Source organism: Bos taurus, chromosome 8, assembly GCF_002263795.3.
Source record: "Bos taurus isolate L1 Dominette 01449 registration number 42190680 breed Hereford chromosome 8, ARS-UCD2.0, whole genome shotgun sequence".
Lineage (NCBI taxonomy): Eukaryota > Metazoa > Chordata > Mammalia > Artiodactyla > Bovidae > Bos > Bos taurus.
Window position 1 is genome coordinate 59982902 of NC_037335.1, and position 113130 is coordinate 60096031.

The 113130-nt window shown below is 48.8% G+C and overlaps 5 protein-coding genes and 3 pseudogenes across 12 annotated transcripts; 1 reads left to right on the forward strand and 7 right to left on the reverse strand.

Moving 5' to 3' along the window:
* Positions 1-5901: 5901 nt before the first annotated feature.
* On the reverse strand, positions 5902-20446 carry FAM221B (family with sequence similarity 221 member B). Of its 3 annotated transcripts, none has more exons than XM_005210147.5 (7): positions 19710-20446; positions 14557-15196; positions 14265-14408; positions 7005-7115; positions 6646-6843; positions 6335-6454; positions 5902-5978 (listed from the first exon to the last, which is right to left on the reverse strand). In XM_005210147.5, exons 2-7 carry the CDS (start codon positions 15194-15196, stop codon positions 5941-5943), a joined length of 1251 nt encoding a protein of 416 aa, XP_005210204.1. In that variant the 5' UTR covers positions 19710-20446; the 3' UTR covers positions 5902-5940. The 3 variants fall into 3 exon arrangements, with proteins under 3 accessions (XP_005210204.1, XP_002689747.2, XP_010806267.1); XM_002689701.7 differs by having other exon boundaries at positions 5902-6190; XM_010807965.4 differs by lacking the exon at positions 7005-7115 and having other exon boundaries at positions 5902-6190.
* A 72-nt stretch (positions 20447-20518) lies between these two features.
* TMEM8B (transmembrane protein 8B) lies at positions 20519-61851 on the forward strand. 6 transcript variants are annotated; one of them, NM_001103335.2, is made up of 13 exons: positions 20519-21268; positions 25560-25749; positions 26113-26320; positions 32681-32814; positions 33104-33372; positions 33971-34296; positions 37482-37575; positions 37731-37854; positions 37932-38074; positions 38284-38462; positions 43409-43555; positions 43688-43804; positions 44048-45469. In NM_001103335.2, the coding sequence occupies exons 1-13, from the start codon at positions 20743-20745 to the stop codon at positions 44381-44383; spliced, it is 2793 nt and encodes a 930-aa protein (NP_001096805.2). In that variant the 5' UTR covers positions 20519-20742; the 3' UTR covers positions 44384-45469. The 6 variants fall into 6 exon arrangements, 5 of the variants coding, with proteins under 5 accessions (NP_001096805.2, XP_015328002.1, XP_005210112.1 ...); XR_009495434.1 differs by lacking the exons at positions 43688-43804; positions 44048-45469 and adding exons at positions 58628-58732; positions 61593-61851 and having other exon boundaries at positions 20543-21268; XM_015472516.3 differs by having other exon boundaries at positions 20543-21268; positions 43926-45469.
* OR13E1 (olfactory receptor family 13 subfamily E member 1) lies at positions 47836-48816 on the reverse strand. The gene has a single exon (NM_001390112.1). It carries the CDS (start codon positions 48814-48816, stop codon positions 47836-47838), a length of 981 nt encoding a protein of 326 aa, NP_001377041.1.
* Positions 60580-61553, reverse strand: OR13E13P (olfactory receptor family 13 subfamily E member 13, pseudogene; annotated as a pseudogene).
* Positions 73481-74451, reverse strand: OR13E11P (olfactory receptor family 13 subfamily E member 11, pseudogene; annotated as a pseudogene).
* OR13E10 (olfactory receptor family 13 subfamily E member 10) lies at positions 89068-90172 on the reverse strand. Its single transcript, XM_002689705.5, has one exon. It carries the CDS (start codon positions 90121-90123, stop codon positions 89068-89070), a length of 1056 nt encoding a protein of 351 aa, XP_002689751.3. The 5' UTR covers positions 90124-90172.
* An 8214-nt stretch (positions 90173-98386) lies between these two features.
* OR13J1C (olfactory receptor family 13 subfamily J member 1C) lies at positions 98387-99325 on the reverse strand. The gene has a single exon (NM_001390214.1). The coding sequence runs from the start codon at positions 99323-99325 to the stop codon at positions 98387-98389; it is 939 nt and encodes a 312-aa protein (NP_001377143.1).
* OR13E14P (olfactory receptor family 13 subfamily E member 14, pseudogene) lies at positions 106788-107755 on the reverse strand (annotated as a pseudogene).

Consider the following 113130-nt stretch of genomic DNA (forward strand, 5'->3'; position numbering starts at 1 on the left):
TTTTTTAACTGGTGGGATAATTACCCAGAATTTCCCCCACAAACAGTTTCAGCCTCTTGACCATTTCAAAGGTGTTTACTTACTCGTCTGAGGGCAATTCCTCCTTAGTTTATGTGCTTGTTCACTCCAAGACTAAAAGTTCTGCAGTTTGTTTTCAGGGCGGTTTTGCATTTTTCTTTCTTTCTTTTTTTAACGGGAGGGGCAGGAGTGTCCTGTTGCACGACTAATAAGCAAAGGACTATGTGTCCAATGTCCTTTCCTGTTCAGAATAAGTGGTCCACATCCTGACAGAATGTGGTCCACTGGAGAAGGGAATGGCAAACCACTTCAGGATTCTTGCCTTGAGAACCCCATGAACAGTATGAAAAGACAAAATGATAGGATACTGAAAGAGGAACTCCCCAGGTCAGTAGGTGCCCAATATGCTACTGGAGATCAATGGAGAAATAACTCCAGAAAGAATGAAGGGATGGAGCCAAAGCAAAAACAATACCCAATTGTGGATGTGACTGGTGATAGAAGCAAGGTCCGATGCTGTAAAGAGCAATATTGCATAGGAACCTGGAATGTCAGGTCCATGAATCAAGGCAAATTGGAAGTAGTCAAACAGGAGATGGCAAGAGTGAACGTTGACATTCTAGGAATCAGCGAACTGAAATGGACTGGAATGGGTGAATTTAACTCGGATGACCATTATATCTACTACTGTGGGCAGGAATCCCTCAGAAGAAATGGAGTAGCCATCATGGTCAACAAAAGAGTCTGAAATGCAGTACTTGGATGCAATCTCAAAAACGACAGAATGATCTCTGTTCGTTTCCAAGGCAAACCATTCAATATCACAGTAATCCAAGCCTATGCCCCAACCAGTAACGCTGAAGAAGCTGAAGTTGAATGGTTCTATGAAGACCTACAAGACCTTTTAGAACTAACACCCAAAAAAGATGTCCTTTTCATTATAGGGGACTGGAATGCAAAAGTAGGAAGTCAGGAAACACCTGGAGTAACAGGCAAATTTGGCCTTGGAATATGGAATGAAGCAGAGCAAAGGCTAATAGAATTTTGCCAAGAGAATGCACTGGTCATAGCAAACACCCTCTTCCAACAACACAAGAGAAGACTCTACACATGGATATCACCAGATGGTCAACACTGAAATCAGATTGATTATATTCTTTGCAGCCAAAGATGGAGAAGCTCTAGACAGTCAACAAAAACAAGACTGGGAGCTGACTGTGGCTCAGATCACGAACTCCTTATAGCCAAATTCAGACTTAAATTGAAGAAAGTAGGGAAAACCACTAGACCATTCAGGTATGACCTAAATCAAATCCCTTATGATTATACAGTGGAGGTGAGAAATAGATTTAAGGGACTAGATCTGATAGATAGAGTGCCTGATGAACTATGGAATGAGGTTTGTGCCATTGTACAGGAGACAGGGATCAAGACCATTCCCATGGAAAAGAAATGCAAAAAAGCAAAATGGCTGTCTGGGGAGGCCTTACAAATAGCTGTGAAAAGAAGAGAAGTGAAAAGCAAAGGAGAAAAGGAAAGATATAAGCATCTGAATGCAGAGTTCCAAAGAATAGCAAGAAGAGATAAGAAAGCCTTCCTCAGCGATCAATGCAAAGAGATAGAGGAAAACAACAGAATGGGAAAGACTACAGATCTCTTCAAGAAAATCAGAGATATCAAGGGAACATTTCATGCAAAGATGGGCTCCATAAAGGAGAGTAATGGTATGGACCTAACAGAAGCAGAAGATATTAAGAAGAGATGGCAAGAATACACAGAAGAACTGTACAAAAAAGATCTTCATGACCCAGATAATCACGATGGTGTGATCACTGACCTAGAGCCAGACATCCTGGAATGTGAAGTCAAGTGGGCCTTAGAAAGCATCACTATGAACAAAGCTAGTGGAGGTGATGGAATTCCAGTTGAGCTATTTCAAATCCTGAAAGATGATGCTGTGGAAGTGCTGCACTCAATATGCCAGCAAATTTGGAAAACTCAGCAGTGGCCACAGGATTAGAAAAGGTCAGTTTTCATTCTGATCCCAAAGAAAGGCAATGCCAAAGAATGCTCAAACTACTACACAATTGCACTCATCTCACTCACTAGCAAAGTAATGCTCAAAATTCTCCAAGCCAGGATTCAGCAATATGTGAACCATGAACCTCCAGATGTTCAAGCTGGTTTTAGAAAAGGCAGAGGAACCAGAGATCAAATTGCCAACATCCGCTGGATCATGGAAAAAGCAAGAGAGTTCCAGAAAAACATCTATTTCTGTTTTATTGACTATGCCAAAGCCGTTGTCTATGTGGATCACAATAAACTGTGGAAAATTCTGAAAGAGATGGGAATACCAGACCATCTCACCTGCCTCTTGAGAAACCTATTTGCAGGTCAGGAAGCAACAGTTAGAACTGGACATGGAACAACAGATGGTTCCAAATAGGAAAAGGAGTACGTCAAGGCTGTATATTGTCACTGTGCTTATTTAACTTATATGCAGAGTACATCATGAGAAACACTGGGCTGGAAGAAGCACAAGTTAGAATTAAGATTGCCGGGAGAAATCTCAATAACCTCAGATATGCAGATGACACCACCCTCATGGCAGAAAGTGAAGAGGAACTAAAAAGCCTCTTGATGAAAGTGAAAGAGGAGAGTGAAAAAGTTGGCTTAAAGCTCAACATTCAGAAAACGAAGATCATGGCATCTGGTCCCATCACTTCATGGGAAATAGATGGGGAAACAATGGAAACAGTGTCAGACTTTATTTTTTTGGGCTCCAAAATCACTGCAGATGGTGATTGCAGCCATGAAATTAAAAGATGCTTACTCCTTGGAAGGAAGGTTATGACCAACCTAGATAGCATATTCAAAAGCAGAGACATTACTTTGCTAACAAAGGTCCATCTAGTGAAGGCTATGGTTTTTCCAGTGGTCATGTACGGATGCGAGAGTTGGACTGTGAAGAAAGCTGAGCGCCGAAGAATTGATGCTTTTGAACTGTGGTGTTGGAGAAGACTCTTAAGAGTCCCTTGGACTGCAAGGAGATCCAACCAGTCCATTCTAAAGGAGATCGGTCCTGGGTGTTCATTGGAAGGATTGAGATCTAAAGCTGAAACTCCAGTACTTTGGCCACCTCATGTGAAGAGTTGACTCATTGGAAAAGACTCTGATGCTGGGAGAGATTGGGGACAGGAGGAAAAGGGGACGACAGAGGATGAGATGGCTGGATGGCATCACTGACTCGATGGACGTGAGTCTGAGTGAACTACGGGAGTTGGTGATGGACAGGGAGGCCTGGTGTGCTGCGATTCATGGGGTCGCAAAGAGTCAGACAAGACTGAGCGACTGAACTGAACTGAACGGTAAGCTCCATGCCTGACATTTTCAGTGAGTCAGGCAGGTTCGAAGGATGAAGGAAAATGCCTTATGTCTAGGTTAGAAGTATATTTTGTTCTGCTGGAATATACTTTTTTTGACATCAGAAACATGTGATCACAAAATGTTAATATACTCTAATATACTCAAACCAGGTAAGTTTTAGTCTGATATTTAATACAGGGCAAAAGTCACCACTGTGTCTTTTTTGTTTTAAAGCATGTGACCTGACATATATAGACACTCAAGAAATATTTGTGGAATGGATAACATTTGGTATTTTCTTTCATTTCCTTTTCCATAATATATAATACATATGTATTACATATTACATTCTTATTACCATTTCTTATCCTTCTCACAATTTCCCATAGTATTACATAGTCTATATAAATATTTTGTAATGGCTGCATAATATTAATACTTCTTTAAATGAGTTTATCACAGTTTATGAGTTTAAATGAGTTTGTTGTTGCTGCTAAGTCGCTTCCGTCGTGTCTGACTCTGTGTGACCCCATAGACGGCAGCCTACCAGGCTCCCCGTCCCTGGGATTCTCCAGGCAAGAACACTGGAATGGGTTGCAATTTCCTTCTCCAATGCATGAAAGTGAAGTCGCTCAGTCATGTCCGACTCCTAGTGACCCCATGGACTGCACCCTACCAGGCTCCTCCGCCCATGGGATTTTCTAGGCAAGAGTACTGGAGTGGGGTGTCATTGCCTTCTCCGTTAAATGAGTTTACCATTCTTTTATTGTTGACTGCTATTTGAATTGGTTTTAGTTAATGGTCATCGTGGTGCTAATTCCAAAATAACCAGTAATAAGGAATTCTACTTCTGGAGATAGTAATGATTTCTTTTGAATAGCCATATTAGAGAGTCTTTTCTGCTTCTGAAGGCAGACATTTGACCCTGGGATTTCCCCCAGGAGTTCTAGCAGTCAAAGTTGCATTCCTTTCCTTGGAAGAATAGATGACCTCATTAAATGTGGAAATGTACATTGGCCTTTTCTGTGCCCTGGAGGCTACAGTAGTCTGTGTGCCTGTGGAGAAGGGCAAGAGATAAGAGGTGCTGGGATGTAGGAAGAGGAAACCAGCCAGGACTGGTAGGTGAGTACAAAACACTTTGAAACTGGTTATTTCTTTGGGTTCTTAAAGACACAGGTAGCACATAGGTCCATCCTATTTTATAGACCCAGAAACAGAGGCTCTGGGAGGGAAAGTGACTGGCCTAAGATCATAGAGCCCATTACTGTCAGAACCTGCTATTCTCCGTTAGAATCATGTATGGGCTTCCTAGTCACTCCCACACATTCACCCATTCTGGCCCCCGGCCCCTGGATTCTCTGCTCCAGGTGCTTGTGATCACTTGTAGCTGCTCTCTGAAAGCTGCAACACTCTGTGGGTTCTGGCCACTGTCTCCTGTACTTTGATCCCTACCACTGCATCTGCTACTGGGCCTCATTAGAGACTTCTGTTCCTTTTTAAAAAAAATCTGTTGATTGCATCCTGGCTTTACTTTTTTTTCTTATTTGTGTGGTCAGCTCCCTCCACATCCTCAAGCCTTCTTTTGGCTTATTTTCTTCCTCCCTGACACTCTTCCCATCACCGCCCATTAATCTAAATATTTTGCTTCTCTGCTCCTCTGACTTGGTTCCAGCTTCCAACTATACCTGAATCCTCAATTACCCACCCATCAGGGTTTTCTCCAGTTCCTTTCTTTAACCTTCCCAAGCCTTTATCCCTCTTCCTGTCTCCTACCCGCCCACCCCCCACTCTTATCCCCTTCCTCCCCCACCAGAAACTGACCTTGTCTCCTACATTCCCAGGGGAGCGTCCACAGAATTCTACTCCCTGCAACTCAGTGAGGGCCCCATCCTTTCTTTCTTCTTCCTGGTCCCCAGAAGTGGTGTTTCTCCTGTCCAGACTGAATCCCTTCACCTCTGCCTTTACCTCATCCTCTCCTTCTGTCTTTGGGATCTGTCTTCCCTAGGCGTTTCTCTTTTTCTACTGTATCCTTCAAGGTCTTTTTCTCTACTGGTCTCTCCTAACTAAAAAGAATGCTTTTTTCCTAACTAAAAATTGCTTTCTTGATTCCACATCCCCCTGTAGATATTGTCTGACTTCTTCCCTGCTCTTTTCATCTAAGCTTCTTACAGAAATGCCTTCACACTTACTATTGTTTGGTTCCGCTTTCCACTGCACCACCAAAACTGCACTTTCTGAAGTCACCAAAGACTTTCTAATTGCAGATCTGATGGACACTTTCAGTCTTTATCTTCCTGGAGCCCCCAGCTATATCTGACATCAGTGCTCCTTCTTGAAATCCCTCCCTTGAAGCCATTCTCTCTTCCTGATGCCAGAAATAGCCTTTTGAATGCACGTGCGGTGGAGGCAGATGGTTGGATCTACCCTGTCTCTTGCCCCCCTGGAGGTGCTAACTCCAAGGTCCTAGGGTGTCTGCCCCAGGCTGGGCTCTCTCTGCCTCATACAGAGTCAGTCAGATTCCAGTGGTTTTCTCTTTATTGCTGATCTGGGCCAGGCTCACAGAGGCCTGCGCCAGGTGTCGACAGTGTCTGTCCCTGGAGAACGGAAGAGCAGAGGTGAAAGGGTCAGATACGGGGCTTAGATGGAGGGCCAGGCTGGACATCGCGTGGGCTAGGGAGCCCTGGGGGACTAGGGTAAGAGCTGGGATGGCCAGAGAGCCCCTGCTTCTGGAGGGCCTCGAAGTCAGAGTGGTTGATGATGGCTTCTTGGAGGGTAGGCATCTCTGCAAAAGGCACATAGTCTGCTCCTGGGGGGTATAAATCAGTGTGGGTGTGGGCTGCAGGAAGGAGGGGCAAAGTAGTCCTGGGTGGGATGGCTTAGGGCAGGAGTGCCTTCAGCTTGGCTGATTATAGACCCTTGAGTGGGCCCTGAGCCCAGGTTGCCCTCTCACCGTGTGGCCTCCCTCCTCGCCGCCGGGTCTCCTCAGTCTCAAAGAAAGTCTCATGTTCCTCCCAGCGCCGGTCACAGGCCGCACAGAGGAAATTAGACTCAAAGCAGCTGCAGCAACAGCCTAAGGCAAGGGGGCAGCCAAGGAGAGTGCAGGGAATTCGGGCTTCCCTAGGGGCTGACCACATCCTCACATCTTCCTCACCAACTGCATGCCCAAATCTCTCCTCCCAGTTCCCCATCTGCATCCCCAAACTACTTGCAGCCTATCCAAACCCATGCCCACCCCTGCACTCCCCTTGCTTAAGAAAGTACCTTTGACCCTGCAGGAATGGGACCCAGTAGCTGTGTGGTCTTCATGGCTGTGTTTGCAGCGACATTGGGCCCTCCAAGACCTGGGGTCAAAAGTGGCCCGTCTCTTGAGCCAGAACTCACCCACCTCCTCTGGGCGTGATGGGATGAAGCAGAACATGAGGCAGCGGCACTGGCCCATGTTGCAGGGCACGGATATGTCTGTGAAGAGGGTTAGACCAGCACTTGACAGGGCTTGGTCTTCCCATGTCAACGTCTCCCCCAAACCAACACACACACACACACACACACACACACACACACACGTTCTCACACGCTCTCACACATCTCAACACACGACAGAAGACAGTTACCCTTCACACCTGAGATGATCTGGTGCTCTCTCAGCAAGTGTCCACAAAAGCACTTGGACTCATCCCCAATTCGGAAACAGTCCCATAGATAATGGGGGCAGCGCCAGCCAATATAGAGACCTGGGTATGGAGGGATTGAGTAATAAGGGAAAGTAACAAGGAAAAATCTCTTCTTGCTATTCTTTGGAACTCTGCATTCAGATGTTTATATCTTTCCTTTTCTCCTTTGCTTTTCGCTTCTCTTCTTTTCACAGCTATTTGTAAGGCCTCCCCAGACAGCCATTTTGCTTTTTTGCATTTCTTTTCCATGAGGATGGTCTTGATCCATGTCTCCTGTACAATGTCATGAACCTCATTCCATAGCTCATCAGGCACTCTATCTATCAGATCTAGGCCCTTAAATTTATTTCTCACTCCCACTGTATAATCATAAGGGATTTGATTTAGGTCATACCTGAATGGTCTAGTGGTTTTCCCTACTTTCTTCAATTTAAGTCTGAATTTGGCAATAAGGAGTTCATGGTCTGAGCCACAGTCAGCTCTTGGTCTTGTTTTTGCTGACTGTATAGAGCTTCTCCATCTTTGGCTGCAAAGAAAGCTTCTCCATCTTTGGCTGCAAAGAATATAATCAATCTAATTTCGGTGTTGACCATCTGGTGATGTCCATGTGTAGAGTCTTCTCTTGTGTTGTTGGAAGAGGGTGTTTGTTATGACCAGTGCATTTTCTGGGCAAAACGCTATTAGTCTTTGCCCTGCTTCATTCCATATTCCAAGGCCAAATTTGCCTGTTACTTCAGGTGTTTCTTGACTTCCTACTTTTGCATTCCAGTCCCCTATAATGAAAAGGACATCTTTTTTGGGTGTTAGTTCTAAAAGGTCTTGTAGGTCTTCATAGAACCATTCAACTTCAGCTTCTTCAGCGTTACTGGTTGGGGCATAGACTTGGATTACTGTGATATTGAATAGTTTGCCTTGGAAACGAACAGAGATCATTCTGTCGTTTTTGAGATTGCATCCAAGTACTGCATTTCGGACTCTTTTGTTGACCATGATGGCTACTCCATTTCTTCTGAGGGATTCCTGCCCGCAGTAGTAGATATAATGGTCATCTGAGTTAAATTCACCCATTCCAGTCCATTTCAGTTCGCTGATTCCTAGAATGTCGACATTCACTCTTGCCATCTCTTGTTTGACCACTTCCAATTTGCCTTAATTCATGGACCTGACATTCCAGGTTCCTATGCAATATTGCTCTTTACAGCATTGGACCTTGTTTCTATCACCAGTCAATGCAAAGAAATACAGGAAAACAACAGAATGGGAAAGACTAGAGATCTCTTCAAGAAAATCAGAGATATCAAAGGAACATTTCATGCAAAGATAGGCTTGATAAAGGACAGAAATGGTATGGACCTAATAGAAGCAGAAGATATTAAGAAGAGATGGCAAGAATACACAGAAGAACTGTACAAAAAAAGATCTTCACAACCCAGATAATCACGATGGTGTGATCACTGACCTAGAGCCAGACATCCTGGAATGTGAAGTCAAGTGGGCCTTAGAAAGCATCACTACGAACAAAGCTAGTGGAGGTGATGGAATTAAAGTTGAAGTATTTCAAATCCTGAAAGATGATGCTGTGAAAGTGCTGCACTCAATATGCCAGCAAATTTGGAAAACTCAGCAGTGGCCACAGGACTGGAAAAGGTCAGTTTTCATCCCAATCCCAAAGAAAGGCAATGCCAAAGAATGCTCAAACCACTGCACAGTTGCAGTCACCTCACACGCTAGTAAAGTAATGCTTAAAATTCTCCAAGCCAGGCTTCAGCAATATGTGAACCGTGAACTTCCAGATATTCAAGCTGGTTTTAGAAAAGGCAGAGGAACCAGAGATCAAATTGCCAACATCTGCTGGATCATGGAAAAAGCAAGAGAGTTCCAGAAAAACATCTATTTCTGCTTTATTGACTATGCCAAAACCTTTGACTGTGTGGATCACAATAAACTGTGGAAAATTCTTCAAGAGATGGGAATATCAGACCACCTGATCTGCCTCTTGAGAAATTTGTATGCATGTCAGGAAGCAACAGTTAGAACTGGACATGGAACAACAGACTGGTTCCAAATAGGAAAAGGAGTACATCAAGGCTGTATATTGTCACTGTGCTTCTTTAACTTATATGCAGAGTACATCATGAGAAACGCTGGACTTGGAGAAACACAAGCTGGAATCAAGATTGCCAGGAGAAATATCAATAACCTCAGATGTGCAGATGACACCATCCTTATGGCAGAAAGTGAAGAGGAACTAAAAAGCCTCTTGATGAAGGTGAAAGTGGAGAGTGAAAAAGTTGGCTTAAAGCTCAACATTCAGAAAACGAAGATCATGGCATCTGGTCCCATCACTTCACGGGAAATAGATGGGGAAACAGTGGAAACAGTGTCAGACTTTATTTTTTTGGGCTCCAAAATCACTGCAGATGGTGACTGCAGCCATGAAATTAGAAGACACTTACTTACACCTTGGAAGGAAAGTTATGACCAACCTAGATAGCATATTCAAAAGCAGAGACATTACTTGGCCAACAAAGGTTCGTCTAGTCAAGGCTATGGTTTTTCCAGTGGTCATGTTTGGATGTGAGAGTTGGACTGTGAAGAAAGCTGAGCGCCGAAGAATTGATGCTTTTGAACTGTGGTGTTGGAGAAGACTCTTGAGAGTCCCTTGGACTGCAAGGAGATCCAACCAGTCCATTCTGAAGGAGATCAGCCTTGGGATTTCTTTGGAAGGAATGATGCTAAAGCTGAAACTCCAATACTTTGGCCACCTCCTGCGAAGAGTTGACTCATTGGAAAAGACTCTGATGCTGGGAGGGATTGGGGGCAAGAGGAGAAGGGGACGACAGAGGATGAGATGGCTGGATGGCATCACTGACTCGATTGACATGAGTCTGAGTGAACTCCGGGAATTGGTGATGGACAGGGAGGCCTGGTGTGCTGCGATTCATGGGGTCGCAAAGAGTTGGACACGACTGAGCGACTGATCTGATCTGAACAGGGAAAAATAGCCTAAGCTCCGCCCAAAGTGTTCTTACCTCTCCCTCCATGTGTCTCTATCACCACCCACACATCCTCCTCCCTGCCCCTTTAGACTTTTTGTTCAAGGTTTTCTCATCACCCTACGAGTGTCTTCAGAGCCTGTCCCACCCGAGGATCCATTCCACCTGTGTCGGCCTGTCAGAGGTGACTGAAGACAGCCTTCATTTCTGAGCAGGAAGATTATTATAAATGAGCTTCTGTGTGATGATGCACATGTATCTTGCTGTGTTCTCTGTGACTGTGGGATTCTCATCTCCTCCCCTCCCAACGCTAGAGCCCACCTTTGCTTGGTTTCCTTGAAGTGTCTAAGGTGAGGGCAAAGGAAGATGATGGGCCAGGTGCAGAGTAGGTGGTGGAGATTGGCTCCTAAGGAGCATGGTGGTGAAGGGACCTGAAGAGGAGGAGGTGGGGCAGCCCCAGTGCCACGAGGAAGGAGGCGGGCTTCCCTCACTTCTTCAGGCTGGCACTGTCATATGTCCCTTCTACATTCCTGAGGTTACTGAACTAATGCCCTCTGTGAACCTGAGAAGGGCTGCCTATGGTTCTCCAAGGTTCAGGAGAAAAGGGGAGGCCAGAAGTCATGAGTGGGGTGAACAGCAAAAATAGAGTCTTGTGAGGCTAAGAAAGGAGGCATGGGAAGGAAGAAGAGCCTAAGCTGTATCCCTGAGAGCAGGCACTGGCCAGAGGCTGCTGCCCTTGAGATGAGAAACGGTCTGGCTTCACAATTAGTCTCACCACAAGGCAAGGGTGGTGCTGAGTAAATGTGGGAGGAGATCCAGAGCCTTTCCCACTCAGGTTTTCTCATCCTCTGTGAGAGCTGAGAGTATCCCAACTTGAAGTCAACAATCCTGGGTCTCCCCCTCAACCCCCCAGGAGTGGGGCCTTCAGCTCTAGGACTCTTAATCCTATTTAAAAGCTCCAGTGAACTGCCATCTCCATCAAAAAGTTGTCCCTGATTTCCCCTTCTGTCTAGGAGTCCCTCTCCTCCTGCCTTCCATGACTCTTGTGCTACCCTTGTCACAGCACAGTGCCTTCTAGTGGACTGTTCACTTGTATTCTCCTTCCACTGTGAGTTCCTCTAAGGCAGGGTCAGTCTTTTCATCACTGTTTTGAGTCCTCACACAGGACCTGGTACAAAACAGGTGCTCTGAGAACATAGAAGCTTGACTGAATAAGCGATTGAGCAAATTCCTTTAGGAGGGAAGAGAGACCCAGTATTTCAGGTAAAACCCTGAAGTTCCATAAGGAGAATGAGAAAGAGTCAAGTGTCCTCTGCTCTTTGACTCTGGCCAGGACCACAATCCACAATTCTGTGCCTGTCAAACTAGGTTTTCTTGTCTTACCCATGGTCTCTTAGCATCTGAAGCCTGTCCAGATGTGGCTTTTGGCTTTGATGCTTCTGACTTACACCGCCAGCCCGTTGTATTAGTGCCCCATCACACCAGGGAAGCTTGGTTGAAAGGGGGCAGAGTTTAGACCGAGTCACAATGAGGTTGGGTGGAGGCTGGCATTCCACTGGAGGAATTCTGAACTCTGTTTAGAATAGCAGGATCCAGTGCATGAACAGGTGAGGTGCAGAGTTGAACAAGGGTTCAGTTCAGCTCAGTCGCTCAGTCGTGTCCAACTCTTTGCGACTCCATGAACCGCAGCACGCCAGGCCTTCCTGTCCATCACCAACTCCTAGAGTTCACTCAAACTCACGTTCATCGAGTCGGTGATGCCATCCAGCCATCTCATCCTCTGTCGTCCCCTTCTCCTCCTGTCCCCAATCCCTCCCAGCATCAGAGTCTTTTCCAATGAGTCAACTCTTCACGTGAGGTGGCCAAAGTATTGGAGTTTCAGCTTTAGCATCAGTCCTTCCAATGAACACCCAGGACCAATCTCCTTTAGAATGGACTGGTTGGATCTCCTTGCAGTCCAAGGGACTCTCAAGAGTCTTCTCCAATACCACAGTTCAAAAGCATCAATTCTTTGGCGCTCAGCTTTCTTCACAGTCCAACTCTCACATCCGTAACCATCCATGGTCATACATGACCACTGGACAAACCATAGCCTTGACTAGACGGAGCTTTATTGGCAAAGTAATGTCTCTGCTTTTCAATATGCTATCTAGATTGGACATAACTTTCTTTCCAAGGAGTAAGCGTCTTTTAATTTCATTTAATTAAATGAAATTAATTTATTAAAGCGTCTTTTAATTTAAAATCACGGCAGTCACCATCTGCCATGATTTTGGAGCCCAAAATAATAAAGTCTGCCACTATTTCCACTGTTTCCCCATCTATTTTCCATGAAGTGATGGGACCAGATGCCATGATCTTCGTTTTCTGAATGTTGAGCTTTAAGCCAACTTTTTCACTCTCCTCTTTCACTTTCATCAAGAGGCTTTTTAGTTCCTCTTCACTTTCTGCCATGAGGGTGGTGTCATCTGCATATCTGAGGTTATTGAGATTTCTCCCAGAAATCTTGATTCCAGCTTGTGCTTCTTCCAGCCCAGTGTTTCTCATGATGTACTCTGCATATAAGTTAAATAAGCACAGTGACAATATACAGCCTTGACCTACTCCTTTTCCTACTTGGAACCAGTCTGTTGTTCCATGTCCAGTTCTAACTGTTGCTTCCTGACCTGCAAATAGGTTTCTCAAGAGGCAGGTCAGGTGGTCTGGTATTCCCATCTCTTTCAGAATTTTCCACAGTTTATTGTGATCCACATAGACAAAGGCTTTGGCATAGTCAATAAAGCAGAAATAGACGTTTTTCTGGAACTCTCTTGCTTTTTCCATGATCCAGCAGATGTTGGCAATTTGATCTCTGGTTCCTCTGCCTTTTCTAAAACCAGCTTGAACACCTGGAGGTTCACAGTTCACATATTGCTGAAGCCTGGCTTGGAGAATTTTGAGCATTACTTTACTAGCGTGTGAGATGAGTGCAATTGTGCAGTGCCCCATAGATCAAGGCCTGGCCTGAGGGCCTGGGAGAGTCAAGTTCAAGCACTGTTGTCGGAGTCATTGCTCATCTTTCAGATGAAGAAGACTGAAGTTTGAGCTAGAGGAATGGCAATTATACCTCAGACTCTATAATCCCCTTAATGTGGGACAATATAGAGTGGGCTGTGCATTCCAGAGTAGGGCCTTCTACTCTGCCTTGATTCCAAACCCTCTTCCTGTTATAATTGGACGAGGACTGGGGAGGAGACATTATAGGGGATGCCATTTTGACTGCACAATACATTCATTTCCATGATCACACAGTCTCATTTGCATGATAACATCTCTTATGGTTAGAACATAACTCTATTCCAATCAATAGGGAAATAAACCCCCTTCCCCCAAATGCAGTGATACCTATTGAATTCAGTTGAGAAATCCCAGAATCCTCATAACAGGTCAGGTGACCTTCTTACCGAATTCCTACAGACGTGAAGTTCAGTGACACAGATGCACGTGTTCACACACAGAATGGTGTGTGCTCACATGGTTCACATGCACACCCTTTATATACAGACATAGTGAAGCCTGGCATGCCATTAACAGGACCGTCTAGAATACTACTTCTGGGCTGAGACTTGGAGTTAATGGGACTAGAAGACATGGCTCTCTTTGGTGAGAAGACTTAGAGCTTTGGATTTCCAGGTGATCATGGGTCTGGCATTCAGGGATCACGGCCTTTTTTTTTTTTTTTTTTTAACTTTTAGCTGCACCATGTGGTGGGATCCTTGTTCCCCCACATCAGTGTCAGGGGTCAAACCTGCACCCCCTGCAGTGGAAGTGCAGAGTCTTAACCACTGGACTGCCAGGGAAGTCCCCATGACAGCCTTTTAATACATTTCCACCAAGGGGACTAAGGCCTTTTGCCTTGTTAGAGCAACAAGTCACCTGGAAACTGTCCAGGGTCCTGGGCCATCTCTGCTTTAGGATCTGTTTGGTGCAGGTTACCTGAGCCCTAGTTCAGCCACCTGTTCCTGCTTGGCTTTATATGAATATCCTCACTTTTTGTCTGCATCCACCCTCATCTACTTTGGCCTACCCATCTGCTCCCCTCCCAGATTCCAGGAAGGTGGTGGTGCCATTTTCCACAAGGGCTATCCACTGAAGGAGCAGGTTCCTAGATCCTGTTGGACAGAGGGATGGCCATGGGCCTCTCACAGTTCCCTGAAAGGCTGCCTGGGCTCACCTGTTTGGATGGCATTCAGGGCTGCATCCTTCTCCCATTGGAAAAGATAATTCACTTGCGTACCAAACTTCTCTCTGTGCATTGCCTTAGCCACACCCACCAGGTCTGCCTGTTTAGCAGGGACCACTGGGTGGATGGTGTAACCTGGGGAGGGAAAGGCTAAGTAACTAAGGCGAAGTGAGGAGGCCCCAAATCTAAGAGAAGGGGCCAGGTCACAGAGTAACCCAATCTCCTCCTCCTGAGGCAGGTCAAAGACAGTGCTGAGAAAAGGGGAATGAGCAGGAGCAATTACGGCTGACTCCTTTCTTCCCCTTCTTGCCCAGCCGGTGTTCAGGCTGAGCTGCGTGAGTATTACTGTCAGCGACATCCATCTCTTTCTCGCCCTCTTCTTCCTCTTCCTTCACTTTTGTAGATGTGTCCAAGTAGACCTGGGATGGAGAGCCTGAAAGGGAGTGCCTTGGAAAGCCTTCAAATTCAGAGGTGTGGATGGACCTCTTTGCCCATGAGCTCTCGCTGGAGGAAGACTCAGAGAAATCTTCCTCTGGATTATCAGGGGAGGCATGGCCTAGTGACGAAGTCTGAAAAGCAAGTTGTTGATCTAGGACTTTGGGGATGTGGGTTTCCAACTGGGTCTCAGGGGTAAGGGTCTCCAAAGGGACTTCAGAGGCAGAGTGTTCTAAAGGGGTGGTAGAGGTGGAAGGCTCTACAGGGGCTTCAGAGGTGTGGATGTCTAAAGAGGTCTGGGAAGTGGAGGGCAACACAGGAGATTCAGAGGCAAGGGACTCTAACAGGGTTTCAGAGACGGCGGGCTCTAAGGGGCTTTCAGGGATAGGGGGCTCCTGTGAGTCCTCAGGAGAGGGGTCCTTTGAAGAAAGGCTCTCTTCTGCATCCAAGGTGGTATGAGGCTCTTCTGTGACCTTGTCTGCTTCCATCTAGCGGTAGAACAGGGTACATGTTTCATTAGGTTAGGATTAGAGGGTCTGCAAGTCAGGATTCACAGGGGGCTATGGAATTAAGATAAAGCTTTTAATGCACCTGAGATATGACTTGGGGGAAGCCAGATGAGCTCTGGGCCAGGGCTTGGTGCTAGGAGGTTCACCCATGTGCCTAGACCCAAACTGCGTACTGAAAGTCTGAAGCAGTCAGAATCCCATCAGTAGATGGTAGCAGAGAAGGGATCCTGAACATAGCATCTTGGCTAGTCCGAGAGCAGGATTCTGGGTGTAATTTAGGATCATAGAGGTCAGGCTGTGAAGTTCTAGAGACTGGGAAGACCAAGGCAAAGTGGGGGTTTGCTCCGAAGAGTGCAGGATGCAGTGACCACAGTCTAGTCTTGTCCAAGGACCCCTCCCTGCCCTTGGTAATGTCATTCATGTTCAGTGCTTCAGCTACTTCCAGTTATATGTTGATGACCCCTAAATCCATATTTCCAGCTCAGACCCTGAACTTCACAGTCGTACCCAACTGTCTGCTAGACATTGCTAAATTGATGTCCCACAGGTCATCAAAACTGAACTCTGGGAATTATCATGGTCTTCTCCTTTCCTCTCAGCCCACATCTTAGAATGGGCACCAAAGACTATATTTCCTATCTTCTAAATATCCCACAAGTCCATTCTCTCCTCTCCTTTCCCTCCCATTTTGTTCAAATTCTCATAGTTTTCTACCTGGATTATGTAATACCCTTGCTCCTCTGCTGCCTTTCCTAGCATATTAATCTAATCGTCCATTCTTTCATTGATTTATGTAACTTATGCTTTTAAAGAGCCTAATCTTAATACTTTTACTCAGGCACTGGACTCAGCTGAAAGAATCTAGAAAGGAGACCAGTTAACCAAAATGACAATACAAATGAGTTGGTGTTGTGCTGGGGTAAGCCCAGGATGCTGTGGAGACTGGGGTGTGCCTAATTTATCTTGGAAGGATGTCCAAACGGGGTCATGCATGCTAAGTCACTTCAGTTGTGTCTGACTCTATGTGACCCTACAGACTGCCAGGCTCCTCTGTCTATGGGATTCTTCAGACAAGAATACTGGAGTGGGTTGCCATGCCCTCCTCCAGGGGATCTTCCCAACCCAGGGATCGAACCCACATCTCCCATGTCTACCTGCATCAGCAAGTGGGTTCTTTTCCACTAGTACCACCTGGGAAGCCCAGGTACAAAGGGTGTCAGTCCTTCTTAATGACCCAGGTGTGAGACCTTTCTGAAATGGCATTCCTTTGCCTAAAAACAATCAAATGACTCAGCCTAAGGATTAGGTCCAAATTTCTTGGCCCTGACATTCAAGGCTTGTCATCATTTGAAGCACTGCCTAAGGATTTCAGCCTTACCTTCTCCTGCTCTCTACTTTGGTCCATGTTCCCCAAATACTACATTTATCATTTCTTAAACTCATCAGAATGGGTGAATTTAACCCAGATGACCATTATATCTACTACTGCGGGCAAGAATCCCTTAGAAGAAATGGAGTGGCCATCATGGTCAACAAAAGAGTCCGAAATGCAGTACTTGGATGCAATCTCAAAAATGACAGAATGATCTCTGTTCGTTTCCAAGGCAAACCATTCAATATCACAGTAATCCAAGTCTATGCCCCAACCAGTAATGCTGAAGAAGCTGAAGTTGAACGGTTCTATGAAGACCTATAAGACCTTTTAGAACTAATACCCCAAAAAGATGTCCTTTTCATTATAAGGGACTGGAATGCAAAAGTAGGAAGTCAAGAAACACCTGGAGTAACAGGCAAATTTGGCCTTGGAATATGGAATGAAGCAGGGCAAAGACTAATAGCATTTTGCCAAGAAAATGCACTGGTCATAGCAAACACCCTCTTCCAACAACACAAGAGAAAACTCTACACATGGACATCACCAGATGGTCAACACCGAAATCAGATTGATTGTATTCTTTGCAGCCAAAGATGGAGAAGCTCTATATAAGTCAGCAAAAACAAAACCAGGAGCTGACTGTGGCTCAGATCACGAACTCCTTATTGCCAAATTCAGACTTAAATTGAAGAAAGTAGGGAAAACCACTAGACCATTCAGGTATGACCTAAATCAAATCCCTTATGATTATACAGTGGGAGTGAGAAATAGATTTAAGGGACTAGATCTGATAGATAGAGTGCCTGATGAACTATGGACTGAGGTTCATGACATTGTACAGGAGACAGGGATCAAGACCATCCCCATGGAAAAGAAATGCAAAAAAGCAAAATGGCTGTCTGGGGAGGCCTTACAAATAGCTGTGAAAAGAAGAGAAGTGAAAAGCAAAGGAGAAAAGGAAAGATATAAGCATCTGAATGCAGAGTTCCAAAGAATAGCAAGAAGAGATAAGAAAGCCTTCCTCAGCAACCAATGCAAAGAAATAGAAGAAAACAACAGAATGGGGAAGACTAGAGATCTCTTCAAGAAAATCAGAGATACCAAAGGAACATTTCATGCAAAGATAGGCTCGAAAAAGGACATAAATGGTATGGACCTAACAGAAGCAGAAGATATTAAGATGTGGCAGGAATACACAGAAGAACTGTACAAAAAAGATCTTCACGACCCAGATAATCACGATGGTGTGATCACTGACCTAGAGCCAGACATCCTGGAATGTGAAGTCAAGTGGGCCTTAGAAAGCATCACTACGAACAAAGCTAGTGGAGGTGATGGAATTCTAGTTGAGCTATTTCAAATCCTGAAAGATGATGCTATGAAAGTGCTGCACTCAATATGCCAGCAAATTTGGAAAACTCAGCAGTGGCCACAGGACTGGAAAAGGTCAGTTTTCATTCCGATCCCAAAGAAAGGCAATGCCAAAGAATGCTCAAACTACTGCACAATTGCACTCATCTCACACGCTAGTAAAGTAATGCTCAAAATTCTCCAAGCCAGGATTCAGCAATACGTGAACCGTGAACTTCCTGATGCTCAAGCTGGTTTTAGAAAAGGCAGAGGAACCAGAGATCAAATTGCCAACATCTGCTGGATCATGGAAAAAGCAAGAGAGTTCCAGAAAAACATCTATTTCTGCTTTATTGACTATGCCAAAGCCTTTGACTGTGTGGATCACAATAAACTGTGGAAAATTCTGAAAGAGATGGGAATACCAGACCACCTGACCTGCCTCTTGAGAAACCTTATATGCAGGTCAGGAAGCAACAGTTAGAACTGGACATGGAACAGACTGGTTCCAAATAGGAAAAGGAGTAGGTCAAGGCTGTATATTGTCACCCTGCTTCTTTAACTTATATGCAGAGTACATCATGAGAAATGCTGGGCTGGAAGATACACAAGCTGGAATCAAGATTTCTGGGAGAAATCTCAATAACCTCAGATATGCAGATGACACCACCCTTATGGCAGAAAGTGAAGAGAAACTAAAAAGCCTCTTGATGAAAGTGAAAGTGGAGACTGAAAAAGTTGGCTTAAAGCTCAACATTCAGAAAACGAAGATCATGGCATCTGGTCCCATCACTTCATGGGAAATACATGGGGAAACACTGGAAACAGTGACAGACTTTATTTTTTGGGGGCTCCAAAATCACTGCAGATGGTGACTGCAGCCATGAAATTAAAAGACGCTTACTCCTTGGAAGGAAAGTTGTGTCCAACCTAGATAGCATATTCAGAAGCAGAGACATTACTCTGCCAACAAAGGTCCATCTAGTCAAGGCTACGGTTTTTCCTGTGGTCATGTATGGATGCCAGAGTTGGACTGTGAAGAAAGCTGAGTGCTGAAGAATTGATGCTTTTGAACTGTGGTGTTGGAGAAGACTCTTGAGAGTCCCTTGGACTGCAAGGAGATCCAACCAGTCCATTCTGAAGGAGATCAGCCCTGGGATTTCTTTGGAAGGAATGATGCTAAAGCTGAAACTCCAGTACTTTGGCCACCTCCTGCGAAGAGTTGACTCATTGGAAAAGACCCTGATGCTGGGAGGGATTAGGGGCAGGAGGAGAAGGGGACGGCAGAGGATGAGATGGCTGGATGGCATCACTGACTCGATGGAGGTGAGTCTGAGTGAACTATGGGAGTTGGTGATGGACAGAGAGGCCTGGCGTGCTGCGATTCATGGGGTCGCAAAGAGTCGGACACGACTGAGCGACGAAACTGGACTGAACAGAACTGAACTGAACTAAACTCATCAGGGCCTTTCCAAAGAGGAAGTTTGTGTCAGAAAGTAGGGGGAGAAGTAGGATGATGGAGAGGAAGGTAGCCAGACATTCAGCAAAACGAGAAAGGGGTCCTGAGAGTGAATAACCACAGGATGGGAGGAACAGAAAAGGAAAAAAGGGGAGGAGGGACCTGAGTGGAGAAAAGTGGGGGAGGGAGAGGATAAGGATGAAAAGCAGAGGATGGGAGGGGGTTGGAGTCAGGTGGGAAGGGACAGGAAGGTATTAGGAGGAAGTGGGATGCGGATTTGGAGGAGGGCCACTTGAGAGACTACATACCTCTAGGCTTTGTCTCGTCTGTTACAAGTCTTTAGGTCAGGATCTTGTCTGAAGCGGGACGGGGAGGTGTTGGCCCCGAGGGAGAGAAGGCGCTTGGTTGTGGACTAGCCCTGGCAGCAGGCGTTGTGTGCTGAGCCCTTGCCTACAAGTTACAGCTTGAGGAAGGGACTTGGACACCTGCAGAAATTCGTGAGGGAGTTCGGGCCGGTTCTGAGGAAGTGGGGGAGGGGAAGGGACGAGGCGGTGCAGGGCCGAATGAGGGAGAGGCTTGACTGAAGCCTCTGGAACCCTGCCCCGGAGTGGAGGATCCGTCACCAGGGCAACCGGAACGTTTAGTAGTCACCGTGGCAACAGCAGTCTGGTCACCTCCTCGGTGAGTTGAGGTCTCCTAAGGGGCTGCGTTGATCTGGAGGGACAAACCTAGAGGGTTCACTTCTGTTAAGGGGGCTTTGCCGGATTTCTGTGCGTGGTTTTTTGCGGGATCTTTGTGAGACTCTGAGAGTCTCTGAGTAGGGTCTGCGGATATCTGTGGGGACGTCCGTGGGTGTCTGGGTTTGTGAAGGTCTCTGTAGGGTTCCTATGAGATGTCTGTGAGTTGGTCAGTGAGGGTTGTGAGGACCTTATGTGGGTGTCTGGACTCAGTGGCTGGGGTGAGAAAGGCGGGGACTCGGGTAGCGGGGATTGGGGCGGAGTCTGTCCTCGAGCCCAGCGGGGGCCAAGTAGGAGACCAATAGAATAGGGCCGGGGGCGGGCTTTAGTGAGAAGGACCAATCGACCTAATCGGAGGGCGGAGCGTCGTACAACGTCAGGCGGAGGCCGCAGCCGCGGGGCCTGGTTATCGCCTGTCCAGCGCAGCCCGGAGTCGCCCAGGCCTGAACTCCTACCCAGTCCCCGGCCTGGCCCCAGCCGGCTCGACTCCGGCCCTAGGCCCGCGAGGACACCGGAGGCCACCCCCGGGGGGTGGGAGCGGAGCCGCGGGTCAGCTCAGCGAGCGCCCGCGCTGGCCTGTCCGGCCCCGCCCCCGCCCCGGGCCATGGCTCAGCCCTTGTCCCGGCCCCTTGTCCTATCCCGTTCTGGGCCTTGGCCCCCGACCCCGCCCTCGCCCCGCTTCCCAAATCGCTTCCAGTTCCCGCCTGGGTCCCAGCGAATGCCCAGATCCAGGTTCCAGCTCAGGCGCCCCCTCCAGTCCCTGACCTGGGCCCCATCCCAGTCCCTGGCCCTGTTGCACCTCTTTCCCCATATCCCAGCCCGGCCCCTGTGCCAACCCCATTCTCAAAATTTGCTTAAGCCCGGGTCCCAACGCCTGCCCTTGTTCGAGCCCCCATCACAGCCCCTCCTTCCATCACACCCCCTACCCTTGCATAAGTCCCTGTGTCCAGCCCAGCCCAACTCTTTATCCCCGTCTGTGCCCTCATCTCTGTGTTTACCCAAGTCTCTCCCACTGCCCACCTCTCACTCTCATACCCCGCCCCTCTACCAGCCTCGACTCAGGTCTGGGCTCCAGCTGCCGTCAGCCTTACTGCTGCTGTTGCTGTTGTCTGTCCTTGGCCCAGGGGCTGGTGAGTGCAGAGCAGGAAAGAACGAGGCAGGGATGGGGTTCTGGCAGGGAGGGGTGGACTGGAGGGATTCAGGAGAGGTGGGACGTTGGCAACCAGATGGCTGGGGAAGAAGCAGAGAGAAATAGGGAGGAGGAGAGAAGTCTTACATAACTGAGAGGAATTGGCAGGGTCAGAATAGTGGCAGCTGTGGGCTTGAGCTCAGCAGGTGGCTGACAGAGACTGCATGGTTTTCTTTCTGGGGGTCTATCTGGACTCCACTTTGACTCTTCCAAGGAAGTCTTGAGTGCTTTGTACCGGCTTGTGAAGTTTGATGGGGGTGAGTGTCCCCCAACAGAGAACTTCTAGTCAAGTGTGGGAAGATCTGGCCTAAACCTTTGACGTACTGGGCATACATTGAAGCAGGGTTAAGAAAGCAGTTTTGAAAATAATGTGTAGCAAACAGATGGCCACGGGTTAGTTGCCATTATAATGAGTTTTCTTCTTGTAGTGAAACTCGTTCCAAATAAGTTTGATTTGCTTAGGAATTATTTCTGACACTTTCAGAGCAGGGTTGAAATTTGGAGACTGTTTTACAGATAGGGAAACTGAGGCACAGCAAGGGATCAATTGACCTGAGGTCATATGTGTTGACAGTGACAGTGTGGGGCTAGAAAACGGCTTCCTGATTCCTACCCTGTCCTAGTGTTGTTGTTTTTTACTGTAATATATGCCCAATAGGAAAACAGATCCAAGTGCAGAAAGGCTGTAAGCACAACCTGTCTTCTCCCCTGTCTGCCCACAAGGGGGCTTCATCCACAAACTTTCCTCATCTGCCAGTTGTCAGCCCAGGGGAAGTGACTGGGACAGAAGGAGATAACCAGCTTCCTAATGGGTGGAAGGTGGGTAGAGGAGGGGGTCCCGGCTGTAGGACATGTGCCATAAGGATGGCTCCGTAATAAAGAGTCTTCATGGCCCCAGCCCCCAGCCATCTCTGGTGGGTAGCACTCTAGAGGGGATGAGGAGGTGCCTGAAGAAGTCTTTGGCAATAACAGCTAGCAGAGCAGCTGGAGGTAGCGGGCTGCATTCAGAGTATAATCTCGAGGAGACCAATGCATGCCAAAGGTCACTGCTCCTGCAGAGGTGCGAGCTCTGTGTGGATTCTCACAGGTATCTGGGTGCTTATGTGTCTGTGTGTGTACCTGTGGGATCTGTGGGAATGCTGGGCATATGTAGTGTGTACACGCTTGTGTGTTGGTAAGCATAGGCATACGTTTGTTGTGTGGTGTGAGCCTGTGTGTCCTTAGTGTCTGTGTTATTGTGGGAGGGAAAGGTATGTGTTGTGGCCCATGCACGTTCCTCTTCAGCTCTTCTTGCTCCTCCTGCAGACAGATGACTGAAGTGTCACCTCCAAGTGGATAGCTCCTTGGTTGGAGGCAGTGTTGGGTGCCTCCCACAATATATATAAGTAACCCATCTGCCCCCAGTCAGATTCCTTGAAGGGCTCAGTGCTGGTAACTGCTCAGTGTTGATTACTGCTGCTGGCAGAGTGGGCACTCAGCCGAGACAAAAGCCAGGTCAGTTTTTCAGTTTGGGTGAGGGGAAGTCCACTCTGTTGAGCCCAGTTCATAGTTTCTATCCCTGCCACCCCAGGTTCTTTGTTCATGAGCCCATTAGGAGAGGAAGGTGATTATCAGTCACAGAGCTATAGAAAGTTGAAAGATGTGGGTTAAAACATGATTGCCCAGAAGCAGGTTCCAGTGCTTCGGGAGGATTGTAATGAGGCTGAAAAAGAGCACTGACTAGGCCGCACAGCAGGCAGGGCCGCCCTGAGTACAGTTAATGGTCACTGGCCTGCAGGGGTGCTCTGTGACCTGGTGATGGGGAGAGGTTTCCCTGAGCAGGGACCGGCAGTGTCACGGGACTGCGACGGCACTGTCAGTCTCAGCACACCCTTGGATCTTTACCTTGGACTTGTCTGACTGCAGTTGCATAACCCAGGCACGCCTTGCCATTACAGGAAAAGACCTTTTTGTGTCACTAGCAGGGCCAGCCTGAGCCCACGGGTGTGTGTCTGTGTGTTTCAGGTGGTGATGGAAAATCACCCTAGCCTCATTTGGAAGCGCTGGTGCATCCAGGACAGGTTCATCTGAGCTTGGTGAGGGCCTTCCGCCTGCTTCCTCTGGGACACAGAGCTGTAGGCCTAGTGACACCCCAAACCAAAGCCTGCAGTGAACAGGGCTCCAGGTGCTTTCTCAAACATCTGCCCTCAGAACTTCTCGTTTCCTCCTGGCATCCCCAGCTGCTTTTACTCCCCTTTCCCACCAGCCTATTCTGTGACCTCTGTAGGCCCTAGCCACTTGCGGGTGGCTTAATTAGTTCCTCAGTTTTGCAGGCCATGCCATTGTTCCTTTAATCACAGGGCTCTTTGTGCATATCTGTCCATTATTTCCTAAAGGTCACTAGCTACTTTCACCATCAGCTCTCTGAGAACCTGCACTGGGGGGCCTGGCCACCATTTTTTCTAACATTGGCAATGGCCCATCCAATGACCCATCCCTAGTACCAGCCTTGAGAAGGAGAAGGAGGAGCCCTTTCCTAATTCCAGCAGGGGGTGCTCAGTACTCTGCTTTCCTGTAATAATAGTATCCAGGCTATTCAGCTCTTGACTTTCTGCCTCACCGTTGTCACTGCCAGGGCTCCTAGGAAACCTTTCTTTCCCATCACTTGTTTCATTTCCCTTCATCCCTTTTGAATACATCACTGCTGCTCTGTGAGCCTCTTCAGTTCCTGGGCAGTGCTCAGCTTGCAAGGTGGCAGGTCTTTCTTGCTGACAGTTGAGAGCAATTATGTGATCTGAACTGCACAGACTAGCCTTGGGTGTGACTGCGACTTTTGAAGAGCACAGGCCCATCTAGGGCCAGTGACCTCCACCTACAGAGGATGGCTCTCTGCAGGGTGACTTGAGGTTGTTGAAATTCAGTAGGGCCAACCTTGACCTGTGCTTGCTCCCTCCATCAGCAGCCTCGCTTTCCAGATGCTTCTTTCTCTGATACTTCACATGCCTCATTTTGGAGTTATATCTCCCATCTCCAGAGGGAGAGACTGTCAGCATAGGCAAGGTCCATGGGTATTTCCTCCGTGGCTGAAAAATCCACTCAGGGTCTCCCTTACCCACTGCCCTTACTTTTGTTCTAAAGTTGCTAAAGTCCCTGACCTTCTCATCTGTCCTGAGGGCATCCTTCTGGGCTTCGCTGGGGCTGGTGTTCAGTCTGCAGAGCAGTCAGGTTCCCCAGAACTTTTTGTCCTTTGGAGCCCTTTTTGATTTGGACCCTTTTCTATCCAGCTGAGCCACTGGGTTCTTTTCACTGTGATAGCAGCCCTGGTGCCTGTGTGTTTGCCTGGCAGTTGCTTACACCAGACTGTCCTGCTCACCTGTTGCACTCTGCTCCTAATGGCCATGATCAGGTATCTAGGCATTTCAGCTATGAGGACCACATCCTCCCCACCTCCCACCCCTGGCTTCGCTGGATATGAATGTTCCCAAGCAGTTTGAGATTCTACTGTCTCACCACTTGACTGCTTCCCTGGGCCAACCTCCAGGAAGTGTCCCCAGCCCTCCCTTCTGAATCCCGGAGGCCCTGCTGTCCTCTCCTTTACTCCTCTGCTGGGGCTCTTGTGTGGCCTGCCAGCTCCTGTCCTTGCCTCTGCCACCCAAGCAGGCCCCTTGCAGCCTCACCACACTTTCCCCTCCCCACTGCTGCCCTGAGCCAGTGTACAGACAGCTCTTGTGAAGCTTCTGAGAGTTTTTATTGCTCCTGACCACAGGGGAACAGAAAGGGGAAGAAAATAACAAGGAAGTTTCACAGTCCCATGCTGACTCCCAAGCCCACAGGTGGAGTTCCAGGCTGCTCAGTAGCCTGGGAACCCGTGCCACTGTGTGCAGGCACACGCACATGCATAACGCACGCACTCATGCCCACCATCCACACCTGTTTTGTTAGGCTTGGTGAGAGGAGAACAATGGCTTCTAAGTGAGGGGCAACTGTGGGGATTATAAAAAGCGTTCTGGTTTTGGATTGAGACAGATCAAGGTTTGAGTCCTCCGTTTGGTCTAGGTTTGAGCCTATTTCCTTACCTGTAAAGAGAGGTCATTTCCCCCAAGGTCAGTGTAAGGGTTAAAGCAGGTGATGGCAAGGGCAGCAGGAGACCCAGTTTGTTGAGTGGGTGTTTGGGGGGTGCAACCTGTTGGGCCTGGGGTTGGCTGGGAATGGCCTGTCCTACTTTGCTCCTTTCTCTACCGTCTGCTCCCCAGGAGGCCTCTTCCTGACTGACTACTCCACCTGCTCACCCCGCAAGCTGAGTCCCTTCCGCTCCTTTGCCAGCACCGAGCTCTTCCATTTCCATGTGCCTGAAGACACGTTCCTGGCTGTGTGGAATCTCATCATCTTCAAAGAGCAGGGAGGGACCTTTGGGGACCACTGCCCAGACCAAAGTGTGACCGTGTGAGTTAACCGCCTGACTCCATCCCGTGCCAACCCCAGGCCACTCTCCACCCTAAAATGAGACCTTATGAGTATCTAAGCTGCCCTCCCGACCCCTGGCCTTCGTCCAGATTGAAGTGTGACTGGCTGAAGGCCAAGACCTCTGTCTGCTGACCATTCCTGAGTTCTGTATGACTACATGAATGCCCAAGCTGATCTTTTTCCCCTTATGTCTGACCCCTGACCTGGAACCATTTTATTGTGTGGGTCAGTAGAGGGAATCCATTTGTTTTACTGGTGGTGAGTGACATTTCTTTCTTTTCCCCATTTCCCATCTCTTACCCCATTGCCTGCTTTCCCTTTCTCTTCATTCTGGTCCCCCAGGTATTTCCGGTCTGGGGCACCCCCTGTCATCAATCCCCTACACACACACTTCCCAGGGGACACAGCTGTGCCTGGGGTTTTCTCACTGACTCTCAGCTGGACACTGCCCAACCGCACCTCCGGCATCTTTAACGTCAGCAGCCCCTTACCTGGGGACTGGTTCTTGGCTGCCCACCTTCCCCAGGCCCATGGCCACATCTCTGTCAAGGTGAGTTGATGCTGTCCAGGGCAGGAGGGGCCAGAGCTGCTTCTCCATCTCTGGGCTACTTGGCATTCCAGCCTTGTGCCAGTGTGGAAAACAGCCTAAGGGTGGCTGGGGTGGGGCACAGCTAGAGGTCAGCAGGTCACCTGGTGGGCCAGAGGCCATGATCTGCAGGAGGCACTTTGGGAGCCTTAGGAGACACCGTGGGTCCAGGTAAGCTAGAGGGAAAGTCCAGAGCCTGCCATCAGAAGCCTGGTACTGGGGAGTGGTGTCCCTTCCTATTGGAAGATGCAGGGTTAATCACGGTGGTCAGAAGCCAGCCAGGGACTGGTCAGATGCTGCGGCACAAACCCAAGGCTAGTCTTGTTCTACGTCTTGGTTGGTGATAGCCCTGCAGAGTCTTGTAGGCTGCAGCCCAGTCATTAGTCCCTCTGGGAGTACGTGTTCCTTTTCTATCATAATTTCAGCCCCTACAACCTTATGAAGAGGGTAAGAGAACACTCAGTGATAGGCAAGCCCTTTTCCTGTTAAGAGGAGGCTTTGGGCAACTGGTGTCCAACCTGACTGTTGCCCTCCTTTCTCCCAAATATCAGTGATTGCATAGATCAGAGCTTCTTAAAGTCTCCAGTATTGTGGGGTCAAGGTCAGGTTGCTTCTCTGTTGTGGTTTGAAGGGAAGGAAATGCTGCTGAGTTTTCCTGCCACTCTCAGATACTGGGCAGGCTGGCCCTCTTCATCACAGGGAGAGGATTTCTTATTCCTGTCTGTTAGCAGGAAGGGAGATTGGGACACGGTGGCCATGTCAGAGTGGGATGGCCAGGTGTGTGGTGCCAGCGGTAACGGCAGAAGCACAAGCGTGAGCTGAGCAGGATTTAAAGAACAGGACACAGAGAACAAGAAAGTGAGTGGGGTTTGGCCTCTGAGAACTGGGAGGAGCAGAAATCCCCAGTCAGGTGAGGATTTGACCAGCTGTCTCTCTCCAGGGTGAGTTCCTTGAGGACAGGCGCTCTGGACTGTCAGACTCCCCTTCCCCTCCTGCTGAGGCCCAGCGTTCAGAGGTGTTACAGTGCTTTTGAATGAGCTGAGAATTACACAGGGACAAGTGTGCTGGCCATACTGTTGCCAGAGATGGGAATGCAGGCTGATGGGAACTCAGGCTGAGCCCTCAGTGATAGGTTTTCCTGTGAGTGAAGGATGGGAGAACTTCCTCTCCAGGCCTGGAAGCCCTCTGGGTGAGAACATGCTGGGAACTTGCCCAGAAGTGGCTCTGGGCTCTAGGTTCTTGATTCCCGTCAGATCCAAGGTCTCTTATATTAGGAGGAATATCTTCTTAGGTCTTTGGCCAAATCCCAGAGAGCTTGTTTGTGATCCCAGCTGTGATCCTTGACTCTGTCTGTGAGATGAGAAAATCTTTTGGGAGCCATGCTATAGTTACCCAACAACCTTTCTGATTAAACCAGAGGAACCTGGCGCCTAGGCCTGGGCTGCAATTGTGGGAGCTGAAGCCTGGTTAGGCGAGATCAGAACCAGGCCTGATGTGCCCACGTGCATCTAGAGACAGCTAGTGGGGCCTGAGGAACTTGGTACTGCAAGCCGGAGTCCTAGCCAGGAGAGATCTCTGGGTGTGGTGAGAGAGAGAACGGGCACAGTTACGCCTTACCCGGGAGTGGCAGCTGCGAGTGGACCCCATGACAGCTGGAGCTCTCCAGTCAGCCCTGTTTTAGAGGCTGGGGGAAGGGGGGCCAAGGATCTTCTTTATGTTTCCTCTAAAAATTTGATTATCTTTTGGAATCTCATATGGGCCTGTAGGATTCTTTAAAAGTGTATTAAAATTTTTTATTTATTTTGCTTGTGCTGGGTCTTCACTGCTGCACACGGGCTTTCTCTAGTTGCGATGAGTGGAGGCTACACTTTTTTGCTGTGCATGGGCCTCTCTTATTGTGGTGGCTTATCTTGTTGCAGAGCACAGGCTTCAGTAGTTGTGGCTTTTGGGTTCAGTAGTTGTACACAGGATTAGTTGCTCTGAGGCATGTGGAATCTTCTGGGACCAGATTGAACCCATGTCCTCTGCATTGGCAGGTGGATTCTTATCCATTGAACCACCAGGGAAGTCCTGGGCCTGTAAGGGTTCTTAAGTTCTCTGGTTAATTCTCTAGAAGCAAGCCTATTGGAGGGTTGTCCAGGGCATTCCTGCAGAGCTCCAACTTCTTGCCTTGCCTCCTCTTTGTCCCATGGTCCTGACTTCCCATGAGGCTTAGTAACCCCAGGAAATTATGTGGGTTCAGGAATATCCCTGGGTGGGGACTGAAGGGTGCCGGCAGTAAGAAGGCAGCAGTGTTCCTCAGCTTTGGGGATGAGCTCCCTTTAGACCTTAGTCTTTGCACACCAGCTTTATCACTGGCCTTGGGTTGGGTGCTAGAGATACAGATAAATAAGATGTATATTAGTGAGATATGGAAGTCATTTTAAGAGGACAAAGGAGAGGTTTATAACTCAGCTGGGTGGTGTGGTGGAGAGGTGGTTTTAGGTTTTAAGAAACTGTTAGGAAGTGAGATCTGATTTTGAGAAAGCAGGGAAGGGGTCATTCCAGGTGCTGGGAGTAGCATGGGCTGAAGGTGAGAAGGGAGGGCTGAAGTGGTTCAGTGTGAGGGTGAGTGAGGGGGCTGGAGTGGTGAACAGGGGTCAGATCAGGAAGGGTCTAGAAGCTAGAGCTTTATCCTGAGAGCAATAGGGAGCCTTAACATGTTGTAAAAGGAAGGTGACTTACCTGGTCCAGGCCACTCTCCTGGACTCTGGTCCCACACTTCTGCGGGCCTTTGTGTGTGTTATTTTTACTTTGTTACTGTGTTCCTAGCACCCAACACAGAGCCTGGCACATAGTAGGGGCTTGGCAAATTTTTGTTGCCCTTCTGCCATCTCAAACTCGTGTTTCTGAAACCAGTATCATTTCTCCTTCTTTCCGTCAACCTCTTTTGTCTTAACCTCTGCCTTCCATCTCCTTGCCTGTCTTGTGTTGGAGCATGTGTTCATCCTCTGGTGTCCAGCCAGTCTGTCCTGAAAGGCTGGCCTTTGGGTTTTGGGTAACATCTGGCACCCAAATGCCTTATTAGGAGAAGTTCTCCAAATGCCTGGGGCACGGTTCTCCTTGAATGCTTCCTCTTCCCAGCTCCAAGATTTGAAAGCAAATGAAAGCAGATAAAATAATGAAAACAACCATAAGGAAAGAAAAGGAGCAAATTCAGTTGACTCCACCAGCTCGAACTTAAGTGTGGCTCACTCAGCATCTCAACCGAAGGGGTTCAGATCTGCTAACCGTCTTCCTTCTGTTCTTCCTCCTCCTCCTAAGTTATTTTATTTGTATTTCAAATAGGTAATATATGCACCTGGTACAACATTCAAAAGGTACAAAAGGCATACAGTGAAAAGTAAGTCTTCCTCTTCCCTTCATCCCCTTTCGGTCTCCACGTTCCCTCTCCAGAGTTAACTAGTAACTAGCTATTACCTAGTACCTCTTTCCTCTTGAAATATTTTCTTCTCTTGTCCTTTGTGACTTTATAGAACCATCCTGGTTTTCTTCCTGCCCACCACCCCCTCCTCTGTCTCCTTTCCTGGCTTATCCTCTGCTTGATCTGTTTGTGTTGTGGTACCCAAAGCTTGGTCCTGGGATAACTCCTTTTTATTTCTCCATTCTCTTACTAAGTGTCTCCAGCACAGTAGTTTTAAATACCACCTATAAGTTCATGTCTTCCAAGAGTTTTAAGTGAGCCCTAATTTATTTGTATCTCAGATTTTATACTCAGCGGCTTACTTGACATCTCCGATGTCTAAGACCTATCTCAAACTTATCAAGTACATATCCAAACAAAGCCTGAAGTCAGGAATCTCTTTAATTCCTAATTCACTTCTCCCAAGTCTAAGCCTCTTCATTCTCTAATCTTCTCAGTAAGTGGCACAGCTAGTCACCAGTTGCTCAAAGCCCCACATTTAGGGGTCATACTTGATTCTTCTTTTTCCCTTATTTCCACACAACTAATCCATAAAGAAAAAGTCTTGAGACTCTCTTCCTAAAGCATGCCCTGGATACATCTACTTCTCTGTTCACTCTTAGCACCTTCCCTCAGCCATCTGCTGGGCCGTCACAGTAACCTCCGAAGTGGCCTCTTTGCTTCCACTCCTGCCCCCTGCCATCTGTCCAGCGCTCATTTGCTTCCATGTTGATTGGTGCCAGCTAACTGTGGGCTGGAGCTGTCTTGAATGCTGGAGTATTCCCACAGAGATGGCCACAGAGACCAAGATCTTTGGGCATCTTCAGCCTGCAAGCCTCACCCAGAAGCTCAGGTGCTTCTGTAGAAACTTAGCCCACCTGTACTAGTACAATCTAGGAATCAGCTGAGGGTCTTCCACGCTAGCTTCGTTCAGATCACTTCTCACTCCACTTCTCATTTTGGGCCCTCCTGGTTTCTCAACCTGCCTCACTTTGGCCCTGCTCCCTCCATGACTGCTGCTGTTGACTGAGTTTGGATGCTCTCGCTTGACTTTTGTCTTGGCAGCTCTTGAGACCTGACTTCTGGTGCCCTCTCTGTGGTTCTGTGTCAGGGTGAAGGTTCGTGCACCTTCCCTGGTCTCCACTGATTGAACACTCGCGTCCACAATAAGGGAGGTGTTAGACATGCACACAATATAGTTTCAGGAAGAAGCACATCTTAACCAGAGAGGTCATGTCCACTGATCCTTTGTTAGGCCAACAGCAAGCAAGACATGGAACAAGGTGTTTCCTCCTTCTGGACCGTCTAGTAAGGATGGGGGCTATCTCCTGAAGTGTGAGTCCCCACCCTCAGGGTCATTAACCGCAAGATATTATGGTGGTGATTCCTACCTTAGGAAGTGGGCTCAGTGAAATAACTCATGAGAGTATTTCTGGTCCTCACCAAAGATGAGGGACATCTGCTTTGTATAGCAGAGATGGAGGTTTCTGAGCAACAAGGTGGGTTCAGGAGCTTTCTGAAGGGACCTCTTTTGACGCTTGTTCTTTAACTCAGCAGGTATTTTCTAGCACCTAGTATGTGCCAGGTGGTGTGATAGGTGTTGGGAATGCAGTGATAAAAAAGACACAGGAAAATTCCAGGCAGAGGGTAATAAGGTGTTCCAGACTGGCACCCATCAAGGCCCCTTTCCAGCCTTGTGGATCTTTGCTACAAGTCAACAAACAAGCCTTGGCTGGCTTGTTCCATGACAGGGAACTCAGTAGGATGTCAGAGCCTGGAATTCTTGTCCCAGATCAAGGCTAATGGTGTGTCTTGGTCAGAAGAACTACAAAAGTGAACAGTGGCCTCTAGTTTATTCGGCTAGTGTAAGGCAGTTTGTCCAGAAGATGAGAGAAACCTAATAAGGCCCCCCCACCCCGCCACCCTGCTCCCCTGAACTGCTAGGACTGAGGGCCCAGAGAAGTGCAAATGCTGGAACTAACGAGCCCGTCCTCACTGGAGATGCTGCAGCTGCCTGGGCCCGGGTGGTGTCCCCTGAGTAGAGAAGTGTTAGTGATTTTATCCAGAAGAGCAGCTCGGGGAGACGTGGTGGTTCTCCTCCAGTGACAGAAGGAACCCAGGCTTAGACAGAAGGAGCGGATGTATCTGGGGCCCCTGAGGCAGAACGATATGGGGAGACAGAAGATAGGCTTTGGCTTCAGAAAGGTCACAGCTCCCCCAGCTGGGTTGATTCACTTATTCATTTATCTGGCAAACATTCATTTGTGAGGTGTGCACTTTACATTAGGCTTTGTGTCTGGAGGAGCAAAAATAAGACCAGGTTTCTGTTTTCAAGTTACCTGTAGTCTGGGAATTTGCCTGCGGAGGTAGGGTGACTCTTCCCTGGGGGTGTTAAAGCAGAGGCTGGACAGGTATTAACACTTGGGGAGGGCAGGTAGAAAAGGAAATGAGAGATTCAAATGGGGCAAGGGGGGAGGTTTGGACTGGAGGCCTTTAAGGAACTTTATTTGGGGGGCATGCTAGTACCCAAAGAGTGCTGATTCCTGTGGGCTTGGTAGGTGAATGGGCTGGTTTGAAATGACCTTGATGGGCTGTCTGGGGGTGTGCAGGAGGGGTTACTAGAGGAAGGGCAGGCAGGGCCTGTCAGGAGGGGCTTGGATTTGAGCCCCTAAACCTCAGTGGGGTTTGAGGCCCTCAAAACCCCAATCCTGAGGATCATAGCAGACCCTGCAGACCAAGGAAGGACCCAGAGCTTAGAGAGACCGTAGTCACAGCCCCAGAAGCAGGAGGGCCAGAGGTCTGTCCCACCTCCGCAGGCTTTGGCCTCGCTTTAGTAGTGCATTGCGGTCTCTCCCCTCCTGCCACCCCTGCTTGTGCCTCAGGGTCTCCAGGATGAGTGTCAGTACCTCCTCCAGCCACAGCTGATTGTCCGGCGTCTGCTGGACGTGGCCGTGCTGGTGCCTGGGAGACCCTCCGAGCAGACCCTCTCCGCCCACAATCGCTCAGCTCTGTACAAGTAAGTCGAGTGCTCCCCCAACCCGGGCCCTTCCCATCTTCCTTCCCTGGCCTCAGTCTGCCTGTTGATCCTGCACTCCCCCTGGCTAGCCTGGACTGCTGGGCCACCCAGAACCCCAGGGTGGGTCTGACCCCTCCCTCTCCCCTAACATGGAGGGGAAGACCAGAAAAGGCCTCCTGTTCTCCTCTGTCCTCCACCTCTCCATTCTTCCCAGTGTTCCCCTCATCCTGTGTCCCTCTCACCTCTCTGTACCCTGTCTTTTCTCATCTCCACCCTCCCTTCTGCCCAGGGTCTTCGTGCCCAGCTTCACTTACAGAGTTTCAGCACAGCTGGTGTGTGTGGGGGGCCGTGGGGCATCCGCCTGCCCCCTGACACTGCGCCTACGTCCCAAGGCCCCACCCCTGCACAACTCAAGCTCTGTGGCCTGTGGAGGAGCCTCGGTATGCCAGCTGGAGCTGGCACTGCCCCCCTGGGGGCACTGGGTCTACGTGCGTGTGGAGACACCATCCCGGGGCCCTGGCAGGACCATCCGCTTCCAGCTGTGCGTGTGGCTGCAAGGTCAGAAGCCCTGCACCTGCCCCAGCCACCTGGCCTGTGCTGACATTGTGGCTGGGAAGAGGCAGGCGTGATGGCTGTGCTCGTTGGTCCTCGGCCATGTCCCTATGACCTCCCCAGCACCATCCGGCTTCCTTATTCCCCAAAGCCCTCCCACTTGGAGCTTCAAGTCATGAGAAGGCCTTCAGGTCACTTTTGGTACCTGACTTAGGCTTACTAAGGGACTTACTCTCCTTGATCTAACCTCCCAGTGTAATGGGGCAGGCAGGGACAGCTAGGACCTTTGGGACATGGTTCTTGCCAGAGCCCTTGCAGGCCAGTGAGAGGGTCCATCATCCGTTTCAGCACTGCCCTCACTGCCACTGGGGAGGGAGAGATGACCTTCAGTCCCTCCAACATGACATGCCACTAGCTGTGACCACTAGAAAGTGCCTGGACCCAGTCCTGTGACTTTAGATGCCAAATGCCACAGGGATATTTGCTTCGAGTTCTCTCCCTCCCCACCCTCTCTTAAACCCTGTGTGGCTCAGATCCAGTGTGTGGTAGGGCTGCAGGACTGGGAGGGCGGCAGGCCACGGCTCAGATTTCCTCTGCCCCACAGAGTGCCCACAGCCCAGCCTGTCCCGTGCCGTGGTCCCTGGAGCTGCTATGAACATGCCCCAGTCACTGGGCAACCAGCCGCTGCCCCCAGAGCCACCATCCCTCAGGACCCCTGCCGAGGGGCCTGGGGCCACATCCCCACCTGAGCACTGCTGGCCGGTACGCCCGACGCTGCGCAATGAACTGGACACCTTCTCCGTCCACTTCTACATCTTCTTTGGCCCCAGCGTGGCCCTCCCTCCTGAGCGCCCGGCCGTGTTTGCCCTGAGGCTGCTGCCAGTGCTGGACAGCGGAGGTGTGCTCAGCCTGGAGCTCCAGCTCAACGTGGTACTCTTTGTGGAGGGCAGGGAGGTGGCCCTGTGGGGGAATCTGAAGGAGAAGATGTCAGGGGTGAAGGGGCCCTTACCTCCTCCAGGAAGCCCGTCCAGGTTGCTTCCAGTTTATGGTTAGAGACTATGCCTCAGCCCACTTCTGGTCAACAAATGTGCTCTGAGCATTTACTGCAAATGGGCTGGGTCAGCCAGGGCAGCTCAGAGGGATCCAGATTTCCCGTTTTGTAGGCTTACCTGCCACTCACTAAAGGCCTCTCTCCGTGGCAGGTGTTCATTGTTCCTTACGTATCTCTTGTGATGGGGAGCTTACCGCCTATTGAGGCCATGCAGTCCATGTTTAGACAGCTCTGATTGCTAGAGGCATTCTTGGCATTCCATCAAAATTTGTCTCCATGGATTTTTGCCCACTGATCTTTGTTTTGTCCTAGAAGTTATATCCAGTAGTCTACTCCTGTCCTTTTATAAAAAAAAATTAATAGACTTTATTTTTCAGAGTAGTTGTAGGCTTACAGGAAAATTGAGGAAAGTAAATTGAGTCCTCCTCTTTCCCCACGCAGTTTCCCCTATTACTTACATTTTATGTTAGTGTGGTACATTTGCTGCATCCCTGTCCAGTCTTTCAGATGCCTCTCAGCCTTGCCAAAGCTGAACAACCTCCACATCTGAGATTTCTCTTCCTCTGCTGTCTCCTCTGGTCATACTTCTGGTCATCATGCCTCTGAAACAAGTGATCCCAGGTGGTCTGACCTGGGTGGCAGGCAGTGTTTGTGCAGCCTGAGATCAAGGTACCTCTTTCAGCTGCTGCCTCACCTGAGGCTTGTGGTAGACTAAGACCTCTGGATCGTTTTTCTTTACTTCCTGTTTTTGCTTCAAAACAATTAGATACATTTGCTTTTTTATTATAAAAATGATAGGATCACATATAAAAACTTTGGAAAATAGAGGAAGATATCCCCCGTAACACAACTGCTTAGCTTTTTGGTTATATGTCCTAGTCCTTATCCACAGTAACTGATGTGTTTATCAAGTTGTAACCAAGGACCACACACATCTTCATGCTCTGAGCATGGTTCATGTGAACAGCTGCCAATTCCTATCTTGTATTTTTGCAGTGCACTTTTTAACCTGAATGGAAGAATTTATGTTCATCTTTGAGGCATTGCCTAACATTGGTTTGAACTGTGGGTCTTTACTACTTTGTGTAATTCACACACTTCTAAACCTCTTAGTCATTATTTTCAGCACTGAACAAGACTGGGCTGAGAGCAGAGCCCTTTCAGGCCTTTGGCAACTGTCTTGGGTTGGCATTGATCTAATTATTTATCTACTGTTCCCTGAGCCAAGAATCATTAATCATTTTAACTTTACTATTCCTCAGCTCTGGGGCAGGGACCATTTTCCTATCAGTCCATCTGATACCTGGTTTGTGACTTGAGGTGGTATTTTGTGGGACATGGCTCAGAACTTTCTAGTGATCCTGCTGGTTAGGACAGAGCTGATTCTTCAACCCCAAGACATTCCTTATTTTCATACTCAAATTTTCTCTGACCGTGTTCTGGCTAAGACTGTACATATTTTGTGTTTGCTTATTGCCATGCCTTTAGGCAATGACAGTGAAGCCTCGATTTGACCTTGAAACTGTAGAACCTGTGTCAGAGCCCAGCCTCACGCATTCTCTTCCTCTGTTTCTGGAAAGGAGAGGCCTGCCTCCCCTACTGTCTTGCCCTGTCACTGTCTGCATTCTTGTTTATTTTCTCTAAAGGGCATCTGCTTACATTCTATCATCTGCATGCCATGACACAGCTACATACCTCAGAGCACCTGTTCTATTTATTCTGAGAGGTATATTGGTACACCTACTCTGATCTTTCCCTCCAAGCATTTTGATGTTTTCCCTTGCATCAAGAACTGGACATTTGGAACAGAGAACTGCATACCTAGAGGACATTTTCTGGTTCCCACCAGAATGGCTTTTGCTGAATAAAACTTTGGTGTCTTCTGGGCTTGCATTGAGGGAAGTTAGGAGCAAGTTGCATGAAGTTCACTCTTGCAGCTAAGCATTGGAGACGGGGCAGCACACAGTGCTTCTTTGATATGAATTTAACTAAGAACCATCCCTCTGGGTGCAGTGCTTCTCCCAAGACCCTGATTAACTTATCGCGTGGACTCACATTTCTAGTGATCCTGCTGATTAGGACAGAGCTGATTCTTCAACCCCAAGACATTCCTTATTTTCATACTCAAATGTTCATCTTTGAGGCATTGCCTAACATTGGTTTGAACTGTGGGTCTTTACTACTTTGTATAATTCACACACTTCTAAACCTCTTAGTCATTATTTTCAGCACTGAACAAGACTGGGCTGAGAGCAGTGATGAACTCACATTTCCTTGCTTTGGTTGCTTAAAAGTCAGCGTCAAATATATGGCTCACATCTAGGTACAGACTTTCTTTTCTTATCCTGATGTATAAATTTCCCTCATGCATTTATTCTGGCCTGTTATTTGTATTTAATAAGCTGCCCCAAATCCTTCTTGAATGAGGTGAGCTTATGAGATCCTGTTACCTTTATTCTTGTAGACAACCCTTTTCATTTAGTCCTGTGGATATCCAGTTTCTTTCAGTCCCAGCCAGGTTGCTACATTTAGTCCTACAGGTGTTCTCTTACCACTAGTACCTAGAATCATTTCACCTGAGGAATCGTGTGTATCTTTACACACTTCCTGCTTTCAGGTTTATGTGAAGATGTGATGATGATTTATGAGCTGCACAATTGCAGAGCTTTTTTACAGCTAGTTTCTACATCCAGCAACAGTGCTCTTCTTCTCCCCCCACCCCCCCAAAAAAGCTAGGTAGGACTGAAAAAGTGGGTGCTGTCTCTTGCCTAGGCAGAATTTAAACAATTCTGCCCAAAGAAAGGGTTTAGAAGTGGCCTTGGCTTCTCATCAGTCTTTGAAAGATCTCTGCTATGGAAGATTTGGTGATGGTGTTTCCCCATTTTTTGGTTGTTAGAGTGAAGGGGGTGGGTGTGCTTCCTGTGGGAGCACCTACAGGACCAGGGGTGTTAGGTGAGGGCCTGGAGGAGTTTCTAGGGAAGGGTTAAGAGGTGGAGGAATCTGGGGGTGGTGGTGGGAAGACCTGGAGGATGTGGCAGCCTCATGTTTGTATCTGCCTGCCCAGAGCTCCCTGCGCCAGGAAAATGTGACAGTGTTTGGATGCCTGACTCATGAGGTGCCCTTGAGCCTGGGGGATGCCGCAGTGACCTGTTCCAAAGGTAGGGTGAGGAACTGGGGAAGAAGAGGGGCTGGAAGACCAGGGCAGGGGTAGGGTATGGAGGAAAGATGGGCTAGGGCGTCTGGGAACTGAGGGCAGGCGGGTGAGGGTTCTTTAGGTCCTGACCCCACACTGGCTTCTCCCTTCTCCCCTCAGAGTCCCTGGCCGGCTTCCTGCTCACGGTCAGTGCCGCCTCCAGAGTGGCCAGGCTGAGAATCCCGTTTCCGCAGACGGGGACCTGGTTCCTTACCTTGCGCTCCCTGTGTGGGGTGGGGCCTCGGTGAGCAGGGCGGGGCCTCGGTGGTGGGGCCCGGAAGGATGCGCCTGAGCGCCAGGTGACGGCGAGTTTGTGCGCAGGTTCGTGCGATGCCGAAACGCGACCGCGGAGGTGCGGCTGCGAACTTTCCTGTCCCCGTGTGTAGATGACTGCGGGCCCTATGGCCAGTGCAAGCTGCTGCGCACGCACAACTACCTGTACGCGGCCTGCGAGTGCAAGGCCGGTGAGCAGGCTGGGCTGGTGAGGGAGCCCGCCTGGGGCGGGAGGGAGGGAGATGGTAACCTATGTAGCAGGGTTTGGAGAGGGTGGTGCGGGGTCAGGGTACCCTTCCCTGGCAGTAACATAGGGCCTGACCAGAAGGGCCAGCAGGAGTGTCTGCTGAACCCTGGGCTGCCTTCTGACCTCTTCCACCCTGTGCCTGTCCCGTTGCAGGATGGCGGGGCTGGGGCTGCACGGACAGTGCGGACGCGCTCACCTACGGGTTCCAGCTGCTGTCCACACTACTGCTCTGCCTGAGCAACCTCATGTTTTTGCCACCCGTGGTCCTGGCCATTCGGAGCCGATATGTGCTGGAAGCGGCTGTCTATACCTTCACCATGTTCTTCTCCACGGTATGCGGTGCCATCAGTGTCTGCACCGAGTCCTTAGCGGTGGTGGTGGATGAGGGTCTACATTTCCACCATGGGCCTCCCGGGGTTTGGAGCTCTCTCTCTTCACTGTCCTCTACAGCAGGGCTTCCCCACCGCTTCCTATCATGGCATGCGATAATAGATATCATATCTTCCTATCATAGAACACGATAATTTTTATAAGACACATGGGAATAAATGAACAAGGCTGTTTGCGACTTAAGATAACGCCACTACAGGCAGCATGGGGTCTTCAGCATCCCGCACCCTACCTGTCCACTCTAAGGGGTGAGGGGACCTTTACCTCAACATGCTAGCCAAGAAGCTCAGACCTACAATACGGAATTGTGTCTACACAATTCCCCTGAGATGCTTATATCTAGGGATCTGTTCATCTCATCCGTGGGCTCTTGGCATCTTGTGATGTACAGTGCCTATCTATGAGTACTGCAAACGTCTTAGATGGATTCAGGCTTCCATGTTTCTTAGGAACAAGGATATCACAGAAACCAGTACATGCTTCCCTGTTGTCCAGTATTAATAGATCAGACCTCTGTCCAAATCACAAAAATTCTACCTGTCATCTTAGGAGGAAGTGGGGACTGAGGGGTCATGTTCTAAGGTCCTGGATACTTCTCCATAGGTGAGGAACAGTGGTTGTAACTGTGCCATGCAGTGAGACCTTGGCCTCTTAAGCTGCATGAGAATGGCACACCCCAGTTTTGTCTGAATGCCCCCCCTTTTAGACCTGTTCTGACAATGCTCCATTATACTTTTATTTTCAATATTCTCCTCTCTCTTCTTTATTGCCAGATGCCCTTTATACTGTTGCTCACCAAATCTTCCAGCAACAGCAGTTTCACCAGTATATTCTTAGTTGTGTGCAGATATAATGTGGTTCACAATTAGTAAGAACATCTAAGTGAGTCAGGAGCCTAGAGCATGTGAGGAGAGTTTATCCAGTCTCCTGCACTTCACAAGGCATCCTGAAAATTGGCCCCAGGGTGTTTAGTACCAGATGACTCCTCATCATCTGGGTTTGCTGGCATATCATCCTGAAAAGAAAAGACCTTCCCCTAGTAGGAACACTGTGGGGGCCAAAAGTGCCTGGTCCCATGAACAATGCCTCCACTTTTGTAAATAAGGCAGTAAGCAAATGATCACGGAGAAGATACTGGCTCTGAGGGGTTGCCTAAAGTCCTGCTCTAACTCCTGCTCTTTTCCCATGTGTGCCAAAGTGTAGAGCTACTTGTGATTCCGTTTTCCCAGGCAGGATCCCTCTAGTCCCTCTTTCTTGTTCTTTATTTAGCGTAGACTTCATTCATTCCTCAGCAGTCTCCGTGTAAGGACCCATCGGTCCTACTGCAGGTGTCAGCACCAGCACTGGAGGCGGCAGTCTTCTCCTGTCTTAAATCCAGGACAGTCTACATCTGGGAGTAGTGTGTTGATTCCTGTCCAGGGCCTGGGAGCAGACAGTAGCTTTGTTATCCAGGAGTTTAAAGTGCAAAATGTAAATGTATTTTAAAAAAAGACAAAACAGGCTACAAACCCAGCACTTGATTTTGTATGTAGCTGATAGTCCTGATGCTGGGAAAGATTGAGGGCAGGAGAAGGGGACGACAGAGGATGAGATGGTTGGATGGCATCATTGACTCGAGGGACATAGATTTGGGTGGACTCTGGGAGTTGGTGATGGACAGGGAGGCCTGGCATGCTGCAGTTCATGGGGTCGCAAAGAGTAGGACATGACTGAGTGACTGAACTGAACTGATAGTTCAGATAACGATAACAGAAAAAACACATCTGCTGATACAAGCTGTGTGTCAGACACTGCTCATTGAATCCTTCCCATAGCACTGTAACAATGGAGAAGTACTGCTATTATTATTATCATCCCTTTTTTGCAGATGAGGAAAGTTTAAATACTCTGGTTAAGGCCTGAGGTGAGTGGAGAAACTGGACTTATCACTCAGCCTGCCTCTTGGTCCCTCTCATGTTACCACTGAGCTGTAGGGCTGTCCTTGTCCCGGGCAATGAGCATGCGTACATACATTCCCAACCTGAATCTAGCTTCTCAGAAGCCCAGGAGTATGTGGGGATACTAATGACCTCAGGTTAGTAGTTCTTAAACTCTTAAAGGAGAGCCAGCCAAAAATAATTTGGCTTATAATTTGGTCAGAAATTATAACCAAGCCATATATTAGAAAGAACAGGGAAAATGTATCAGACATGGAGGTTGTACATCTCTTGCTCATACAGCTCAAGCCACATGTCCTTCCCAGTGCTAGAGACCTCATAATTGGATCCCATAAGACCCAGACAGAGCTGGCATTCTGGGGCCCCGGCAGCCTTCCTTGCTGATTACTGAGATCCTGGCTGCAAGCCCACCTACTCATTATTCCACCTCCTCTTCTATTCCTCACATCAGCACAGTCATTCTCAGTGGCCCTTGGCAAAATGCCATGATGTTTCCAAGAGGAAACAGAAGCAGAAAATAAGAGAACAGCAGTAAGTTTCAGTCTATCCTGAGTATAAATATTCCCATCTTCGTACAGAATGAATATATTTGCATCTCCAATTTAAAATTCTGTAGTGCCAGGATACTCTATTTGGAGCATTAGATGAGCTATATAGTTATGTTATAAAAATATAAAAATCCACAGAGAAGAACAATTTAGGATAATTTTCCAAAATTACCTTATAAGTAAAGAGATGGCCAGAATTGAGGAAGATGTCAGATTATACTAATGGAAGCCAGTTTGTAGTCTGAATTTGTTTTCTTAAACCTCCCAGTCTTTCTGTGTTATTTCTACCACTTTTTATTGGTAATGCAAAAGGAATATTAACCTAAAATTTAGTCCACAATTTTCTGTGAGACAACAGTAGTGCTATATAAACATAGATATTTTTTTGTATAGGGGAAAGTCTGTTAGTGTGGGGATATTATCCCATGAATATACATGATATAAAGTATAAGATGACTAACATTTATTGAGCACATACTGTGTGCCAAACATATAGGAGAGTATTCCAGACTTTCAGGGTAGTCTCTCCCAGGTGCCACCATATATAACCCAGCCTTCAGTTCAGTTCAGTTGCTCAGTCATGTCCAACTCTTTGTGATCCCATGGACTGCAGCATGCCAGGCTTCCCTGTCCATCACCAACTCCCGGAGCTTGCTCAAACTCATGTCCATCGAGTCGGTGATGCCATCAAACCACCTCATCCTCTGTCGTCCCTTTCTCCTCCTGCCTTCAGTCTTTCCCAGCATCAGGGTCTTTTCCAATGAATCAGTTCTTCGCATCAGGTGGCCAGAGTATTGGCATTTCAGCTTCAGCATCAGTTCTTCCCACGAATATTCAGGACTGATTTTTAGGATTGACTGGTTTGATCTCCTGCTGTCCAAGGGACTCTCAAGAGTCTTCTCCAACACCACAGTTCAAAAGCATCAATTCTTCGGGACTCAGCTATCTTTATGGTTCAACTCTCACATCCATACATGACTACTGGAAAACCATAGCTTTGACTAGATGGAACTTTGTTGGCAAAGTAATGTCTCTGCTTTTTAATATGCTGTCTAAATTGGTCACAGCTTTTCTTCCAAGGAGCAAACATCTTTTAATTTCATGGCTGCAGCGATTTTGGAACCCAAGACAATAAAGTCTGTCAATGTTTGCCATGAAGCGATGGGACCAATGCTATGATCTTAGTTTTTGGAATGTTGAAGCTCATTCCAGTATTTGATACAGCCAGTTGCTTCTAGGTTATGGGTAAATGGTTACACCAGTGAAGTTTGCTTAACCGTATTTACTATAAATTGTGTCTTCTGGTTAGAGATGGCAATGAATGGGTGCCATGGCAATCGATAATGAATTCTGCTCCATGAATAACAAAGCAGGCTGAAGCACTGCAGGTAGAAGAGACAGACATATGCGTAGAATATATGATGACAAGATGCTGTCTCCTTCAGGTTGAGGAGTTTTAATGAAGTGAGCTGCCACAAGTTATTGGCTGGTTCCTCTAACAAATTGTGCTGCATGATGGAGTCAGTGATGGACTTTACTGATGGCATTTTGGACATTGAGAGGTGACAGTGGCCTGGTCAGGACTGGTGAAATGTAGATCATGTTGTTCACCTCACCCTGAAGCTTTAATTAACTCTACCCCTATGGGTTATCTGCAACTTAAACAATCTCTTTGACCTTTTAGTATACTTGGATCAGTTGTAGATCAGTCATAGAATATTAGAGAGCTTATTCCAGTTCTACTTGTGTCCCCAGCACGCTCCCTTCTTAAACTCCTTAGTACTCTATTCTTTGCTGTGTTTCCACAGTGTAGGGTAGGTGAACACTGTCCCTTCCCCAAGGTGCCATGCTCTTCTCCATGGCTTTAGAGACTGCCTTTTTAATTACTGCCTCCTGCCTCCATGTTATTGGGTGGGAAGGGATGCAGAGGACCAGTTAGTCCAAGATCTGAAGGTGAAACATAACTCAAGAGTCTGAACTATCAAATGAGGCTTGGGGTTTGGATTGACCAGGAGATCAGAGTCCAGCCCCAGAGCTTGGGTCAGGCTGAGGATTACATGTGGGACCCCGTGTGAGTACAGGGAGCTATAGGCAAGGATTGGCCTGAGCTTGAGAGTCCTGGCCTCCCCCAGGCCTGGTGCTCTGACAGGACATTCCGGAAGCAGGAAGATTAGGAAGGTGAGGCCGAGGTTCAGGGCTGTCGGGTACATGCAATAGGACACAGACTGGCCTCTACCATACTCTCAGGGGTGGGGAGTCAGGCATTCCCCAGTTCTGCTCAGTTGGTTCCCTCTGCCCTCTGCTTTTCTGACAACAGCATTCCACCCCGTGGCCTGTTTCTCCAGCTTTGTAGACTGGCCCTCTGCCCTGAGTTCTCTCAATGCTTGTCCTTTCTTCCTCCAGTTCTACCATGCCTGTGACCAGCCTGGCATTGTGGTTTTCTGCATCATGGACTATGATGTGCTGCAGTTCTGTGACTTCCTGGGCTCCTTAATGTCCGTGTGGGTCACTGTCATTGCCATGGCTCGCTTACAGCCTGTGGTCAAGCAGGTCAGTCTGGAGAGGGCCCTGGGGGACAACCATTGCCCAAATATATTTGAAATTCACTTCCCGACCTCTCCCGGGGGCATGGCCAAGCACCCTCACCACCCTGGCCCAGCCCCTGGAGACCTCTTTCTCTAGGTGCTATACTTGCTGGGGGCGATGCTGCTGTCCATGGCTCTGCAGCTTGACCGGCATGGACTCTGGAACCTGCTTGGACCGAGTCTCTTTGCTCTGGGGATCTTGGCCACAGCCTGGGTAAGGCTGGGAGGGCTGGGGGAGGGGAGGTCCCAGCAGGACTTGGGTGCAGGTACTTGGGTATCCACTTTCCAGTTTAAGGTGGGCCCGGACCTTGTTGTCATCACTCTGCTGCTTACAGAGCCGAACTCGTCTCGGCAGACGCCGAGGGTCACCACCAGGGCTCAGGGGACACCTGAGAGCGACCGGCTCTGGCCTAGGTTCCAGAGTCATCCCTGAGCCCCACTTCTCTGCCTCCCCCAGACAGTACGCAGCGTCCGCCGCCGGCACTGCTACCCGCCCACATGGCGCCGCTGGCTCTTCTGCCTGTGCCCGGGCAGCCTCATCGCAGGCAGTGCCATCCTGCTGTATGCTTTTGTGGAGACCCGAGACAACTACTTCTACATTCACAGCATCTGGCACATGCTCATCGCTGGCAGTGTGGGCTTCCTGCTGCCCCCTCGTGCCAAGACTGACCGCCGGGTCCCCTCTGGAGCCCGGGCTCGGGGCTGCGGGTACCAGCTGTGCATCAATGAGCAGGAGGAGCTGGGCCTTGTGGGCCCGGGAGGGGCCACTGTCAGCAGCATCTGTGCCAGCTGAGAGGGGCTTAGGGCCGGCCCTGGGAGAACTGGAACCCTTCCTCGGGGCACAGAGCCCTTCCTGGGGTTCCTCCTGGGAGCATGGAGCCCTCTCAGGGCTAAGAGACAAGTTGTGTTTCTTGAGGACATGGAGTCTTTCTTAAGGACATGGAACTCTTCTGGGGACCTGGCAACTTCCTGAGGGCCAGGAGACCTCCAGCATCTTCAGGACTGGAGCCTGTGCAGGGCCACCAAGCCCCCTCAGGACTGAGGGGTCCTGTCCAGGGTGTGGAACCTGCTGAGGATGTGGAGACAGAGCCCTAACAGGACACAGCTTTGTCCCTAAGGAGATGGAGTCCATCTTGGGGAAACTGAGTCCCCTGTCTCCCAGCAGCTCAGCCTCTCTGGCCTTGGCTTCCTTCCCGGGGGCAGTGTCAGGGCCGTGCTGCACTGCGAGGGGGTGCAGGACAGACAGGGCGGGGACTGGGCTGGGGGTGCTAGTACCCTGGCGTGATACAGGTGGAGTCTGGTGTGTCTCCAATGAAGAATTTCCTGATTCTGTGCTGCCCTTTTTCCTGTGGGCAGGGGTCTGGGGAAGAGGAGGGAGAGATGGACCCTGAGGAGAGGGGCGTGGGTGACGCAGCCCAGCTGGCATGAGCTGCTGGAGCAGCTTCCTGAGACTTTTGCCCTATTGGGTCAGGCTGCAGCAGCTTGTACAGAGTTGTGAGTGTGTGTGTGTGTGTGTACTTGATGAGATGATGCAAATCAGTGAAACAGACCTCCTTTGTGGTGCCCACACTCAACAGGGAAGGAAGCTGAGGGCTCAGGAGATGGGATGAGCTGGTACGAATCTCAGATCTGCAAGATATATCACAAGACTGTAGCTCCTTTTTCAACCCCCATTTTGCCCCTGTGCCAGAAACGTAATCTTTTGTCATTTTGGATATTCTTCTCTTTCCACAAAGGTCACAGCCAAGTCCCAAGGGTTTTGTATAATGCTGAGACGTGGAAAGGGTGTCCTCTCTGGTCAGAAGTGTCCATATCCCATACATCCCCTGAGATTTCATCCCCCATCTGATCCCCAGCCAGTAAAGTTTTCAGAACACTAGTATAGTGCCTAGCCTGGTGTGTGATAAGTGTCCAATATATGTTAGCTAAAGATCCAGAGGTGTTTGGACATGAGAGGCAACAGCAAGGGGGAGACAGAGGGGCAGAAAGACTGATATTAATGGGGAACTGTGTCTGGAAGGTATCTGTGGGTGGAGTGGGGTGGAGATAAGCAGCCAGTGATGAGGTTGGGCAGGTAGATGGGATCTGGCTTTTATCCTAGGAGAGATGGGTAATGGTATCATTGGAGGGGTTTAAGCCAATGAGTAGCATAATCAGATTGGTGTGGTTTTCTGTTTTCTTTTTTCAGACAGGTTTTTTTTTTTTTTTTTAAAGTAGTGCAGAGGATGGATTTTAGAGAGTTTGGCACACCTGTTGCACACTCAGAGAGAGAAGGTGATGGTGGCGTTAGAGGAAGGAGAGGACTGACCCGGGAGCAGCTGTGAGGTGGATGCTCTGGGCCGTGGTGATGGATCAGATGTGTGGGGCAGTGAGGGTGAGAGGACACCTCTGATGACTGCCTGGTGTCTGGCTGGGTGACTTGGGGTGTTGGTGCTGTTCCCTGAGAGGGTGACAGACCTTTGGGGGCAGAGGGATGAGTTCAGCTGTGGGTAGTTTAAGTGTGAGGTGCCTTTGGGGAGGGGAAGGGCCAGCAGGAAGACCTTGCTGGACAGAGCGGTTGAACCAGGTCTGGAACCCTGGTCTCCTGGCTCCACAAATGGGGATTGTTTGCTGTATCCTGACTTGTTTTGGTGACTTCCTGGAAGGCAGGGCCATGGCCACGAGATACTGCTGCTCCCCACTCGTGTCCGTCCACACGTTCAGACTAAGCTCCTGATGGCCTGGAGCAGCACAGGATCCAGTCCCCAGGTGTGACAAGTGACGGCTTCTGAGTGACAGTTCAGTTCAGTAACCCTCTATCGGGAAAGCTCTGTGTGAGCTGAGGAGACAGGTCCCCACAGAGTCCTGCCCTTGAGGCTCCCATGATATGTTATGAAATATCATGGATGCAAAGGAGACAGGAATAGATACCAAGGGAAAGGTTCCAACAAAGTGCTGTGGGACGCAAAGGAGAGAACGCCTTTAAAGGGCCAGGAAAGGTATGTCAGAGAGATGGTGTCTAAGCTGCCTTGAAAAAAAAGTCCCTAGGTCTCCCCAGAGAACAGCATGAGCAACAAACCAAGATGCGACACAGTACAGACACTACGAGGGGTCGACTGTGTGAGAGGTGAATGGAATATCGGGCTGACAAGGTGGAGAACCTGGTTTTCGAGTTCTGAGGACTCAGCTGAAGAATGTGGTCTTCCTTCTGTGGTAAGGGGGATGCATCATAGGTTCTTGGGTGGTGAATCAGCCAGGATTTGGCCAAAGTAGCAGGACCAGTGTGAGTGATGTAAGGCTTTGTTGTAGAGAACAGAGCTGTCATTTGTGGGAGCTGCAGGAGAAGCCTGTGCCACGCTCGGCCTCTGTACTTGGTGTCGCGTCTGAAGCTGCTCTCGGGTGGCGTGAAGGGGCAGGTGGGGACAGACCAGCGCCCAGGAGGACACACTGGAACCCGTGTCTGGCCCTCACTGCCTTGGACTCAGTGACACTGGTGACCCGCGGGAGGAGCTGGCACTCTCTGCATTGGAGCTCCCTTCGCCCAGGGCTCAGAGCAGCTGCAGGTGGCCTGGCAGGAGCCCGAGGGGCTGCACTGACAGCAAGTGAGGGCTCCACCACCTCAATGTGGCCTTGCCTCTGCCTTTCCATCTCTTCCAGATTCTCTTGTGCTCAACCCGAACCCAGAACCTGAGAGCAAAGAAAGCTCTGTGAGGCCTGGATCTGACCTAGTTAGAATGCCCCAGTCCAGAGTCTCCACGCGCCTGCTTAACAGCACTCTCTGGGGTGATTAACTTGACAGCAGCCAGTGAGGGACAACTGGTCAGAAAATGGCAGCTGTAGAAATCGATAGTAGCTCCGGGGTGAACTGTAGGGTTTGGGGTCCTTACCAGCCCCTTCAGGAATTCCTCAGTCCTCCCCCTCCTTCCAGATGTGGGGCAGGTGGGCATCCCCTTCCCTTGTGATCCTCCCTGGCCTGTGCCTTGCATTGGCCTATGCGGTGGAAGTGGAAGTAACACCTCACTTCTGAGTGGAAGCTTTAAGAATCCTCACAGGCTTTGTCATTTTCCCCTTCCTTTTTGCCATTTGGACCAGTAATGTGGTAGCTACTTTATCACCCTAAGGCCCAGAGGATGAAGATGAGTCAGATCCCCCAACCAACCTTGGAGGACCTGCAGCGTAAGCGAGAAGAAAAACATTTGTGGTTTAAAGCCACTGAAATTTTGAAGTCATGACCACAGTGTAACTAGCCTGTCCGGCCTGACAGACTTAGAGAACAACAGGAAAGGGGGCCATCTTCCTGGAGAGATCTCCCCTCAGCAGAGCTATAGTGGCAGCTTTCACCTCTTCTTTCCTTAGGCTGTAGATGATGGGGTTCAGCGAGGGGGTCACGACCCCGTAGAACAATGCAAGGAGCTTATCCAAGTAGAGGTCCTTGGCCTTGGGCTTGAAGTACATGAAGGAGATAGTCCCATAGAAAATCACCACCACTGTGAGGTGGGCAGAGCAGGTAGAGAAGGCTTTGTGCCGGCCGGCAGCAGAGGGCACCCTCAGGATGGCAGTAAGGATGAACACGTAGGACAGGAAGATGAGCAGCAGCGGTGCCAGCGTCAGGACAGATGAAGCCACCATTATTAACAGTGCATTGAGAGAGATGTCCCCACAGGCTAGTTTTAGCACTGCTAAGATCTCACAGAAGAAGTGGTTGATGATATTGTGGCCACAGAAGGGGAGGCTCCAGGTGAGAATGGATTGGAGAAGGGAGTTGGCAAAGGCTGCCCCCCAGCTCAGCGCCACCATCCACGTGCACGTCTGCCGGTTCATGAGCTCTGAGTAGCGAAGCGGCTGGCAGATGGCCACGTACCGGTCACACGCCATCATGGCCAGGAGCACGCACTCTGTGGAGCCCAGCGCCAGGGTCAGGTACATCTGCAGGGCACAGCCAGGGAAGGAGATGGTGCTTTGGGTTTCCAGGAAGTTGGCCAGCATGAGAGGCACGAAGGAGGATGTGCCACAGATGTCCATGAGGGCGAGGTTGCTGAGGAAGAAGTACATGGGGGTGTGCAGGCGGGGGTCCAGCATGTTCAGCCCAATGAGGAGGGCATTCCCCAGCACGTTCACAGAGTAGATGCCCAGGCAGAGCACAAACAGGACCATCTCTAGGTTGTGGTGGTCGTGTAGCCCCAGCAGGACAAACTCTGTCACGACCGTCTGGTTTGCCCCATTCGTCTCACTCTCCATCCATCTCATTCTCCCTCTTTTCCCCTCTGCACCATGAAGGTGTTGGATTAAGCACCAGTGGGCCTGGGAGCCAAGCCACGTGGATGTGTGACCTGGGACGGGTCAGCCCTGCCTCTGGAACTCAGTTTCCCATCATTACAATGAGAGAATGGACGTCAGGTCTGCAAGCCAGCCCCCTCAGTTCTGTGGTTCTGGTGTAACTTAAAGGAGATGGGGTCCATTCTAATCACCTAGTCTCTTCTCTCTTTTCCCCAGGAGGGCTCTGTGGAGACAATAGACTTGTATTCAAGTTCCCCATACTCCTTTTGAATCTACAGTGTTCTTGGGTGTTAAGAGGAAGCACATTTACTGGGTTATGACTTCATGTGACTGAATGATGCTCATAGGATTTCAGATTCATTCACTCACTGAAGATATGTTGAGTGCCTACCTCGAGTTGGGTGTTGTTTAGATATTGGGCTATAGCTGCTGCTGCTAAGTGCCTTCAGTCGTGTCCGACTCTGTGTGATCCCACAGACCGCAGCTACCAGGCTCCCCCGTCCCTGTGATTCTCCAGGCAAGAACACTGGAGTGGGTTGCCATTTCCTTCTCCAATGCATGGAAGTGAAAAGTGAAAGGGAAGTCACTCAGTCGTGTCCGACTCTTAGCGACCCCATGGACTGCAGCCTACCAAACTCCTCCATCCCTGGGATTTTCCAGGCAAAGTACTGTAGTGGGGTGCCATTGCCTTCTCCATGGGCTATAGCAGTAAGAAAAATTCGTGGACAAAAAGATGCCACAATTGTAACAAGTGCTGTTCCTCTTTCTCAAATTAAGTGGGATGAGCTTGGGAACGCAGGTGCATGATGAGTGATGGTCACCTCATTCCTTTGGGCATAAAGGTTGAACATTTCTACTGCATAGAATGTACAAGCCTTATTCTGGTATCCCTCCTTAAGATCAGACACCATGCATTGATTTTTAAAAGAATATACTAGAATATACATATCCCAATAGAGCCACAGGTCACAACATTTAACCCTGGTCCTAAAAGCCGAGTGAGTCTCCTCTTGGCTTCCATATAGCTTTTTAGGATAAATGATATTGACTATAATATTACACAGAAGGGAAGGGCAGGTTCTAGTCTGGCAGAGGTGTCCTGGGTCACTGACCCTCTCTATAAAGGGAGGATGGGAAGAGACCACAGTCTTTGCCCAGGAGCCTCCATGTCTCTTCTGAGCTGGTCTCAGCCCCTTGGGAAATGCCAGTGACAGGAGGGAGCCAAGTGTCAAGTGCTGGATGGAAAGCTGTCTTGTGGCCCCTGTGATCCCTGGTCTGAGGGACAAATAGGAGCTGATGGGAAACCTTAAGTTGTCAGAAGATCAAATCACCCGTCCCTCAGTCCCTTCAGAGCTACACTGGCTGTGAGGCCAGGTTCCTGTAAGCACTAGAGTCCTACCGTCCTAGTGCTGCATCTTTCCCCGTCATGCACCTGCTCAGTCACTCAGTCATGTCCAACTCCTCATGACCCCATGGACTGTAGCCCACCAAGCTCCTCTGTCCATGGGATTTTCCAGGCAAGAATACTGGAGCATGTTGCCATTTCCTAACCCAGCTCTCCTTCATTCCTCTTGCTCAATTGCATCTATCATCATAGGGGCCAAAGGGCTCCACCTTTTCTGAATAAACCACGTCTTTTCCCAGAGCTACATCTTTGCCCAAAAAGTTCCCTTCTGTAGGCAGGTCCTCCGTCTCTTACCCAGTGGAGGTGCTGCTTCTCCTCTTAAGAGCACGGTTCATCTCTTCTCCTCTCCCTCTTGAGCCCTGCCGAGTTACCTCTCCCTTCTTTTCCCACAGCCCTTGGCTGTCGTCTTTGTTTCTGTGCTGCACATCTGTCTCCTCTGCCACACTTGAGAACAGACTCAGTCACATTCCTTCCAGCATCTCATACAGTGAGTGCTGCCAAGGGCAGTCCCTCAACAGATAGTCCACACATGATTCAAAAACCCAGCATTGCGTAACAGGTTCAGCACTAACCAGATGTGTGATGTTGACCAAGTCACTTGGTTTGAGACTCAGTTTCCTTTTGAAAAATGGGGATTCTGTGTAGTCCAGATGGGACTCACAGAGGAAAGGTCTGATGAGTCTCCTAGCAATGCTGCAGATCAGAGACGACACCTTCAACCATGGGCACATGCTGGGTCTGTCTCCCTGCCTCCCAGACAAGACCTCCAACATCTGTCATGACGCCCTTCTGCCCAGAGCCTGTGCTGTTTTTTCCTCTCCAACCTAAATCGAGATCTTTGTTAAGCGAGTTTATGAAACATACCAGGGTAGTTGATTAATCTTGGTCAGTCATTAACCATAAATCTAATCCGTGTAAACATTTTAAGGTAGGGATTCTTTTGCTGAAGTTTGGCAAAAAGGTAAATAACTGCCCGAGTGTGATGGCTTATTAATTCAGGAATTCGGGAAATTATTATTGAGCACCTACTATGTGCTGGGTGTTGGGAACACAGAAGAGGCAGATGTGCCTTCTTCCCTCGGAAGTGTATAGTCCTCAGTGTTTACAGGCATCCCCTTGTCTGTTGGTCACCTTAGTCATATCCCTCTCTCTGGGCTTTAGAAACTTCTAGATTTTCTTTGAATCTGGCATATAAAGACAAAATAAAACTTGAGGTCAGGAAAGCAGAAGTTAAAAGGAAGCATCTCTCCTAGGTCATGACTTCATGTGGCTGGATTAAGCCTGCAGCTTAATTTAAGATTTCATTATAAGAACTTGGTGTTTATTGAGTGTGTTGCTACAGAAAGAACTGCTGCTGCTGCTGCTAAGTCGCTTCAGTCGTGTCTGCCTCTGTGCGACCCCAGAGACGGCAGCCCACCAGGCTCCGCCATCCTTGGGATTCTCCAGGCAAGAACACTGGAGTGGGTTGCCATTTCCTTCTCCAGTGCATGAAAATGAAAAGTGAAAGTGAAGTCGCTCACTCATGTCCAACTCTTATCGACTCCATGGACTGCAGCCCACCAGGCTTCCCTGTCCATGGGATTTTCCAGGCAAGAGTACTGGAGTGGGTTGCCATTGCCTTCTCCGACAGAAAGAACTGCTGCTGCTGCTAAGTCATTTCAGTTTTGTCCAACTCTGTGACCCCATAGACCGCAGCCCACCAGGCTCCTCCGTCCCTGGGATTCTCCAGGGAAGAACACTGGAGTGGGTTGCCATTTCCTTCTCCAATACATGAAAGTGAAAAGTGAAAGGGAAGTCTCTCAGTTGTGTCTGACTCCGCAACCCATGGACTGCAGCTCACCAGTCTCCCCGGTCCATGGGATTTTTCCAGGCAAGAGTCCTGGAGTGAGTTGCCATTGCCTTCTCTGACAGAAAGAACTGGCAACTTCCAATTTGACCCTGGATACAGGTGTGGGGAGAGTTTTCAGGCAGATAAAAGGCAGGATACCGCCTGACTCTGCTTTTCTCTTCCCCGCTCTTGTCTCCATCAGAGAGACCAGTGGGAATGGCATGGACATCATAGGGCTTTGTCCTTGGCCTCTGGCCTGTGCCTGCACTCAGCTCCTACACATCCCTTTGTGCTGGCCTGCTCCAGCCTCAGCAGACCACTCCCCACTGGTGGACAAACCCCACAGGCCCCTGTCCCCTCCCTTTTCTCCTGCTTTCCTCAGGCTGGAGCACCTTTCTCTCTATACTCATCCTCCAAGGCTCAGCTCACACCCACCTCCTCCGTGGTGCTGCCCTCAGACGTCTCCACAGCACTGGCCATCCTGACACCGTGACGCTCACACAGCCATTAGCACAGTTGGTTTGTTGTGTGTGTCGTTCCCTCTCACACAATAGACCGTGAGCCACAGAAATCAAAGGGCTGTGTCCTATTTACCCCCAACCTATCCAGTCCCCGACACAGGAGCTGCTGTTTGAGATCCCATGCTTTCCTTCTGCTAAAATCCTGATCCCAGATTTCTTACCTTCAGATCACCCTCCTCTCCTTTTCCCCACATGCACACGCAGGATGTGATTGCTGGGAGGACTAAAACAACAACCTTTCATGAGTGCAGGTTCCCACAGCACTATTGCCAGGATACACTCCGTTTCATGGCCCAGGATGCCCATGTGGAGGTCCCAGGGTCACAGCCATGGGGGTGCCATCTCCTGCATGCTAGAACACCTCTCTGAAGAGCTCAAAGAGGAGAGCTGTGGGTTTCCTTGCAATTTAAGAGTTTTATCAGAACACATTCATTCAGAAATTAGGAACAGCCCATGATGTATTGGGCTTATGACCCCAAAGAAGATACTCTGTTTAGGAAATACCATGCATCCAGGTTACTGACAGCTTGGGCAACATGGGCTCAGTCAGGGACCACAGAGAGCAGCTCTAGTTCATTTAGTCCATCAGTTGAGATGAACTGAGTTTTGCCTGTATTCAAAATGGATAACCAACAAGGACATATTGCACAGTACATGGAACTCTACTCAATGTTATGCAACAGCCTGGATGACAGGAAAGGGGTGAATGGCTACATGTATATGTATGGCCGAGTCACTTCCCTGTTCACCTGAAACTGCCACAATATTGTTTACATGCTACACCCCAATACAGAAGTTTAAGGTCTGAAAATAAAATAAGATTTTACAGTGGAGAAAAAAAAGATGGGCAGAGTTTTCCTAGAGTAACACACAACCTCATGATTTTAGTGACTTACCAGGACGGAGGTTTAGTTCTCAGCCTTTGTACCATTGCAGGTTTTCAGGGGGCTCTGTTCCAGGTTGTCATCCTCAGAGACCCTGGCTCCACCCTCTGGGGCATCACCAGTTCTCACAGCTGGGGAAGAACACAGCAGAACATCTCACACCAGCAGATCACTGCGCCGACCCAGAAGCGAGATGCGTCCCGTCTGTCCACAGCCCACTGCCCTGTGTAAGCCTACCATATGCCCAGAGGACGACCAGACACACTGCAGGGCATTTGGGCACGATGGTGCTTTGCACTAGACTCAGGAAACTACTCTTGCATCTGTCTGCCAGGTCTTACACTCCATCATTTCCTGGATAATCCGGTTTACAGAGTGATAGGATATTGAGTGTCTCTGAGAGTCACTAATTCTCTCCCCAGTTTTACTCCTCCTGAGAGGCAGGATATGCCATGGAAGGAGCCCCGGCCTGGGAGTGACGATCCAGGTTTGATTCTTGCCCTTGTTCCCTTTTTCCTGTTTGACCTTGGTTCAGTTTCTCCTTATGTGATATGGAGCCATTCAATGTATATGATCTCTGGTACTCTGAACCATCTCCAAAACATTCCCTCATCTTTCTAGGAACTTCCAACCCAGGTAAATATCATGTCAGGTTTGTTGGCTGGTAAATCTATGTTGAACAATTTCATACTAATTTTAAGCTTCAGACATGATTTTAAAAGGAAGGTGAGGGGCACAAGAAGAAGAAGCTCCTGTTACAATGTCCCAGAAGTGCCCATATGTGATTCCTACGTCACTCCTCCTCACTGTGATGGCAGAGCCGGTGAGTGTGGGCTTTGGAGTCAGACTGCCTAGCCCAAGTCTGAGTTCTGCCATGTGCTAATGGCGTTCACAGCCTCAGCCTCCTTACCTGTAGAAATAAGAGTAGCATTTTCTCATGGGATGATTTTGAGGATCCAGTGAAAGGTCTTAGCACAGAGCTTAGCACAGGGTGAGTGTTCAGTAATCCCAGGGATGGGGGAGCCTGTTGGGCTGCCGTCTCTGGGGTCGCACAGAGTCAGACACAACTGAAGCGACTTAGCAGCAGCAGCAGCAGTCGATATTATAGTATCATTATGTTGCCTTCTCCAAGCAGATATTCTGGTTTCTCTATGTTTAGAAAAGATTTTATGAGAATAGTCAACATGCTAGATGGATTCTCCTTGCCTCCTACCTGTTGGCCCAGTGACTTTGGTATCAGCAGGTGGCTGAGCAGATGACAGGTGTGGTGACCCAAGGCTTGGGAGATCAGAGTGAGGGAGTGCTGAGTTCATTACCAGCAGACACACTGTGCTGGGGTGGGCCAGGATAGTGGCCCCGAACCCCCAAGGCCCAGTCTCCTGGTCCCCTGCCACATAGACATCTCTCCTGCTCCCTGCCGTCAGGGACCTCGCAGTCCCTGCCCAATTTAAAGTTCAGACTCTGCAATGACACAGGTTTGCAGACTTGGCATGATGGGGCTTCAGAGACCCTAGGTTACTTGTGGTGCCCCAGAAGGGCCTGGCTGGGTGAGGTGGGCACAGGAGAGACCCTGGACAGGAATCTGAAGACCAGGTCTCATTGCAGCCCTGCTCCTTGGACCTGAGGCTCAGGGGCTGTGACCCTGTGTCCTTCAGATGGGCGTCCTGGACTTTGAAATGGAGTGTGTCCTCGAAAGAGTATTGTGGGAACCTGCACTCATGAAAGGTTGTTGTTATAGTTTAGTTGCTAAGTTGTGTCTGACTCTTATGGGACCCATGGACAGTAGCCCACCAGGCTACTCTGTCCATGGGATTTCCTCCACAGAAATACTGGATTGAGTTGCCACTTCCTTCTCCAGGGGATCTTCCTATCCAGGGATGGAATCTGTGTCTTCTGCATTGGCAGGCGGGTTCTTTACCACTGAGCCACCAGGGAAGGTTAAGGAAAGTGAATTGCTGTACAGGGTGAGGCCTGGACACTTGCAACAGACATGGAGTCAGGGTTTTAGCTGGTTGTGTGAGTTTTTGCAGGTCCGCTTTTCTGTTTCCCTTCCCATGCCATTCTCTTTCCTTCACAAGAAACAATGACAGCTTGACACAGCTCAGGGACTAAAGAATAGCCTTAAACAACACAGCAGCTGTTGCAGATTTTCCTGTTATACTATGATTTGTCTCTTGGAATATTTTTCAAGAGCACAGGTCAAAATAAAATATTGGAAGATTGTCACCACTTAGTCTCCAGGTGCTCAGGACTGGGGCCGTCTTGCCACCCTGTGGATGCCCCAAACATGCTCTCTCCAGTCCTCCCACCTCCTCCAACCTGCTTGTCTCATCTTGCCCATCTCTCAGAGTGTCTCTCACGGTGGTGCGATATCCACCCAAACAACCCAGAAGCTCAAGCACCAAACCACAGTCTCCTCCTTCCTCAGCCATCTCTGCCATCAGCCCAATGTCCCCAAGAGGTCTCAGCTCCAACCTCTCTGCCTGACCGCACAGCTGGGTCAGGCTCCATGGGTGCTTCCTCACTTCCTGCCCTTGGGCATGGGCTGTTCTCCTCTGTGCTCCATGTGGAGCCATGTGATCTTCCATTTCTTAAAAATAATACTATCTTTTAAGTTCAAAGTCATGTTCATTTTAGAACTATTGAACAATGTTGGAAAGAATAATTAAGAAAACATTATTTATCTGTAATCCCATCTCCTAGAGGAAATAATTGTCAGCTAATATTTTGTCCTAGTTTTCTAGATACATACTTATTCATATATCCTAAGAAAAATACCTTTAAAATTAGGATTATACTGAGTACAAAGTTACATGTACTACTTTTTTCTACTAATTACAGTGTGAGCATTTCAAATTATCAAATATTCCTCAAAAAGTAAGATTTCTAATAGCTGTGGCTCAGTCTATCATTGGGCTCCATCAGGATTTATTTCAACATTCCGCTATGGTTGCCCTTTAAGAGTTACCAATTTTTGTTACCACAAATAACTCTGTGATTAACATCCATATATATGCTTTACATAATTTGCACCTCTAGTAATTTTCTCAAAGAACTCCTAGAAGTAAAAGTGTCAGGTCAAAAGGTATGAAATTTAAAATCTCTTGATTCATACCCATAATTTAAATAGCTGGGATTCAGGACACAGTCAGCAGAGCACAGAAGGACCTGAAGAGGGAGACAGAGCTGAGAAAGAGGGACCCCACCCAGGAAGGAAGGATCAGAAGGGGCTTTCTGGAAGGGGGCTGGGGTGGAGGCATTGAGTGAGGATTGAATGTGTGGTCATAATGCTACGATGCTGGGGGACTGGTCTCTGTGGTCCCCAGTGTCCATATTGCATTCCTCACCTGTGATTTCCATCACCCCATCTGATCCCCAGCCGGGAAAGCTCTCAGAACTCTGGCATAGTGCCTAGCCTGGTGTGTGATAAGTGTCCAGTATATGTTACCTAAAGGTCCAGAGGTGTTTGGACATGAGAGGCAACAGCAAGGGGGTGACAGAAGCATAGGAAAGACTGATATTCATGAGGGAACTGTGTCTGGAATGTGTGTGTGGGTGGAGTGGGGTGGAGATAAGCAGCCAGTGATGAGGTTGGGCAGGTAGATGGGATCTGGCTTTTATCCTAGGAGAGATGATCAATGGTGACATTTGAGGGATTTAAGCAGATGAGTAGTAATATTGGATTGGTGTGGTTTTTTGTCTTCTTTTCTCAATTTTAGTTAGTGCAGAGGGTGGATGTTAGAGTCTGGCACAGCTGTTGCACTATCTGAGAGAGAAAGGTGATAGTGGCATCAGAGGAAGGAGAGGACTGACCAGGAGCTGCTGTGAGGTGGATGCTCTGGGCCGTGGTGATGGATTGGATGTGTGGGGTGGTGAGTGTCAGATATATACCTCTCTGATGACTGCCCGGTGTCTGGCTGTGTGATTAAGGAGTGCTGGTGCTGTTCCCTGAGAGGGTGACAGACCTTTGGGGGCAGAGGGATGAGTTCAGCTGTGGGCAGTTTAAGTGTGAGGTGCCTTTGGGGTTCCTGGAGGGGAAGGGCCAGCAGGAAGACCTTTCGGGGAGAGCAGCTGGACCAGGTCTGGAACCCTGGTCTCCTGGCTCCACAAATGGTGGTTCCTTGCTGTCTCCTGACTTGTCTCGGTGACTTCGTGGAAGGCAGGGCGTGGCCACGAGATACTGCTGCTCCCCACTCGTGTCCATCCACATGTTCAGACTAAGAGCCTGACTGTCTGGAGCAGCACAGGATCCAGTCCCCAGGTGTGACAAGTGACGGCTTCTGAGCGACAGTTCAGTTCAGTAACCCTCTATCAGGAAAGCTCTGTGTGAGCTGAGGAGACAGGACCCCACAGAGTCCTGCCCTCGTAGTTCCCACATGTTGTGAAATATCATGGATGCAAAGGAGACAGGGATAGATACCAAGGGAAAGGTTCCAACAAAGTGCTGTGGGACGCAAAGGAGAGAACCCCTATAAAGGGCCAGGAAAGGCTGTATCAGAGAGATGGTGTTGAAGGTGCCTTGAAAGAAAGTCCCAGGTCTCCCCAGAGAACAGCATGAGCAACAAACCAAGATATGACACCTTATAGACACTAGCGAGGGGTCGACTGTGTGAGAGGTGAATGGAATATCGGGCTGACAGTGTGTAGAGCCTGGTTTTCGAGTTCTGAGGACTCAGCTGAAGAATGTGGTCTTCCTGCTCTGATGATGGGGAGCAAACATAGTTTCTTTGGTGGCTAATGAGCCAGGATCTGGACAAAGTGTCAGGACCAGTGTGAGTGATTAAGGCTTTGTTGTGGAGAACAGCGCTGTCATTTGTGGGAGCTGCAGGAGAAGCCTGTGCCACGCTCGGCCTCTGCACTTGGTGTCGCGTCTGAAGCTGCTCTCGGGTGGCATGATGGGGCAGGTGGGGACAGACCAGCACCCAGGAGGACACGCTGGAACCCATGTCTGGCCCTCACTGCCTCGGACTCAGTGACATCGTGACCCCAGGAGGAGCTGGCACTCTCTGCATTGGAGCTCCCTTTGCTCGGGCCTCAGAGCGGGTGCAGGTGGCCTGGCAGGAGCCCGAGGGGCTGCACTGACAGCAAGTGAGGGCTCCACCACCTCAGTACGGCCTTGCCTCTACCTTTCCATCTCTTCCAGATTCTCTCGTGCTCAACCTGAACCCAGAACCTGAGGGCAAAGGAAGCTCTTGGAGGGCCAGTGGAAACCTAGCTGGATACTCCAGTCCAGAGTCACACAGGCCAGGTAACCAGTGCCTCCTGGGTTGATTAACCTGGAAGCAGCCAGTGAGGCACAGCTGGCCAGAGAATGGAAGCTCTAGAAACCTCTAGTAGCTCCTGGGTTGACTGTAGGGTAGTGTCATTGTCACCAGGGTCTTCAGGAATTCCTCAGTCCTCCCCCTCCTTCCAGATGTGGGGTTGGTGGGCATCCCCAACCCTTGGTGTCAGCGCTGGCCTGTACCTCACATTGGGCAATGAAGTGGAAGTGGAAGGAAGAGGTCATTTCTGAGTGGAAGCTGCAAGAATCCACACAGGCTCTGTCATCTTCTCTTCTTCTTTTGCCATTTGACCAGCATGTGCCATATGGCAGATGCTTTGTCATCTTGAGGCCCACAGGATGATAAAGATGCAGTAGATCCCCCATACAATCTCTGATGGGCCTGCAGCATAAGCAAGAAAAAGAACCTTTGTGTTTTTAAGCCTCTGCAGTTATGAAGTCACACCACAGTATAACTAGTTCCCAGGTGGTGCTAGTTGTAAAGAATCCCCCTGCAATACAGGAGACATAAGAGATCCTGGTTCAATACCTGGGTCAGGAATATCCTCTGGAGTATTCTTGCCTGGAGAATGCCATGGACAAAGAAGCCTGGCGGACTAGAGTCCATAGGTTCCCAAAGATTTGGACAGGACTAAAGCAACATCTGCTGGATCATTGTAAAAGCAAGTGAGTTCCAGAAAAACATCTATTTCTGCTTCATTGACTATGCCAAAGCCTTTGACTGTGTGAATCACAATAAACTGTGGAAAATTCTGAAAGAGATGGGAATCCTAGACCACTTGACCTGCCTCTTGGGAAACCTATATGCAGGTCAGGAAGCACCAGTTAGAACTGGACATGGAACAACAGACTGGTTCCAAATAGGAACAGGAGTACGTCAAGGCTGTATATTGTCACCCTGCTTCTTTGACTTATATGCAGAGTATGTCATGAGAAACGCTGGGCTGGAGGAAACACAAGCTGGAATCAAAATTGCTGGGAGAAATCTCAATAACCTCAGATATTCAGATGACACCACCCTTATGGCAGAAAGTGAAGAGGAACTAAAAAGCCTCTTGATGAAAGTGAAAGAGGAGAGTGGGAAAGTTGGCTTAAAGCTCAACATTCAGAAAACGAAGATCATGGCATCTGGTCCCATCACTTCATGGGAAATAGATGGGGAAACAGTGGAAATGTGGCAGACTTTGCTTTTGGGGGCTCGAAAGTCACTGCAGACAGTCATTGCAGCCATGAAATTAAAAGATGCTTACTCCTTGGAAGGAAAGTTATGACCAACCTAGATAGCATATTCAAAAGCAGGGACATTACTATGCCAACAAAGGTTCATCTAGAGCAGGCTATGGTTTTCCAGTAGTCATGTATGGATGTGAGAGTTGGACTGTAAAGAAAGCTGAGTGCCAAAGAATTGATGCTTTTGAACTGTGGTTTGGAGGAGACTCTTGAGAGTCCATTGGACTGCAGGGAGATCCAAACAGTCCATTCTAAAGGAGATCAGTCCTGGGATTTCTTTGGAAGGAATGATGCTAAAGCTGAAACTCCAATACTTTGGCCACCTCATGTGAAGAGTTGACCCATTGGAAAAGACTCTGATGCTAGGAGGGATTGGGGGCAGAAGGAGAAGGGGACAGCAGAGGATAAGATGGCTGAATGGCATCACTGACCCGATGGACGTTAGTTTGAGTGAACTCCAGGAGTTGGTGTTGGACAGGGAGGCCTGGTGTGCTGCAATTCATTGGGTCGCAAAGAGTCGGACATGACTGAGTGACTGAACTGAACTGAAAGCAACTGAGCACACACACACCTGCCTGATGGACTTAGAGAACAACGGGAAAGCGAGACATTTTCCTGGAGAGGAGATCTCCCCTCAGCAGAGCTATGGTGGCAGCTTTCACTTCTGCGTTCCTTAGGCTGTAGATGATGGGGTTCAGCGAGGGGGTCACGACCCCATAGAACAATGCAATAAGCTTATCCAAGTTGAGTTCCTTGGCTTTGGGCTTGAAGTACATGAAGGAGAGAGTTCCATAGAAAATCACCACCACTGTGAGGTGGGCAGAGCAGGTAGAGAAGGCTTTGTGCCGGCCGGCAGCAGAGGGCACCCTCAGGATGGCAGTGAGGATGAACACGTAGGACAGAAAGATGAGCAGCAGTGGGGCCAGCGTCAAGACAGCTGAAGCCACCATTAATATCAGTGCATTGAGAGAGATGTCCCCACAGGCTAGTTTTAGCACTGCCAAGATCTCACAGAAGAAGTGGTTGATGATATTGTGGCCACAGAAGGGAAGGCTCCAGGTGAGATTGGAATGGAGAAGGGAGTTGGCCAAGCCTGCCCCCCAGCTCAGCGCCACCATCCACATGCTCGTGTGCCAACTCATGAGCTCTGAGTAGCGAAGCGGCTGGCAGATGGCCACGTACCGGTCACACGCCATCATGGCCAGGAGCACGCACTCCGTGGAGCCCAGTGCCAGGGTCAGGTACATCTGTAGGGCATAGCCAGGGAAGGAGATGGTGCTTTGGGTTTCCAAGAAGTTGACCATTATGAGAGGCATGAAAGAGAATGTGCCAGAGATGTCCATGAGGCCAGGTTGCTGAGGAAGAAGTACATGGGGGTGTGCAGGTGGGGGTCCAGCATGTTCAGCCCGATGAGGAGGGCGTTCCCCAGCACGTTCATGGAGTAGATGCCCAGGCAGAGTACAAACAGGACCATCTCTAGGTTGTGGTGGTCGTGTAGCCCCAGCAGGGCAAAGTCTGTCACGACCGTCTGGTTTGCCCCATTCGTCTCACTCTTCATCCGTCTCATTGTCTTTCTTTTCCCATCTGCACCATGAAGGTTTGGATAAAAGCACCAGTGGGCCTGGGAGCCAAGCAACATGGATGTGTGACCTGGGGCGGGTCAGCCCTGCCTCTGGAACTCAGTTTCCCATCGGTACAATGAGAGAGTGGACTTCAGGTCTGCAAGCCAGCCCCCTCAGTTCTGTGGTTCTGGTTAACTTAAAGGAGATGGGGTCCATTCTAATCACCTAGGCTCTTCTCTCTTTTCCCCAGGAGGGCTCTGTGGAGACAATAAAATGGGATTCACGTTCGCCATACTCCTTTTGAATCTACAGTGTTCTTAGGTGTTAAGAGGAAGCACGTTTACTAGGTTATGACTTCATGTGACTGAATGATGCCCATAGGATTTCAGATTCATTCACTCACTGAAGAATTGTTGAGTGCCTACCTTGTCCTGGGTGTTGTTTAGATGTTGGGCTATAGCAGTAAGTAAAATACGTGGACAAAAAGATGCCACAATTGTAACAAGTGCTGTTCCTCTTTCTCAAATTAAGTGGGATGAGCTTGGGAAGGCAGGTGGGTGATGAGTGATGGTCACCTCATTCCTTTGGGCATAAAGGTTGAACATTTCTACTGCATAGAATGTATAAGCCTTATTCTGGCATCCCTCCATAAGATCAGACACCATGCATTGATTTTTAAAAGAATATACTAGAATATACATATCCCAATAGAGCCACGGTCACAACATTTAACCCTGGTCCTAAAAGCCGAGTGAGTCTCCTCTTGGCTTCCATATAGCTTTTTAGGATAAATGATATTGACTATAATATTACACAGAAGGGAAGGGCAGGTTCTAGTCTGGCAGAGGTGTCCTGGGTCACTGACCCTCTCTATAAAGGGAGGATGGGAAGAGACCACAGTCTTTGCCCAGGAGCCTCCATGTCTCTTCTGAGCTGGTCTCAGCCCCTTGGGAAATGCCAGTGACAGGAGGGAGCCAAGTGTCAAGTGCTGGATGGAAAGCTGTCTTGTGGCCCCTGTGATCCCTGGTCTGAGGGACAAATAGGAGCTGATGGGAAACCTTAAGTTGTCAGAAGATCAAATCACCCGTCCCTCAGTCCCTTCAGAGCTACACTGGCTGTGAGGCCAGGTTCCTGTAAGCACTAGAGTCCTACCGTCCTAGTGCTGCATCTTTCCCCGTCATGCACCTGCTCAGTCACTCAGTTGTGTCAGACTCCTTGTGACCCCGTGGGCTGTAGCCCACCAAGCTCCTCTGTCCATGGGATTTTCCAGGCAAGAATACTGGAGCAGGTTGCCATTTCCTACTCCAGGTCCTGTCCTTTTGCTCAGTTGCATCTATCATCGTAGGGGCCGATGGGCTCTCCCTCTTCTGAATAAACCATGTCTTTTCCCAGAGCTACAGCTTTGCCCAGGAAGTTCCCTTCTGTAAGCAGGTCCTTGGTCTCTTACCCAGTGGAGGTGCTGCTTCTCTTCTTCAGAGCACGGTTCATCTCTTCTCCTCTCCCTCTTGAGCCCTGCCGAGTTACCTCTCCCTTCTTCCTCCCACGGCCCTTGGCCATCGTCTTTGTTCCTGTGCTGCACACCTGTCTCCTCTGCCCCACTTGAGAGCAGACTCGGTCACGTTCCTTCCAGCATCTCATACAGTGAGTGCTGCCAAGGGCAGTCCCTCAACAGGTAGTACACACATGTTTCAAAAACCCAGCACTGTGTAACAGGATCAGCACTAACCAGATGTGTGATGTTGACCAAGTCACTTGGTTTGAGACTCAGTTTCCTTTTGAAAAATGGGGATTCTGTGTAGTCCAGATGAGACTCATAGAGGAAAGGTCTGATGAGTCTCCTAGCAATGCTGCAGATCAGAGACGACACCTTCAACCATGGGCACATGCCCGATCTATCTGCCCGCCTCCCAGACAAGACCTCCAACATCTGTCATGACACCCTTCTGCCCAGAGTCTGTGCTGGTTTTTCCTCTCCAACCTAAATCAAGATCATTGTTAAGGGAGTTTATGAAACATACAAGGGTAGTTGATTAACCTGGGTCAGTCATTAACCATCAATCTAATCCATGTAAACATTTTAAGGTAGGGATTCTCTTGCTGAAGTTTGGCAGAAAGGTAAATAACTGCCCGAGTGTGATGGCTTATTCATTCAGTCTTTCAGGAAATTATTATTGAGCACCTACTATGTGCTGGGTGCTGGGAACACAGAAGAGGCAGATGTGCCTTCTACCCTCGGAAGTGTACAGTCCTGTGTTTACAGTCATCCCCTTGTCTGTTGGTGACCTTAGTCATATCCCTCTCTCTGGGCTTTAGAAACATCTAGATTTTCTTTGAATCTGGCATATAAAGACAAAATAAAACTTGAGGTCAGGAAAGCAGAAGTTAAAAGGAAGCATCTCTCCTAGGTCATGACTTCATGTGGCTGGATTAAGCTTGCAGCTTAATTTAAGATTTCATTATAAGAACTTGGTGTTTATTGGGTGTGTTGCTACAGAAAGAACTGCTGCTGCTGCTGCTAAGTCGCTTCAGTCGTGTCTGACTCTGTGCGACCCCAGAGACAGCAGCCCACCAGGCTCCACCAGCCTTGGGATTCTCCAGAGAGAACACTGGAGTGGGTTGCCATATCCTTCTCCAATACATGAAAGTGAAAAGTGAAAGTGAAGTCGCTCAGTCGTGTCCGACTCTTAGTGACCCCATGGACTGCAGCCCACCAGGCTCCCCGGTCCATGGGATTTTTCCAGGCAAGAGTACTGGAGTGAGTTGCCATTGCCTTCTCTGAACGAAAGAACTGGCAACCTCCAATTGTGACCCTGGATACAGGTGTGGGGAGAGTTTTCAGGCAGATAAAAGGTGGGATACCACCTGACTCTGCTTTTCTCTTCCCCGCCCTTGTCTCCATAGGAGAGACCAGGTGGGAATGGCATGGTCATCAGAGGGCTTTGTCCTCAGCCTCTGGCCTGTGCCTGCCCTAAGCTCCTACACATCCCTTTGTGCTGGCCTGCTCCAGCCTCAGCAGACCACTCCCTGCTGGTGGACAAACCCCACAGGCTCCTGTCCCCTCCCTTTTCTCCTGCTTTCCTCAGGCTGGAGCACCCTTTCTCCCCCACCCATCTTCCAAGGCTCAGCTTTACACCCACCTCCTCCCTGGCGCTGACCTCTCAGATGTCTCCACAGCACTGGCCGTCCTGACACCGTGACGCTCACACAGCCATTAGCACAGTTGGTTTGTTGTGTGTGTCGTTCCCTCTCATACAATAGACCGCGAGCCACGGAAATCAAAGGACTGAGTCCAGTTAACCCCCAACTTCTCCAGCGCCCCACACAGGAGCTGCTGTTTGAGATCCCGTGCTTTCCTTCTGCTAAAATCCTGATCCCAGATTTCTTACCTTCAGATCACCCTCCTCTCCTTTTCCCCACATGCACACGCAGGATGTGATTGCTGGGAGGACTAAAACAACAACCTTTCATGAGTGCAGGTTCCCACAGCACTATTGCCAGGATACACTCCATTCCAGGGCCCAGGATGCCCATGTGGAGGTCCCAGGGTCACAGCCATGGGGGTGCCATCTCCTGCACGGAAGAACTTCTCTCTGAAGAGCTGAATGAGGAGAGCAGTGGGTTTCCTTACAATTTAAGAGTCTTATCAGAATGCATTCAATCAGAAATTAGGAACAGCACATGAGGCAATGGGCTTATGACCCCAAAGAAATGAGATACTGTGTTTAGGAAATACCATGCTTCCAGGTTACTGACAGCTTGGACTACAACATGGGCTCAGTCAGGGACCACAGAGAGCAGCTCTAGTTCATTTAGTCCATCAGTTGAGATGAACTGAGTTTTGCCTATATTCAAAACGGATAACCAACAAGGACATATTGCACAGTACATGGAACTCTACTCAATGTTATGCGACAGCCTGGAGAACAGGAAGGGGTTGGGGGTGAATGGCTACATGTGTATCTATGGCTGAGTCACTTCCCTGTTCACGTGAAACTACCACAGTATTGTTTATCGGCTACACCCCAATACAGAAGTTTAAGGTCTGAAAATAAAAAAGATTTTACAGTGGAGAAAAAAAAAGATGGGCAGAGTTTTCCTAGAGTAACACACAACCTCATGATTTTAGTGACTTACCAGGACGGAGGTTTAGTTCTCAGACTTTGTAGCACTGCAGGTTTTCAGGGGGCTCTGTTCCAGGTTGTCATCCTTAGAGACCCTGGCTCCACCCTCTGGGACGTCACCAGTTCTCACAGCTGGGGAAGAACACAGCAGAACATCTCACACCAGCAGATCACCGCGTCGACCCAGAAGCGAGATGCATCCCATCTATCCAAACCCCACTGCCCTGTGTAAACCTACCGCATGCCCAGGATGACCAGACACACTGCAGGGTGTTTGGGCACGATGGTGCTTTGCACCAGACTCAGGAAACTACTCTTGCATCTGTCTGCCAGGTCTTACACTCCATCATTTCCTGGATAATCTGGTTTACAGAGTGATAGGATATTGAGTGTCTCTGAGAGTCACTAATTCTCTCCCCAATTTTACTCCTCCTGAGAGGCAGGATATGCCATGGAAGGAGCCCCGGCCTGGGAGTGACGATCCAGGTTTGATTCTTGCCCTTGTTCCCTTTTTCCTGTTTGACCTTGGTTCAGTTTCTCCTTATGTGATATGGAGCCATTCAATATATATGATCTCTGGTACTCTGTACCATCTCCAAAACATTCCCTCATCTTTCTAGGAACTTCAACCCAGGTAAATATCATATCAGGTTTGTTGGCTGGTAAATCTATGTTGAACAATTTCATACTAATTTTAAGCTTCAGACATGATTTTAAAAGGAAGGTGAGGGGCACAAGAAGAAGAAGCTCCTGTTACTGTGTCCCAGAAGTGCCCATATCTGGATTCCTATGTCACTCCTCCTCACTGTGATGGCAGAGCCAGTGAGTGTGGGCTTTGGAGTCAGACTGCCAAGCCCAAGTCTGAGATCTTCCAGTTACCACGGCTTTCTCAGCCTCAGTATCCTTACCTGTAGAAATAAGAGTAGCATTTTCTTACGGGATGATTTTGAGGATCCATTGAAAGGTCTTAGCACAGAGCTTGGCACAGGGTGAGTGTTCAGTAAGTACTAGTGGATATTATAGTATCATTATGTTGCCTTCTCCAAGCAGATATTCTGGTTTCTCTATGTTTAGAAAAGATTTTATGAGAATAGTCAACATGCTAGATGGATTCTCCTTGCCTCCTACCTGTTGGCCCAGTGACCTTGGTATTAGCAGGTGGCTGAGCAGATGACAGGTGTGGTGACCCAAGGCTTGGGAGATCAGAGTGAGGGAGTGCTGAGTTCATTACCAGCAGACACACTGTGCTGGGGTGGGCCAGGATCGAGGCCTAGAGCCCCCGAGGCCCAGCCTCCTGGTCCCCTGCCGCGAAGACATCTCTCTTGCTCCCTGCCCTCAGGGACCTTGCAGTCCCTGCCCAATTTAAAGTTCAGACTCTGCAATGACACAGGTTTGCAGACTTGGCATGATGGGGCTTCAGAGACCCTAGGTTACTTGTGGTGCCCCAGAAGGGCCTGGCTGGGTGAGGTGGGCACAGGAGAGACCCTGGACAGGAATTGAAGACCAGATCTCACTGCAGCCCTGCTCCTTGGACCTGAGGCTCAGGGGCTGTGACCCTGTGTCCTTCAGGTGGGTGTCCTGGACTTTGAAATGGAGTGTGTTCTCGCAAGAGTTCTGTGGGAACCTGCACTCATGAAAGGTTGTTGTTATAGTTTAGTTGCTAAGTTGTGTCTGACTCTTATGGGACCCATGGACAGTAGCCCACCAGGCTACTCTGTCCATGGGATTTCCTCCACAGAAATACTGGATTGAGTTGCCACTTCCTTCTCCAGGGGATCTTCCTATCCAGGGATGGAATCTGTGTCTTCTGCATTGGCAGGCGGGTTCTTTACCACTGAGCCACCAGGGAAGGTTAAGGAAAGTGAATTGCTGTACAGGGTGAGGCCTGGACACTTGCAACAGACATGGAGTCAGGGTTTTAGCTGGTTGTGTGAGTTTCTGCAGGTCCGCTTTTCTGTTTCTCTTCCCATGCCATTCTCTTTCCTTCACAAGGAACAATGACAACTTGACACAGCTCAGGGATTAAAAAATAGCCTTAAACAACACAGCAGCAGTTGCAAATTTCCCCATTATACTATGATTTGTCTCTTGGAATACTTTTTCAAGAGTACAGGTCAAAATAAAATATTGGAAGATTGTCACCACTTAGTCTCCAGGTGCTCAGGACTGGGGCCGTCTTGCCACCCTGTGGATGCCCGGAACAAGCTCTCTCCAGTCTCCCACCTCCTCCAACCTGCTTGTCTCATCTTGCCCATCTCTGAGACTGTCTCTCACGGTGGTGCGATATCCACCCAAAAAACCCAGAAGCTCAAGTAACAAACCACAGTCTCCTCCTTCCTCAGCCATCTCTGCCATCAGCCCAATGTCCTCAGCTCCATGCTCTCTGCCTGACCGCCCACCTGGCTCAGGCCCCATCCGTGCTTCCTCACTTCCTGCCCTTGGGCATGGGGCCTTCTCCTCTGAGCTCTATCTGGAGCCACATGATCTTCCATTTCTCAAAAATAATACTATCTTTTAAGTTCAAAGTCATGTTCTTTTAGAAGTATTGAACAATGTTGGAAAGAATAATTAACAAAACAGTATTTATCTGTAATCCCATCTCCCAGAGGAAATAATTGTCAGCTAATATTTTGTCCTGGTTTTCTAGATACATACTTATTCATATATCCTAAGAAAAATACCTTTAAAATTAGGATTATACTGAGTACAAAGTTACGTGTATTACTTTTTTCTATTAATTACAGTGTGAGCATTTCAAATTATCAAATATTCCTCAAAAAGTAAGATTTCTAATAGCTGTGTCACAGTCTATCAGTGGGCTCCATCAGGATTTATTTTAACATTCTGCTATGGTTGCCCTTTAAGAGTTACCAATTTTTGTTACCACAAATAACTCTGTGATTAACATCCATATATATGCTTTACATAAATCTGCACCTCTAGTAATTTTCTCAAAGAAACTCCTAGAAGTAAAGGTGTCAGGTCAAAAGGTATGAAATTTAAAATCTCTTGATTCATACCCATAATTTAAATAGCTGGGATTCAGGACACAGTCAGCAGAGCACAGAAGACCCTGAAGAGGGAGACAGAGCTGAGAAAGAGGGACCCCACCCAGGAAGGAAGGATCAGAAGGGGCTTTCTGGAAGGGGGCTGGGGTGGAGGCATTGAGTGAGGATTGAATGTGTGGTCATAATGCTACGATGCTGGGGGACTGGTCTCTGTGGTCCCCAGTGTCCATATTGCATTCCTCACCTGTGATTTCCATCACCCCATCTGATCCCCAGCCGGGAAAGCTCTCAGAACTCTGGCATAGTGCCTAGCCTGGTGTGTGATAAGTGTCCAGTATATGTTACCTAAAGGTCCAGAGGTGTTTGGACATGAGAGGCAACAGCAAGGGGGTGACAGAAGCATAGGAAAGACTGATATTCATGAGGGAACTGTGTCTGGAATGTGTGTGTGGGTGGAGTGGGGTGGAGATAAGCAGCCAGTGATGAGGTTGGGCAGGTAGATGGGATCTGGCTTTTATCCTAGGAGAGATGATCAATGGTGACATTTGAGGGATTTAAGCAGATGAGTAGTAATATTGGATTGGTGTGGTTTTTGTCTTCTTTTCTAAGACAGGTTTTTTCTTTTTTTTCTTTAGTTAGTGCAGAGGGTGGATGTTAGAGTCTGGCACAGCTGTTGCACTATCTGAGAGAGAGAGGAGGTGATAGTGGCATCAGAGGAAGGAGAAACTGACCAGGAGCTGCTGTGAGGTGGATGCTCTGGGCCGTGGTGATGGATTGGATGTGTGGGGTGGTGAGTGTCAGATATATACCTCTCTGATGACTGCCCAGACGGCTTGATGACTTAGGGAGTGCTGGTGCTGTTCCCTGAGAGGGTGACAGACCTTTGGGGGCAGAGGGATGAGTTCAGCTGTGGGTAGTTTAAGTGTGAGGTGCCTTTGGGGTTCCTGGAGGGGAAGGGCCAGCAGGAAGACCTTGCAGGGAGAGCAGCTGGACCAGGTCTGGAACCCTGGTCTCCTGGCTCCACAAATGGTGGTTCCTTGCTGTCTCCTGACTTGTCTCGGTGACTTCGTGGAAGGCAGGGCGTGACCAGGAGATACTGCTGCTCCCCACTCGTGTCCATCCACATGTTCAGACTAAGAGCCTGACTGTCTGGAGCAGCACAGGATCCAGTCCCCAGGTGTGACAAGTGACGGCTTCTGAGTGACAGTTCAGTTCAGTAACCCTCTATCAGGAAAGCTCTGTGTGAGCTGAGGAGACAGGACCCCACAGAGTCCTGCCCTCATAGTTCCCACATTGTTGTGAAATATCATGGATGCAAAGGAGACAGGGATAGATACCAAGGGAAAGGTTCCAACAAAGTGCTGTGGGACGCAAAGGAGAGAACGCCTTTAAAGGGCCAGGAAAGGCTGTATCAGAGAGATGGTGTCTAAGCTGCCTTGAAAAAAAGTCCCAGGTCTCCCCAGAGAACAGCCTGCGCAACAAACCAAGATGCGATACAGTATAGACACTAGCGATGGGTCGACTGTATGAGAGGTGAATGGAATATCGGGCTGACAGAGTGGATAGGCTGGTTTTCGAGTTTTGAAGAATCAGCTGAAGAATGTGGTCTTCCTGCTCTGATGATGGGGAGCAAACATATGTTCTTGAGTGGAGAAACAGCCAGGATATGGCCAAAGAGGCAGGACCAGTGTGAGTGATGTAAGGCTTTGTTGTGGAGAACAGCGCTTTCATTTGTGGGAGCTGCAGGAGAAGCCTGTGCCACACTCGGCCTCTGCACTTGGTGTCGCCTCTGAAGCTGCTCTCGGTTGCGTGAAGGGGCAGGTGGGGACAGACCAGCACCCAGGAGGACACACTGGAACCCGTGTCTGGCCCTCACTGCCTCGGACTCAGTGACATCGTGACCCCAGGAGGAGCTGGCACTCTCTGCATTGGAGCTCCCTTTGCTCGGGCCTCAGAGCGGGTGCAGGTGGCCTGGCAGGAGCCCGAGGGGCTGCACTGACAGCAAGTGAGGGCTCCACCACCTCAGCGTGGCCTTGCCTCTGCCTTTCCATCTCTTCCAGATCTCTCCTGCTCAACCTGAATCCAGAATCTGAGAGCAAAGGAAGCTCTTGGAGGGCCGGTGGAAACCTAGCTGGATACTCCAGTCCAGAGTCACACAGGCCAGCTAACCAGTGCCTCCTGGGTTGATTAACCTGGAAGCAGCCAGTGAGGCACAGCTGGCCAGAGAATGGGAGCTCTAGAAATCTCTTGTAGCTCCTGGGTTGACTGTAGGGTGGTGACATTGTCACCAGGCTCTTCAGGAATTCCTTAGTCCTCCCCCTCCTTCCAGATGTGGGGTAGGTGGGCATCCCCAACCCTTGGTGTTAGCGCTGGCCTGTACCTCACATTGGGCAATGAAGTGGAAGTGGAAGGAAGAGGTCATTTCTGAGTGGAAGCTGCAAGAATCCACACAGGCTCTGTCATCTTCTCTTCTTCTTTTGCTATTTGACCATCAGTGTGCCATATGGCAGATGCTTTGTCATCTTGAGGCCCACAGGATGAAAAAGATGAAGTAGATCCCCCATCCAATCTCTGATGGACCTGCAGCATAAGCAAGAAAAAGAACTTTTGTGTTTTTAAGCCTCTGCAGTTATGAAGTCACACCACACTATAACTAGTTCCCCAAGTGGCGCCTGTGGTAAAGAATCCCCTTGACAATACAGGAGACATAAGAGATCCTGGTTCGATACCTGGCTCAGGAAGATCCTCTGGTGTATTCTTGCCTGGAGAATGCCAGGGACAAAGAAACCTGGTGGACTAGAGTCCATGGATTCCCAAAGATTTGGACAGGACTAAAGCAACACTTTATGTTGGCAGAAAGTGAAGAGGAACTAAAAAGCCTCTTGATGAAAGTGAAAGTGGAGAGTGAAAAAGTTCGCTTAAAGCTCAACATTCAGAAAACGAAGATCATGGCATCTGGTCCCATCACTTCATGGGAAATACATGGGGAAACACTGGAAACAGTGTCAGACTTTATTTTTCTGAGCTCCAAAATCACTGCAGATGGTGACTGCAGCCATGAAATTAAAAGATGCTTACTCCTTGGAAGGAAAGTTATGACCAAACTAGATAGCATATTGAGAACCAGACACATTATTTTGCCAACAAAGATTCGTCTAGTCAAGGCTATGGTTTTTCCTGTGGTCATGTATGGATGGGAGAGTTGGACTGTGAAGAAGGCTGAGCACTGAAGAATTGATGCTTTTGAACTGTGGTGTTGGAAGATTCTTGAGAGTCCCTTGGACTGCAAAGAGATCCAACCAGTCCATTCTGAAGGAGATCAGCCCTGGGATTTCTTTGGAAGGAATGATGCTAAAGCTGAAACTCCAGTATTTTGGCCACCTCCTGCGAAGAGTTGACTCATTGGAAAAGACTCTGATGCTGGGAGGGATTGGGGGCAAGAGGAGAAGGGGACGACAGAGGATGAGATGGCTGGATGGCATCACTGACTCGATGGACGTGAGTCTGAATGAACTCCGGGAGTTAGTGATGAACAGGGAGGCCTGGCGTGCTGCAATTCATGGGGTCGCAAAGAGTTGGACACGACTGAGCAACTGATCTGATCTGATCTGAAAGCAACATCTGCTGGATCATTGAAAATGCAAGAGAGTTCCAGAAAAACATCTATTTCTGCTTTATTGACTATGCCAAAGATTTGACTGTGTGGATCACAATAAACTGTGGAAAATGCTAAAAGAGATGGGAATCCCAGACCACCTGACCTGCCTCTTCAGAAACCTATATGCAGGTCAGGAAGCAACAGTTAGAACTGGACATGGAACAACAGACTGGTTCCAAATAGGAAAAGGAGTATGTCAAGGGTGTATATTGTCACCCTGCTTATTTAACTTATATGTAGAGTACGTTATGAGAAACGCTGGGCTGGAGGAAGCACAAGCTGGAATCAAGATTTCTGGGAGAAATATCAATAACCTCAGATATGCAGATGACACCATCCTTATGGCAGAAAGTGAAGAGGAACTAAAAAGCCTCTTGATGAAAGTGAAAGAGGAGAGTGAAAAAGTTGGCTTAAAACTCAACATTCAGAACATGAAGATCATGGTATTTGGTCCCATCACTTCATGGGAATAGATGGGGAAACAGTGGAAATAGTGTCAGACTTTATTTTTTGGGGCTCGAAAATCACTGCAGATGGTGATTGCAGCCATGAAATTAAAAGATGCTTACTCTTTGGAAGGAAAGTTATGACCAACCTAGATAGCATATTCAAAAGCAGGGACGTTGCTCTGCCAACACAGGGCCATCTAGTGAAGGCTATGGTTTTTCGAGTAGTCACTTATGGATGTGAGAGTTGGACTGTGAAGAAAGCTGAGCGCCAAAGAATTGATGCTTTTGAACTGTGGCTTGGAGGAGGCTCTTGAGAGTCCCTTGGACTGCAGGGAGATCCAAACAGTCCATTCTAAAGGAGGTCAGTCCTGGGTGTTCTTTGGAAGGAATGATGCTAAAGCTGAAACTCCAGTACTTTGGCCAGCTCCTGCGAAGAGTTGACTCATTGGAAAAGACTCTGATGCTAGGAGGGATTGGGGTCAGGAGGAGAAGGGGACAACAGAGGATGAGATGGCTGGATGGCATCACTGACTCGATGGATGTGAGTTTGAGTGAACTCCAGGAGTTGGTGATGTACAGGGAGGCCTGGAATGCTGCAATTCATGGGGTCACAAAGAGTCAGACAGAACTGAGTGACTGAATTGAACTGAATGCAACTCAGCACACACACACACCTGCCTGATGGACTTAGAGAACAACGGGAAAGCGAGACATTTTCCTGGAGAGATCTCCCCTCAGCAGAGCTATGGTGGCAGCTTTCACTTCTGCCTTCCTTAGGCTGTAGATGATGGGGTTCAGCGAGGGGGTCACGACCCCATAGAACAATGCAATAAGCTTATCCAAGTTGAGTTCCTTGGCTTTGGGCTTGAAGTACATGAAGGAGATAGTCCCATAGAAAATCACCACCACTGTGAGGTGGGCAGAGCAGGTAGAGAAGGCTTTGTGCCGGCCAGCAGCAGAGGGCACCCTCAGGATGGCAGTGAGGATGCACACGTAGGACAGGAAGATAAACAGCAGCGGGGCCAGCGTCAAGACAACTGCAGACACCACTGTTAGCAGCGTGTTGAGAGAGATGTCCCCACAGGCTAGTTTCAGCACTGCCAAGATCTCACAGAAGAAGTGATTGATGATATTGTGACCACAGAAGGGAAGGCTCCAGGTGAGATTGGAATGGAGAAGGGAGTTGGCAAAGCCTGCCCCCCAGCTCAGCGCCGCCGTCCACGTGCACGTCTGCGAGTTCATGAGTTCTGAGTAGCGAAGCGGCTGGCAGATGGCCACGTACTGGTCACACGCCATCATGGCGAGGAGCACACACCCCGTGGAGCCCAGCGCCAGGGTCAGGTACATCTGCAGGGCACAGCCAGGGAAGGAGATGGTGCTTTGGGTTTCCAGGAAGTTGACCAGCATGAGAGGCACGAAGGAGGATGTGCCAGAGATGTCCATGAGGGCGAGGTTGCTGAGGAAGAAGTACATGGGGGTGTGCAGGCGGGGTCCAGCATGTTCAGCCCAATGAGGAGGGCGTTCCCCAGCACATTCACAGAGTAGATGCCCAGGCAGAGCACAAACAGAACCATCTCTAGGTTGTGGTGTTCGTGTAGCCCCAGTAGGACAAACTCTGTCACGATCGTCTGGTTTGCCCCATTCGTCTCACTCTCCATCCATCTCATTCTCCCTCTTTTCCCCTCTGCACCATGAAGGTGTTGGATTAAGCACCAGTGGGCCTGGGAGCCGAGCAACGTGGATGTGTGACCTTGAGCAGGTCAGCCCCGCCTCTGGAACTCAGTTTCACCACCGGTATAATGAGAGTGCACTTCAGGTCTGCAAGCCAGCCCTCTCAGTTCTGCAGTTCTGGTGTAACTTACAGGAGATGGGGTCCATTCTAATCATCTAGGCTCTTCTCTCTTCTCCCCAGGCTGACCTAGGGGAGACAAGAGAATACATTCTTTTTTCTTGAGCTCCTTTTGAATTTGCAGTGTTCTTGTGTGTTAAGAGGAAGCATGTTTTCTAGGTTATGACTTCTCATGGCTAATGACATCAGTAGAATTTCAGATTCATTCACTCACTGAGGATTTGTTGAATGCCTACCCTGTGCAGGGTGTTTAGGTGCTGGGCTATAGCAGTAAGAAAACTACGTGGACCAAAAGATGCCACATTTGTAACAAGTGTTGCTCCTCTTTCTCCAATTAAGTGGGATGAGCTTGGGAAGTGAGATGGGTGATGAGTGATGGCCACCTCATTCCTTTGGGCATAAAGGTTGAACATTTCTACTGCATAGGATGTACAAGCCTTATTCAGGTGTCTCTCCATAAGATCAGAGACCATGCATTGATTTTTAAAAGAGTATATAAGAACGTATGTATCCCAATAGAGCCATTGGTCACAACATTTAACTCTTGTCCTAAAGGCCAAGTGAGTCTCCTCTTGCCTCCATTTTTAGGATAAATGATATTGACAATAATATTTCACTGGAGGGAAAGGCAGGTTCTAATCTGGCAGAAGTGTCCTGGGTCACTGACCAGCTCTATAAAGGGAAGGTGGGAGGCAGCCACATTCTTTTCCCAGGAGCCTCCATGTCTCTTCTGAGCTGGTCTCAGCCCCTTGGTAAATGCCAGTGTCTGGAGGGAGCCAAGTGTCAAGTGTTAGATGGAAAGCTGTCTTGTAGCCCATGTGATCTCTGTTCTATGGGAGGAACGGGAACTGATGGTGAATTTTAACCTTTCAGAAGACATAATTACTCTTCCCTCTGTCCCTTCACACCTAGATGACTTGAGGCCAGTGTCCTGTGAAAATATTAGAGCCTGGTAGCTCCTTCAGGGCTGGCTATATCCCTGAATTCTCCTGCTAGATTGTATCTATCATTCTTGTAAGCCAATGGACCTACCCTTTTCTGAATAAACCATGCCTTTTCCCAGAGCTACATCTTTGCTCAAGAAGTTTCCTTTTGAAGGCATGTCCTTCCTTTCTTCCCCATTTGGGGGTCTTCTCCTCCTCTTCAGAACCCAGTTCATCTCTCTTCCTCTCCCACCTGACCCCTGCAGAGTTACCTGCTCCCTTCTTCCTCTCATAGCCCTTGGTCATCCTCCCTGTTCCTATGCTGCACACCTTTCTCCTCTGCCACACCAGAGAGAAGACTCTCTCTGTATACCTCCCTCCTGTGTTTCATACAGTGAGTGCTGCCAATGGTAGTCCCACAAAAGTCAACACATGATTCAAAAACCCATTGTTGACATAGAAAACCCTAAAGATAGTATCAGAAAATTACCAGAGCCTATCAGTGAATTTAGCAAAGTTTCAGATATAAAATCAATATGCATAAATCACTTGCATTTCTATATACTAACAACAAAAAATCAGAAAGAGAATTAAGGAATCAATCCCATTCACCATTGTAAGAAAAAGAATTAAATATCTAGGAATAAACTTACCTAAGGAGACAAAAGAACTGTACACAGAAAATTGTAAGACACTGATGAAAGAAATCAAAGATAACATGAACAGAGGGAGAGATATTCCATGTTCCTGGGCAGGAAGAATCAATATTGTGAAAATTACAATACTACCAAATGCAATCTACAGATTCAGTGCGATCCCTATCAAATTACCAATGGAATTTTTCATAGAACTAGAACAAAGAATTTCACAATTCATATGGAAACACAAAAGACCCCAAATAGCCAAAGCAGTCTTGAGGAAGAAGAATGGAGCAGGAGGAATCAACCTTCCTGACTTCAGATTATACTACAAAGCTACGGTCATCAAGACAGTATGGTACTGGCACAAAAACAGAAATATAGACCAATGGAACAAGATAGAAAGCCCAGAAATAAATCCATGCACCTATGGGTACCTTATTTTTTACAAAGGAGACAAGAATATACAATGAAGCAAAGACAGCCTCTTTAATGACTGGTGCTGGGAAAACTGGACAGCTATATGTAAAAGAATGAAATTAGAACACTTCCTAACACCATACACAAAGATAAACTCAAAATGGATTAGAGATCTAAATATAAGACCAGAAACTATAAAACTCTTAGAGGAAAACATAGGCAGAACACTCGATGACATACATCAAAGCTAGATCCTTATGACCCACCTCCTAGAGTAACAGAAATTGAAATAAGAACAAAAATAGACAAGTGAACCTGATTAAACTTAAAAGCTTTTGCACAGCAAAGGAAACTATGAGCAAGGTGAAAAGACAACCCTCAGAATGTGAGAAAATAATAGCAAATGAAACAACTGATAAAGGATTAATTTCCAAAATATACAAGCCACACATACAACTTAATACCAGAAAAACAAACAACCCAAACAAAAAGTGGGAAAAAGACTAAACAGACGTTTCTCCAAAGAAGACATACAGATGGCTAACAAACACATGAACAGATGCTCAACATTGCTCATTATTCAATTCAGTTCAGTTCAGTTGCTCAGTTGTGTCTGACTCTCTGCGACCCCATGAATCACAGCACGCCAGGCCTCCCTGTCCATCACCAACTCCTGGAGTTCACCCAGACTCACGTCCATTGAATCAGTGATGCCATCCAGCCATCTCATTCTCTGTCATCCCCTTCTCCTCCTGCCCCCAATCCCTCCCAGCATCAGAGTCTTTTCCAATGAGTCAACTCTTCGCATGAGGTGGCCAAAGTACTGGAGTTTCAGCTTTAGCATCATTCCTTCCAAAGAAATCCCAGGGCTGATCTCCTTCAGAATGGACTGGTTGGATCTCCTTGCAGTCCAAGGGACTCTCAAGAGTCTTCTCCAACACCACAGTTCAAAAGCATCAATTCTTTGGCGCTCAGCCTTTTTCACAGTCCAACTCTCACATCCATACATGACCACAGGAAAAACCATAGCCTTGACTAGACAAATCTTTGTTGGCAAAATAATGTGTCTGCTTCTCAATATGCTATCTAGGTTGGTCATAACTTTCCTTCCAAGGAGTAAGTGTCTTTTAATTTCATTGCCTCAGTCACCATCTGCAGTGATTTTGGAGCCCCCCAAAATAAAATCTGCCGCCGTTTCCACTGTTTCCCCATCTATTTCCCATGAAGTGATGGGACCGGATGCCACAACCTTCGTTTTCTGAATGTTGAGCTTTAAGCGAACTTTTTCACTCTCCACTTTCACTTTCATCAAGAGGCTTTTTAGTTCCTCTTCACTTTCTTCCATAAGGATGGTGTCATCTGCATATCTGAGGTTATTGATATTTCTCCCAGCAATCTTGATTCCAGCTTGTGTTTCTTCCAGTCCAGCGTTTCTCATGATGTACTCTGCATATAAGTTAAATAAGCAGGGTGACAATATACAGCCTTGATGTACTCCTTTTCCTATTTGGAACCAGTCTGTTGTTCCATGTACAGTTCTAACTGTTGCTTCCTGATCATGCATACAAATTTCTTAAGAGGCAGGTCAGGTGGTCTGATATTCCCATCTCTTGAAGAATTTTCCACAGTTTATTGTGATCCACACAGTCAAAGGCTTTGGCATAGTCAATAAAACAGAAATAGATGTTTTTCTGGAACTCTCTTGCTTTTTCCATGATCCAGCGGATGTTGGCAATTTGATCTCTGGTTCCTCTGCCTTTTCTAAAACCAGCTTGAACATCAGGAAGTTCACGGTTCACATATTGCTGAAGCCTGGCTTGGAGAATTTTGAGCATTACTTTACTAGCGTGTGAGATGAGTGCAATTGTGCGGTAGTTTGAGCATTCTTTGGCATTGCCTTTCTTTGGGATTGAAATGAAAACTGACCTTTTCCAGTCCTGTGGCCACTGTTTTCCAAATTTGCTGGCATATTGAGTGCAGCACTTCCACAGCATCATCTTTCAGGATTTGAAATAGCTCAACTGGAATTCCACACCTCCACTAGCTTTGTTCGTAGTGATGCTTTCTAAGGCCCACTTGACTTCACATTCCAGGATGTCTGGCTCTAGGTCAGTGATCACACCATCATGATTATCTGGGTCGTGAAGATCTTTTTTGTACAGTTCTTCTGTGTATTCTTGCCATCTCTTCTTAATATCTTCTGCTTCTGTTAGGTCCATACCATTTCTGTCCTTTATGAAGCCCATCTTTGCATGAAATGTTCCCTTGGTATCTCTAATTTTCTTGAAGAGATCTCTAGTCTTTCCCATTCTGTTGTTTTCCTCTATTTCTTTGCATTGATCGTTGAAGAAGGCTTTCTTATCTCTTCTTGCTATTCTTTGGAACTCTGCATTCAGATGCTTATATCTTTCCTTTTCTCCTTTGCTTTTTGCTTCTCTTCTTTTCACAGCTATTTGTAAGGCCTCCCCAGACAGCCATTTTGCTTTTCTGCATTTCTTTTCCATGCTCATTATTATAGACATGCAAATCAAAACTACAATGAGATACCACCCCACACTGGTCAGAATAGCCGTCATCAAAAAGTCTACAAACATCAAATTTGGAGAGGGTGTGGAGAATGCTCTTGCAATGTTGATGGGAATGCAAATTGATACAGCCACTATGGAAAATGATAAGAAGATTCCTTAAAAAAAACTAGGAATAGTACCACCAAATGACCCAGCAATCCCACTCCTAGGCATATACCCTGAGGAAACCAAAATTGAAAAAGACACATGTATCCCATTGATCATTGCAGCCGTATTTACAATAGCTAGAACATGGAAGCAACCTAACTGTCCATCAACAGATGAATGGATAAAGAAGTTGTGGTACATATACACAAAGGAATATTCAGTTCAGTTCATTTCAGTCGCTCAGTCGTGTCCAAATCTTTTGACCCCAAGAACCGCAGCACACCAAGCCTCCCTGTCCATCACCAACTCCCGGAGGTTACCCAAACTCATGTCCATTGAGTCGGTGATGCCATCCAACCATCTCATGCTCTGTCATCCCCTTCTCCTCCTGCCCTCAATCTTTCCCAGCATCAGGGTCTTTTCAAATGAGTCAGCTCTTTGCATCAGGTTGCCAAAGTACTGGAATTTCAGCTTCAACATCAGTGCTTCCAAAGAACATGTTACTCAGCCATAAAAAGGAATGCATTTGAGTCAGTCTTAATGTGGTGGGTGAACCTTGAACTTATTATACAGAGTGAAGGAAGTCAGAAAGAAATATAAATATCGTATTCTAACACATATATATGGAATCTAGAAAAATGGTACTGAAGAATTTATGTACAGAGCAGCAATGGGGAAACAGACATAGAGAAGAGACTTATGGACATGGGGAGAGGGGAGGAGAGGGTGAGATGTATGGAAAGAGTAACATGGAAACTTACATAACCATATGTAAAATAGATGACCAACAGGAATTTGGGTATGACTCAGGAAACTCAAACAGGAGCTCTGTATCAACCTAGAGGGATGGGATGGGGAAGGTGATGGGAGGGAGGTTCAAAAAGGAGGAGATATATGTATACCTATAGCTGATTCATGTTGAAGTTTGACAAAAAACAACAAAATTCTGGAAAGCAATTATCCTTCAATTAAAAAAAATAATTAAAAAATCATCGCATAACAGCTTCATCACCAGCCTAACTGTGTGATGTTGACCAAGTCACTAGACCTTTGAGACTCAATTTCCTTCTGAAGAAAGGGGATTCTGTGTAGTGCAGATGAGACTCACAGAGAAAAAGGCTGCTGATCCATCCAGCAGCAAGGCTCCAGATCAGAGATCGCGCCTTCAGCTATTGACACCTGCTGAACCTGTGCTCCCTGCCTCCAGGACAGGAGCTCCAGCATCTGCCATGACCCTCTCTCTCCCCAGAGGCAATGCTGATTTTCCCTCCTCCAGCTTAAATCAGGATGATTGTTAAGGGAGTTTATGAAACAGACAGGGGTAGTTGTTTAATCTGTGTTAATCATTGAGCATAAATCTTATCCATGTAAACATTAAAGGTAGGAATTCTCCTGCTGAAGTCTGGCGAAAACGGTGAAGAATTGCCTGAGTACGATGGCTCATCCATCCACACATCCAGCAAATTATTACTGAGCACCTCCTATGTGCTGGTGCTGGGAACACAGCAGAGGCAAATAGGGCCTTCTGCCCTCGCAGTGTTTATAGTCATCCCTTGTCCCTTGGTGACTTGGTCATATCCCTTCCTCTCTCAGGGCTTTAGAAACCTCTAGATTCTCTTTGAGTCTAGGATGTAAAGACAAAATAAAACCTGAGGTCTGGGAAGCAAAAGTTAAAAGGGCACCTGGGTCATGACTTTATGTGGCTAGATTAATCCTGCCGCTTAACTTAATTCATTTATAAGAACTTGGTCTTTGTTGGTGTGTTGCTGCAAAAAGAACTGGTAACCTCCAGTATTGACCCCAGATACAGGTATGGGGAGTGTTTTCAGGGAGATAAAAGGCAGGATACCACCTGACTCTGCTTTTCTCTTCAACACCCTTGTCTCCATCAGAGAGATCAGGTGGGAATGGATGGACATCAGAGGCCTTTGTCATCAGGCTGTGGCCTGTGCCTGCCCTCACCTCCTACACATCCCTTTGTGCTGGCCTGCTCCAGCCTCAGCAGACCACTCCCTGCTGGTGGACAAACCCCACAGGCTCCTGTTCCCTCCCTCTTCTCATGCTTGCCTCAGGCCGGAGCACCTTTCTCTCCGACCCATCTTCCAAGGCTCGGCTCACACCCACCTCCTCTGTGGGGTCAGCTTCTGAGACGTCTCCACGGCACTGACCATCCTGACAGCATGATGCCTACAGCTGTTAGCACGATTAATTTGTTGTGTGTGTGTATCATTCTCTCTCACACAGTGAGCTGCAGAAATCACAGGGCTGTGTGCAACTCCCCCCAAACCTTCCAGCACCCCACACAGGAGCTGCCATTTGAGATGGTTCTTTCCTTTTGCTAAAATCCTGATCCCGGATTTCCTAGTCACCCTCGTTCCCATTTCCCCCATGTACACAAACAGGATTTGACTATAGGGACAAGAGATTTGGGGGTCCATTTTCTCCATGCAAGAACAACTGCTCTCTCTCAAGAGCTAAATGAGGAGACAGGTGGTTTTCCTTGCAATTTAAGCAACTGATCAGAACATTTTCATGGAAATCAGCAGCAGCCCATGAAGCTATAGGCTTGTGACCTCAAAGAAATAATGCTGTGTCTAGAAAACACCATGCTGCCAGGTTACTGACAGCTTGGACTGCAACATGGGCTCAGGTTGGCGCCACAGACAGCAACTGTAGTTCTCTCGGCCCATCAATTAGGATGAGCTGAGTTTTGGCTATTTTCAGAATGGATAACCAACAAGGACATATTGCACAACACGTGGAACTCTACCCAGTGTTATGTTCCAGCCTGGATGGTGGGGAGGGGTAGGGGAGAATGAGTCCATGTATCTGAATGACTGAGCCCCTTCCCTGTTCACCTGAAACTACCTCAATATTGTTCATCAGCTATACTCCAATACAAAATAAAAAGCTTAAAGTTTGAAAATATAAAAGATCTTACAGTGAAAAGAAAAAAGATGAGCAGAGTCTTGCTGCAGTAACACACAGCCTTGTGATTTTAGTGGCTCGCCAGGACAGAGGTTTAGTTCTCACCCTTCGTGTAGATTGGAGGTTTTCAGGGGGCTCTGTTCCAGATTGTCAACCTCAGAGACTCTGGCTCCACCCTCTGGGACATCACCAGTTCTCACAGCTGGGGAAGAACACAGCAGAATATCTCACACTGACAGGTCATTCCTCTGACTCAGAAGTGAGATGTGTCCCATCTGTCCACAGCCTGCTGCCCTGTGTAATTCTACCACATGCCCAGAGGAGGAGGACCAGACACGCTGCAGAGCATTTTGGTGCAATGGTGTTTTGCAGTAGACTCAGGAAACCACTCTAGCATCTGTCTGACAGGTCTCTCATTCCATCATGTCCTGAAAAGTCAGGTTTACAGAGTGATGGGAGATTGAGTGTCTCTGAGAATCACTGTCTAATTCTCTCCTCAGTTTTACTCCTCCTGAGAGGCAGGGTGATGCCATGGAAGAAGCCCCAGGCTGAGAGTGAGGGATCCAGGTTTGATTCTTGCCTTTGTTCCCTTTCTTCTGTATGACCTTGGATGAGTTTCTCTTTGTGTGAAGTGGAGCCATTCGATATGTGATCTCTGGTACTCTGTACCATCACCAAAACATTCCCTCATCTTTCTGGCAACTTCCAACCCAGGTAAATATCATGTCAATTTCATTGGCTGGTAATTCTAGTTTGAACCATTTCGTTTTTATTTTAAGCTTCAGAAATGATTTTAAAGGAAGGTGAGTGGCACAAGAAGAAGCTCCTGTTACAATGTCCCAGAAGTGCCTGCATCTGGATTCCTGAGTCACTCCTCCTCACTATGATGGCAGAGCCGGTGAGTGTGGGCTTTGGAGTCAGACTGCCAAGCCCAAGTCTGAGACCTGCCATTTGTTAATGGTTTTCGCAGTGTCAGCCTCCTTACCTGTAGAAATAAGAGTAGCATTTCTCATGGGATGATTTTGAGAATCCAGTGAAAGGTCTTAGAGAGCTTGACACAGGGTAAATATTCAGTAAGTGGCAACCGATATTATTAATATCATTATGTTCCCTTCTCCAAGCAGATATTCTCGTTTCAGTATGTTTAAAAAAGATTTCAGGAGAGTAGTCAACACGCTAGATGGACTCTCCTTGCCTCCCACCTGTTGTCCAGTGACATTAGTAAAGGCAGGTAGCTGAGCTGCTGCCAGGTGAGGTGACCCAAGGCTTGGGAGAGCAGAGTGAGGGAGTGCTGAGTTCATTACCAGGAAACACACTGTGCTGGGGTGGGCCCGGATCGAGGCCCGAGCCCCCGAGGCCCAGCCCCCTGGTCCCCTGCCACGTAGACATCTCTCCTGCTCCCTGCCCCCAGGGACTTCGCAGTCCCTGCCCAATTTAAAGTTCAGACTCTGCAATGACACAGGTTTGCAGACTTGGCACGATGGGGCTTCAGAGACCCCAGGTTCCCTGTGCTGCCCCAGGAGGGCCTGGCTGGGTGAGGTGGGCCCAGGAGAGACCCTGGACTGGAATATGAAGACTGGGTCTCACTGCAGCCCTGCCCCTTGGATGTGAGGCTCGAGGGTTGTGATTCCGTAGCCTCGCCTGGGTGTCCAGGGTGTCTCCTGGCAAGAGTGCTGTGGGGACCTGCACTCATGAAAGGTTAAGGAAAGTGAATTGCTGTAGGGGGTGAAGCGCCGGACACTTGTTGGGGATGTGAAGTCAGGGATTGAGGGGGTGGGTGAGTTTGTGCAGGTCCCCTTTCATTTTTCCCTTCTTATGCCATTCTCTTTCCTTCACACGAAACAATAACTTGACACAGTTCAGGGCTTACAAAGCAGCCTTAAGTAACACTGCAGCAATTGTAAACTTCCCGTTTACTGTGATTTGTCTCTTGGAATTTTTTTTGGTCAAAATACAGGTCAAATAAAATATTGGCATTCATCACCACTTATTTTCTAGCTGCTCAGGACCGGGCCCATCTTGGCACCCCATGGATGCCCACAAATATCCAAACAAGCTCCTTGACAGCACTCCCTCACCCTCCAGCCTACTTCTCTTTTCTTCCCAATCTCTCAGGGTGTCTCACAGCATAGAGCACTATCGGCCCAAATAACCCAGAAGCCTGTCATGGCCCTACAGTCCCCTCCTCCCTCAGCCACCTCTGCCATCAGTTGACTGTCCCCAAGCTTTCTCAGCTCCACCCTCTTTGCCTGACTGCCCACCTGGGTCAGGCCCCATCGGTGTTTCCTCACTTCCTGCCCTTGGGCGGGGGCCTTTCTACTCTGTGCTCTATCTGAAGCCACATGATCTTCCATTTCTTAAACATAATATTTTTTAAAATTCAAAACCATGTTCATTTTAGAAGTATTGACCATTACTGGAAAGAATAATCAGGAAAATAGTATTTATCGGTAATCCCATCTCCCAGAGGAATCAATTGTTAGCCATATTTTTTATAGTTTTCCATAATACTCTATAGACATACTTATTCATATATCCATAAGAAAAATACCTTTAAAAAGTGGGATTATATGGAATACAAACTTATTTGTTCTGCCTTTTTCTGTTAATTACAGTGTGAACATTTCAAACCATCAAATATTCTTAAAAATATAAGATTTCTAATGGCTGGGTCACAATCTATGATTGGGCTCCACCAGGATTTATTTAAACATTCTGCTATGGTTGCGCTTGAAGAGTTTTACAAATTTTTTTTTTTTTTTTTACCGCAAATAACTCTCGGATTAATACCCATATAGAAATCTTTGCATCTCTAGTAATTTTCTCAGAGTATTTCCTAGAAGTATAGGGGTTGGGTCAGAAGGTTTGGTGTTTTGAAATCTCTTGATGCATACCCATAACTTAAATAGCTGGGATTCAGGACACAGTCAGCATAGCACAGAAGGCCCTGAAGAGGGAGACAGAGCTGAGACAGACCTCACCCAGGAAGGAGGGATCAGAAGGGGCTTTCTGGAAGCGGGGTGGGTGTGGGCACTGAGTGAGAACTGAATGAATTTCCATAATGCCAAGATATTGGGGAGGTGGTCTCTCTGGCCCCTAGTGTGCATACTGCATTCCTCACATGAGATTTGCATCATCCCATCTGGTCTCCAGCCAGTAAAGCCCTGAGGACACAAGTACAGTGCCTAGCCTGGTGTGTGATAAGTGTCCAATATAAGTTAGCTAAAGGGCCAGAGGTGTTTGGACATGAGAGGCAACAGCAAGGGGAAGACAGAGAGGCCAGAAGGGGCATGATGTTCATGGGGAAACTGGGACTAGTTTAGTGTGTCTGGAATGTGTGTGTGTGTGGTGTGTGGTGGAAATAAGCAAGCAGTGATGAGGTTGGGCCGGTAGATGGTCTGGCTTTTATCCTATGAGCAATGGTGACATTGGAGGGATTTAAGCAAGTGTGTAGTATGATCAGATTGGTGTGATTTTTTGTTTTCTTTTCTCAGAAAGATTTTTTTTTTTTTTTAGTTAGTGCAGAGGATGGATTTTAGAGTCTGGCACAGCTGTTTCACTATCTGAGAGAGAGAGGAGGTGACAGTGACATCAGAGGAAGGAGAGGACTGACCAGGAGCTGCTGTGAGGTGGCTGCTCTGGGCCGTGGTGATGGATTGGATGTGTGGCGTGGTGAGCGTGAGATATATATGCCTCTGATGACTGCCTGGTTTCTGGCTGGGTGACTTAGGGAATTTTGGTGCTGTTCCCTGAGAGGGTGACAGACCTTTAGGGGCAGAGGGATGAGTTCAGCTGTGGGCAGTTTAAGTGTGAGGTGCCTTTGGGATTCCTGGAGGGGAAGGGCCAGCAGGAACACCTTGCTGGGAAAAGCAACTGAAGCACGTCTGGAACCGTGGTCTCCTGGCTCCCCAAATGGTGGTCCTTTGCTGTCTCCTGACTTGTTTCAGTGACTTCCTAGAAGGCAGGGCTGTCACCATGAGATACTTTTGCTCCCCACTCGTGTCTGTTCAGACTAAGCCCCTGACTGCTTAGTACAGCACAGGATCCAGTCCCCAGGTGTGACATGTGAGGGCTTTTGAGTGACAGTTCAATTCAGTTCAGTTCAGTTGCTCAGTCGTGTCCAACTCCTGTGACTCCATGGACTGCGGCATGCCAGGCATCCCTGCCCATCACCAACTCCCAGAGCTTACTCAAACTCATGTCCATTGAGTTGGTGATGCCGTCCAACCATCTCATCCTCTGTCTTCCCCTTCTCCTCCTGCCTCCAACCTTTCCCAGCATCAGCATCTTTCCCAATGAGTCAGTTCTTCGCATCAGGTGGCTAAAATATTGGAGCTTCAGGTTCAGCATCAGTCCTTCCAATGAATATCAGGATTGATTGCCTTTAGGATTGATTGGTTTGATCTCCTTGCTGTCCAAGGGACTCTCAAGAGTCTTCTCCAACACCACAGTTCAAAAGCATCAATTCTTTGGTGCTCAGCTTTCTTTATGGCACAACTCTCACATCCATTGAGGACTACTGGAAAAACCACAGCTTTGACTAGACAAACCTTTGTCGGCAAAGTAATGTGTCTGCTTTGTAATATGCTGTCTAGGTTTGTCATAGTTTTTCTTCCAAGTCGCCAAGTGTCTTTGAATTTCATGGCTGTGGTCACCATATACAGTGATTTTTGGAGCCCAAGAAAATAGTCTGTCACTGTTTCCATTGTTTCCTCATCTGTTTGCCATGAAGTGATTGGACTGGATGCCATGATCTTTGTTTTTTGAATGTTGAGTTTTAAAGCAGCTTTTTTGCTCTCTTCTTTCACCTTCATCAAGAGGCTCTTTAGTTCCTCTTCAATTTCTGCCAATAGGGTGGTGTCATCTGTGTATTTGAGTGACAGTTCAATAACCTTCTGTTGGGAAAGCTCTGTGGAGCTGCAGAGACAAGCCCCTAAAGAGTCCTGCCCTCGAGGCACCCACATTGTTATGAAACATTGTGGACACAAAGCAGAAGGGCTTCAGTTCAGTTCAGTCACTCAATTGTGTCCGACTCTTTGTGACCCCATGGACTGCAGCATGCCAGGCCTCCATGTCCATCACCAACTCCCGGAGTTTACTCAAACTCATGCCCATTGAGTTGGTGATGCCATCCAACCATTTCATCCTCTGTTGTCCCCTTCTCCTCCTGTCTTCAATCTTTCCCAGCATCAGGGTCTTTTCAAATGTCAGTTCTTTGCATCAGGTGGCCAAAGTATTGGAGTTTCAGCCTCAACATCAGTCAGAAGGGTTTACATAGCAAACAAAATGTGCCAACAAAGTGTGGTGGGACACAAAGGAGAGAGCCCCTTTAAAAAGCTAGGAAAGGCTGTGTTCAAGTGATGGTGTCTAAGGTGGCTTGAATAAAAGTCCCAGATCTCCCCAAAGAACAGCATGAACAGCATACAGAGATGTGGGGAGTACCGACAGTGTGGAGAGGGGTTGGTGGTGTGCGGGGGTGAGTAGAACATCAGGCTCACAAAGTGGGGGCTCTTTTCTGGAGTCCCGAGGACTCAGCTGAAGAATGTGATCTTCCTGCTCTGATAATGGGGAGCAAGCATAGGTTCTTGGGTGGTGAATCAGCCAGAATCCAGCCAAAGTAGCAGGACCAGTGTGAATGATGTAAGGCTTTGTTGTGGAGAACAGAGCTGTCATTTGCGGGAGCTGTAGGAGAAGCCTGTGCCATGCTGGGCCTCTGCCCTTGGTGTCAGGTCTGAAGCTGTGCTCGGGTGGCATGAAGGGGCAAGTGGGGACAGACCAGCACCCAGGAGGACACACTGGCACCCGTGTCTGGCCCTCGCTGCCTTGGACTCAGTGACACTGGTGACTCACAGGAGGAGCTGGCACTCTCTGCATTGGAGCTCCCTTCTCTCGGGCCTCAGAGCAACTGCAGGTGGCCTGGCAGGAGCCCGAGGGGCTGCACTGACAGCAAGTGAGGGCTCCACCACCTCAGCGCGGCCTTGCCTCTGCCTTTCCATCTCTTCCAGATTCTCTCGTGCTCAGCCTGAACCCAGAACCTGAGAGCAAAGAAAGCTCATGGAGGGCCGGTGGAAACCTAGCTGGATACTCCAGTCCAGAGTCACCACAACCCAGCTAAGCAGTGCTCCCTGGGTTGATTAACCTGGAAGCAGCCAGTGAGACACAGCTGGCCAGAGAATGGAAGCTCTAGAAACCTCTAGTAGCTCCTGGGTTGACTGTAGGGTAGTGGCATTGTCACCAGGCTCTTCAGGAATTCCTTAGTGTTCCCCCTCCCTCCAGAAGTGGGGTAGGTGGGCATCCCCAGGCCTTGGTGTCCGCTCTGGCCTGTGCCCTGAATGATTGGCCAAGGAGGTAGAAGTGGAAGTACCAGGTCATTTCTGAGTGGGAGCTGAAAGAATCCACACAGGCTTTGTCATCTTCTCTTCTTCTTTTGCCATTTGACCAGCAGTGTGCATAAGGCAGATGCTTTATCATCTTGAGGCCCACAGGATGAAAAAGATGAAGTAGATCCCCCATTCAACCTCTGATGGACCCGGAGAGTGAGCAAGAAAAAGAACCTTTGTGTTTTTAAGCCTCTGCAATTTTGAAGTCACGCCACAGTATAACTAGTTCCCAAGGTGGCGCGAGTGGTAAAGAACCTCCCTGCCAATACAGGAGACATAAGAGTTCCTGGTTCAATACCTGGGTTGGGAAGATCCCCTGGAAGAGGACCTGGCAACCCACTCGAGTATTCTTGCCTGAAGAGTGCCATGGGCAAAGAAGGCTGGCGGACTAGAGCTCATAGATTCCCAAAGATTTGGCCAGGACTAAAGCGACTCAGCACACACACACCTGCCTGATGGACTTAGAGAACAACAGGAAAGCAGGCCATCTTCCTGGAGAGAAGGTCTCCCCTCAACAGAGCTATGCTGGCAGCCTTCACCTCTGCATTCCTTAGGCTGTAGATGATGGGGTTAAACGAGGGCGTCACGACCCCGTAGAACAACGCAAGAAGCTTATCCAAGTAGAGGTCCTTGGCCTTGGGCTTGAAGTACATGAAGGAGATAGTCCCATAGTAAATCACCACCACTGTGAGGTGGGCAGAGCAGGTAGAGAAGGCTTTGTGCCGGCTGGCAGCAGAGGGCACCCTCAGGATGGTAGTGAGGATGAACACGTAGGACAGGAAGATGAGCAGCAGCGGAGGCAGTGTCACAACAGCTGAAGCCACCGTTAATATCAGTGCATTGAGAGAGATGTCCCCACAGGCTAGTTTCAGCACTGCTAAGATCTCACAGAAGAAGTGGTTGATGATATTGTGGCCACAGAAGGGGAGGCTCCAGGTGAGAATGGAATGGAGAAGGGAGTTGGCAAAGCCTGCTCCCCAGCTCAACACCGCCATCCACGTGCACGTCTGCTGGTTCATGAGCTTTGAGTAGTGAAGTGGCTGGCAGATGGCCACATACCGGTCACATGCCATCATGGCCAAGAGCACACACTCTGTGGTGCCCAGCGCCAGGGTCAGGTACATCTGCAGGGCACAGCCAGGGAAGGAGATGGTGCTCTGGGTTTCCAGGAAGTTGACCAGCATGAGAGGCACGAAGGAGGATGTGCCAGAGATGTCCATAAGGGCGAGGTTGCTGAGGAAGAAGTACATGGGGGTGTGCAGGCGGGGGTCCAGCATGTTCAGCCCAATGAGGAGGGCGTTCCCCAGCACGTTCACAGAGTAGATACCCAGGCAGAGCACAAACAGGACCATCTCTAGGTTGTGGTGGTCGTGTAGCCCCAGCAGGACAAACTCTGTCACGACCGTCTGGTTTGCCCCATTCGTCTCACTCTCCATCCATCTCATTCTCCCTCTTTTCCCGTCTGTTCCACGAAGATGTTGGATTAAGCACCAGTGGGCCTGGGAGCCAAGCAACATGGATGTGTTACTTGGGGTGACTCAGCCCTGCCTCTGGAACTCAGTTTCACCTTCGTTATAATGAGAGAGTGGACTTCAGGTCTGCAAGCCAACTCTCTCTGTTCTGTAGTTCTGGTGTAAGTTATAGGAGATGGGGTCCATTCATACTTCTAGGCTCTTCTCTCTTCTCCCCAGGCTGACCTAGGGGAGACAAGAGAATAAATTCTTGTTTCTTGAGCTCCTTTTGAATCTGCAGTGTTCTTGGCTGTTAAGAGAAAGCACGTTTTCTAGGTTATGACTTCATATGGCTGAATGATGCCCATAGGATTTCAGATTCATTCACTTACTGAGGATTTGACAGTGCCTACCCTGTGCAGGGTGTTTAGGTGCTGGGCTATATCAGTAAGAAAACTAAGTGAACAAAAGATGCCACAATTATAACAAGTGCTGCTCCTCTTTCTCAAATTAAATGAGATGAGCTTGGGAAGGCAGATGGGTTTTGAATGATGGTCACCTCATTCCTTTGGGCATAAAGGTTGAACATTTCTACTACATAGGATGTACAGCCTTATTCACGTGTCTCTCCTTAAGATCACAGACCATGCATTGATTTTTAAAAGAATATACAAGAACATACTTATCCCAATAGAGCCACTGGTCACAATATTTAACTCTGGATATAAAAGCCAATTGAGTCTCCTCTTGGCCTCCATATAGCTTTTTAGAATAAATGATATTGACAATAATATTACACAGGAGGGAAATGGAGGTTCTAATCTGGCAGAGGTGTCCTGGGTCACTGACCCACTCTATAAAAGGAGGGTGGGAAGCAGCCACATCTTTGCCCAGGAGCCTCCATGTCTCTTCTGAGGTGGGCTCAGCCCCTTGGGAAATGCCAGTGTCTGGAGGGAGCCAAGTGTCAAGTGTCAGATGGAGAGCTGTCTTGTGGCCCAGGTGACCCCCTGCTCTTAGGGATAAATAGGAGCTGATAGTGAACTTTAACTTGTCAGAAGATCAAATCATCCCTCCCTCCATCTCTTCACTCCTTGATGGACGTGAGGCCAATGTCCTATGACAACATTAGAGTCCTCTCTGTCCTTCAGCAATGGTTCCCTCCCTCTCATTCTTCCTGTAGAATTGCATCTATCGTTCATATCAGCCGGTGAGCTTACTCTTCCTAAATAAACCATGTCTGTCCCCAAAACTATAATTTTTCCCAAGAAGTACCCTTTGGAAGCCTTGTCCTCCCTCTCCTCCAAACTAGGGGGATGCTTCTTCTCCTCTTCAGAGCCCAGTTCCTCTCTCCTCCTCTCCCACCTGCCCCCTGCACAGTTGTCTGCTCCCTTCTTCCTCCCACAGCCCTTGGCCAACCTCCCTGTTCTTGTGCTGCACACCTGGCTCCTCTGTCACACCTGAGAGCAGACTCTGTCTACTTCCTCCAGGCACCTCATATTGCGAATGCTTCTAAGGCCAGTCAGTCAACAGACAGTCAGTTCAAAAACCCAGCACTGCATAACAGCTTCATAACTAAGTATAGCTCTCCAATATTGACCAAGTCACTTGGCCTGTGAGCCTCAATTTCCTTTTGAAAAGGGATTCTGTGTAGTCCAGATGAGACTCACATAAAAAAGTACTGGTAAATCACCTAGCGGCAAGGCTTCAGGTCAGAGACTGTGCCTTCAACCATGGCACCTGCTGGATCGGCGCTCCCCTCCTCCCAGACAAGACCTCCAGCATCTGTCAGGACTCCCTCTCTCCCCAGAAATTGTGCTGGTTTTCCCTCCTCCAGCCTATATCAGGGTAATATTGTTAAGGAAGTTTCTGGATCATATGGGGTATGTGATTAATCAGGGTCAGTCATTGACAGTAAATCTTACTCATGCAAACACTTGAAGGTAGGGATTCTCTTGCTGAAGTTTGGCAAACAGGTGAATAACTCCCTCAGTGTGAAGGCTTATTAATTCGCACATCCAGGATATTATTATGGAGCACCTACTATGCACTGAGTGCTGGCGACACAGCAGAGGCTTATGTGCCTTCTTCCCTCGCAGTGTTTGCAGGCATCCCCTTGTCTCTTGGTGACCTTGATCCTATTCCCTCCTCTCACTTGGCTTTAGAAACATCTAGATTCTCTTTGAGTCTGGAATGTAAAGACAGAGTAAAACTTGAGGTCTGGAAAGCAGAAGTTAAAAGGGCAGGTCTCTCCTAGGTTATGACTTCCTGTGGCTGGATTAAGTCCACAGCTTCATTTCAGATTCAAGTATAAGGCCTTTGTCTATGTCCAAGAGTCCTGATAACCTCCAATTCCGACACTGGACACAGGAGTGGGGGTGTTTTCAGGCAAGTAAACGGTAGGAAACCACCTGACTCTGCATTTCTCTCCCCAATCTTGTCTCCATCAGAGAGACCAAGTGGGAATAGCATGGACATCGGAGGGCTTTGTCATCAGGCTCTGGCCTCCCCTCAACCCCGCCTCACCTCCTGCGCCTTCGGGCATGCCTCCACACCTCAGCAGATCACACTCCCCATTGGTGGACAAACCCCACCGGCTCCTGTCCCCTCCCTCTTCTGCTTTCCTCAGGCTGGAGCACCTTTCTCTCTGTGGTCATCCTCCAAGGCTCAGCTCACACCCACCTCCTCCCTGGGGCTGCCCTCTCGACGTCTCCACAGCACTGACCATCCTGACACCGTGATGCTCACACAGTTGTTAGCACGGTTTCTTGTGCGTGTCATTCTCTCTTATATAATAGACTGTGAGCCACGGAAATCACAGGGCTGTGTCCAATTTACCCCCAACCTCCCCAGCACCCCACACAGGAGCTGCCATTTAAGATCCAGTGCTTTCCTTCTGCTAAAATCCTGATCCCCGATTTCCTACCGTGAGATCACCCTCCTTCCCCTTTCCCCCATGTGCACACACAGGATGTGATCACAAGGACGAGAGCTTTGGGGGTGCCATCTCGTCCATGCAAGAACAACTGCTCTCTCTCAGAGCTAAATGAGGAGACAGGTGGTTTCCTTGCAATTTAAGCATCTGAACAGAACATCCATGGAAATCAGAAATAGCCCATGAGGCTGTAGGCTTGTGACCCCAAAGAAATAAGACTCTGTCTAGAAAACACCATGCTGCCAGGTTACTGCCAGCTTGGACTGCAACATGGGCTCAGGCTGGCACCACAGACAGCAACTGTAGCTCTCTTGGTCCATCAAGGTGAGCTGAGTTTTGGCTATTTTCAGAATGGATAACTAACAAGGATGTATTGCACAACAGATGGAATTGTACTCACTGTTATGTGCCAGCCTGGATGGTGGTGAGGGTGAGGGGAGAATGGGTCCTTGTGTCTGAATGACTGAGTCCCTTCCCTGATCACCTGAAACTACCTCAATATTGTTCATCAGCTATACCCCAATACAAAATAAAAAGCTTAAAGTTTAAAATAAAAAAGACCTTACAGTGGGTGAGCAGAGTCTTGCTGCAGTAACACACAACCTCGTGATTATAGTGACTTAGCAGGACAGAGGTTTAGTTTTCACCCTTCATATCCATTGCAGGTTTTCAGGGGGCTCTGTTCCAGATTGTCAACCTCAGAGACTCTGGCTCCACCCTCTGGGACATCACCAGTTCTCACAGCTGGGGAAGAACACAGCAGAGAATCTCACGCCAGCAGGTCACGGCTCCGATTCAAAAGCGACATGTGTCCCATCTGTCCACAGCCTGCTGCCCTGTGTAATCCTACAAATGCCCAGAGGAGGAGGACCAGACAGGCTGCAGAGCATTTTGGGACAATGGTGTTTTGCAGTAGACTCAGGAAACCAATATAGCATCTGTTTGACAGGTCTGTCATTTCATCATGTCCTGGAAAGTCAGGTTCACAGACAATCACTGTCTAACTCTCTCCCCACTTGTAGCCCTTCTGAGAGGCAAGGTGATGCCCTGGAAGGAGCCCTAGACTGGGAGTGAGGGGTCCAGGTTTGATTCTTGCCCTTGTTCCCCTTCTGCTCTATGACCTTCATTGAGTTTCTCCTTGTGTGAAATGGAATCATTCAATATGTGGTTTCTTACACTCTGTACCATCCCCGAAATATTCCCTCATCGTTCTAGCAACTTCCAACCCAGGTAAATATCATGTTTCATTGGCTGGTAAATCTAGTTTGAACCATTTCATTCTTATTTTAAGCTTCAGACATGATTTTAAAAGGAAGTTGAGGAGCAGAAGAAGAAGCTCCTGTTAGAATGACCCAGAAATTCCCTCATCTGTTTTCCCGGATCACTCCACACTGTGATGGCAGAGCCGGTGAGTGTGGGCTTTGGAGTCAGACCGCCAAGCCCAAGTCTGAGACCTGCCACTTGCTATTGGCTATCTCAGTCTCAGCCTCCTTACCTGTAGGGATAAGAATAGTATTTTCTTGTGGGGGAGTTTGAGGATTCAGTGAAAGGTGTTAGCACGGATGTTTGCACAGGGTAAGTATTCAGCAAGTGAAGTGGATATTATAGTGTGACTTTGTTCCCTTCTCTAAGCAGGTATTCTGGTTTCTGTATGATGAAAAAAGATTTCATGAGAATAGTCAACATGCTAGATGGATTTTCCTTGCTTCCTACCTGTTGTCCAGTGACATTAGGGCAGGCAGGTGGCTGGAGAAGCTGCCAGGTGAGGTGATCTGAGGCTTGGGAGAGCAGGGTGAGGGAGTGCTGAGTTCATTACCAGCAGACACACTGTGCTGGGTGAGCCAGGATCGAGGCCCCGAGCTCCCGAGGCCCAGCCTCCTGGTCCCCTGCCACGTAGCCATCTCTCCTGCTCCCTGCCTTCCAGGACTCGTAGTCCCTGCCCAATTTAAAGTTTAGACTCTGCAATGACACAAGTTTGCAGACTTGGCACAATGTGGCTTCAAAGACTCCAGGTTCCCTGTGCTGCCCCAGGAGGGCCTGGCTGGGTGAGGTGGGCACAGGAGAGACACTGGACAGGAATCTGAAGACTGGGTCTCACTGCAGCCCTGCCCTTGGACCTCAACCTTGGGGGCTATGAAGTGGGGTGTCTCCTGGCAGGAGTGCCGTGGGAACCTGTGCTCATGAAAGGTTGTTGTTATAGTTCAGCCGCTAAGTTGTGTCTGACTCTTTTTGTGAGTTTTGTGACCCTGTGAACTGTAGCCCAACAGGCTACTCTGTCCATGGGCTTTCCTACACAGAAATACTGGAGTTGCCATTCCCTTCTCCAGGGGATCTTCCCACCCAAGGATCGAAACTGTGTCTCCTGCACTGGCAGGCAGGTTCTTGACCACTAGCCACCGGGGAAGGTTAAGGAAAGGGAATTGCTGTACAGGGTGAGGCCCTGGGCCCCTGTGATGCATGTGAAGCCAGTGATTGCGCTGGGTGTGTGAGTTTCTGCAGGTCCCCTTTCATGTTTCCCTTGCTGTGCCTTTCTCTTTCCTTCACAAGAAACGATGACAACTTGACAGAGCTTAGGACTAAAAACAGCCTTAAATAATGCGGCAGCAATTGCACATTTTCTGAATAAACTGTGATATGTCTCTGGGAATATCTTTTTGTCAACAACACAGGTCGAAATAAAACACTGGAAGACTGTCACCACTTGTTTTCTAACTGCTGAGGAACAGGACCGTCTTGCCACTCCGTGGATGCCCACAGACAAGCTCCCCCGAGCCCTCCCGCCACCTCCAGCCTACTCTTTTCTTCCTTATTTCTCAGGGCGTCACTCAAGGTGACGCGATATCCATCCAAAATCCCCAGAAGCTCAAGCATCAAACGAAAGTCTCCTCCTTCCTCAGCTGCCTCTGCCGTCAGCCTGATGTCCCCAGGACATCAGCTGCAGGCTCTCTGCCTGACCGCCCACCTGGCTCAGGCCCCATCCATGCTTCCTCACTTCCTGCCCTCAGGCATGGGCGCTTCCCCTCTGTGCTCTATCTGGAGCCACGTGATCTTCCATTTCTCAAAAATAATACTTCTTTTAAGTTCTAAGTCATGTTCATTTTAGAACTATTGAACAAGGTTGGAAAGAATAATTCAGAAAGCAATATTAATCTGTAACTCCATCACCTGTAGGAAACATTTGTTAGTTAATGTTTTGTCCTAATTTTCCAGGAATTTCTATATACATACTTATTCATATATCCTTAAGAAAATATCATTAAAAATTGAGATTATAAAAAAAAAATTGAGATTATATTGAGTACAAAGTTACTTGTTCAACCTTTTTTATGTTAATTACAGTGTGAGCATTTCCCTTCATCAATTATTCTTCAAAAAATAAGATTTACAATGGCTGTGTCACAATCCATCATTTTGCTCGACCAGAATTTATTTACACATTCTGCTCTAGTTAGACATTATGAGTCTTAGAATTTGGTATTACCAAAAATACCCCTCTGATTAATGACATATAGATAAATAGACAAATCTTTGTACCTGTAACAATTTTCTCCGACTAGTTCCTAAAAGTAGAGGTGTTCGGTCAAAGCGTGTGAAGTTTTCAAGTCTCTTGATTCATATGCACAACTTAATTGGCAGGAAGTTCATATAAATTTATTCACACCCTCCCCAGCTGTGTATGATATATGCTGCTTCACCGCACAATAGTTAGCGATATATGTCAGAAAAATTCTTTGCAGTTTCATGGGTGAAGTATGGTGTCTAATCAGTGACCCTGCTAAAAGGAAGTGTGATTGTAAACTCCCGTCCCCACAGCATAAAGTCCAAACTCCTGTCATGGCATCAAAGGCCTAGCAGAACATCTCTGCAGAAGCTTCGCCCAGGCTTGGTCAGCTGTGGGCTGTGGGCTGCGCTGCTCTCCTCTGTGCCTCTGTTCTGACCAGCAGAGGAAGCAGGAAGACGGACTGGAGGGTACCTGAGGGCTCAGAGAAGCACTGTGCTTACCTACAGGGCGCAGGAGAGCTGGCCTGCTGCTTGGCGGCCGAGCTCTCCCATCACACAAGATGGTACCACTGAGGCCAGAGGGGGCAGGGAATGGAGATGCTGTCAAGCCTGAGTCCATTTCCTCTGTGTGTTCAAACCTGGGAAGAGGCTGAGCTCCAGGAAGAGGTGGAAATGGCAGGGTCTTAGTAGATGGGTTGAAGACGGGTGAAGCAGAGTCTCCCCAAGGCCACATGAAGCCTGGACGCTCGGCAGGGAGGCAGTGGAGCGGCTGCTGCTAAAGCGACAGAGGAAGCCAGACCCTCCACTGCTCCGGTGACCAGCGTCCCAGGGCCTGGGCTGGGCTGGAAATCGTGGAGGCTGGGCCTTGGCACTGCCTCTGCTGTGAGCTCCCCAGGCACTAGACTGTGCCTGTCATCTGTGAACTTCATCTCAGCTCTGCTCAGATTTGGGGAGGACCCCAGGCTCTGCCCTACATTGATGTATTTTCTGTTTATTTGAGAAACCGGTGTGGGCTTGGGGTTGGGCAGGGCCAGACCTTGGGACAGAGTGAAATCCGGTATTACTGGCTCTTAGAGCAACACTGAAATAAAGCAGGAGGAGCACAGTGAGAGGTGCAGAGTGGGGAGGCTTCCTGGAGGAGGTGTCATTCAAGATGGGCCTTGAGGTGGGGGAGGGGTAAATCAGGAGCTGGGGATTAACAGATTTACAGTACTCTATGTAAAATAGGAAAACAACAAGGACCTCATGTGTAGCGTAGGGAATTACATTTTAAAAATAAAAAGACAGGCCTCGAGGATCAGATAGTCCTTTTACACAGGGAGCTGTGTGCTGGCTGGGGGCTGCCTTGTGGGAAGAACCAAGAAGGGCACAGAGTCGGGTATTGCTGGGAGCACAAGGCTCCTGCCGGGTTGGTGTGTGTGGCTGACAGGAGGGAGTCTGTGGGGCACAGGGCGGGGAAGGGGATTGGTCATGTCCAGCAGGGCCAGGCTACAGGGGTCTAGAATACCCCCAGCAAAGCCCTTTCACTTCATCCTGAGAGCTCTGGGAGCCATTCAGGGGTTTTAGCCAAGAGAGACACATGATCAAATAGACTTTTCCGAAATATCCCTCTGGATGACCCTTGGAGGATAGATTGGCTGGAACAAGACTGAAATCCTGAGTCCAGCCGGGAGGCTGGTGTCAAGTAGCGGAGACTGATGCTGAGAGCTGGCCCAGGGCTCTGCCTGGGGAAGGAACAAAGGTGGAATTGTGAGCTCGGATCTGTGGCAGGATCAGTGGGAGGTGGTGCTGCCTTTCTGGGTTGAAGATTCCAGACCCCCAACCCTGTGCCCTACCCATCCTCTCTGTAGGCGAAGGCAGACCTGAGCTGTTAACCTGCAGGAGCCCTGGTCTCCCTCACCTGGAGGTCTGTATCCTGCCCCACACCTTCCTGGCGGCCTCCTTCACCTCCTTGTTCCTCAGGCTGTAGATGACGGGGTTCAGCATGGGTGTGACCACAGCATAGAGGACCGTGAAGACCTCGTCAGAGATACGGGCCTCCTTGCTCTTGGGTTTCATGTACATGAAGATGACGGTGCCGTAGTAAAGCATCACCACGGCCAGGTGTGCTGAGCAAGTAGAGAAGGCTTTGCGGCGCCCGGCGGCTGAGGGTACCCTCAGGGTGGTGGCCAGGATAAGCGTGTAGGACAGGCAGATGAAGGCCAGGGGCACGGGCAGCAGCAAAATGGCACCCACCAGCAGGAAGACCTCACTGATGGACGTGTCACCACAGGCCAGCTTCAGGACTGCCAGGATCTCACAGCCGAAGTGACTGACCACACGGTGGCCGCAGAAGGGCAGCCTCATGGCGATGACTGTCTCAGTCACTGACATGAAGAGACAGAAGACCCAGGCGGCTCCCGCCAGCAACCAGCAGAGCCGGTGGCTCATCAGCACGGGGTACCTAAGTGGCCGGCAGATGGCCAGGTAGCGATCATAGGCCATGATGGTGAGCAGCAGACACTCTGTGGAGCCTGTAGACAGACCCAGACACATCTGGAGTGCACAGCCAAGAAAGGAGATGGTCTTCTGGGCTGACAGGAGGTGGACAAGCATCAGGGGCACAAAAGTGGACGTGTAGCAGATGTCCAGGATGGAGAGGTTGCCCAGGAAGAAGTACATGGGTGTGTGCAGGCGGGCATCCAGCACGCTGACTGCCACGATGCCTGTGTTCCCCAGCAGGGTCACCAGGTACATGGCTGAGCACAGAGGGAAGAGCAGGTGCTCCAGGGCAGGGTAACCTGAAAATCCTTTCAGGAAGAACTCAGACACCTCTGTGCTGTTGACTGGCTCCATATCACAGAGCTCTGGAGGGACACACGGCTAGGAGGCAGGGAAAGAGGGTGCAGGGTTTATGGGTGAAGCGTATTGCTAGGGCTTTTCGATCCCTGACACACTTTCTCTCTGAAACTCTGGGCAGTCCCCATACTTCTTCCAATCTTCAATAGATCCACGTGAAAAATGAGGAATGAGGTGGGTCAGAATTTCTCTAAGAGAGTGTTAATGGAAATGTGGGCAATCTGAAAAAGCAATTTGAAACAACGTTGGATTAATCAAAAGCAAAGAATTTACTGTGGAACTTCTCAGAGTCGTTATCACACCACTGTGATTGGTGACTTTCTGAAAGTGATGCAGAGAGTAGGTAGTTCCCAAACTTATTTGACCATAGATCCTCCTTTTACAGAGCACCCGTTAACCTCCTGCAAATAAGTATTCTAGCAGCACAGTTTTGGGAACAATGGGCTGGATGGAAGGTCCTCAAATCTTAGAATCACCTGTAAGGATTACATGGGAATCACCTGGAAAGTTTGTGAAAGCACAGTTTCTATCTTATTCAGTCTGAGTGATGCTGTTCTGTTGGTCAGGGGACCACACTTTGAGAATCACTGGGCTAGATGGTCTCTGAGGGTCTTCCTGGCTTTCAGGAAGTCTTGAGTTGTATCATACTGTTCCCACGGATGGAGATACCTGTCTCATTTATCTCCCAGCCTGCAAAACTCTGACTTGCCTCTGCAGTCAGCTCTGGTCTCCATGCATGAAGCACACGTGCTTTGTATTGGAGGGGGTCCTGGCCTTTGAGCCTATTAGGGGCTCGTCCACCTGTGAGCCCATAGGTCCTGCTTCATCAGCTACTGCGGATTGACCTTCAGAATTGATCTTCACCATATTCATTGGAAGGACTGATGCTGAATTTGAACCTCCAATACTTTGACCACCTGATGCAAAGAGCTGACCAATTAGCAAAGACCCTGATTCTGGGAAAGATTGAAGGCGGGAGGAGAAGGGGAAGACAGAGGATGAGATGGTTGGATGGCACCACTGAATCAAGAGACACGAGTTTGAGCAAGCACTGGGATTGATGATGGACAGGGAAGCCTAGCATGCTGCAGTTCATGGGGTCACAAAGATTTGGACACGTCTGAGCAACTGAACTGACTGCTGATGTGTTTTTGAGTGAAAGTTTGATGGGCCTTTCAGCCTGCCTACAATTTTCTCTTAACCTTTGCCAGGGCTGATTGGGCTTCATGAACTCCTAGGCATCAAATTGCAATAAGCTCTGAGACATTAATCCACTGGAGCTCCCACTGTGCAGGTAGGGAAACTGAGGCTGCACAGTGGGTTCCTGGCAAGATGAGTCTAGAATCCTGTTCTCCTAACAGCATGACAGCTACACTGAGCTCACAGCAGAATTTTGCTTCTGTTAAACCCCAAATATTGGTTGTTCTTTCATCACCCTAGATGGACATCTTTCTCCTAAGTGTCTCCCTCTACTCCTAATCTTCTCACCAGCTAAGGAGCAGAACTTAAACTTTCCCTAGTGTTTTGGGCTCTTGGAACCCGTGGGACACACTGTCCAAGCCTGGTCTGGGCTGGGCACCAGTCCTCTCAATGCCACCCTTGCGGGAGACAATTTCCTTCTGTTAGTCCTACCATGTTTATTGCTTTCAGAATCGAGAAGGGATTGAGTTCCTGTCACACCCCAGACAGGGTGCTAGGCATTAGCGGAAGGAATGAGAACACATGTGCCCCCAGGTCAGGAATCCTCAACCATTCCCTGATAAAAATCCTCTCCAGTTCCTAGCTCAGCCTCATCCTGCTTCTGTTGGCATGCCTCTAGTGACGGGAAGGTTACTCCCTTAGATACACTTTTCTTTTTGCTGTCAGGCCACTCGACGCGTCACGAAATCCTTCCTGATGTGGACTCACTCTGGGTCTCCCTGGGCCTCCAGCACCCAGTCAGGCCCAGGCTGGGGCCCCTGTGGACTCTGCCCTCACATGCACAGACGTGGGGTCCCGAGCTTTGCGCGCTGCCTCGGAGGCGGAGGGGCATTTCTGCAACAAAGAGAGCTCTGGCCTTGCCCTGGGATCTCAGATAGAAAGTCTTCCCTCACTTTGACTTTTTCTATGTACATTGCTGGGTCAGCAGAGCGTGAGCTGGGAGCTCCCTTCAAGTCTCAGCAGGGAAACTCCAGGCTGGCTTCCTGGAGAGGCACACTGGATGGAGTAGCAGTGGCAGCAGGAGCCGTACCAGGGTTGGGGAGGCACAGAGGTGGTGGGCACTGTGCTACAGCCCCAGTGGCTGGGTCAGACCATGGCCTCCTTCTTTGCGTAGTTCAACGGACCACAGAATTTATCCCCTAAAGTCATTGGCAACTGTCTGCAGTCAATGGCTGCAGACACGCTTGTCAGAAGATACATACACCCACACAGGCCACCACACAGGCACCTGCCTGCCTGTGTGCACAAACACTTGACTGGAAGCCGGGTGCACACGTTCACCTGTGAGTATACACACCACATCAGGCTCATGTGTGCATGTACAGTCCTTTGCTTGAGTGTATGTGCAGCAGGCACTCACTCTTGTTCTCTTTCACACACACACATGCACACACACACACACACACACAACCAGTAGAGCAGGCCCTTGGACCTGTGGCCAGAGCTTCAGAGGACCAGGCAGGACAGAGGAGGTGTGTGCAGACCAGGCAGGGGCCCTGGGCATATCACAGGAGAAGCAGCAGCCTTGCGCTTGGGGAGCAATCTCTGCCTGGGATGAACCATGAGCACAAAGAAAGCTCAGACCCCTGACATGGTGAGCAGACCTGCTCAGTGCTTCATCTGCATTCTGGCCTGAGTGCTGAGAACCTGAGAATCTGAGCCGCTCAGCCTTCTCTCCTGGACTGGGTGCCAAGAAGAGCCGGGAGGAGAGATGTGGCTGCAGGCTGTGGGACTCTGCTTCCCAGAGCTGGGCCAGGGAGCTTCGTTTGCAGAGCCCACAGTGTCTTTCAGCGTATCTTCTGGCCAAATGCTATATGAAAACCAGTTCAAGTGCCACTTCCCCTGGGAAGCCTCCCTTTATCCTCTCCCAGCCCACCTGAGCCCTCTGTCCTGTATGCATCATGGCCGTGTGTGTGCACCTGGAGGATGGTGCTCACTTTTCTCACTGGCTTCCACCCTGTTGCTTAGCCCCACCAGCCCACATGGAGGTCTCCCACTCCCCTCCTCACCCAGATTCTGAAGGCCAAGCTGAAGCCCCTAGCCTGGCCACAGCCAACTTCTTCCTGTCCCATTGCCACTTCCTGAGGCTAAGACACATTTCACGTGAGCAGCTGGCTGCTCAATCCGAGTGGTTCCTAGCCTGGATGACACCTGTCTGAACTGGGAGGGAGCTTGCAGATCAGCAATATCACCCCTTGTTATGTATGGGAGAAATGAAACTCAAAGAAGGAAGGGGCTTGCCCAGTGCTGCACAGTGAGTTAGAGGGGAAACCAGGGCTGCAGGAGTTCCCTGGGGCTCCTGATCCCAGCCCTTTCCTCTGCCCCATGTCACCATTTTTTTACTTACCTTCAGCCTCTTCCAGATCCATGTGCCTTGTTTCCTGGAAGATGTTTCTGAGACCAGGAACCTTCACTGGCTGTAATCAGGAGAAAACAGGTCCAAGAAGCAGGTCTGAGCCTCCTCTAGCCAGGGAACCTCAGTGGACAGGACCCGGAGTTTCACATTACTGGAGCTTTCCAAACTAAGAAGACACACCTAGGCTGTCGTAGAGTTTAGTGAAGTGTTTGCAATATGATACAGTTAAGTGGAGCTCTTAGAATTTGGGAGAAGTAGACCAAGCACTCGGAGAAAACAATGGCACCCCACTCCAGCACTCTTGCCTGGAAAATCACATGGACGGAGGAGCCTGGAAGGCTGCAGTCCATGGGGTCGCTGAGGGTCCGACACGACTGAGCGACTTCACTTTCACATTTCACTTTCACGCATTGGAGAAGGAAATGGCAACCCACTCCGGTGTTCTTGCCTGGAGAGTCCCAGGGACAGGAGAGCCTGGTGGGCTGCCGTCTAAGGGGTCGCACAGAGTCGGACACAACTGAAGCAACTTAGCAGCAGCAGCAGCTGCAGACCAAGCACTTAGAATGCAGGGCATTATCTGTAGTCTATCAGGCTTTGTAGAACTAGGAGATTCTGGTGGGCTCAAGGCTGAGCAGGGTGCCCCGTGGTTCACTGTCAGCAGCCAGGGACTGCCCGCCCGAGCAGCTCCCAGCCCCATGCTGGCTGACAGCCTCCTGGAGAGCAGGGACCTTTCAAAGCTCCCTGCACCAGGGGACCGCACCATCCCCAAGGCAATTTAGAGGCAGAAGGGGAAATTCTCCCAGCTTAGAAACCTTGGGGTACTTCAGGGATGATGTCCCAAAGACCCAATTACACAGAGTCTACTTAGAGATCTTAATTGGTGTAGAAAAGTTGGAGGAGGTGGCTCAGGGCCAGGAATCCACCCTCACAGGTCAGTCCTCAGTGTGGGCCATGAACGTGTACAGGATCAATAAATGAATGGATGGATGGATGCAGAATTAAGTCAATGTATAGGCCACTCTTGGTGAACACATTTAAAGACATTGGAGTGACTGAATGAACAATTGATAGGCAGTTTCACCTTTAAGGGAAACTCTGTCCCCATTAACAGCCACACTCCATTTCCACTCAAGTTTCTTCTGGCCCTCAGTTCAGTTCAGTCGCTCAGTCGTGTCTGACTCTTTGCGACCCCATGAATCGCAGCACGCCAGGCCTCCCTGTCCATCATCAACTCCTGGAGTTCACTCAAACTCATGTCCATTCATTGGTGATGCCATCCAACCATCTCATCCTCTGTCTTCCCCTTCTCCTCCTGCCTCCAACCTTTCCCAGCATCAGCATCTTTCCCAATGAGTCAGTTCTTCGCATCAGGTGGCTAAAATATTGGAGCTTCAGGTTCAGCATCAGTCCTTCCAATGAATATCAGGATTGATTGCCTTTAGGATTGATTGGTTTGATCTCCTTGCTGTCCAAGGGACTCTCAAGAGTCTTCTCCAACACCACAGTTCAAAAGCATCAATTCTTTGGTGCTCAGCTTTCTTTATGGCACAACTTTCACATCCATACACGACTACTGGAAAAACCACAGCTTTGACTAGACAAACCTTTGTCGGCAAAGTAATGTGTCTGCTTTGTAATATGCTGTCTAGGTTTGTCATAGTTTTTCTTCCAAGTAACCAAGTGTCTTTTAATTTCATGGCTGTGGTCATCATATACAGTGATTTTTGGAGCCCAAGAAAATAGTCTGTCACTGATTCCATTGTTTCCTCATCTGTTTGCCATGAAGTGATTGGACTGGATGCCATGATCTTTGTTTTTTGAATGTTGAGTTTTAAAGCAGCTTTTTTGCTCTCCTCTTTAACTTTCATCAAGAGGCTCTTTAGTTCCTCTTCAATTTCTGCCAATAGGGTGGTGTCATCTATGTATTTGAGTGACAGTTCAATAACCTTCTGTTGGGAAAGCTCTGTGGAGCTGCAGAGACAAGCCCCTAAAGAGTCCTGTCCTTAGGCACCCACATTGTTATGAAACATTGTGGACACAAAGCAGAAGGGCTTCAGTTCAGTTCAGTCGCTCAGTTGTGTGCGAATCTTTGTGACCCCATGGACTGCAGCATGCCAGGCCTCCCTGTCCATCACCAACTCCCGGAGTTTACTCAAACTCATGCCCATTGAGTTGGTGATACCATCCAACCATCTCATCCTCTGTCGTCCCCTTCTTCTCCCACCTTCAATTTTCCCAGCATCAGGGTCTTTTCAAATGTCAGGTCTTTGCATCAGGTGGCCAAAGTATTGGAGTTTCAGCTTCAATATCTGTCAGTAGGGTTTAGATAGCAAACAAAATGTGCCAACAAAGTGTGGTGGGACACAAAGGAGAGAGCCCCTTTAAAAAGCTAGGAAAGGCTGTGTTCAAGTGATGGTGTCTAGGTGGCTTGAAAAAAGGTCTCAGATCTCCCCAGGGAACAGCATGAACAACATACAGGGATGTGGAGAGTACCGAAAGTGTGGAGAGGGGTTGGTGGTGTGCAGGGGTGAGTAGAACATCGGGCTCACAAAGTGGGGGCTGTGTTCTGGAGTCCCGAGGACTCAGCTGAAGAATGTGGTCTTCCTTCTGTGGTAAGAGGGAGGCATCATAGGTTCTTGGGTGGTGAATCAGCCAGGATCTGGCCAAAGTAGCAGGACCAGTGTGTGATGTAAGGCTTTGTTGTGGAGAACAGAGCTGTCATTTGTGGGAGCTGTAGGAGAAGCCTGTGCCTTGCTTGGCCTCTGTGCTTGGTGTCATGTCTGAAGCTGCTCTCGGGTGGCGTGATGGGGCAGGTGAGGACAGACCAGTACCCAGGAGGACACGCTGGGACCCATGTATGGCCCTCACTGCCTTGGACTCAGTGACACTGGTGACCCGCAGGAGGCTTTGGCACTCTCTCCACTCTCTTCATGTTGGCATTGGAGCTCCCTTAACTTGGGCCTCAGAGCACGTGCAGGTGGCCTGGCAGGAGCCCGAGGGGCTACACTGACAGCAAGTGAGGGCTCCACCACCTCAGCACGGCCTTGCCTCTGCCTTTCCATCTCTTCCAGATTCTCTCGTGCTCAACCTGAACCCAGAACCTGAGAGCAGAGTAAGCTCTTGGAGGGCCGGTGGAAACCTAGCTGGATACTCCAGTCCAGAGTCACACAAGCCAGCTAACCAGTGCTCCCTGGGTTGATTAACCGGGAAGCAGCCAGTGAGGCACAGCTGGCCAGAGAATGGAAGCTCTAGAAATCTCTAATAGCTTCTGGGTTGATGGTAGGGTAGTGGCATTGTCACCAGGCTCTTCAGGATTCCTTAGTGTTCCCCCTCCCTCCAGAAATGGGGTAGGTGGGCATCCCCAGGCCTTGGTGTCTGCTCTGGCCTGTGCCTTGAATGATTGGCCAAGGAGGTAGAAGTGGAAGTACCAGGTCATTTCTGAGTGGGAGCTGAAAGAATGCACACAGGCTTTGTCATCTTCTCTTCTTCTTTTGCCATTTGACCAGCAGTGTGCATAAGGCAGATGCTTTATCATCTTGAGGATGAAAAAGATGAAGTAGATCCCCCATCCAATCTCTGATGGACTTGGAGAGTGAGCAAGAAAAAGAACCTTTGTATTTTTAAGCCTCTGCAATTTTGAAGTCACGCCACAGTAAAACTAGTTCCCCAGGTGGCGCGAGTGGTAAAGAATCCCCCTGCCAATACAGGAGACATAAGAGACCTTGGCTCGATAACTGGGTCAGGAAGATCCCGTGGAAGAGGACATGGCAACCCACTCTAGTATTCTTGCCTGAAGAATACCATGGACAAAGAAGCCTGGAAGACTAGAGTCCATAGGTTCCCAAAGATTTGGACAGGACTAAAGTGACTCAGCACACACACACCTGCATGACGGTCTTAGAGAACAACAGGAGAGCGGGCCATCTTCCTGGAGAGGAGATCTCCGCTCAGCAGAGCTACGGCAGCAGCTTTCACCTCTGCATTTCTTAGGCTTTAGATGATGGGGTTCAGCGATGGGGTCACGACCCCGTAGAAAAATGCAAGAAGCTTATTCAAGTAGAGGTCCTTGGCCTTGGGCTTGAAATACATGAAGGAGATAGTCCCATAGAAAATCACCAGCACTGTGAGGTGGGCAGAGCAGGTAGAGAAGGCTTTGTGCCAGCTGGCAGCAGAGGGCACCCTCAGGAGGGCAGTGAGGATGAACATGTAGGACAGGAAGATGAGCAGCAGCGGGGGCAGTGTCACAACCGCTGAAGACACCGTTAATATCAGTGCATTGAGAGAGATGTCCCCACAGGCAAGTTTTAGCACTGACAAGATCTCACAGAAGAAGTGTTGATGATATTGTGGCCACAGAAGGGGAGGCTCCAGGTGAGAATGGAATGAAGAAGGGAGTTGGCAAAGACTTCCCCCCAGCTCAGGGTCGCCATCCACATGCACGTGTGCCAGCTCATGAGCTCTGAGTAGCGAAGCGGCTGGCAGATGGCCACATACCGGTCACACGCCATCATGGCCAAGAGCACGCACTCCGTGGAGCCCAGCGCCAGGGTCAGGTACATCTGCAGGGAACAGCCAGACAAGGAGATGGTGCTCTGGGTTTCCAGGAAGTTGACCAGCATGAGAGGCACGAAGGAGGATGTGCCAGAGATGTCCATGAGGGCGAGGTTTCTGAGGAAGAAGTACATGGGGGTGTGCAGGCGGGGGTCCAGCATGTTCAGCCCGATGAGGAGGGTGTTCCCCAGCACGTTCACAGAGTAGATGCCCAGGCAGAGCACAAACAGGACCATCTCTAGGTTGTGGTGGTCGTGTAGCCCCAGCAGGACAAACTCTGTCATGACTGTCTGGTTTGCCCCATTCGTCTCACTCTACATCCGTCTCGTTCTCCCTCTTTTCCCATCTGCACCATGAAGGTGTTGGTTAAGCACCAATGGGCCTGGGAGCCAAGCAACATGGATGTATGACCTGGGGCAGGTCAGCCCCGCCTCTGGAACTCAGGTTCACCATCAGTATAATGAGAGAGTGGATGTCAGGTCTGTAAGCAAGCCCACTCAGTTCTGTCGTTCTGGTGTAACTTACAGAAGATTGGGTCCATTCTAATCTCCTAAGCTCTTCTCTCTTCTCCCCAGGCTGACCTAGGGGAGAAGAGAGAATAAATTGTTGTTTCTTGAGCTCTTTGAATCTGCAGTGTTCTTGGTTATTAAGAGGAAGCACGTTTTCTAGGTTATGACTTCATATGGCTGAATGATGCCCATAGGATTTCAGATTCATTCACTTACTGAGGATTTGACAGTGCCTACCCTGTGCAGGGTGTTTAGGTGCTGGGCTATAGCAGTAAGAAAACTAAGTGAACAAAAGATGCCACAATTATAACAAGTGCTGCTCCTCTTTCTCAAATTAAATGAGATGAGCTTGGGAAGGCAGATGGGTTTTGAATGATGGTCACCTCATTCCTTTGGGCATAAAGGTTGAACATTTCTACTACATAGGATGTACAGCCTTATTCAGGTGTCTCTCCTTAAGATCAGAGACCATGCATTGATTTTTAAAAGAATATACAAGAACATACTTATCCCAATAGAGCCACTGGTCACAACATTTAACTGTGGTCATAAAAGCCATTTGAGTCTCTTCTTGGCCTCCATATAGCTTTTTAGAATAAATGATATTGACAATAATATTACACAGGAGGGAAATGCAGGTTCTAATCTGGCAGAGGTGTCCTGGGTCACTGACCCACTCTATAAAGGGAGGGTGGGAAGCGGCCACAGTCTGTACCCAGGAGCCTCCATGTCTCTTCTGAGGTGGGCTCAGCCCCTTGGGAAATGCCAGTGTCTGGAGGGAGCCAAGTGTCAAGTGTCAGATGGAAAGCTGTTTTGTGGCCCAGGTGACCCCCTGCTCTTAGGGATAAATAGGAGCTGATAGTGAACTTTAACTTGTCAGAAGATCAAATCATCCCTCCCTCCATCTCTTCACTCCTTGATGGACATGAGGCCAATGTCCTATGACAACGTTAGAGTCCTCTCTGTCCTTCAGCAATGGTTCCCTCCCTCTCATTCTTCCTGTAGAATTGCATCTATCGTTCATATCAGCCGGTGAGCTTACTCTTCCTAAATAAACCATGTCTGTCCCCAGAGCTATAACTTTGCCCAAGAAGTTCCCTTTTGAAGGCTTGTCCTCCCTCTCCTCCCCACTAGGGGGATGCTTCTTGTCCTCTTCAGAGCCCAGCTCCTCTCTCCTCCTCTCCCACCTGCCCCCTGCACAGTTGCCTGCTCCCTTCTTCCTCCCACAGCCCTTGGCCACCCTCCCCATTCTTGTGCTGCACACCTGTCTCCTCTGTCACACCTGAGAGCAGACTCTGTCTACTTCATCCAGGCACCTCATACTGTGAATGCTTCCAAGGCCAGTCAGTCAACAGATAGTCAGTTCAAAAACCCAGCACTGCATGACAGCTTCATAACTAAGTATAGCTCTCCAATATTGACCAAGTCACTTGGCCTGTGAGCCTCAATTTCCTTTTTCAAAGTGGGGATACTGTGTAATCGAGATGAGACTCAATTTAAAAGTACCAGTAAAATAAAATAAAATAAAATAAAAGTACCAGTAAATCACCTAGCGGCAAGGCTTCAGGTCAGAGAGTGTGCCTTCAACCATGGCACCCGCTGGATCTGTGCTCCCCTCCTCCCAGACAAGACCTCCAGCATCTGTCAGGACTCCCTCTCTCCCCAGAGCTTGTGCTGGTTTTCCTTCCTCCAGCCTAAATCAGGGTGATATTGTTAAGGAAGTTTCTGGATCACATGGGGTAGGTGATTAATCTGGATCAGTCATTGACCGTAAATCTTACCCATGCAAACATTTGAAGGTAGGGATTCTCTTGCTGAAGTTTGGCAAACAGGTGAATAACTGCCTCAGTGTGATGGCTTATTAATTCGCACATCCAGGATATTATTATGGAGCACCTACTATGCACTGAGTGCTGGCGACACAGCAGAGGCTTATGTGCCTTCTTCCCTCGCAGTGTTTGCAGGCATCCCCTTTCTCTTGGTGACCTTGATCCTATTCCCTCCTCTCACTTGGCTTTAGAAACATCTAGATTCTCTTTGAGTCTGGAATGTAAAGACAGAGTAAAACTTGATGTCTGGAAAGCAGAAGTTAAAAGGGCAGGTCTCTCCTAGGTTATGACTTCATGTGGCTGGATTAAGTCCACAGCTTCATTTCAGATTCAAGTATAAGTCCTTTGTCTATGTCCAAGAGTCCTGATAACCTCCAATTCCGACACTGGACACAGGAGTGGGGGTGTTTTCAGGCAAGTAAATGGTAGGAAACCACCTAACTCTGCATTTCTCTCCCCAACTTGTCTCCATCAGAGAGACCAAGTGGGAATGGCATGGACATCGGAGGGCTTTGTCATCAGGCTCTGGCCTCCCCTCAACCCCGCCTCACCTCCTGCGCCTTCGGGCATGCCTCCACACCTCAGCAGATCACACTCCCCATTGGTGGACAAACCCCACCGGCTCCTGTCCCCTCCCTCTTCTGCTTTCCTCAGGCTGGAGCACCTTTCTCTCTGTGGTCATCCTCCAAGGCTCAGCTCACACCCACCTCCTCCCTGGGGCTGCCCTCTCAGACGTCTCCATAGCACTGACCATCCTGACACCGTGATGCTCACACAGTCATTAGCACGGTTTGTTGTGCGTGTCATTCTCTCTCACACAATAGACTGTGAGCCACGGAAATCACAGGGCTGTGTCCAATTTACCCCCAACCTCCCCAGCACCCCACACAGGAGCTGTCATTTCAGATCCTGTGCTTTCCTTCCGCTAAAATCCTGATCCCCGATTTCCTACCTTGAGATGACCCTCCTTCTCCTTCCCCCATGTGCACACACAGGATGTGATCACAAGGACGAGAGCTTTGGGGGTGCCATCTCCTCCATGCAAGAACAACTGCTCCCTCTCAAGAGCTAAATGAGGAGACAGGTGGGTTTCCTTACAATTGAAGCATCTGATCAGAACACATTCATGGAAATCAGGAATAGCCCATGAAGCTGTAGGCTTGTCACGCCAAAGAAATAAGACTCTGTGTAGAAAACACCATGCTGCCAGGTTACTGCCAGCTTGGACTGCAACATGGGCTCAGGCTGGCACCACAGACAGCAACTGTAGCTCTCTTGGTCCATCAAGATGAGCTGAGTTTTGGCTATTTTCAGAATGGATAACTAACAAGGACGTATTGTAAAACACATGGAATTGTACCCAATGTTACATGCCAGCCTGGATGGTGGGGGGGGTAGGGGGAGAATGGGTCCTTGTATCTGAATGACTGAGTCCCTTCCCTCTTCACCTGAAACTACCTCAATATTGTTCGTCAGCTATACCCCCAATACAAAATAAAAAGCTTAAAGTTTAAAATCAAAAAGGTCTTACAGTGGGAAAAAAAAGTTGAGCAGAGTCTTGCTGCAGTAACACACAACCTCAGGATTTTAGTGACTTAGCAGGACAGAGGTTTAGTTTTCACCCTTCATATCCATTGCAGGTTTTCAGGGGGCTCAGTTCCAGGTTGTCATCCTTAGAGGCCCTGGCTCCACCCTCTGGGACGTCACCAGTTCTCACAGCTGGGGAAGAACACAGGAGAATCTCACACCAGCAGGTCACTGGTTCAACCCAGAAGCAACATGTGTCCCATCTGTCCACAGCCTGCTGCCCTGTGTATCCTACAAATGCCCAGAGGAGGACCAGACATGCTGCAGAGCATTTTGGTGCAATGGTGTTTTGCGATAGACTCAGGAAACCACTCTAATATCTGTCTGACAGGTCTCTCATTCCATCATGTCCTGAAAAGTCAGGTTCACAGACAATCACTGTCTAACTCTCTCCCCACTTGTAGCCCTTCTGAGAGGCAAGGTGATGCCCTGGAAGGAGCCCTAGACTGGGAGTGAGGGGTCCAGGTTTGATTCTTGTTCTTGTTCCCATTCTGCTCTATGACCTTCGTTGAGTTTCTCCTTGTGTGAAATGGAATTATTCAATATGTGGTTTCTTACACTGTGTACCATCCCTTATATATTCCCTCATCGTTCTAGCAACTTCCAACCCAGATAAATATCATGTCAGTTTCATTGACTGGTAAATCTAGTTTGAACCATTTCATTCTTATTTTAAGCTTCAGACATGATTTTAAAACAAAGTTGAGGAGCACAAGAAGAAGCTGCTGTTAGAATGACCCAGAAATTCCCTCATCTGGTTTCCCGGATCACTCCACACTGTGATGGCAGAGATGGTGAGTGTGGGCTTTGGAGTCAGACCGCCAAGCCGAAGTCTGAGACCTGCCACTTGCTAATGGCTTTCTCAGTCTCAGCCTCCTTACCTGTAGGGATAAGAATAGTATTTCCTTGTGGGGGAATTTTGAGGATTCAGTGAAAGGTGTTAGCACAGATGTTTGCACAGGGTAAGTATTCAGCAAGTGAAGTGGATATTATGGTGTCACTTTGTTCCCTTCTCCAAGCAGGTATTCCGGTTTCTGTACGATTAAAGAAGATTTCAGGAGAATAGTCAACATGCTAGATGGATTTTCCTTGCCTCCTACCTGTTGTCCAGTGACATTAGGGCAGGCAGGTGGCTGGAGCAGCTGCCAGGTGAGGTGATCTGAGGCTTGGGAGAGCAGGGTGAGGGAGTGCTGAGTTCATTACCAGCAGACACACTGTGCTGGGTGAGCCAGGATCGAGGCCCCGAGCTCCCGAGGCTCAGCCTCCTGGTCCCCTGCCACGTAGGCATGTCTCCTGCTCCCTGCCTTCCGGGACTTGTAGTCCGTGCCCAATTTAAAGTTCAGACTCTGAAATGACACAAGTTTGCAGACTTGGCACAATGTGGCTTCAAAGACTCCAGGTTCCCTGTGCTGCCCCAGGAGGGCCTGGCTGGGTGAGGTGGGCACAGGAGAGACACTGGACAGGAATCTGAAGACTGGGTCTCACTGCAGCCCTGCCGCTTGGACCTGAATCTTAGGGGCTATGAAGTGGGGTGTCTCCTGGAAGGAGTGCTGTGGGAACCTGTGCTCATGAAAGATTGTTGTTATAGTTTAGTCGCTAAGTTGTATCTGACTCTTTTGTGTCCTCGTGGACTGTAGCCCACCAGGCTACTCTGTCCATGGGTTTTCCTACACAGAAATACTGGAGTTGCCATTCCCTTCTCCAGGGGATCTTCCCACCCAAGGATCAAAACTGTGTCTCCTGCACTGGCAGGCAGGTTCTTTACCACTG

What these genes read in the sequence shown, in the direction of transcription:
- FAM221B (XM_002689701.7), bottom strand. Translation starts at nt 15,196, where the DNA reads ATGGAAGCAGACAAGGTCACAGAAGAGCCTCATACCACCTTGGATGCA. An exon ending in GGGGAAGAAAGGAGTCAGCC is followed by an intron (nt 14,409 to 14,556) that starts GTAATTGCTCCT and finishes TTCCCTCCCCAG; the next exon opens with GTTACACCATCCACCCAGTG. An exon ending in CCTGAATGCCATCCAAACAG is followed by an intron (nt 7,116 to 14,264) that starts GTGAGCCCAGGC and finishes CTCCATACCCAG; the next exon opens with GTCTCTATATTGGCTGGCGC.
- OR13J1C (NM_001390214.1), bottom strand. Translation starts at nt 99,325, where the DNA reads ATGGAGCCAGTCAACAGCACAGAGGTGTCTGAGTTCTTCCTGAAAGGA.
- OR13E10 (XM_002689705.5), bottom strand. Translation starts at nt 90,123, where the DNA reads ATGTTGCTTGGCTCCCAGGCCCACTGGTGCTTAATCCAACATCTTCGT.
- OR13E1 (NM_001390112.1), bottom strand. Translation starts at nt 48,816, where the DNA reads ATGAGATGGATGGAGAGTGAGACGAATGGGGCAAACCAGACGGTCGTG.
- TMEM8B (XM_015472516.3), top strand. Translation starts at nt 20,743, where the DNA reads ATGGCTCAGCCCTTGTCCCGGCCCCTTGTCCTATCCCGTTCTGGGCCT. An exon ending in CCAGACCAAAGTGTGACCGT is followed by an intron (nt 25,750 to 26,112) that starts GTGAGTTAACCG and finishes CTGGTCCCCCAG; the next exon opens with GTATTTCCGGTCTGGGGCAC. An exon ending in CGCAGTGACCTGTTCCAAAG is followed by an intron (nt 37,576 to 37,730) that starts GTAGGGTGAGGA and finishes TTCTCCCCTCAG; the next exon opens with AGTCCCTGGCCGGCTTCCTG.